General features: G+C 34.9%; 1 pseudogene across 1 annotated transcript; it reads left to right on the top strand.

The window, feature by feature from the left end:
- The first annotated feature begins 64972 nt into the window (after positions 1 to 64972).
- Positions 64973 to 134743, top strand: LOC149551624 (T-complex protein 1 subunit epsilon-like; annotated as a pseudogene). Its single transcript, XR_016352781.1, has 11 exons — positions 64973 to 65217; positions 65332 to 65532; positions 110059 to 110377; positions 111262 to 111602; positions 115462 to 115469; positions 122458 to 122591; positions 122753 to 122805; positions 122985 to 123087; positions 133493 to 133672; positions 133873 to 133973; positions 134161 to 134743. The product of XR_016352781.1 is annotated as a T-complex protein 1 subunit epsilon-like (transcript).
- Positions 134744 to 144179: the final 9436 nt, after the last annotated feature.

The raw sequence follows: 144179 nt of genomic DNA, 5'->3' as shown, positions 1-144179 counted from the left end.
ACCTAAAATCCAAGTCATTTCCTAATTTGTTTGTCCAAACATTATGGATGCACATCTCATGACTAAACTTACTACTATCTTACAGTCACATTTCATATTTTTTTGTTTGGTATACATATTTTGCGATATCAAAAAATATAAATTTCATTAAGACTTTATTTATATTGTATAAATCATTTGGAAATCAAGCATGATTTAATGGCCATCCTTATGTATGTTTAAATAGAAGATTAGATAAAAGAGAACTCATAACCAAGGATTGAGTAGGGTATTTGTATTAACTATCATCAAATAAATTTACAATAACAATCTAAGTGTTCATACAATCCTTTATTTGCAATAAACAATATTGAGATTGGGGGAAGTAATAAAGGGTGTTAACATGATGGTTGAAATAAATAATGGATGATATTTTTGGAGAAACATAGACATAAATCTTAGATAGGTGTTTATGTAATGCAAAATAGTCAAGGACAATATTGTTGAGGGTATACCTAGCATCCTCCAAACGCATTACTATAGAACATATATTTAAAAGGATTGGTCAAGATAAAGTTACAAGATATCTTGTCTTTAGCTAGAGAAGTACACTACATGGTAATAGATTATGCGTATTTTGAACATTCCTGTGCAAGTTTGATTTATAATTCAAATTTCATCCCTAATATAAATCAACTAAGTGTATATAGTGAGCACATTCAAATTTTTGCTTTGTGTTGAGAGTGGTATCAAAAAAATAAAAAATCATTGCATATTTAGTTTATAGTTTATGAATCCTTCACAAATAAATAGGATTTAATGACCATTATATAAAATAAAGTTTATGGAAATGTAATTGATATTATATTTTGTTTTCATTTGTTATGTTTATATAGAAGACTAGGCAAAAAAATTAAGCAAGGTTTGAGTACGTCATTTATATCAACTCACCAACAAATGAATTTTCAATAACATTCCAAGTGTTCATGATTTCTAGTCTTTGTCAAATTACAAAGTTACATTTAGTATACATGGATTTTGTATAACTTTATTTGTTATCTTAATTCAATGGTTATGTTATAGTAATAAATTCACTATATTTATTATGTCTATTATAAGGTTTCTTACACATTATTTCTTATAGTTTAAATCATTTTATTTGACACTAAATAATTTGATAAAAGTTGGAGCATCAACTACCAAAATCACAAAGAAGATGTCCTTAGAAGAGTTCTAATGATGATATAATGTGTCACATTAAAAAATCTTGAAAGTATGAAGTTTTCACAATTTAACTCCTACATCTATGTTACATTAAAACACATATTTGTATATACTTGATCCATGTCTAATAAAAATTATAATTCTACATAATTCTAGACACAACCACATAGTTAGCTCTTGAGACAAATTAGTGGAATCTTGTAAATAGTTTATCTACTTTTTGAGTTATTAAGATTATTCTTACAAGCAACAAGTATTTTGGGATTATCACCATTATTAGCTTTAGAGCAATGATCTAACTGACCATTTTCCTTGAGAACACAAAAAGACACTTTATTCATATCTATCAATTTTGGACTTACCATTATTATAAATGCTATTGAAATTAGTAGCATAATTGCAAGTATAAAAATCATTTCTTATCACTTCCATTTTCTCTAAACACCTCATCTTCCTTCAAATTCACATTTCAGTTGTAGAATAACCTATTGGAAATGTGATGACTTACAAGTGACTGAGAGGGGGGGGGGTGGGGGGAGATTAGGAACCGCTTAAAACTTTTCACTTTGAATATTCCTACTTTACTTTATTAAATTGTCTAATCTATTGTCATGCATGAACATAAATCAATAAAGAAAATAAACACCATAACACTTTGATACAATATTTGGTAACCCATAAACCCTCCAAGTAGAAGGTAAAACTGGGGTGGGGATGACACCCACAATGCTTCACTACTACGGTAATAAAGTTGGCCTGTTAAGGCTTACAATTGATCACTTTTGATGATTTATTCTATTAGGAGTATGAAGGACTATTAGGTTCACCTTGTGAAAGGATTTTACAATATAATGATGTACGTACTATGTTAAGAGATCTTACAAAGGACTTTTAGGCCCACCTTTTTGGAGGATTTACCTGATGCAACTGTTAGGAAGCAATCAATAGGATCATCCTTGCTTGCAACTAATTTTTTGATATAGATCCTTTGAAGATTATAATCACCCAGCTATGATAGATATGTCTTTGCTCTACCCTTTATACTACATGGTAGCCTGCTTACTCAATTTGCTATATCTTCTTCTTGTATTCCATATTTGCTTGCTTCACTTTCTTATAACTCTCTTATTTATATTCCTTACATGTTTCTCTTCTTAGAAAAAACAATTTTCCTTTCTTATATATCCATCAAACAACATTTCCATTCCAAGATCACTCAAACAAGAGGTGTCTTTACAATAATCAAATTACACCTTCAAGTCGACTAAATGTTAATACTCATGTCACATTGTGCACTTCAGAGTTATGTTGATGCTTGGGAAATACAGTGAGCTCGATTCATACTTTGACACTCGGGTAACATTGGATTCCTTTCTTGACCTAGATGCTTGGATACAGAGAACTCGATGAATATTGCAAACTTGGTTCACAATGAGAACTTAATTTATAGTGTGATGCATGTTCATGAGATAGTGCTTGGTTAACACATGATATTCTCAATCTGCTTGGACTACACTGAAGCATGCTGATTGAAGGAAAGCTCAGTTGTACTATTAACCGACCTTCCATAGGGTCAACAATCTCTCCCTTTGGCATTAGTGACAAAAATAATTATCATGTGTAGTTCTATCAACAATCTAAAAACTCTTACTCAAAAATTTCTATCAAACTCCCCCTTTCCATATGCTTGGGTTTGCAACTCAATTTAAACTAAAAAAACTATGGCTCAACCAAAATTGAATGATTTTTGAGTTTTTCAAAATAATTTTTGTCCTTCTATACATCTGGTTCCCTTATACATTTTCCTCTACATATTCCACCTGTCTTTGTTACAAATGCCATATACATCTCTTTACAATGTTAAACAAAAATGATTGAGGAAATCATGATGTACTTTCAAAATTAAAGACATTTTTATCCCAATTTTCTTTCAATACCTTCAAAGTGTGTAGTTCAATTTGAAGTTTAGCTAATAACTCCATCATGAGATCTGTAACTAAGAAATCTATATCATGAACTAGTGTCTTTGCATGTGCAAGATATTTATGCATCAGATCCATGTAAGGAAGTATCATACTTTGAATATTTGATATTGCTGCCCTAATTTTGGATTCCTCCCTTAATAGTTTAGCCTGTAAATTTGTCAAAAATATGACCTTCGCAAAATGATTGGAGCTAGAACTTGGGTCAAGTGCCAACTGACTAGCACTTATCTTCAAGTCATCATCAATATGGTCAGTTTGTCTTTTCTTTCCTTTGTGAAGTTTGAAGTATCACATATGTAAATAAAGAGAAAACATTATTTACAACTCCTCATGTAGCAATGAGAGTGGAGATTTCCACTTGATCAATGACTATCCTTTTGGCTACATTCTCCAAAACTTTATTCTCAATTTTTCTTTTTGCCCTTTGCAAAAAAATTTCTAGACCATTTAAATCTTTATTGAATTTATGTTCAATATCAATTAATTGTTCAATGATATGGGCTTTATCATTTACCTCAACTATGTTATGTCCAAAAATATGTCCCTAATGTCTTTCAGAATGTTTCCTCTATCCCTTTCTACTTTGAGTTTCCTCTATTGAGCCCTTTTTCTCTGTAGTTCACTCAAGATCTCCATATGTTCAACAAAGAGATTAGATTGATCCCAATTTGGAATCACAATCTCTATATTAAGGTCAATCTCTTTAGAAATCTTTTATTTTTCCTTTCCCTTGGCACTTGGGGAAATTATAATTTCTTTGCCTTTGTCTTCATCCTTCTTCTCTTCTCCACTCGGTTGGCTCTTGGTTTCTTCTTTACTCCCTTTGTCAACTATGTCTTCATCCTTGTTTGATTTTTGCTTCGTTATGCTTGGCCTAGATGTAGTCAGAGTCTACTACTCAATTGCTACTTGGGTGGATGCATGACTTTCTTTCTACTTTTCTTTACTCTCTGTCTTCTTTACAATTGATGGAACAATAACTTGGCTCAGAGAAGTGGGTAGAGAGGTTATTGCTGCAGCTACCATCATTTTTTAATATGATTATTCTATAGTTTGTACATCTGGAGTTTCATCTTTATCTACCTTATTCTCTTCCTCAAAAATGGGTTTCCACAACTTTGTTGTGGATTGAACAACATGTTCAACATTATTAGACAAAATTTGAAAAGATTTGAATCTAGGAGTTTGTCTATTTTCATGCTTGGTCATGGCCTCCTTGATTTCTTCTTTAGTGAAATGTAGCATAACATTTTTCAATGTTTGTTCTTTGATGTCCCTCTCTATTTTCGCATCATTTATCCATCTCTATGTTACTGCCTTTAGTAATACTTCTGGAGCTTGGCTTTTCAGCTCATTAGCATCATATTTCCATCTTACCATCTTTTCATGCAAATAATCCTCTATCTGTTGATGCTCCTCCTTGCTCCTAGATTCATATTTTTTATATTTGAATCTAGCCATGCCACTTCCTTCTTTCAATCTCTTCAATTGTTTCTCAAAAGATAGTGGGGGATTCTTCAGTTGGATGATAGGTGTATTTTCTTCCTCTTCATCATCATCTTGAAGCTTCAATGTCCTCCTTGACTCCCTTGCAATGATGATTACAGGGGTGGCTACCTTCTTAGGTGTAGCTTTCTTTAGTGTAGACTTGATCACTTTCCCTTTCTTCTTTGGAGGTTCTTCTTCCTCTTCTACTTCTTCATCTTCCCCTTTTCCCTCGACAAACATAAGAGGGTCATCTTTCTTGTTTAATTTTTTCTAAATGTTTTCCATTCTTTTCTTTCCTCTTTTCAAAATTTAAGGGATCTCTATTTTTAGAGATATCCTGCTTTTAGCCTCCTTGTAGGTGCCAAAATATGTAGCCTTAGGGTTAGCTGGCTCATTTAGCAAAGCCTCAATGATATCCTTAGTATTATCAATGTTCACTTCATAACCCATAGGTTTTACCCATGCTATCTTGGGTATGATTGCTTGAATGTGGGTGTTATTACAATCAACTAGGAAGCAAATATCTTGATCATACTGCTCAACCAATTGTTGATGAATCTTGAACTCATTATGCATCTTTTCCTTGATATTCTCAAAGTATGGATCCATAATGCCATCAACATTTTATGCTAAATCATTGATTTGGTATATAATTGGCATATCCTTGCTCTAGACCACATTACCTTTATAAGGAAATAACTTTTGCACATAGAAAAATAAACATACCAAAAGAGAGCCAAACTTATACACATTCTTCTTTGATGGTGAATGCTTTCCATGTTCTTGCCTAGTTGGCTTAGCTTCAACTTGACTGGGTTGAAAGATAGATTGTTCTTCACAACCTTGTATGATAGGTCAATTGCCTCATAGGGTACGTTGTTAGATTTTCTCAAGATGTAGATCTTATGAGCAATTACATGGATTCCAAATTTGATCTCCATGTCTGTGACATTGATTTCATGCCCCTATTATCCCACTTTGTTAGGGTTTTCTTTGCAAGCTTGCCTCGAACTAGGGTTTTGGTAGTTTTTAACATTGGGTAACTTGTGACTCGATGGATCATCTTCTTTGTGATCTTCATTAGTTGCTTGATCCAGAAGGACATATCATGAACCCTATTTAAAACATATTTGATCCACTTTACTTGAAAATTCCTTGGCATGTGCAGGGTACAAGTCAAACCCTTTACTTCCAAATATTTGTGCTTAGGCTTCAACACTCCATTCTCAAACAATGAATTATATGCCTCATTAAGCTCAAAAGAACCTAATTCCTAAATTGTACAATGATAAAATGACCCAATATCACGGATCAACAATACCATCAGAAGAATGATTGAATGTGCTCCCAATGGATCTTTCTACTCATAAATTGTAGGATAAAGTTTGAATTTTGGTGCCTTATAGGCTGCATTCTTTAGTAACATCTCATAACCCTTCTTCACCTTTGCACTAGAGATGGATGTCATTTTTCTCAGTAAATGAAGAATTATGTTGACTGATAACCTTCCTAAAATGTACTTCTAAAAATTCGCTCCAACAACACAACAATTAGCTCTTGTCACCTAGGGTTCAAAAATCACTCTGCTCAAATTGGTCTCTGAATTCATGGTGAGAAAATAAAATTTGAATTCCATCTTTTATAAAAATTTCAACTTTTTAGGCCTAATAAATGCTCTATACTTAGTAGGTGAGATGACTCGACAAGGTCTTCGAACTTAAGCTCAACACAAATTATTCCTCTTAAAGCTTAGTTAGAAATGGTTTCTAACTTGGCTTAGCTTGGTGATGATTGATAGCTTGGTTATAACTAAGTTTAACTTGGTTAAAACATAGTCCCCTCCACTTGTCCTAGTGCATCTTGGTATGTAGGTTTGGATTATTCTTTATTGCATATTTGAAACCGATGTAGGATTTTTCTTTAATTATTAGTTCTAGCCATCTCCTTGAATGCTTAGTTGGACGTGAATGTTTCACCCAACTCATTGACAATAGCTTCATTATATAGCCTTGTGTTTTCCTCTAATTTCCTTACCCATTTCTGATTCATTTGAGTTTTGATCTCATCAACCTTTATTTTCTTCACTAGAATTTACTGTAGCTTGATTCATACAATTTCTTGCCAAATGGCCTATCTTTCCGCATACATAACATCTTACATTAGTATGCCCTTTTTTGAAGCAAGTCCTTATACAATATACTCTAATGTGATCATATTCTCCACATAGATGACATCTTCCCCATGTGTTGTAGTCCCAACCAATAAATGCTCTTTGTCTGGTTCCATTGATTTGATCTTCACTCAAAGGATTTGTGACCATGCTTGTGACATGTGAAACAATTTCATTCAAACTTTGATACGGTTCTGCATTCATTTGCCTTGTGTCCATATTTGTTACAATTATAGCAATAACCTTTAGACTTGGGTTGCATAGTCTCACTCCAACAAATGTTTGATGTATGACCTATTTTTCCACAATTGTTACATTTAGGCCTTTTTTTCTTCTATGCTCCTTGGTGTGATGATTCTCCCTAAATAGTATACCCTAAGCCAGTAGCGCCTTTAGGTCTATTCAAAGTTTGTTCATACAATTGATTCACACTTTCTTATGACCTCAACCTTCTTTCATTGAGATCCTTTTCAGCTCTTAGTTCATTTTGGAGTCTTTCATTCTTTGTTCTTAGATTGGTGACTTCATGATTTACATCATCTAGCTGATTTGTCATGTTTGCCCTAATGTTGTGATAGTTGCTGGTTTTCATTGGTCCTTTCTTCTAACCTTGTTGCAAGTAATATTTTGTCTTCATCTGCCATTTCTTTGTCATTTATTGCTTGTTCTTTTGTTCCATGACTTCACATAGCCTGACTGAGTGACTTTCCTATTCTCTTTTTAATTTTCTTACTTCTTCTTGTAGAGAGGCATTCCTTCCTAGTAGATCTTCTATGGCTGCATCTACTTCTTTTGAACTTCTTTCTTTGAAGAGGTCTTCTATTATTTCTTCTATGTATAGATATTCATTCATATGCATAGCCAATTCTTTTCTTCTTTTCAGAGAGTGAGTGAGTTGCTCCTTGACTTTCTTGACTTGTTCCATAGCCATCTAGGTAGATCAAGTTTGTCATTTGCAATAGCTTTTTCTAACTTATACACTTCGATTCCCTGAGATCTTTACTTTCAAGTTGTTAAGCCCTTAATAGGAGAACCTTGCTTTGATACCAATTGTTGGAAATGTGATGACATACAGGTGACTAAGAGGGAATGGGGGGTGAATCAGGAACCACTTAAAACGTTTCACTTTCAATATTTTTGCTTTACTCTATTAGATTTTCTAATCTACTATCATGCACGAACATAAAGCAATAGGTAAAATTAATGCCATAACACTTTGACACAATATTTGGTAACCCAAAACCTTATAAGGAGAAGGTAAAACTGGGGTGGGGATGATACCCACAATGCTTCACTACTACAGTAATAAAGTTGGCCTGTTAGGGCTTACAATTGATCACTTTTGATGATCTATTCTGTTAGGAGTATGAAGGACTACTAGGTCCAACTTGTGAAAGGATTTTACAATATAATGAAGTATGTACTCTATTAAGATATCTTATAAAGGACTATTAAGTCCACCTTGTTAAAGGATTTACCTGATGCAACTGTTAGGAAGAAATCAATAGGATGTTCCTTGTTTGCTATTGATTTGCTTATATAGATCCTTTGAAGATTGTAATCACTTGACTGTGATAGATATGAATATGTTCTTCCCTTTATACTACTTGGTAGCCTACTTACTCAATTTTCTCTATCTTCTTCTTGTATTCCATATTCGCTTGCTTCACTTGCCTATATCTCTCTTATTCATATTCCATACATGTTCCTCTTCTTAGACAAAACATTTGCCTTTCTTATATATCCATCAAACAATATATCCATTCCAAGTCCATTCAAACAAGAGGTGTCTTTACAATAATCAAGTTATACCTTTAGGTCAGCTAAATATTGATGCTTGAGTCACACAAGGGTGATCCCACAATAATGGGTTCCACTTTTTGACCAATTTTGACACTAAAATCAATATTTTTACAACAAACGTCACGTTCAAGTGACTATATCTCCAAAACTATAAATAATTTCAAGATGACATAAACTAATGATTTTGAGTACTTTGTTCCTACTTTGTAACCATATTTTTTAATCTAAAAAAAAAATTTATTTATGTCAATTTTTTTTATCTCCTCCAAAAAGTGGTACATAATAAAATTCAATATTTTAAAAAGTGACAGTCTGTTTGACACACATAACTTTTTTTCTAGAAATGATAATGAAGTAATTCTTTCGGCGTTGGATTTGTAACATCAATATCCAGTGTCTGCATTTGGTTTGATTTATTTTTGATGAATATTGTATAGTTTATGAAGTTTTGAAGTGACATGAACCATAATTTAGACATACATTCCGTTTGACACAGATAATTTGAAGTCAATTTATCATAAACCATTTTTTTTTTTTTTGAATAGAAAGGTATCTCGATAAGCCAATGCCTCCATATTTTTCAAAAAAAATTTGACCTAATTTACTAATTTTCTCGAGGTGCCAAAGTCAGTTGATGTTCAATCAGTAATGAACTTATAATGAGTTAAACTCATATTTGAAAATCTTAATGATTAAATTATGTAATAAAATTATAGTCGTTGGAAAGCTTGCTCCGAGCAGCACATTTTGACATTTTTTATTTTATAGTAGGAGATCATTCTCCTACAATTATGGCAGTCAAAAGAGCAAAAAAAAAGAAAAAAGAAAAAAAGTTTAAAATTTTTGTGATTTTGCATGTTCGTGCGAACATGGCGTTCGCGCGAACACGTTTACCATGTTCGCGTGAACATATGTTCGCGCGAACACGTTTACCATGTTCGCGTGAACGTATGTTCGTGCGAACACGTTTACCATGTTCGCGTGAACGTATGTTCACGTGAACATGCAAATCATGTTTACGCGAACATATATATCACATATGTTCGCACGAACATACGAAATATGTTCGCATGAACATGATTAAAAAAAAAGTTCGCGCGAACACAATAAGTAAACTCAATTTCTCATTTTACAATTTTTTTCATTTTTGTTTGTCCCACTAAAGTGGAACCCATTATTGTGGGTTCACCCACAATGCACTTGAGACTTATGTTGATGCTTGGCCAGTATAGTGAACTCGAGTGATACTTTGACACTCGAGTAACACTGGATGTTTTGGTTGACCTAGATGCTTGGTTCATAGAGAGAACTTGGTGAATACTACAAACTCAACGAACATTGCTAGCTTGGTTCACACTGAGAACTCGATTTACATTGTGATGCTTGTTCATAAGATAGTGCTCAGATAACACAAGATATTCTCAATCTGCTCAGACTTCACTGAAGCATGTTGATTGAAGGAAAGTTCGGTTGCAATATTAACTAACCTTCCTGGATGACTTAATGTTTTTGTTGCTAATTGACAATATGTCTTGCCATAGGTTCAACATAACCATGTCTTCCTTTTTCGCACTCTACATTTTAGTATTTTTCTTTCACTGATACATAAGGATCATAAGACATTTGTATGGTGTCTCAATTTTTCCTTTTGATTGATATAGTGTACAATCTAATGATAGTATTAACATTTAAAGAAGCCCCACTATAATCCTAACATTTTCTTATTTTAATAGTCTTCACTATAGAAGTTCCTAATACCATGAAACCTTTATTGAATTTTTATTTTGCTATTTAAAATTATTTTTCTTCTGTCTTGTTGTATGTTTGGGTTGTCTATGTCATCTAACTTCTAGGTCATGTTATAAAAAACCCTGTAGAAGAACCTTAAAGTTTGTCCCACCACACTCTCAAAATACAAGCTCTCTATATTTCATGCATTTTATTAGTAACTATATATCATATTTGCTAATGTTTTGTCATGTGTTTATCTTTGATGGATGCATTTAATTGTGTAAATTTGATTGTTGTTTTTAGTTGTATGTTTTGATTAATAAAGCTTTTGAAAAATTGTTAATTAAGTAATCAACAATTTCTCTCACTTTCCAATATATTATGAATATTACTTGCTTGTATATCTTTCTATCAACGTAATCGTTGCACCTTGTTAGGGTGCAATTGCTAGTCTTATATATTTTAATCTCTCCATCACTCTATTTCATTGTCTATCTCCATCTCCATCTCTCTCTCTCCCTCCTCCTTTGTCTCTCCTCGTCTTTTTATATATCTATTCCTCCCTATTTCTTCCTCTCTACTTCAATCTTTGTCTCTCCCACTCCACATGTAGATAGATGACTCCCTCTACTTATCAATCTAACACAAATTACATGACTATATATTTTCACTCTTCAATCTCCATTCTCACTTATGTTTATATCTTTCCCTACACACCTCTGCTTCACAATTCTGATCCATATTTTTATCTTTTTGTCTACTTTAAACTAACTGTTTATGTTTATATCTTTCCCTCCACACCTTCGCTTCTCAACTGTCATCCATGTTTTTTTAATCTTTCTATGTACTTTAAACTAACTAAATATTGTAAACTAAATAACCATCAAGAGAAACTCTGATGCTTGTTACACAAATAGAAGAAGATAAAAAGGAAAATGATTTATTCAATCGATAGGCTTATTTCTATTGGACTTGCCACCAGAATGTTATGACATTCTGGTGTTGTTAGATGTTGTGTAGTAGAATCCAACTTGCTAGAATTTTGTCGTTGATACTTTATCAAGAGAGTTAGGGTTTACTTTTCTCTGCCTATATTTATACACGCGTTCATCCACCCAGTGACTCAAGACCATTAGATATTATACAACAATTGACAAGAATGCCAACGATGAAGAATAAGAATGCATAGTTAATAGAAAAGGCCAAAATTTTGATCCAATGATTTGTATTACTGTAAATAGTAATTATTGGATTCATCAATGGTTGAAAACTAGATTAATTTATTTTAATTCCTTATGCTACAAGTCCTTTATAATATAAGATATATCAACCAATGGATTCGTAGCCCAAGTGTTGAGCTTTTGGACCAGCGAGTTGAAGATTATCTGCATACAGAGAAAGTGTGATTATATGTGCTTTTGTTTTCATGGGCTTCATATTCTTCATTTTTGGTTAATGTATATGATTTGCATTTGGGTCTGCACAAATTATACTAAAAACAATGTGATTGTGCAACAAAAAAGGGAGTCAAATATTATATTAGTCAGGGCGATAAGCTCAAATCATGGTGCTTCTTGAATATACTTCATAGTTTTCAACCTTTGAGTTGGTCTAAGAAAATTCAATACATATGTCCAAATAATTATCTAAAACACCACTTGAATTTGCTATCTTGCAAGCTTATCCTTGGAGCCTGCAAGATAGCAAAATTTGTATATTGGAGCCCATTGAATAATATAGTTGATAAATTTTGATATCAATTTGAATAAAAAATTATGAAGTACTATAATGAAATTGGTCTTGCAAATGCATTTTCTATGGATGATCATGTAAATATATTGATATAAATTACAAATCTTATTTAGAAAAGTTCACCATCTAGAAATAAGATTGTTGCTTTATAATTGAATTTTTTATTAGTTCCTGCATGGACAGGATACTATAGCATTCTAGTGGGTGCTATTTAGTTTTTTTTCTGGACCAATGAAATCGGTTAATTTTAAATGTACAAATGTTTTCTTACTCAGATTTTTTTTGCAGAGTCTTTTGTCAATTGTTGATTGGCCTATTCCGTGAACAGTAGGGTGGGCACTCCCAAGGCTGTTCCAGAAAATGTCTTGTAACGCCCCGCCAAGAGATCCAAAAGAATAAACCTAAAGTTCTACTAAGTTTGCTAAACATTTTTTCTTTTTTTCTTTTTTTCTTTTTTTTTTTTAAAAGTAAGAATGTATAACATACACATCAAACACATAGTAGCGGAAGCAATAACATGTAATCATCAACAATCATACATAATAGGTTACATTCCTTAAGGATCCCAAGACGTTGAGTTACTTTTAAATTTAATTAATTCTAAGTCTAACAACTACCACATACATATGAAAGAATAATCAGAAAGTCCAATGTCCATAATATACATTTTCTCCGAATGCCTCTTGGCAAATTAATTCGGAATGCTCAATCATCCACTGTACATGTCACAGGGTATGAAAGGCTTAAAAGAATATACATATGTAAAGATAAAGATACATCATCCTCAAATCCACGATACAAAGTACAGTAAAATAAATGAAACTAATAACATACTTGATACATCCATACATCCATAATGATAAAACATCTATCATAAAACACAACTAATCTAAGTGCGTGGTTCCTCTAAACCATCAATAACATCATTAGACCATCATGGGCCCTAGCCATCCCCCACGCGTAACATCCCAAGTCACCGAAGAGATCATCGGTAGTATAGTAATAGGGACATCACTCCTAAAACATACTACCTCATATGCATAAAGAAATCTAACATACTAGAATAAAGCATAAGATGATCCTCCAAAGTAGAAATCACATCACCTAAACATTAAGAACAAGCATCCCAAGAAGCTCCAGCCATGGTAGCACCAGACGGATCTCAAATGGTAAGAGTAAAAGCACTACCACCCGACCGCGTGGAACCTAAATGGTCCACTCCCACCGCACTGAGGAGATAGTCTCAAGTCCCAAACAAGATATCAAAACACAAAACACAAGTACTCTCTAAGTCTGGGGAATCCTAAAAGTACACTAACTCAAAGGTTCCAACATAGATAGACATCTAGACCCAGAGGCACCACAAAGACACGTAGGAAACCTGCAATGCAAGCGGGAAAGTGTCATCGCAAAAGTCACATAGAAGTTACCCGAGCAATCCCTTAGGAATCCCGGGTCCCTACTGATCCTGCGGCCACTAGTATCCTCTCGTACTGACGAGGCATACTATGGAATGCAAGGTCATAACCAAGCGTTCTCTCTACCCCATCCTAGCCTGTACTAGCACTCAAGGCATGGGAGAGAACATACAATTATCTTATTAGGTTCATTTAAGTCAGTATTTAGGTGAGATGTTTTCACTTATTAAAACAAACAACTTACAATGAGTCATCCCCAGAGCCACTTTGGGTCTCCCGTCCCTCATTGCAAGCCACTTCCTGACACTACACATAGATAACCTACCCTAGGCTCATGAAATCACAAAACATAAAATCACCTCAGTCCTATACAAGCGACTGGAAAGCATCAAAAGATAACCACAATAGTCACATTAGTTCTCCATGAGAAATTGGAAAGCATCAAATAATAATCATCATGATCACAACGGTTCTCTATCAGAAACTGAAGGCATCCATGATAAATCACAATACTGATCGAAGACTCCAAAATGGTCAAGTCACACATGTAACAACATGACATCATCAAGAGCATAGCAATAACACTTCAGTCCCATCAAGGTGACTGGAAAGCAACCCAAGTACAAATGATCAATGACTCAAAAATGGTTAAGTCAGGTAACTCAAATACATACACCATCAGCTTCTCACAAGGAAACTGGAAAGCAATAACAACCAGTAAAAACATCCATCATAGAGCATATCAACACATCACTATGGTTGGGTTTAAAACGATCGAGAACAAATCAACATAGCATCACAATCGCATTACTCCCAAGCCTCTGGTAAACAACCTAAGACTAGTCAAAGCTACAACAACCCCCAACACCCCAAAGCACAAACAGTACATAGAAACATCAGGGTCTAATAGTTTGGTTTGATTTGATGATATAGAGTTTGAGTTAAACAATGAGGTTTTAATTTCTGGTTAAACATATGTTCCAAAAAGATATGATTCATTGTTTACCCCTACCAGTAACCCATTCTTATAAGTAATACACGATTTTCCCCTGTTTGATTTAAGTAATTTTTTTCTTAAATAATCAAGGGTAATGATTTATTTAAATTATTAAAATAATATTAATTGATGTTTAATAATACTATTTGATTAACAATCAATTTTATTAATATTAATAATGAAGTAACTCTATATCTTCTTTAAACAAAATTAGTCACTCCTAACTATCAATTCCAATTTCCAATTTCTTTAAAAATTCATTTAATTAAATAATCTGATTAATTATTATTGAATTTTTTTAATAATCGAATTGTCTTCAAAAATATTTTAATAATAATAATAATTAAAATGTTTAATTATTTATGATTAATATTTATTTTTAACAATGTTTCTAAATGTTATCAATTAATACTTCTTCTCAATAGACAAAACTTAATTTTAAACTAAATCAAATTAAGTTAATATTTATTTAAAGAAAACTACATTAACTATTAATAAAAAGAATTAAAAGTTACTATCAATAAAATCAACAATATAAAATTTTAAATTTAATATATAATATATAATAGTAATATATATAATATAGTAACTAAGTATTAATTAAAGTATATATATTAAAACAAGTTTTTTTAAAAAAAACATATATTAACTCTGCGTTTAGGGCCCGCCGGCCAAGGAAAGCCGTGCGGCCCCCTTTATGACCTCATTGCAGGTACTGCGATTACACAGTAAGGCAAGCGTAAGGCTGCCGATTAAAAAGGAAAGTGGAGGTGTATACTTTTTTAATTATTTTGTTTTAATATAAACAATCAAACTTTTTCCCATCCCCCATAATTAATTTTTTTTTTAAAAATAAATAAATATATTATTATTCTTTGTATATAAATGAATTCATTTATAATTAAAACATCCTCCTTCCATTTAAATGATTATATAAATATAAAGACCCCATTAATATTAAAAATTAATTCGTTTATTAAAAATTTCTTTTCAATAAAATTTAAAAATAAACAAAGCTTTCCTTCTTAATAAATTTTAATTTACTTTATTATAATTTTGTAATTAACAAAATTTAATAAAACAAATTTATATAAACATATTTTATTATTTTATTATTTTTAATAACATTTACAATATTGATCTGATAAGAGAAATATTTTCAATCCATTCAAATTTTCTAATTTCTATTATTTATTTATTTATTTATTTATTTATTTTCTTCTAGACATATTTTAACAATACAATTATCGTAGATTCAGAACCAAGAACAAGAGATTCATGCCATGAAACCCGGAGACTTGATTTTAACAATCACGAAGAAGACAGGAATCTCAAATTACATAATTCAACCAGTGATCAAAGCACAAGACCGTACCTGATCCTGATGCTAATACAAAATCCCCAAAAACTGTGAGAGAATTCGCTCTTCTTCAATATCTTTCCTCTGAAAATCTTTCCTGGTATTAGCCTTCTGAAATTCGCTTCCAAAATTTGCCTCCCAAAAATTTCCGTCCGAATTCGTGTCCCCCCAAAAATGAACCTCCCAAGTTGTGATAAGGAGTTTTCTCCTCAAATCGGGGCACTAATTGTGCGTTCACCCGAGAGGACTCTTTGCTCAATTGAGTTAACTCCAAAATTAACTTTTATTATCTTTTCTTTTATTTTGCATTCATCTTTTCATGCACATTAAGTTGAATTATTAAATAACTTTATTTAATATTCCACTTGACTTCTATTTTTAATCTTTATTACTTTTAATCCCATGCGCACTTTATGAAATTAAAATAACATTATTATTTCTACTATATTATCTTTTAATTTATTTCTTTTATTTTCAACTCAAGCTCACATCATGCGATCTAGAAACTTTAATAATTTAATATCTTTTTCACTTTTAATCTATTTTAGAAACTTAATTGATAAAATATTTAATTAATTTAAATAACAATACTATTTAGCATTTATTTAAAAATGAACTCTAAATATATTATTATTAAATTAATAAATATTATCACATTCTAAAATTATACTTAAAACTTTATCTCTTAATTTAATTCTTTTATTTAATTAATTTCTTAATTAATTAAATATAATTAAATATGAAAATGTCATAATAATTTTTCCATTAAATAAAATTATTAATTAATCCTTTTAATTAAACTTAATTAATAGAAAAATACGCCAAAGACTCATAAAGACAACCTATGAAAACCCATCATAGAAGAACACATACTAAATCAAACAAAAGGGTTATAATCATGAAATAGCATCAGTTGATGCATTCGGAGGGTACTTAACAATTATACTTGTCCTAATTATCAATTAGGACAATCGGCTAAAGGGTTTAGGATTTGGACTTAAGAGTTTATCTCCCCTCTCTTACCATTGAGATAATGCGATAGGGTACGCTCATCCTGGCAATTCAGGGAAGTCGATACCCGGTACCTGCAACCTGCATAAAATTCACGCATGTACAAACACAATATTCTAAACTAAACAGACAATGGCAGGAAGTGGTGCATCGTGTAGATCCCGACTAACAGGTGACTACGACTCCCTTCCTTAACCACATCAGAAACACCATACATAAAGAAAACAAACACGCACACCATACACATGTAGTATGGGGTAAGTATCCATAAGAAAGCACATGTGATAATTAACCATCTAACTAATCATCATCGATAATTGAAACATTGAATAATCATCATACATGCATGAAATATAGAATACCAAGTAATCTCATCATATAATAAACTGAGTGTAAAACAACATCTGATAATCTCTAAAATAATAATACTAATCATCAAACATAAAATGGGCCTAAAAGAGTTTGGCAAGATAACTGAAAATACGACTTAGGGGCAGGCACTACATGTCTCCGATAAAACAAATACCTAAACCTAATTAAATTTTGAATTTAATGTTTTTTTGGTTGTTTGTTTTGTTTTTAAAGGTTTGAAATGAGATGGCAAGGACACGTATGTATGAAGGCTATTGTGCGCTCTTAGCTATCTATAATGTAATAAATTTAGAATGTTCATGTCAGTGTCCTTTTGTTGTATGTTTGTACAGAGTTGGTGCTTATCTCATCATGCACCGCCTATTTGAATTATTTCTTCAACGAGGTATTTGAAAGCAAAACCAATAATTAAAAACACAAAACAGATTTGCCTTTTCCAGATGCACTCTTCATTAGAGTGATTAGTAAAATGCTTACAATGGTAATGTATGACATTATTTGTTTCTAAGTCGGATCAAAAGGAAATTAGATATGTCGGCTGCAGATTTTATTAACTAATACCCTCACTAACTAATGTCATTCCAGTTTTTCATTACTTTTTCAATGAAAGATTGAATGGATGTCTTGAGTGTTGGAAATGATTGAAATGATCATAAGAACAATTGTTGGAATATTATATGGAACTGGTAAAGAATGTCCTCAATCATTGTTTTGTCATTGATGTCAAACTAGCTACTTGCAGGGATGACAATTGCTTTAGTGATCCAAATACTATCAATTAGTTGATTGTCAAGGTGGAGGCAATCAATAAGATGTAACTAGAACACCTAGAGAAAGGTTAAAGTTATGATGTTGTAATGAAGTACAAGGATCAGTTAAGCCATTGATGAAACAGTGTATTGGATGACATACTAAAAGATACAAAGAATGAGCACACTGAAACATATCAAAGATCTAAGGTTTTAGCTAAGTCTTTTGTAAAGCTCAAACTAAGTTCAAGTGCCGAGCAAGTTCAAGTGCCGAGCAGAATCAAGTGCCGAGTAGAACCAAGTGCCGAGCAGGTATAGGTGCCGAGTAACATAGAGGTGCCAAGCACCAATAACTCAATAATGCCGAGTTGCTGCATTATTTTGGAAATCGAAGATTCGTCAGATCTAATCTAACAAAGTTGTTATCTAAAAATCTCTGAATTAAAAGGAAGATAAGAATGATGAGTTGGTGGCACAGAACACCATGTAGAACATTTTTAAGATACAACTGGTGAAGTTTCTAGAAGAGAACAAGATATGGGGTAGATACATTGTATCCTACCTAATTCATTTTGAAACCCTAAAATTGGAGAGGGAGAATTGAGCGGCAAAGGCAAATCAGACTTATATATAAGAAGACATAAGTTAATGAAGAAAAAGAGTGGAATAGAGGGGATAGTGAGAGAGAGAGCCGTGGTCAAGCATGAAGTGTTGAAGAATGTGCTAAGGAGAAGAAAGCACAGGAACTCTGTTTAAATTGATGACCACAAGGATGATTGCATTGGCAGAATGAGTAAGAAGACTCAAGGAGACGAAGCTTGAGAGGGAAAAAAGCAGTCAGAGCTGAAGTGATTGAAGCCAAGCATAAGGATTGAACTGAAAGAGTGATCTGAAATCTGCAAAGTATGTTGTAAGTTATGTCAGATCAAAAGACCAATATCGTTAGTTTCTAGCAATTGTAACAGTAAGATAAATCCTATGGACTTAGATTGGTTTAACAGCCATTAGATAAATCCTTTAACAGGGTGACATTCCAAGTGAATGTTCTAAAAGACCTTTAACCAGGCCCATTCCTAACAGTTTGGTGAAATCCTCTAACGAGGTCACATTTAACAGTGTGTTGTAAGCCTTTAACAGGGCAGGCTTTTAACAGGGCCTCACTTTAGAAGAGTGAGAATCAAGTAGCATGTTACTGGTGGTTTTTCCCAAATTGGGTTTCCACGTAAATCATTGTGTCATGTGTTGATCTTGAATGTTTTATCTTTGCATGTTGATTTATAGTAATTTGCTTATATAACTGATTTAAGTTTGAACAGATGAAAAGAGTATGGATTCATTATTAAAAGTATTAATAGGGCATTTGGACCTTGAATAACTAATTCACCCCACCTCTCAGTTATTCTAAAAGAATTCTAACAATTGGTATCAGAGCCTGACTGTTGATTCAGTTTAAAGGGACTACTAGCAGAAAAGATCAAAATGCCAAAGACAGAAGTTCTCAAGCTCAACAAAGACAACTTTGTTGCATGGAAAAGTTTGATGAAGCTAAATCTTGGATCCGTAGGAGATTATGCTCAAAATTCAATTGTCACTGAACATGTAGATCCAACAGGTGTTCCTACTGCTGAAGACATGAAAAACAAGCAAGAACACAACCAGACAATGCTGGAAATTGCTTCTGCACACAGCTATGCTGAATTTGATGATATCAAAGGATGTGACACTACATTCAAAATGTGGAAAGCCCTATCAGACATCTATGGAGGAGATCAGAATGTACAAAGAGCAAAAAGAGAAAGTCTCAGAGGAAAATTTGATGACATGAAAATGGAAGAAAATGAGAATGTTGCTCAGTATGGTGCAAGAATAAAGGAAGTGGTAAGTGCAATAAGATGCTTGAATGGTCAACTGGATGAAGAAACTGTTAATAGTAAGTTCTTAAGGACCTTTCTCCCTATCTATGCTATTAGAGTATCAGCAATACAAGAGCTAAGATGTATACCAAGAAATAATCTAAGCTTTGAAGGTATAATAGGTAGACTCACTGCATTTGAGCTATCTAACTTTGACAACTACAAACCTGAAAATGTTGAATCTGCTTTTAAGGCCAAGTTATCACTGAAAGATGTCAAACAGGTGAAATCAAGGAAAGGAAGAAAAATGAAGTATGTATCTAGTGACAGTAGCACTGATGAGGAAGATGTGAAACAATTGGAAGCATTACTCGCTAGAAGATTTCACAAGGGCAAAGGAAAATTCAAAGGTAAGATGCCTATCATTTGTTTCAATTGCAATGAAGTAGGTCATATTGCTGCAAGATGTCCATAGAAAAAGGATTCCAAGGAAGGCAACAAGAGAGATTACAAAGAAAAAGGTAAGAAGTGTTATATTGTTGAAGAAAATTTTGATGACAATGATGATGAAGTTGTTTATGTAGCCATGAAGGACCAATCTGATGAAGAGGAAGCCACAGCACTGATGACATGTATAAATAAAAATGACAGATGGATCATAGATAATGGATTCTCACATCACATGACAGGAGACAAAAGTAAGTTTGTTAACTTTACTTAGTATGATGGAAATAGTGTTAGATTTGGTAATGATGCTCCATGTCAAATCAAAGGAAAAGGTTTCATTAAGCTCATAGACCAAATTTCATGTGACAATGCATACTATGTTGAAGGATTAAACTACAATTTACTGAGTGTCTCACAACTAGGCAATGTAGGTTGCAAAGTGGAATTTGAAAACAAAACTGCAAAAATTTATGACAATGATGGTAAACTGATAGGAAAAGGAGATCAAACAAAGAGTAATTTGTTTTACCTTGATATGGATGATGTTTCTTGTCTACTTGCAAAATTTGATGATGAATGGTTATGGCATAGAAGATTATGTCATGTCAACTTTGACAATCTAGTCAAAATCAGTAAAATGAAGAAAGTCAGAGGTATACCAAAATTGAAGAAGCTTGATAATATCATGTGTAAACAATGTCAGCTAGGAAAGATGACAAAGTCAAGTTTCAAAAGCAAAAACTATACATCTAAAGAGATACTTGAGTTAGTTCACACTGACTTATGTGGTCCAATGGAAATACAAAGCTATAAAGGAGATAAATACATAATGTTATTTGTTGATGACTATTCTAGGATGATGACTGTTATGTTCTTAAAACAAAAATTTGATGCTTTTCAAATGTTTAAGTGGTATGTGGCTAGAGTTGAAAAGGAAACTAGAAAAAGCTTGAAATTTCTAAGATCAGATAGAGGTGGTGAATTTACATCAAAAGAATTCGAGATATTCTGTAATGACAATGGAATCAAAAGACAAACATCAGCTCCTAGAACTCCCCCACAGAATGGAATTGCTGAAAGAAGAAACAGATCTGTAATTGACTGTGCCAGAACATTAATGATGGAAAAGAATGTTGCTCTAAAATACTGGAGAGAAGCTGTAAGCATAGCTGTTCATACATTGAACCAAGTACAAGTTAAGAAAGGTACAAATACAACACCTTTTGAATTATGGTATGGTTACTCACCAAATGTAAAACATTTCAAAGTGTTTTGTTGCAAATGTTTTATCCTTAAAGATGTTAGAAATGAAAAATTTGATGCAAAAAGTGATGAAGGTATATTCCTTGGTTACTCCACTAGAAGTAAGGCATATAAGTGTTTGAATATGAACACTAACAAAATTGTGGAAAGTGCAAATGTAAATTTTGATGAACACACAGAAGTCCAAGTTGAAATACCAAAGAAAATGGAAGAATACAGAACCTTTGTATATTCTTATGAAGGAATGATTGTTGATGAGGATGATGTCAATCAAATTGAAAATCAACAACAAGTGTTAGTTTCAGCTGATTCACAACCAATGAATGCCGAGTTGCATTCAGAAGCCGAATTACAGAATGAAGAAAATGCACAATCTGATTTTGAAGACGGCACACATGATGAAGAACAACCTGACAATGAAGAGCATAGTGATCCTAAATCTGAAAGATCAAACATAGAAACAAGAACAGAGCCAAGATTATCCAAATATGTAAAAAGACATCACCCTGTTGAACAAATAATTGGTGACAAAGATGCAAGACCAATGACAAGGAACAGACTAAGACATGAATCATGTCTGATTAGCCAATCTGAACCCAAGACAGTACATGGTGCATTACAAGATGATGACTGGTATAAAGCTATGGAAGAAGAAATTGATCAAATAAGAAAAAATAAAACTTGGAGTTTGGTTCCCAGACCAAATGACAAAAATGTGATTGGCACCAATGGGTATTCAGAAACAAACTAGATGAAAATGGTGAGATTACTAGAAACAAAGCCAGATTAGTAAGCAAGGGTTATGCTCAAGAAGAAGGAATAGACTATGGAGAAACATTTGCTCCTGTTGCTAGAATGGAAGGAGTAAGAACTTTACTTGCATATGCTGCCTACAAAGATTTCAAAGTCTATCAGATGGATGTAAAATTTGCCTTCTTAAATGGTATACTAGAAGAAGAAGTCTACATTGAACAACCAAAAGGATTTGTTGATGAAAACAACAGGGATATGGTGTGTAAGTTACATAAAGCACTCTATGGTTTGAAACAAGCACCTAGAGCATGGTATGAGAGACTTCACAAGTATCTAGTGCAAATTGGATTTGAAAGAACTGATGATAACAGTAACATGTACATCAAAGCTGAAGAAGGTAAAGACATTATTGTATCTAAAATTTTTGTGGATGACATAGTGTTTGGTGGTAAGGAAGTACTTTGCAAAGGCTTTGCTGACAAAATAAAACATGAATTTGAGATGTCTATGTTTGGAGAAATCAAATTTTTTTTTGGATTGCAAGTACATCAACTCAAACATGGAATATTTATTACACAATCATAATACATCAAAGAAATTTTTAAAACATTTGGATTGGAAGAATCCAAACCAGTCGGCACACCAATGGCCACAGGGAATAAGCTATCCAAAAATGATGAGTCAGCTGAAGTCAATCAAACAATGTACAGATCCATGATTGGAAAACTACAATATGTTGCACATAGTAGACCAGACATAGCATTAGCAGTTGGAATAGTGGCTAGGTTCTCTGCTAATCCTAAAGAAAATCATCTCATAGCAGTAAAAAGAATAATGAGATATCTCAAAGGGACTGATGACTTTGGTCTATACTACAAAAAGAATGGAAAATTTGAACTTAATGCATATACAGATGCAGACTGGGGAGGAAACATTGATGACAGAAAAAGCACAAGTGGAGGTGCATTATTTCTAGGCAAAAGGCTGGTTACCTGGACTAGCAAGAAACAAACATGTATATCCCAGTCCACTGCAAAATCAGAATATGTGGCAGCTGCAGTCAATTATACAAACATTGTATGGCTCACACATCTATTGAATGGAATGAAAGAAGTAGTAACAAAACCGATGATATTGTATTGTGATAATACAAGTGCTATAAACATATCCAAAAATCCAGTGATGCGTGCAAAAACCAAGCATATTGCAATCAAGTATCATTATGTCAGAGAATTGGTAGAAGACAAACAAGTGAAGTTGGAATACATTCACACAAAGGAACAAACTGCAGATATCTTCACCAAACCATTGCCCAAGGATGCCTATGAATATCTTAGAGGCAAGCTGGGGGCTATACCCCTAAGTCAAGCAGTTTAAGGCAACAAGGAAGCTGCCTTGCATCAACAGGAATAAATCATTGAAATATTAATAGGTTGATGCAAAGGATGACAGCAGGAACAGAAACTCCAAATCAGTCACAAGCATGGTGACAGAGGGAGAAAAACAACAAGAAGCCAAAGCTTATATTTTGCATGATAAAGATGCTACATCTTTGGCATTTATGTCAAAGAGGGAGAAATATGCAGAAAACTTATCAATGCAAAGAAAGAGGGAGATATATATGAAAGAGGGAGATATATGAGATCAATAGTGAAAATGCAACAAGCTAACGTATACAATCTTGGTAGTAACTGAATTGATTACTTCATCAGTTTGGTTTGCCATCAATGCCAAAGAGGGAGATTGTTGGAAATGATTGAAATGATCATAATAAAAATTGTTGGAATATTATATGGAACTGGTAAAGAATGTCCTCAATCATTGTTTTGTCATTGATGTCAAACTAGCTACTTGCAGGGATGACAATTGCTTTAGTGATCCAAATACTATCAGTTAGTTGATTGTCAAGGTGGAGGCAATCAATAAGATGTAACTAGAACAACTAGAGAAAGGTTAAAGTTATGATGTTGTAATGAAGTACAAGGATCAGTTAAGCCATTGATGAAACAGTGTATTGGATGACATACTAAAAGATACAAAGAATGAGCACACTGAAACATATCAAAGATCTAAGGTTTTAGCTAAGTCTTTTGTAAAGCTCAAACTAAGTTCAAGTGCCGAGCAAGTTCAAGTGTCGAGTAAGTTCAAGTGTCGAGCAAGTTCAAGTGCCGAGCAAGTTCAAGTGCCGAGCAAAATCAAGTGCCGAGCAGAACCAAGTGCCAAGCAGGTATAGGTGCCAAGTAACACAGAGGTGCTGAGCACCAATAACTCAATAATGCCGAGTTGCTGCATTATTTTGGAAATTGAAGATTCGTCAGATCTAAGCCGACAAAGTTTTTATCTAGAAATTTGTGAATTAAAAGGAAGATAAGAATGATGAGTTGGTGGCACAGAACACCATGTAGAACATTTTTAAGATACAACTGGCGAAGTTTCTAGAAGAGAACAAGATATGGGGTAGATACATTGTATCCTACCTAATCCATTTTGAAACCCTAAAATTGGAGAGGGAGAATTGAGCGGCAAAGGCAAATCAGACTTGTATATAAGAAGACATAAGTTAATGAAGAAAAAGAGTGGAATAGAGGGGATAGTGAGAGAGAGAGTTGTGGTCAAGCATAAAAGCATGAAGTGCTGAAGAATGTGCTAAGGAGAAGAAAGCACAGGAACTCTATTTAAATTGACGACCACAAGGATGATTGCATTAGCAGAATGAGTAAGAAGACTCAAGGAGATGAAGCTTGAGAGGGAAACAAGCAGTCAGAGCTGAAGTGATTGAAGCCAAGCATAAGGATTGAACTGAAAGAGTGATCTGAAATCTGCAAAGTATGTTGTAAGTTATGTCAGATCAAAAGACCAATATCATTACTTTCTAGCAATTGTAACAATAAGATAAATCCTATGGACTTAGGTTGGTTTAACAGCCATTAGATAAATCCTTTAACAGGGTGACATTCCAAGTGAATGTTCTAAAAGACCTTTAACCAGGCCCATTCCTAACAGTTTGGTGAAATCCTCTAACAAGGTCACATTTAACAGTGTGTTGTAAGCCTTTAACAGGGCAGGCTTTTAACAGGGCATCACTTTAGAAGAGTGAGAATCAAGTAGCATGTTACTGGTGGTTTTTCCCAAATTGAGTTTTCACGTAAATCATTGTGTCATGTGTTGATCTTGAATGTTTTATCTTTGCATGTTGATTTACAGTAATTTGCTTATATGATTGATTTAAGTTTGAACAGATGAAAAGAGTATGGGTTCATTATTAAAAGTATTAATAGGGCATTTGGACCTTGAATAACTGATTCACCCCCCCTCTCAGTTATTCTAAAATAATTCTAACATTGATTAGACGTTTTGTGGCGAGATGTCGGAAACTAGACTGTAGACAATTAATGCCTAAAAATTATCTCATCCGCCATTCATATTAATGAGTGCTGCTTTAATGCACTTGAAGTTATCTGCTTTGGCATTTATAATTAGGTGTGAGTGGTTTCAGATACATATGTCGTTCAACATTTGGAGAGTGAAACTGGTATTTCAGCAAGGTTTTCTTAGTCGGGAAAACTGTTCGCAGTGGTGCTCCGTGAAGGTATGTTTTTCTATTCAGATTCATTGTTGTCTAATTTTCTAGTTTCTTAGTAGGTAGTTTTTTTTGGGTGTTGTATTTTCAGTTGCGTTTTTGGTTGAGAGGTAGATATTAATGGGGTTTGTTGCCTAAAGGCTTTGAAATAGGCAGGATGAAACATATCTTTCTACTATTTCAGCTTGAATCAGAGCAGTAACGGTTATTTTTGAAGTCGTTTGTTTGTGTTATAGTCCACTCTTAGGTTTTGGTCGCATCATAGTATGTAACTTTCATGATAGCAAGTTTTGGGCACTTCGTTTTATTTTTGCAACTCACATTTGTGTTGTACTATTGAATCAAACCTTTCGGATGTCAAACCCTATTAAACTGGGAGCACTATGAGCTTTGTGCTATAGGAGGAAATCTCTAAAAGATAGATATGGCTTCTGTGCTTGCAGATGCTGTTACGTATATAAATGATCTTAGCTTCAAGGTTAACCAACGTGGCTGATAACATAGGACATAAAGAATAAAATTATGTCTCTTGGTAGAGCCTATACTATCATAGGAGCTATATAATCTGTAACACCAGTTCTATAGTTTGAATCCATAGCACACACGCCTAGTAATTTGGCTTTTTAATGGCAAAGAATGAGATTCTAGTACGCATCAGGATCAAAAGTGGGTCTCTGGGTGAGAGGATTTTTGGATAGAAGAATCCATTTTGTTAAATGGGTATCCACTTTAACAATTGTTCTATATAACATAACATACAGTCATCGTTATTGTTCTATATTACGTTCTTTTTTATCAAGTCATCGAGAGACATGTCCAAAGCATTTGCCTTGGTGGCTAATAAAAGCTACAGAGAGAGTCACGGCTTCAACCCTGGTGCAATAAAGAAACGAATCATAAATTTAGGGTATCAAGGTGCAAAACTAGTACACAAAGGAAAATCATTTCTTCGAATATACAGAGAGAGCCAACCGTGAAATGGATTGCAATATATTATCAAGAATGTCTCCAGTTGTATCTATGCAGAAAAGGCGTGTACTTTATTCAAAGCTACCAGCTCCGCTAAATTTGGAAAGACAACTAAGGTGCAAGCTTATGTAGGAAAGTAAACCCTAAAGAACTCTTCTTTGACTTCTTTATGAAGTTTTTGTTCTCTAGTCACCTATACAACTTTTAGTGGAGACTTGGCTACTAGACAACTAGAGGCATCAATGGTTGCAGGCAGACAAGCGAATAGGAGAAGTTATTATCTTTATTCTAAATGCAGCTATATCCACCTATGGTTAGCGATCAGATATTAAGGTTGAACCGCCATACGTGTCAAACAGTCTGTCCTAGTTAACAAGTGTATATGCGTGTTGTAGGCTAGACTTTCAAAAACACATTTAATCAATTTATTTTTAAACGCCTTTTACATTATGTGTCGTGGCCCTATTTTTTTATAGTAATTATGCGAAGTGGCTGAAGCAAACCAGCCTGTAAAGGCAACCAAAAACACAAAAACGAGCAATATCAGATTCATCCAATCACAAGAGATACAATATCACCAAAAAAATCAGTGTACAATTGCACTAAGAAAATTAAAAATTGAGGCAACCAAGACATATTAGAACTACTCATTATTATAAAATGAGAAATAATTGATTAAATTTCAAAATTTTGGAGATAAAATTGCTGGTACGTATGAAGAAATTCAATAATAACAAACAAATTCCCCTAATATGGTAATGCGAAGCCAATGAGGGGTCAGAAGTGAATAGACGTCTTCGCAATCGAGCTTTGGGAACTGATCACTCAAACGGCAAATTCTGAATGCATGCCTGAATGTTAGGTAAGAAACGGTCGTCAGAACCCCTTGCTATGCAGGATCCTGTCCGCAATCTTATGCAGACCGTGCATGTCAAGGCGAATAATTTTAAAATCCTACTAAGCACATTTATCATTACTAGCGGACAAGCCAAGAAATATTTTCATGTCAAGTGGGCCTCACTGTAAAGACACCGCACCTAGTGAAATTTGAACTAGTTCTATTTTATACGGAACGTAGTCTTATTTTACGTTATTTACTACCATCTATTAAAATAAGATTTACAATTTACTTGTATATTTTTTATTTATTTTTTCATGCTTGCAAAAAATTTATTTTTAAAGTTTAGATGAAAATCCTTGAAAATTTTCAAAGGAGATGCTTTCTCAAAGGTGATAAAGACCCCATTTAGAAGTTCATATCAACTTTATTTTGCCTTCAAATCTCAAGAGGAAATTGCTTTTAAAAGATAATGAAATCTCTTCCCAACACCTACGAGGAAATTGTAGTCTGGTATTTCTTAGTTGCAGAAATTACAATGAATAGATTATATAGACTTTTTCTAGATGCTCACTTTTTTCATCAAGGGAATGCGATATACGTATAGTTTTGTACTTTGGAAGCCTTTGAAACATTTTCTTTTCCATCTGCCTTCTCCACTACTCTAAGCGAGCCGAGGAGGAGGTTTCTTCTCAGGGATTGTTTTTTCTTTATTTAAAGAGAGGAGACTTTCCTTGCGGAGATTGTTTTTTTTTTCGATAGCAAAGAAACATTCTTTGCTGAACTCCGCAACGAAATTGTTTTTCTTTCAAGTGTATAATTATGTTCTTTCTAAATTTGGCACCATCACAATAAAATGTAAATTACATGTAATCCTTTTTTCTCCCCTAATATCTCGAAGTACTAGATGAAATTTCAATGCAAATAAAATTTACTTAGAATGCACACGTAATTTAGTTCAGTACATTTAATCTGTATCCATAAGTAAACTTTTTAGGGCTTGTATATAACACTGGTTTACTTGATTTAGAACGAAACAAAGCTTGGATTCACTCATGGATGCGCAGTATATAATATTTTTCTTAAAATGCCCAACGATCTAGGAAATCATATAAAATATTTAAATTCACTTTCATCTTTAAAGATTTCTAAGAACACACGTATGTAAAATTCTCTGAAACAAAATTATACGGCAACCAGAAAAAAAAAAAACTTTAATGAAGAAGCATACCGTTCAACAAAACGACATCGGTGAAGTACTCTTGAATGTCGTAGAGATGCCTAGGTATCTCCTATGATGAAAATTTGCACATCATGAAATAATTTTCTACACTTGAATGGAGGGAAACAACCCAGCCTGAGAAAAGCTATGAATTTTATTGAGAAGAATGGAAAAATTTTAATTACAGAGGTAATAAAAGTTATTCAATGATCATTTATGCCTCAAGAGATTTACAAAATACTAAAATATCTGCCACCATACAATGATTAGAATACCTCTGTTACAATGCTCAAACAAAGTTAAAATCAATATCAGATTAGCGGTAGACTAAGTCTCTATTTCAGGTTTCCTTCCAACAACAAGCTTGATCTCCTTTCCCACGCAAGCATAATAAACTAGATATATTCTACAGTCATATCTACATGGAAGTATATTAGAAAAAATGTTTAAAATTTGCATTATACTTTCAATGTCATAACTAGATTGCAATGTGACTGCAAACATTTTTCTGTAATCAGTGTGAGCACTATTGGATTTGACAATTTAGTCCATTAATCTTGTAGTGCCTGCCCCTAGATCACATTTCTGTTATCATTGTCAAATTCTTTTAGGTTGATTTTATGCTTTGATTAGCTTTAGAGATACTAGATTTGTAATATTATGATATTATTTCGTGACTTTGATTACAAATGTATCAGTTATTGTTGCTTAGTTGATTTCATTCAGGTGTCGTTAATGATGTCTTAATGATTCCTAATTAGTAAATGTGGTTTCTTTTGTAACAATGTTAACGTGATATCTTTAATGATGATTATGTTGTATTGATAGAGATGCATTATTACATGTGCGCATTTGATATTAGACTTGTGATTTTTACGATACTTACCCCATACTTGCATGTGTATGGTGCACGTGTTTATTTTATCTTTCTGTCTGACGTGTTTGATGTGGTTAAGGGAGGGAGTCGTAGTCACCTGCTAGTCGAGATCTACACGATGAACCACTCCCTGCCATTGTCTGTTTAGTTTAGATATATTATATACATGTACATGCTTGGCTTTTATGCAGGATGCAAGTACCGGGCATCGACTTCCCTGAATTGCCAGGATGAGCGTGCCCTATTACAAATAATCAAATGGTGAGAATGGGAAGATAATGATCAGGTCCAATCCTAGCCATAAGCCTATAATACTTGTCCTGCAAGGAGGACTCGTAACAGACTGTCTACCCTTTTTAAACCCGTAAGTATTTTATGCGTATGTTGTTTTGTGAGTCTTTGATGTATTTTCTATTAATTAAGTCTAATTAATAGATTAAATTAATAATTTAATTTAATGAAGAATTATTATGACTTTTTGAATATTTAATTATATTTAATTAATTGAGAAATTAATTAAATATAAAGAATTGAATTGGAAGATAAAAGTTTTAAGATTAAATTTAGAACGTGATAATATTTATTTAATTTAATAATAATATATTTAGAGTTCATTTTTAAATAAATCCTAAATATTATTGTTATTTAAGTTAATAAATATTTATCAAATTAAACGTTCAAAAATATATTAAAAGGAGAAAGATATTAAATTATAAAAAAGATTTAAGTTCGCATGAATGAGTTTTAAATAAAAGAAATTAATTGAAAAGATTAAACATGTGAAATTAATAAAGATATTTAATCGCATTAAGTGCGCATGAGATTTATAAGTTATAAATTGATTAAAATAGAAGTCAAGTGGATAGTTAAATAAAGTAATTTAATGATTCACTTAAAGTGCATGAAGGATTAATAAAAGAATATCTTAATTAAAAAAGAAAATTAATTGTGCATGAATGAATTAATTAAATAAAATTATTCTAATTTAGAAGTGGTGGTGACAGAAACCCTAAAGGGTAATTAGATTCTATATTAGAGGGTTTTGGGGTCATTATTTAGGGGAGAGTTTTTCAGACACAGGTTTTCAAAGCACACACAGGTTTCAGGGAACACACTTTTGGAAAGGGGAACAAAGAAATCTTTGGAAGCTTAGAAGGGTTTGGATTAGCAAGGGTTTCACCAGATTGTTAGCATCAGATCAAGGTAGGGTTTGTGAACCATTGTAGAAATACTTCAGATCTCTGTCTTCTTCGTGCTTATTGAAAATTGATTTCTCAAAATTCGTTGTATGAATCTTGCCACCCTTCGTTTTAATCTTTAGCTATTTGATTCCATCTGTGAATCCGGATTGAAAAACTATTTAAATAACCTTGTTCTGCAATTGAAAGAAATTGGTAATAAATCGGGATCTGGGCTTTTGAATTAAATTGGAATTTAGAAATTTAAATTTAGAAAGGGTTTGTTTGTGGAAATGAAAATCTTATATTGAAAATTCGAAGGGTTCGATTTATTTATTTATCTTCCTATCAGGCTAATATCGTAAACGTTCTTAAAATATATATATATATATAGGAATTATTTAATAAAGTTTATATAATCATAAATTTTATAAAATAAACCAAACTCTTTATATTAAAAAAATGTTTTACAAAACTTTTTAATAAAAAATATATATATATATAAATTTTTTTAAAAAAATTATAATTGGGGAGGGGCGGTTTAACCAACCCCTAACCCCCCCTTACCTGTACATTGCAGGTGATTGCTGTACGCAGTCGTACCTACGACTGCAGTCGCAGGGCCGACTGCGATAGCAGTCGTGCGCTGCGATTTCCTAAGTGTAGACAACGATTGTAATAATCGCTTGGTAATATGTTTTAAAAACAAAACTTTTTATATGTATTGGTTTAGATTCATTTTTTTCATATGTGAATTAATTAATTTTTTTATAATATACATTTGAATGTAAGTTTTATTAAATTTTTTTTAATTATGTTTATTATTTATTAATTATTAAATGTTATTTATCAAATGTATCTTAATCATGGTTTATTAATGTTACTAAATTAATTAATGATTATTAATATTATTTGGAAAATTTTGTTAATAGATATTAATAATTAATTAATTATTAATTAATAGATAATTAATAATTAATTAATAGATAATTAATAATTAATAATTTAGTAAGGTAAATTGGTATTAGGACTAATTGGTATTAATAATTAATAACATAATTATATTTATTATTTAAAAATTTATTAATGAACTTGGGATTATTTTATAATCAATTATTATTATTTTATCTTAAATGATTATTAATACATTTAAGCCAAGATGTGATTTCTTTTACTATAAGAACGGGACAGGGTTTAATTTAATAGGTTAACGAAGGAACTCTTAGTATCACTGGGAAACTTATTTACTCGAAAACATGTATTAAACTGGAGATTTAAATCTTAATTCAAACAAAAATACGAGTGTATTGTATGAGTAGTACTGAGAATTGTATACACTTGAAACGTACATTGAACACAAAATTGAAACTTTACCCTATTGTGTATTATCAAATCAAACCCAACTATGAACTGTATTGTTTGTTTGTAATATCTATGTTTTCGAATTTTGGAGTCGAGTAGGTGTTGACCAATCTAGGACGTACACCAGAGGTTTTGTGGGATTTCTGTTATACCAATTATGTGGCTAGTTGTCATGATGTGTTATGTAATTCAAATTGAGATTATATTTATGAGGTTTACTTTATGGAGCATTTATGTGTACTTGGATGGGAGAACCATCTTGTTATCAGGTTGCTTGTTAAGGAACCAAGTTTGATCTTTATGGGTGTTGTGGTATGGGACACAACTATGTTTTTATGTGCTTAGGAGAGGTTGTCTAGGTACGTGACTTGGGAGTGGCTTGCATAGGGGTCCGGGACCCAAAGTGGTCAGTACCAGGGTAACCTAATGCAAGTTATGTAATAAGTGATAATCTAGTAACTAAAATTTATGGGGGGAAAAATACACTAAAAAGATAAGTTAGAGATATTTGATCTACCCATGCCTTTAGTGCTTGTATAGACTAAGGATGGGAATGAGATGAGTGCCTCGTCTTCTTGAGAGGGCTTTCTAGTTTCCATATGTGTGATGTTGAGGGTTCGGGGTTCATAGTAACCAGTCCAGGGTAACTCAACGCTTGAGGGTCCGGGGTCTCTTAAGAGATCAGTCCAGGGTAACTCAAGCAGCCATGTGATGACACTCCCTAGTATGTAGCCTGAGTCTCCTCTGTAGATTTTGTGTGTACCTCTGGTGGTGTACATATTTTTGGTGGTGTATCCATTATCGGATGTATTTATTATGGTTATTTACTTTCATTGATGATGATTGGTGATTCATGATGTTGTACTTTTGATGTGTGGCTTTTGACTTGAGGTGACTGTCTTTTGTTGACTTTATCTTATGATCTTGGTATTTGGTTTATACTTGGTTCATGTATGATGTTTGGTTATGAGGTGTCAGTATTGGATTGAGTGTTCTTACTTTTGGATTATTTTATCTTCTTGAGTAGCATGTGTTACCTTTGAGGTGGTTTTGGCTATTAGGGGTACCTTGCCTAGGAATGTTTTATGTTTGTTTTACCGTATGTGGATCGTTCATTATCTTCCCTGCACGGTGGGAGTGGAAGCCTGACTAGGTAACCACGCGGTCGGGAGGTAGTGCCTTCTTACCATTTGGGTCCCCCTTCACATTGCTAGCTGTTGGATGTTCGTTGCAGAAGATGTACCTTTATCATTCTTATTTCTTATCTTAGAGACTTCTTTTCTGATGATGTATATATGTTATCATATATCCTAGTGTATTGTATCTATTTTCACATACCCTGCGACATGTGCAGTGGATGTTATTTAGTGGATGTACTTTCATTGTATTAGATATACTTATGCTTTGCTTATGCGATTATGTATCTATTACTTCTTTATGATCTTGAGACATTGTACTTGGAACTTAAACTAATTAATTTAAAATTATTAAATGTGACTCAACGTAAAGGAACTCTTGAGGAATTGAAACTATATCTGTAATTGATTATGTGTATTTGATATGTATGTTCTTATTGCTTCCGCATTAATGTTATCTTGATGTTGTTTAAACTTCAAAAAAAAAATAGTTCAGTAAACATTGTAACATGTTAGGTTTAATTCTCTTGGGTTCCCGAGCGGGGCGTTACAAATCTGTAATGGGAAAGGCGTAAGGATCCCAATTGTCTCTTCAAAAAATTTGCTTGCAACTCATGAAGAAATGATCCGATCACAATTAGCTCTTACTTCCAATGTTTCAATTCTTTTTTTCCCGCCAGCTGTCCTATATGAGACAAGTGTGGAAAATCAGAAGAATTAACAAGACACCTAACTTTGTGATCTACTTCAGGATTTATGCGTGTCAAATTATTATGGAAATTGTTTTTAACATTGAACTTAATAAGTTTTCCTACAATCCAAGTGATATTTTATGCTACCTTCATTTGCTTCCACAATGCGTATCACATGTCTTAATTATTTAGTATATACTATTGTGGAATGACCATTCAATTCAAAATTTGTTACCTTGAAAATCCTATATATATATTTTTTTTAATGTTTAATATTAGTTCTACAATAATGGTAAAATATGATATTTATTAATTTTCAGCTATTTGCATGGGCTTTTAGCACACTAAAATTCTAAAGCTATTTTAGTATTTTAATATTAGTTAGTTTTATTCAATATTTGACAAGGATGTTTTATAAAGAAGATATTGGTAATATTTTCTTTTATGTGTATCTTATGTTCGTATTATTATTATTATAACATTGTCTATTTAACCAAAATATAAATTAAATGGCAATTTAATTTTATGTTGTTCTACACATCGTATTTTAATGTCAAAATAAGAGTTTTGGGGTCGAATATACTCAACAACTGTTATGTACATGGTAAAATGTTCACTCTAGATCATCAAATCTTTTCTTCAAAATTTGAAATTAATAGTGATTCTTTTACTATTGAAGAGATTTGGCAATCAACAATTCTACAATATATTTAAATATTATAAATAATATCTTATATTTTACTAAAAAAATTACTTTAATGTACATATGACTTCAGAATCTGATTAGACATTATGACTTATAAGATATCAAACTAATATTGACAAACTTTGATGTTTGCCTTACCATTATTTAAACAATTCACCCTTTAAGGTTTTAATTGCCAATTCTAACTTATGAAAAAATACAAGTAAATAGATCTATTTATACAAAACAAGTAAAATTGGGAATCTTAACTTCTAAGTTTCTTTTTACCAACAAATTAATCTATCTAAGATTTACCAATTTCACCTTATAATATAAGAAATATAAAAGATAAATAAGTTAAAAGAAAATAATGAAAGAATAGAGAAAAATATTCATAACAAAATATTTGAATTGTTGATCTTTATATTATTTAAAATTTACCAATATAATTTGAAATGTAAATAGCATGGTTGTCGCACACATGACTTTGATATATAGTTCTTAATATACTTTTATAATCATGGATACTAGAAATTAGCAACATTATCTAGAGGACACATGTTTAAATGAATGACATTGGTTGACATTCCGCAGTTGCTTGGTTAGATTTTCCCTAAATTAAATGATGTCATGTCAATGAGTGTTAATAATGGGCTCTATATGCAATTAAAGAGTCAGACGGATGAACCCCTTGTAGACATGTCATTTTTGGTTTTAGTGTTAAAAGGGCTCATTGACTGTAAGCAATCCTTTTGGTATTAGTTTGCTGCTCCATGCAATTTGACAAATGAAGATGGCTAGAAACATGAAAAAAAGAAGAAAAAAGTTAACATTAATCATGCATTAAGGAAATTCAATGCTTGGTGTACCTAGTTTCAACTTTCTGTTCAACGTCAAATGATTAGATAGTTGTGGCATTTGTTTATGGTCCATTTACACTGTATTTATACTCTGATATGTATTGTTGTTGTCTGATTTTGTAATATACTGTGGTAGATTCTTATCCTTGACAATGTGCGACCGAGTTTATATTCCAAGTCCAGGGCCTGAGTGGAATTGCCGAATTACTGGTGTCATTGAAACAAAAATTTTAGAAGATGTGTTTGTCATAGAATGTCTAAATGTGGAGAAGTCATTACGAATCATTTTGGGTGAAGAATTTCTAGAGAATAGTTCTGGATCCATATGCTACGAGGACATTGTTTCGAAATTCCTTACCAACTGCATGGACCTTTTGGAAAATGTAGAAATTGTGAAGCAAATGGCAAATACATATGTGAAGCATCACTTCAAGCCTCTTGAAGACTATGATCCATATATTAGTGCATATGTAATAGAGATGAGTCGTTCCCTCATAGGCGGTTTGTTCTCGCTCGAATCCTTAAGTTCGAGTGATGTTAGTACATGTGTCTATTATTCCTTGAAAATTGCAATTAGTAGTAAGTACAAATCTATTGTGCAACATGCATTGCATGTTCATCATTCCCAGTTCTCTGATGAAAATGCATCAAGAATTTCAGATGTTTGTGGTGCGATGATATTCCTGCAAATTCATATGTCTCCTCTTCCAGTACCTCCTTATCTTCGCACCAATTGCTCCATGATTACATCCTCTAGTAGTGAACTACTATAAGTTGGCACATATTTTTCAAAACCGTTTATTATCCATGAATATATGTTACATATGTATATATCTTAAATATTATCTATAGTTAAATCTGTTTATTCACATTGTTGGAAACTTTTTCAAAAAAAATTCATCAATTTATTTGACTACATTTTCGTAATAATACTTGATATTTGAATTTCAAAAAATGAAAATATTATTCATGGTTTCTGCTAGCTTAAGTATTGCTTCTTTGATAATCCACTTGGCCATTACATATAGTGCTATGTACACATTGTTCGGCTAATTAAAGATACATGGTCCACTCATATTTTTCTTTATATATCATATTTTACAGGTTCCTGAAGCCTATTTCAATAGCTACAAATCCAAACTACAAGCTAAATAGAAAACAACTATCTGGTATGTCTGAACCTTGTCCTATTTATTAATTTATTTCTTGCCAATTTATTATGGTCATTAAAGTCTAATTCTTGTCTTTGCTTTTATGTTTTACTTACTAATTTTAATTTCTTTCTCTCTAGTAGAATAAAGTTGATTGCATTTGCAAAATTTGGATTTTGAAAATAAAATAAAATTGTATTCTTACATAATATAGTTGCTAACAATATTGTCCATTGAATACCTTGTTAGATTTCCTTTAACATATCAATTCTAATACCATGTAACAATTAATCATATGTATAATATATAATTAAATATATTTTTCATATTCAATATAAAAGATTAAAGCCTATGTTTCACTCTAGCCTATCCATTGCATTTTTCACGGGTGTGAAGTCATAAAAGTCATCTTCGATGGACTCTAAATGTGGCTTCGCTACAGTAAACCACTAAACCATACAATTTCATGGTGTTTTAACTATATTACAATGATCTAGTTGCACTTTATGTGATGTGTTCCATTCATTATCATGAAATTTGAATTTTGTGAACCATTACATAGGCAAAGTATACCTCTTTCAACTAGTATGATACTCATGATTTAAATGGGTATCGTAGTTAATGAATATAATGTTCTTGATCTTTTCTCTAGTTCAACATGTCTTGATTCATAATTATATTAGATGGAAACAAAAAATAAGATGCTTAACTTTAAATAGAGGCTTAATGCATCAAACCAATAATAAATTAATAAATTTTTGTACATACCATTTGAACACTTGGAAAGTAGATAGGAAAACATTAAACAATGTATCTACTCTTTCATAAGCAATCACTGATTATGTGGAAAAAATAGTTTATGTGGATACTTGAATGTTTGCTATGTATTTTTTCTATCTTGTTATCTATTCTCTAAACATATGGTTATTTCTATATTGCAAGTGCATTAAATGATTCATGTATTTATATTGTAAAAATCTTACTTGTCTCATCATGTTGTGCATTTTTTATTTCAGGGACTATTGGCATCTATTACTAGTGATTTGAATTTTCAACATATCTAACAACATCAATTACAACAATTCGGTATGTTTCCATCCAATTATTTTGATATAGAATATTGATTTCCGCTCTCAAAATACAAAGATAAGATTCAGATTACTACACCTTAAAAAGAAACCACGCTTTCACTTCTAATTGCCTTTATTTTTTTGCATATTTACATTTTCCATTTTCTATCTCTCCTTTAGCCATTTTTTGTTTAATGGATGTTTACATAATGCATAAGACATATGAAGAATTTTATGGTTTTATTCAACATTGTTTAGAGCACAACAATTATAGTCACAAAAGAAACTACATAGATAAACTATAGTTGTCTGGAAAGAAATAAATAATGTTTCCAAACTTCTTTGCTTATTAGCAATGATGGACATTTTGACATTGATGATAACTCATGAGCATCATTTTGCTCTCAAATATAATAAAGTTGAGCAATTGAAGAGAACCAAAGTCAAAGAATATGAAGATTATTACAAGCAATATGACACCAATACTATTGAATACATACCATTTTAGAAAATAGGCAAAAATGATAGGTTAATAGTTCATCATAGACAACATTATCTAATTAATATGTACTAACAATGAAGTTAACCTATATCTTATAGTCTAATCATAGCTACAAAGATCTAAGATCTATTCCTCATTGTCAACAGGTTTCATCTATCCATATTGCATGGCTATGAATACGCTAAGTGCATTTGGTACAGTAAATCGAGAAATGGATCATCTTTTTGAAAGATCACAATGTACTGTGGTTGAAAGAGTCCAACAACTTCCAAGTGAATGCCAAAGAAACATATTGCAAAGATATCTTTATGACAACCATGTTGTCATGTTTCCATACAATGGATGGAGAAATATTCAATTGATACCAAAGACCAATCAAGTTTGTGTTTTGTCTCCATTCATGATAAAAGGAGAATTGATTTACCTTAAATATTTAGTGCGAGTATACAGGGAAGTTCATATCATTTTTCGTTGTCAAGATATTAGAATCCATTTTCCTCACGAAAATCAAAACATAGAAGAATTGACTGCCATTTTCAATCCAGTATGCAGAACATTGTTTTGTCAGTTATCACCATTTAGGGCTACTGTTGAAAGCGAGACACTTTTGTGCATATTAAACCTTGTCACATCATATCCAACTCTTACACTTGAATGGATTATAAGATATGACAATGTAGAACTCATTGGGCAATGGTATGATGAAGATACAGGAGCCATATTAACTAAAACCATAGAGCATCATTACTCTTACCATTATTTGTTTCCATTTGCAAATGGTGACATGTCACCCGACATTCATCTTGTAGCAGATATTGGAAGATGGTGCATTCTTAATTGATAAATTAATTGTTATTACAAATAAATTAGCGATCATATGAAAATTATGAATGCATTGAATAGCTCAATTGTTAGAAATAGACTTGCAATACATATGATTCTAATTTTGTAATACAAGTAACTTGTAACAGTATCTTGTTCAAAATTGAACCAAAAGCATTGAAAGTTGCATTGCATATAGGGACATAATCTTGTCCATGCATACTCTTTATACAACATAAATTTGTTCTTCCTCTTTACATTGAGCCATATTGTATATTTGAACAGTAAGTTGAAGTGAATATATGCATGTGGCAGGGCTGAAAAATTTGAAGGAGACATCTATTCCCTTTAAATTTGAATTTGACATCGACAACCAATCAAGCTCACTGCAACTCACAGTGGTCAAATTCCAGAAGATTATGGGACTTGGGAAAATAGTATTTGCAATTGAATTATGCTCTCTCCTACTTCTCTTTCTCACTGTAAATGAAACACCCACTTTCATTTCGTTATTGGCTTTCAATGTAATAATTTTCTATGCAATTATCTATGTATTTGAAAAATATATGTGATGTTTGTAGCAAAGAACAAAAATCAATACTAAGTTTTCCTTAAATGTTTCTTGTTCGAGAATTGCCTATGTATTCCCTTTCTTAAATGTCTACTATCAAATGTTACTAGTTATCTATGAACTGTACTAAATATTTTAAGAAATTACACTGTTGAATTTGACAGTTTACTGATCATAGTCATTTCTTGTGAATCATGGAGACATTTATTAAGTTGACATGAGAAGATTGGGTATTTCTATTCATTGCTTAAGAACTCAAGTTTGAAGCTTTCTTATGTGATACTTGGTGCATTTGAAATTGGAGATTAAACAATTAGTAATAGCTATGAGATGGAAGAAGAATTTGCAGCCATTGCAAATGACTTCAATGGAAACAATACATGACGAAACTAAGGCATCTACAAAGATATACTATTCAATGTGTTTCGTGTTCCTCCTACTATTTATCAGCTCTTTGCAAGCTGCAATCCCTGCCTTTTGGGTAAATTGCAACTTACAAGGTATGAAACACAACTTTCATTTAAGTATTTTTAGACTCTTATGTTTAACTTTTGAACTTCAAGTGGTGAATATGCTACCTTAGTAATACATTTTAGGTATTTAAGGTTTGATGCCTTGTCGTCTTCATTTCATTCATGTCTATGATATTAGTTTGTTCATGTACTAATATGTTTTCTTCCTAAATACTAAATAACACATAATTTATTTTTTATATCATTATGAACATTCAAACCTTGATATGTAACTCTTACCTTATTAAATCACTTCCTCATATGCTGTTAGTTTTTATCGAAAGAATCATAGCACACACTTACTATCCTACGATTGTCTGAATTTTCCAAATTTAAAACTTGTCCTTTATCTGACGATGTAATGGTCTTTTATCTAATTTCTATGTTCTTTTTGTATTCTTTGGAATAAAGAGTTCTATGAATCCATGCCCCATGGTTGTAAAAGTATCTAGAGCCTTTGAGTCTCCTTTGGAATTTTGCTAAAACTCTTCTTGGTTAATTATTTTTGGGTGATGTATTGTTGAAAAAACATATAGTTATTTATGAACTAATGAACATGTACTTATTATCATTCTTATCCTTATTGTCTAATATCTTGAAAAATAGTTATCTGAATATTAAGTTTTATCAGAAAAGTGACTTTTCTACTCTAAGAAAAACATCCTAAACATAATACGTATACATCTTTCTAATTGCTTGCTCTGAGAATGCTAGTTGCAAATAGGTCATTTCAATGCATGAATAATTCTGCTATATGCAAATGTCTACTATCACAAAAAACAAACAATTGTGACCACCACAGTTTATTTGCACAGATCCTTGTACAATTTGGAGGACAAATTAGTTTTCTATCAACATTTTCTGTTGCAAGCATTTTAGATCTCTACAGAATCTCTTGGCAAGATCATAGAGCCAAGGAATCTCTTCCATTCAGCCATTGCAAAATGACTTTGCTCTGCTTCATTGTGCTTTAGCACAAATTTCAATAAACTTAGAATATAAGCAACAAAGAATTGATAGTGATTCTGTATAGTCAAAGTTGTAAATAAATAATATAGAGAGCCTCTACGAATATCTCTAATTGCAAAAGGTTTTCTATTTTTCCTTTTGCACAAGAATTTTTTGGAGTAAATTCTTTTTTTAAAGATCAAAGTTGCAACAACCCTCGATTACAGAGACATTTCTTTCTTCTGTCTTATACTTCAATAAAAATTCACATAAATTACAATATAAGAGAGCACTCATGGTGATTATGTACAGTGAAAATTGTAAATAAGCAAACCACAGAGTCTATGTAACATTATCCAACACTGTATCAATTTAACTACACAACAATGTCCTCGTTTAGGAATGCCTTAGCTGACAAGTAGGGAAAACTTATAAAAGTGCTCGTTGTGGCTAATTTACATTTCCACAATGTACATGGAAAAAATTTACTTTGATGCTTATAGATCTTGAAAATACATTCTCACATAAATCCAAAATCACTTGAGAAGCCATCAAGCTTTTACCATTTTTGACAACATTGATCACATTAACTAGCTAAATAATTTTTTACCATACAAAGACTCTCGTATCAACAAATAATAATAACAATATTTTCATTTTTTCTCACTTCATTCACAACACTTTGTACCCATAATTACAATGGTTGTGAACTACTAAATATAAATCTATTAGGATCTGTCCATGGCATCAGTATTTCTTAAATAGTTTTCCAACCACAAAAAACTTGGTTTTGCATATGGTAAAAATGTGTTTCTAAAGGAACAATATAAACATTTATTTTATTGAAAATCAAATACTTGAAATAAAAAGGTAATTATCTGTGCATGGGTCACTTCAATAAACTATTGTGAATGTCATGGTTCTTACTCAAAATTTGAGCATGCTACTTTAGAGTAACAAATATCTCTACTTAACATAACTATTGCTTTACTCATAAGAAAATTTGACAATAATTTCATTTTTTGCAAATGCAGGTTAACTGATAACTACATTTTATAGACCTTGCTTATTGTTTTCTCATTTCTATGTATCATGACATAGTTACAAACTCAAACAGAACTATTTATACAATCACACACACAAGAAAAATGTTGATACAAGTGATCATATTAACAACGCTCAAATCCAATCTACTTAAAATATTCTTATGCTAAATCAACAAAATTGAAATTGTTCACTCATAAAAAAACATGGAGCTACACAAATACGATACAAAATCCCATTCACAAAAACTTGATATTGATAAAAGTTTTCAGGAACATGGATTATGTACATCTGACAACTTCAAATACAATGTTGGTGATTGTTTATTTGATTCGTTTGCATTTTTACTCAATTTTCAACTCACCTCAATTGAAATACGCAAGGGAGTAATAGATTTCTTCATCACTTGCCTTGAAAGTTCTAATGAAGAGGCTATACATTCTTTCAGTCATGAATTGTATCCAGAAACATTGAAAGAGCTACATAATATAGTTGATCGTAAAACTTATTTACAAAGAATGCAACTATCTGCAAATGCAACTAGCTCAAAAGAAGATCAGGGTTTGTGGGGTGATATATTATGCATTCATTGGTTGTCTAAGTGGTTAAACATTCACATTTCTGTTTGGTCATTAACTTCTGGAAAACGATATCTTGACTTCAACCACTCAATAACTTCTACTACATACAACATTCTATTTCATGATACAAATCCTCTTTCTGACCATTTTGAGGCATTGGTTATTACAGACACTAGAAAAAGACATAGCAAAAGCATGAGCTTGCATAAGGTAAAAGAAATTATTAGAGGTAAAAGTGAAACGCAAATGAATAAGATAAATATGAAAAGAAAAAATCATTCTACAAATGACAAGTTCGCTAATATTGCTAAACTCGACAACGTGAAAAATGTTGGACATAAGAATGTGCTTGCAACAAAGAAACTTATTAGAAATCAAGCTCAAAAAATGCATGAAAACACAAGCAAGAATGACAATTTGATAGTCTGTCAAACAATGAACCAAGTTAAATAGAACTTAAAGATCAATTGAAACACGATCGTTAGTACTAAAAGACCATTAAAAAAGAAAAACATTACACAAGTGCAACGATATTTAGCCACAATAGAGGACACACCAAAATATCCTTGTGCAATATGCCAACTCCTCAATTTTAAAAAAGACATCAAACGACTTAAACACAACTATAAAGTTGCATATTACAATTTGACAAATCATAACATCATGTTTTGCAATGACAACATATGTAAAAAGTGTGCAAATGCATTAACTACAAATAAAGTTCCAAAATATGTTGTTCCTTTGAACATTAGCAAAAATATTCCAATAAATAGTGTCCAAAATTTAACTCAACTAGAAGAGCGCTTAGTGTCATTAAGAATTGCATTTGGACAAATCTGGGAACTAGGTCACAAAAATTCACAAATAGGCTTAACTAGTTCCATCATAAATGTTCCAGTAAACATACACACAGTTCAAAGTGCTTTACCACTATCATTATCAAACACATCAACTATTGTCGTTTCTCTCAAAAGATGTTTAGAATATAAGAATGCTTTCCAAAAAGGCATGGTGCAACCAAACATTTTCATGCATGCCTTGCTCGATTTGACTAAAACAACACTTTACAAAATGGAAAATGTACAAATAAATGATGAATGGATGCAAACATTAGAGACCAACATGGAAAATGATGGCAATGACTATTTAGACTCAAGTGATTCAGAAGATCAAAGTGATACTGAAATTGAAAATCCAACACAAACTCTAATTCACGGCTACACAAACTCAAGGAGTATTCATAACATGCAAGACAAAATGATTGAGATTGCTCCCTCTGAGCAATGTTATCCAATTGGAATTTTCAAAGACAAATATTCAAAGGAAATAAATTTTCCAACTCTCTTTTACGGTGAGCCACGAAGTAGAAACATTATGGACAAATTTACTTATCAAAACTTGGCACAATGGGAATTATTGCATTATCACCAAGATTTTGCATTGCACACAACAAACCTTTACTTCAAAACAATTAAATTACTCATACATCAAGTAATGTCAACAATGTGGATACGAATAAGAAAAGGTCAACTAAAAGGAAGAAAGTTACTTGCAAAAGATGTAAAACAAAAACCAAACCTAGAAAAAATATTAAAATCTGACATTGGACATGTAGATTTCAAAAGAATAAGAATATCTCCAGACTACATAACCCAATTAAAGAAAAATGTCTTCGCGATGATTCGACAACTTGGACCACCTACATTTTTTCTCACTTTTAGTAGCACTGAACAAAATTGGGACCCTATAGTCACAACATTGCAACATTTGCACAAATTGCGTCAACAAAGAATGCAACATACGACATCATTTGAATCCAATGACATTAAGAATGTTGAACTAGTAAGAAACAATCCGATTACATGCGCCAGATATTATAGACATAAGATTAATGCATTAAGAAAACTAATTTTGACAGACAATTCCTTTTTTGGGAACGCTGTCAACTACTTTTCAGTGATAGAATTTCAAAATAGGAGAAATAAACATGACCACATCCTCATTTGGGTTCAAAATGCTCCAATATATGGAAATCAAAGCAACGACGAAATCATCAAATTTGTTGATCATCACATAACATGCAACACTGACCACTTGCAAACACATATGGCTAAATTGCAAAAACACCACCACACAAGACAATGCAAAAAGTCATCAAAGAAAAAATGCAAATATAATTTCCCAATACCTCCAGTTCCATATACCATAATCTTGGAACCATTGTCTAATAACGATGCCACAGTCACAATGCCTGCTTCAAAATTTTTTGAAACTTTGGAGAGCAAGCAATTTGACACATTGTACACATTTGAAATGCTATTAATAGATTTGCAAACGACACATAAAGTATATATTATATCACTAAGATCATCATTACACAAACCAACTTTGTTCCTACAGAGAAAACCATCAGAGATATATAACAATAGTTTCTGCAAACAAATGCCAGAGTTATGGAGAGCAAACATAGATGCTCAATTTGTCTTAAATGCTTATGCTATAGCAATGTACTATAGTTCATACATGGCAAAAGTAGACAGGTCTATGACACATGCTTTTAAAAGAATACGAGATGATCACCAAAGAGAAAACATAGATGCAATAGGGATGATAAGAAAACTAGGAAATGCTTTATTGAATTTACAACAAATGTCAGCACAACAAGTTGCTCACTTAGTTCTCTCACTTCCCCTCAATAGAAGTTCACACAAACGTACCTTCATTGACACGAGACCAGACAATGAACGTATCTTTGTTCTAAAACCTACTGTTCAAATTAACCAAGAACCAGATGAATCTGAGAATGTGATATCAAAATCTCTAATAGACCACTACATAAATCGACCAACAAGTATGTCCCACATATGTTTGGCTGATTTTGTATCAAAATATAACATTAGAGCAATGCAAAATATAGCAAAAAAAAAAGAAACCATAATAAGATTCATTAATTACAACAAACATATTGACATCAAAAACTTTTGTAGAGAGCAATTACTTCTTTTTGTACCATTCATACAAAATGAAGTTTGTCTCAAACAAAATTTTACATCCTGGCAATCAGCATTTATACATCATGAAGCTACAGTGAAAATAAATCGCTCAAAATTCTTCTTCAAAACAAACCCTATTTGGGGTGACATTGATACTGAAGCCAATGATATCAACATGCAGACAATAGAAAATAATAATAACAATGAAACAATGCAAGCGTTTATGCCCCAAGAACAATATGACATTCACGGTGACATTCAGACAAAATCACATACGAAAATAACAAACACAACATATTTAAGATTTGAAATAGCAAGGCATCCACAAATACTCAACAATGTTGACTATTTTGAACTTAGACAAAAGCTTAACAAAGAGCAACAACAAATAGTCAAAGACATTGTTATGAAGAAAATGAAAAACGATAAAACTCCAATCAACCTGTTCCTTACAAGCGGTGCTGGGACAGGCAAAACATTTACAGCAAAGGCCATTTATCAAGGACTTTTTTGGATTTACAACAACAATATAGACAACGATCCTGACAAACCAAAAGGCTTAGTTATTGCTTATACAGGAAAAGAAGCATACAACATTGGTGGTGCAACAATACATTCAACATTACATATTCCTTTTAACAAATCAAAATTCTTACCACTAAATAGTGACACACTTGACAAAATGTCAAAACATTATAGTCAACTAAGACTTATTTTGATTGATGAAATCTCCTTAGTAGGTTCATCCTTCCTACGTTTCATAGACAAACGACTACGAGAAATTATACACACACCTACTACTTATTTTGGAAAGCTGGACACAATTTTTTGTGGTGACTTGTACCAAGCACAACCAATTCTAGACTCCAATGTATTCGAAAGTACGCCTACAGATAAAGACTTGTTGCCATATAACTTTTGGAAAGACAATGTTAAATGTTACACTTTACATATTACCATGCGACAGAAAGACGAACATTTTATTCAAATATAAAACAGGATTCACAAAGCACAACAAACTTTGGAAGATATATGGTACCTCAACCACCATTGTCTTAGACCAATACCAATTGACCCAACACTCCCTTTTCTATTTTACAGAAAAATTGATGTAGATGCACATAACAGCAAAATGCTTACAATTATGCTCGGACAAATTATTGTTCTAAAGTCTATTGATAAATATGAAAACAACAATGATGGTATATGACTCTACTCCCATACAGCTAGCCTACCAACTGAAATACAACTAAAATGTAACATGCTCATAGAGTTATATTCAGGAAATTACAACACAAATGATGGCTTAGTAAATGGTTCTGATGGTATTTTTGAAGAATACACACGATACTTTTGACATTGTCTGGGTTAAGTTTAATGATCCTAATGTTGGCCATCAACAACGAAAAAAATATATTGCATATTATAACCACTCAATTCAAAAAGACTGGATCCCTATTCTACGCATTTCAAGACCAATTCAGAAAATATCAACTACCAACAAAATAACTATCAGAAAACAATTCCCTATACAACTAGCATGTGCACGCACAATTCACAGATCACAAGGCTTGACAATGAACACGTTAGCTTTTGATCCTACAACAATATGACAACATGGAATTACATATACAACATTATCATGAACAAAACAATGGAAACCTTGTTCCTTGTAAAACCTTTAAGCCCTAAACATTTTCGAGTAAAAAATAAAATAAATATAAAAATGGAGCGCTTACAATCAAATGCATCTTGGCAACTTGACATTGATCCTCCATGTCCACAATCAACTCCACATTTTCTCTTATGCACATTAAATACACGGAGTTTATATGCCCATCAACTTGATTTACTAAATGACTTTGAAATCATGTCATCTGATATACTATGCTTACAAGAAGCACACATTTCCCTACCCCAAAATCATAGTATATATGGATTGTTCACTGCTCATTGCAACAATGCAATACATGGCATCATGACAATGATACGAAATCTAATCACAGTAATAAGAAAAACAAATTACACATCACAAAATGTAGAACCAATAACATTGACCATTTCAAAGTCGAACAATACATTCAATATTTCAAACCTCTATGCAAGGCCAAATTCTCCCATAATAGATATCAAAAAAGCATTGGACAATATTACAAATGCAATAGATCAAAATATAAACACTTACATTGTTGGAGATTTCAATATTGACATGACATCTACTACCAAAAGCACAAAAGGTTTAACAACACATATGCAACATCTTCACCTAAACTTCCTTCTCAACTACACGCATGCCATAAATAAACCACTAATTGATCACATCTGGTCAACTATAACGTCCAACATATGCTCCATCCATAGAACAGAGGCATATTGGTTAGACCATTTGCCAATACTACTACAATTGCATTTAACACACTAGGCTAGTTACTTTAAGCATTGCACCTACTTTACCTAATTACCAAGTACCCAAAAAAAAGATTCTCCCATTCTTCTCTTCCTTACAAAATTATACTTGATACAAATAAAACAAAACTAATATTGCAAAAAAAAGTTCATTTCTTAAAAAGTCTGATAACAAGCCTTCTCAAAAATTACAGGAATAATGGATGCAAATAAAAGAATAGGAAAGTCTACACAAACAAGGCAAGAACAATCTACAAAAAGGTACTCTCTATTGTTCATTACATATGTCATTTATTTTTCTGCTTTCGCATGCATAATAGACTAATACAACAATTTTTTCAGGACAAGAGTTAAAAGTAGTGCTCAGATCTCCATTGAAGAGCTCAATTCAGGTAAGCAAGGAAACACATTTGAAGGAGATGTTTTGGTTGTGTACAAAGCCACTCTTGACAAGGTCAACAAGACCCGTGAAGTGCTACGTGCAGATCTAACAGACCAAAAAGCAGAGATGACAATAACATTACTTGTCAAGACACATTTAGTACAACAATTTGAAGACAAAATAGTACCAGGCATGGATGTTTTCATAGAAGATTTTGACATTGCACCAAAATCATAGTATGATAAAGGTGATTGTGACTATATACTTGTATTGAAAGACACAATTACAGTGGAAAAAATCAATAGCACATGCAATCAGTACAACTTCATTCCCAACAGCCTAATCCGAACTCTCCTTAATAGCACTAGCAATTACCCTATTGGAACTGTTGGTGCATTGGTCGTTGGCACACTAAAACAAGGGAATGTAAATCTCTTAGAGATAAAGGATGGCCAATCAGAGGAAGATTATGCACAGGTAACATCAAATAACAAAAAGAAATATAGACATAGTTAATATAGTCAGTAAGAGATACAACTAAATATTTTTTTATTCAAGGCTTACATATGTCTCTTTCATTGTTGTCTATGTAGCTAGAGATGCATCCGAATTTTCTTCACCATTACATCACAGCAAAAGATCAACTTGCTCAAAATGAGATGCTAGCATTACTGTTCAAGAACATTGTTACAAGAACTGACAGAAAACAAACACTCCGTACAGGCCAATCAACACTCATCTGCAAGCTTACTGATAAAATTACCCTGGATATGTTACATGAAATAATGCAAAAAACTACATAGGTAATATATCTACAACTTCAAACACAAAAAACTCATAGATTCTACAACAACTATTAGTTACAAAGTCTACTGTGCAACAAGTAAACGGAGTATTAAAAGTTGCAAATCCATTCTCTGTTCTATTTACTGCTTTCTGTCCAAACTGTCAACATAGATTTGAAGGACATGGAATTGCTGACAATGAAAGAGTTTATTGTGCCAGCTGTAACCAGAACATCACTTATGTCAACAAGTTACATTTAAAAACATTGCTTATTACAGAAAAAAATAGCAAATCTATTGCTCCATTGATAACTCAATGATTGACAAATTAGTTCTAGCAATCCGCAACCTCAAATATGAAGATTACATGCAAAACAAATCCAAGGTTGTCTTCACACTTAGACAGCTGTCTATGGAAGGTTGTTTTACACTTACTCAATCAAATGCAATTGTCCATGTTACTCTAATGTAGACCTCTCAATCAGGTGAAAAGGTATGTCAAACAATCTAATGAAACAAGTATTTAAAAATAGAACTACTTCAATAACAATGAATATCTTGCTCAAAGTTTCCTAACACTAATATCTCAGCCAAAGTTTTCTAACACTAATTATATGGCAATCTTGCAGGCTAAAGAAGAATAGCTGAACTCAAGAACATATCGCAACAATGGAGTCTTCTGAAAAGTGACATGAAAGCAATAAATAAATTTAAAAAAGTTGTACAAGACTTAATAGCACAATCAAACTTCTCTAGCAATAGCTTAGGGTACATATCAGACTAAACTGAAATAGATCTTAGCATTAGTCATCTTTACATTATGTCACATGTAAATATATAAACACTAACATACATAATCAGAAATCTTTTATCTATACTACTATACAAACTTGTACTCCTTACCTACCTTTTATATCAACCTGTATTTGCTATGTATACAAATGTCTACTTGTTGACAATGTTCTTTTTGGATGATCTATCTTAGGTTTCAATCATGAAAGTAATGTTCATTGACAAAGTATTTAGATTACGATGCTAAATTAATCTTCATAAATAAAATCTTTTCAATTGCAATTACTATTAGACTAAATTGAAAATGATTATTACTTTTTCCAGATTTGTCTCTTTCAATGTGAACTGACCCTCTTATCAATTTGGTAATGGAACTTATTTATCACTATTGCTATTGTTTTCAGTTCTTATATCTATTAATTTCTATTTCTTTAAACTTAGATGCTTAAATGCATAGTGAAATAGCATCATATAGGCTACCAATTTACACTTCCTTTTAAGGGCAACACGATTTTTTTAAAATATGTTATCTCAAATTCGATTGTAATCACACTATACTATACAATGCCATAGCAAAATTTACATAACTTTTTAACATCATTCACTATCTCAAAAAATTAATTATATAGACTGTTACGCTGTGCTGCATTTTCAACAGTAAATATTTTTTTTCCTGTTTTCAAGAAGAAACATATTAGTGTACATGAGGCACTGTTACAGAAAAAGCTAATTGAAATTGACAAACCCTGATAAAAGATACAGATATAAACTAACTGTCTGTTGGATTTGAAATACCCTACTAGTAGCAAATCATGATTCTGATTTTCAAAGGCTTCTGTAAATAAATAACAAAAGACAATCCACTATCCATGTTAACATAGCAAAGCTAATTATGGTAGGTTTTCAAATTAATGCAAAAATAGCAACAATTTTATGTCATGGTTTTAAATATTTTATGAATTGAAAGTTACCATGCATATATTCCAGTTAAACCTAAATAGAGCTATTAAATGCCTACAGTTGAACCTTAAATACATGATGCCACCAAGACACTCGTTGGCATTGCTCTCAAGCTTGGATTACACAGACACTACCACATGCTTCAAGATCCTACATGCATAATACTATGACCACTATACTCCCTCAAAGCATATAAGAACTCAACAATCAATAATTGGTTTTTCATTTTCCCATTTCCACAAAGTATTGTCATCTTCAATGTTGAAGAATTGTTCTTCAGTCCTCATCAGGACAACATTTTGATGATAGCTCTGGTATATCCTACTAATCAGAGATGCATTCAACATTACATCCTCCATCCATTCTACTTTTTCCCATCACACCGCCATCCATTTTCTGTAACAAACTCCAAAACAAATGAACCAAAACAATTCTTCCACAACCTACTTTCTTTGTTAAACTGGAAATTCTATGAACTTTGTTCTATAGCAGAAAATGTCTCAAACATAGATAAAGATTCTATGCTTACAGATGCTATTACATATATAAATGATCGTAGCTCCGAGGTTAACCAACCTAGCTGATATCACAGGACATAAAGAATAAAATTATATCTCTTGGTACAACCTATACTGTCATAGGAACTATATAATCTGCTCATAGGAACAAAGGACTTCTCGTTATCATATCGTGCTTTGCAAGCCACGCCAGTGGCATGCACTTGTTGCTCAGACTTTGTTTTACTCTTTATTTTTCTCCTCCTCATGTTTTGCAAAATTTTAGCCCTTCTATTCCTTTCTCTAGTTTCCTCAGATGTTAGCCTTAGTTGCATTAGATTAACTTGTATACTGCAATAAGGATTTCATTTTCAGAATAAGTGAAACATCTGACATGTATTACATGGAGTTTAGCAAATGATAATTTGTAATCATGGTTTGTGTATAATTTCTCTCGAAAACTGCAGATTTATTATTTCTTAGCCTAAATATGTTAAAGAGCACAAATTGGTCCCTGCAGCGATGTCAAACTTAAAATCCGAAGCCATCAAAAATATATGGTCAAAAATGAAAAAAACAAGAATCACTGGATGGATCCCAAGTTTGTTTTTCACTTATTTATTCAATAGGTGTATATATGTGTCTTCATGAAGTTGAGCAGGCTGATGCAGAATAGAATTAATTATTGAATCATAAGGAAATCATTCAAGGCCACTCATCTGAACATGCAGAACAATTCACAGATTTACAGAACTTCAGAGATGAGCATTCCAAAGCTTCCAACTTCCTATGAAGCTTGTTATAAAATTGCTCCAACTATAATATTAATAATTGATGTTATAAGTCTCTTTCAACTATCAGTGTCAACAATAGCAACTATTCATTTATAATAAATTCTTATAATACCATAGATTTTCCTCAAGCTAAGTAAATCATAGAACAAACTAGCTCTGAGTTGACATTGCGTAATGGGCGAAAATTAAGAGTCTGCCATAATTTCTGGGAAATAGTAAATCCCAGCATTTAGCGTTGAGATTTTAGCTTGTAATTGCTTAGGCACTAATACATATGCAAATGATAGTTGGATAACTAATGGACAGGTCACTGGATCCAATGCAACCAGTTCCACAGCTGCTAAAAAATGGCCCTCCCACTTTCAATTCACTTGATTGAGGATTCACAGTATTCCTTAGAATCAGTCAAGCATAGAGGACTTTCCCAGCTCCATTTTCCCGTACCAAACTTAGAAAATGTTTACCCTTTCTACCAGGCTTTCAGCTTCTATTTTCAAAATTTTTAACTGGCACGCCTCTGCGGCTTCATCGGATGAATCAGTGACAATTTTCAGCTTCAGATTTTCCGCCTCATATTTTTATCTGGCTCTATCAAATAAGATCTCTCATATTATCAACCTTTTGCATACGATATATATGTAATATTTGTGTGGAATTTACCGATCATTTGCTTGACTTGCTATTCTTATCTATTGTCAACATATGTGTTCTTTGTATTTGCCAAAATCAATTCGTTTCCCTGTGTCCAGCGTCGAATATTTCCCCTTCACCTGGGATATATATGAACATCTGCTCAACGATACAAAAACATGCTCCATGCGCCTCTTGCTAATTTCTTTTATGAACATCGAATCTACTACTATATCTCTTCTAATGTTATTGTCCGGTATATTCGTGCTGCCTGTAAAATTGGCGTACTCATTGAAAGCCATCCTCATCAGTGTTCCTTGTGTTGAATGAGAACGCGTATAGACTCTTCACATGAATGTCTGCGATTTAGACTTTCCCTATATATCAATCCTCATATCTTCATCGTACACATTAATTAGGCAATCATTTAGAACATAGATAGCATGAATAGAACTCTTGAATCTAAAAACATATCGATTAACTGTAAACAGTTATATTAGCACACGACAGAATTGAGAAAGAAGAATAATTGACATCTCAATACAGCATCAAGCGAGCTGTTCTATATAAATGCACATAGATGAAGTGTAAAGAGTGATGGTAGCACACACAATTAAGGAGGATCCGTTAAGAATGGAGTTTTGTTTTCAACTGATTACATTTAGAATCAACAACATTACACAATTGATTTCACAAATAATGTTTTGAATATTAAATAAATTTCAACAAACTCATATCTATTGTCAAAGTGCATTATCACCTCCTCCATCATCACAGTTATGTTTAATGAAAGAAGTTTCTGTACAATTGTTGACCGGTTATAAAATTCTTTAAATTTTATAAGCCTCTGTTAATTTTTAAAACTTGCCTAGTTTTAAAACATCAAATTGGCCATTCTATCTTTGAAGTTTGCGAGTCTTTAAGTCTCCGTGTCTCCGGCTCGTTCTCAGCTCCGCACAGCACTTGCGATCATCGAAATCCATCTTCTGAGCCTCAAGATATTAAAGGTTAATGATTGCCTTCAAAAACGTGTATTTCTTAACCTTTAACTTCTTAAGAGGTTAATGATTTCCTTCAAAAACGTGTATTTCTTAACCTTTAACTTCTTAAGAGGTTAATGTTAACCACCGAAAACATGTTTTTCTTAACCTCTCAAGAGGTTAAGGATAGCCACCAAAAATATGTATTTCTTAACCTCTTCGAGACGGTTACTAACCTGTTTTAAAATTTCTCTAACCTATTTCAAATTCTTCTATGGGAAGTCGAGGATGAGTTTGTGCAGGAATTAAAGAAGAAGATGTTCACGGCAAAGAGTGACAGTCCAGTGACCCGATATATTGAAGATTCTCAAAGCAGTGCAGAACAATTTCACTTGATTATTTTGTGAAACAGACGAATGAATGCTTACAAATGCTTGATGTTCGTACTGAAGAGACAATTGAACTGGAAAAATCAAGGTTTAATACATGCAAATGTTTGCATGGGAAATGATTATTCGTGGTACTTTACAATGGCAGTGTTGCCGTGTTTAATTTTAAAGGCAGAGGTTGGTGTGGTGCCGAGGCCGATCACTACGAGCCATTGCTTTATTATCCCGCTCCAGTAATCTCACAGGAGAAGGCTGCATTTGTCCTTTGACCTTGAAGAAAATTACATTTATACTTCTGAAGTCTTTCGCAAATGGCATTATTTTCGGCTACAGTGTATCAAGCAAATATGAGGAGTAGAGGAAAGAAGCGTGTTGTAGTTGATAATCATCTCGAAAGTCCCTCATGTAATAATTTTTGGGAACGTATTTAGAGTCTAAGGTTTACTTCAACACATTATCTATTTTGTAGTGCGAAAGGCCATTATTGTGAACAAGGAGCAAGTCTGATCAATTTGCGAGGCTCCCGAAAACACTTTGAAGATTGAAATCTAAAGATGTGAAGTAAAAACGTTAGTAGGATAAAGACATTTTAAAGAAGCATAAACTTGCGAATATACATGAATAAAACTGCCAATTACGGGAGCCCAAGTTTATGAAGAGATTGGAATATGGGGGAACCCGATAAGTGCAATCCATCTCAAGATTTTATGATGTGTAGAAAGGTGGCATAAAAGAAGAGAACTCTAATCATCACATGAAATATTCATGCAGAAATGGTAAAGATTACCCTATGAAAGTTCCTTCGAGTGTTAATTAAATAGGAGCCATAATACTTGAAATTGCACTTGACGTGCTTGACATAATGTCTCTGTGGATATGGAAGCAGAATGAAGCAGCGACAACGAGTTTGTTTCCCACCAATTCTGTTCCTAATGAGTTCCCTGAAAACGTTGACCCCGCCCTATACTTTATAGTGGCTCGGCCCTGTATAATATAGAGGCCCTTTACGATTATAAGGGACCTAGGCACAGGTAGAGGCACCGGTTAACTGGATAGAGGGACGCCCTAAAATGTTATGGCTGGCTACACTGATGGTATGCATTAAATAAGGCCCGTTCCAGACCAATGAGCGGTTCCTCAAAGCCACTCTTCCTTCTCACTCTGTTGATACGAGCTCTTAATACTGCCCGTCAAACTTTATAAAGGTGTCACCACAAACGTCCCATTCTGAAATTCGCAGGTTTGTTCCTGCATTCCGGATTGCGAATTGGAGGAAGACTGCTCGTTTTGACAGGTTTTGGCTTTAAATAATGCCTTTGATTATATGATATTTGACCATTCCTTGTCAACGATTTCTTATTATCTCCATACATGAGAGATGGAAGATGTCTGCGCCTTCCGTTGACACCACGTCGCTATAGATGAAAGATCCATGAACAAGTTGCAAAGGGATATAAGCAGCTCCTGAGATCGCCCCTGATCTGTTTGACGTAATGCCAAAGATTAAAAGGCGGGTGGTGGACACAAACATGACATGTAGAGTGCTAGGGAAGCACGCGAAATGTTTGACAAAATACCCTTTCCTGACTTGCAACTTCGGAACCTCCACTCATTAAGTCACCCAAGCTCGAATCAACATTCTTATTTTCCTCTATAATTCAGCATATTTGAGAAAAGGATTGGAAATCAAACCATGAAGTACAAGTATCAGAGGCCAGATTATGCTCCTGTTCTAAGAAGTACGCTTCCAGATATTGGTGATACCATTTTGGGAAATGTTTGTCTTCAAGATTTTTGGTCATCTCTTGCGAATGAAGAAAAGACTCCATTAGCTGGAAAAATATTGGACAGTGGCTTGGCCCAAGCAGGTGGGCATCCCATCTCCGTACAATGCCCAGAGTTAGTGTTGGAATGCATGAAGACTTATCATCCCAGCACTAAAGAAGTTCTTTCGCCGAACAATGAAACAATTGCCCGCCTGGACCCTGCATCTATTGCTATCATTTTTCGATTGCCTGCTAGGATGCAATATGCCAGTATTAATCTAAGAACTGCCAAGGAATATTTTACTGCCAATCAAACTCAATGTTTAAATACTGTGGCAAGATCGTGGTTCTTCCAACCGAGAAGAGGCAAATCTCAATTAGGAAAATCCATTCACAGATCATCACTGAAAGAAGATGTGGCGAACATGGTTACTTTGTTGAGCAGGATCGTTGGTCTTCGAGATTCACACGAGTTTGAAGGTTGGATGTTTCTATTCATTAATATTGTCTGTGAAGGAAAACAATACATTGATTGGGCTGAAATTATTAGTGACTCACTGCACAGACAGCTCATGGGACTTCGGGAAAATGACTACTTTTATATGACTTCATACCTTTTCTACGCCATTGCAAGTACCAAAAGTTGGCCAGGACTTAACCGGCAGGGCATTTATGATGACACGACCATCATTTATAATTATCTTCCTCAAATTCAGTATGATAATAGCCTACACCATTTCAGAAGAGTGAATGACGCATTCACCATGCTAACTGTAAGGGAAATTCAGGGGAACATTGGGCTCAGAATTTCACCAGAAGCAGCAATGAAAGTGCAAAAATATGGAAGTGTTTTTATACAATTTCCGAAGTTTACTTATATCCGGCTGGCTGCCTATGATGGATGTCCGTTGATGTTACCTAGATTTGTTGATGATAAACTAGTCTTAATTGAAATGTGCAAGCAAATTAATCAAATCAACAAAATTTGCAGGAATAAGAGGACAGATGAAATAACTTTCCCTATCGGCATCGGATATTATAGTTGTGACACTGCATCAGATGCCAGGAACATTGAAAGATCTATCGCCACGATAAATTTGCATCCTTACACGATGCGTTTCCCTTATGATAGTAAGGGCTATGCTGTGAACGAATTGAAGTTAAATCCCAGTCTCGGTCACTTCCCGGCTCTAGAAGACTTTTGGGAGGATTGCGAAAATGACTTCGAAGTCAGGAAGAGGGATTGGATGCGGCTTACAGTACGACAGATAATAAACTTCAAGTTAGACATTGATGTAACAGGCATAGATGATGACGAGGTTTCTTTGGTTGATCCTTATTATTACGAGAAAATTGAATTACTAGAGCTCCCTCCTATTGATTGGTCAATTCCCGAATTGAAAAGTTTGAAAGAGAGGTTTTCCTATGTTCTTAGAAGAACAAGAGACTGGATCAATAAAGTTAGAATTGAAAAAGCAACTGGTGAATCTCAAAATAAAGAGGAGAGAAATAATACAGGGGAATCATCTCGAATGGTGATAGAGGCCACTTCTAGTGAGAAGATACGACAACTAGATATAGATGTTCAAGATCAAGATGAAGATTTGAATCAGCCAGATAAGTTTACAGTACAAAGGAAAAGGACAAGAATGAAAGGTAGAAGGAATGAGAAAGACCAAAGAAGCCCTCAAATTGTTGAATCACATGTTCCGGTTACATCCCCTCATGATGTGGCGATTCCTCACTTTTTGTCTTCCTCCTCCTGATGTGCCCATAATAGACGTTACACAGTTAGATGACTCGTTATCTAATTCGGAAGACTTAACAATGGTTGCTGAAAATGTAACAGGTGTCGAACAAGTTTCAAAGGTTACACATTCATGGTTCCAGGATAGTCTTCAGAAGAGGAAGAAAGTTGTTCAGTTGGTTCCGCCTCCATTTGATATGGTCTCTAGCATTCTTCAGAAGCCCCCTAAGGCGAAAAAGACCAAAGTGATGTCCAGGTTAGCTATTGATAAAACTTCAGGCAATTTGTGTGTGGAATTAGCCAAGCCTATAGTTGAAAAGAATGTTGATGAAGCATCTAAATCAGATTTCATTCTAGAAAACGTTGACCTTGGTCCTTCTAATGCGGAAAGAGAGTTTCAAAATTTTGAATTGATTGCCGCTCAGATGTTGCAAAGGGCGAAGAAAGAGAGAAGAGCCAAAGAGCAACTCAAAGAACAACTTCAAATGATGGTAGCTTATGTTAATTCAATCAGCAACCCTTCTAATACCCAAGTCATGGCCACCTCGCCAGTTCTAACATGTCTTGATGGTATTTTAGATCATACTATTGTTCAAAGAATCGACCAACAAAAGTCATATAGTTTGATGATCGAGGCTTGGATAAACAGGATGATAGAAGATGCTTCAAAACTTATAACTGGAATAAAAGAGATATGTGGGAAAGCCATCACACAGATACAGGAAATTTCTAAGGAGCTGGAAAATAGCAAAGAACATAAATCCAACTGGCAAAAAGTAGCCGATGAATTAAAGGAAATAGCCAAGTTGGATACGAGCACCCGACTCCTTGAGAAAATTATTGCTGATCCGAGTGACAACCAAATACGTATATGGAGTAAAAGTGTTGGTTGGAAGATGATAAACATCAACAAAGGGATCACTGAGTTCGAAAAGTTAATAACCTCTTTGGAGCAGCTGAAAGCAAAAAGTACAGATGAATTAATCTCTACTATCACAGGTGGGGTGCCAGTAAGTGATCTTCAGCATGTTGATTGTCAATTTCTCCTTGATTCCTTCAGCGTTTAGATTCATTCGGAAATAGAGAACCGTGTGTCAGATGCTGAAACAATGATGAAGCTTAGCCTAGTTGCAGTCACGTTGGGAGATTGTAACATTTCAGCCTACCGGCAGGAGTCAGAAGAAATCCAAGATAGATATCTCACAGCCAAACTCAAGATGCAAAACGTGTTCATTCCGAACTATGAATCAATGATACTCGTCCAAGATGCTTACAGGGCTTTCCGAGACAGATCAATTGTGTCCTGATAGATAGGGCTAATAGCTAGAGGAATTAGTGATTGTATATGCAAACGTTTTTAGGAATTCTAGCTAAAATTTTGTTTTTGCAAGTTTCCTTGTATAGGTTAATTTTCCTAAGGTTAATTAACCTTCCAAAATTTCGTATTTTGGAGGTGGTTATTAACCTCAGAGAGGTAGTTGTTAACCTCTATGTCTATATAAGGAAACCTTTTGGCTTTGTAAAAGAAAAACTTTTTGGGGTTGGAAAAATAAGGGAACACTATGCTGAAATTTTGATCTAGGGATAAATTTTGGAAAGTATGTACACTTTTTATCTCTGAATTGAAGAATCTCTATTGCTTTCTTGGTGCAAGAAAAAGAAACGAGATGTGCTTTGGGTTTCTTATTTTAAAATCCAAATTGTTATACGTCGTGGTAGACACTCTCATGGTGCTATGCGAGTGTTTACAAATGATAATGAATATGCTTAATAACATTGGTTGCTTTCAAGCGTAGTTCTTGGACACCACCGTTATCAATCTTGTTAACCACAGAGGGTTGTGAGGGCATGTGGTGCATTCGTCTTCCATGACTCTCTCCTTGAACTTTGAAGTTTGAATTCTTTATTTGAAAATCTGTTAAAAATTATATCATACGAGGGAGCTGCCCCTCAAAACGCAGAGGAAGGCCAGATATCAAGGGCCTATCCAACTATTGTGAACGATTTGCCGCATACACTCCATTGGGCAAATTCTTCTATGACAAATCTGTTTACCAACAACAATGAACAGTCGTTGTGCCAATACATTTTTCAAAGAATTTTTTTTGTTTCAACTTGACATTGTTCTTAGTTGTGGCACAATGTGCATCTGTATGGGCTTCTTCCATCATCCTGACACCTCAGAGCTTAGATGAAGGCACAATATTCATTGATTCTCACAGTTACCAACGTAAATTGAGGGATATTTCTCAAATACCAATATGCAATGAATGAATCTGAGAAATTAAAATTAATTTAATAATAACCTAAAATCTGGAACATACATCAATAGTTTGGACATCCTTTATATAGGTTATTTGCTTAGCCATAATTTCATCTGAGTTTGAGGAAATGATCTCCTTCCCAGCAACATGTCTTGTTCCTTCATCATTTTCTCATATTCTCTTGTTTCTATTTGATATGTGTGTTATCTTTTACTCTAGTTTGAATGTGAATTTTCTGTTTTCGCGCAGATCTCACTCGCAAATTCATCTTATTCAGGATATTAACAATTTTATCCCACAAATTTCATACAATTTTCTGCTTAGCCTGAACAGAAAATATAATACAAATAATTGAACCTCGACACATCTATGAAACTAGAACTAATTGATCATCATAATAATATTAAAAAAATCTATATTAATAGAATTAAAATAACATTAGGTTTTCATGATAATTATTTGATTAGCAATGCAAAATTTCAAACAACAATTTTTTTTTTGAAACTCAAGCTGCCTAAAACAATGACATAAGAATAAGGAGCAGACAATTGTGGGGAAAAATTACAGCTCGTTGTTTATGATCTGATAGCATCCAAGCCTAATTTGACCTTACACCCTCAAATTTCATTTCATTTTCTGTACCAAAAGTCCACAGTCAATTTTTAAGAAAAGGCTGCCAATTTCATTTGCTAGTTGTCTTTTATCAGGCATGTGACATGCTTGATAGCATCTAGTTCCTGTCTATGTAGAAATGGAATTAAAATTTGTACTCAAGTATTGATATTGCATGAAGTGTTCACTTAGACTATGAATTTGACTTTTGAAAATTTTGTTTTAATTTACAATTGCAATAGTCAAATGGTTACTATGCGTTCTTATTGACTATTATTAAAAAAAATTCAAATGTAATAAATTAAAAAAGATTTAAATAATTACATTGCCATATATAACTGGGTTATATAAACAGAAAAGAGGACTATTTAGTAATCTATTAGGTAGTATAAGATGAAGCCAAAAATTATCACAAATTATGTAAAATTAATTAAAGTAAATGTTAACAAAATTGTTTATTTATTAACATGTTTAAGTATGTTAATTTAGTTTTCAATAAATGTAATATATGTAGCAAATTTAAATAGAAACAAATTAGTTTCCAAAACATATTAGTCATAAACTTAGAATATATATTTGAATTGTGAAAGTTTGAAGAAAAAAACATTGTCTTATATTTATATATGCCAATAGAAAAATTGACTATAATACACTTTTGTTATTCCACATTGTTCCCAAAAATTAAAATATAATAGACTATGTTTCATTAATTATTTTAGAGAATCTCATTAATCATTGTCAATGACTATCAGTATTAATAAAATGATAGTAAGCTATTTCAAAACTTTAAGAATTTAGTGTCATCGATAAAAAAAACTATATTGACTTTGTATCTTGTGATGTTTCATATATAACAAATCTAAAATTTATATGTTTGAGACAGATTCAATTAGTTATGGTTAGAGAAATTGATGTTAAAATTTCAGGAACACTACCATCGATCGATGTTGCCTGCAAACCTAAGCTTTTCATAAGCAAAACATGTGAACCTAATCGTTTCTAAATAGACCGCCTATATATTTATTTATTTATTTAAAGATACTTCTTAAAATCTTTTCCACCCTCTATATAAAAATAAAATTTTATCTTTACCACACTTGGGGTTAGTCCTCACCAATCACGTCGCAGCGAGGGACGGCATAATTCTCCCGCATATTCAGTTCACAAGTTTTATCCTTACCTCAAGTATTAAAACATGTGGATTTAAACATTTAAACACGGAGTTCATCAATTAAAAAATGGTATAGATTATATCTATACCACTTATATATATGGGAATAGTTTAAAATGTATTTGAACTTTTAATTTTTAATTTCAAAGATGTTTTCAACGTAATCCCTTTTATAGAATATAAATGATACAACGAATCATTCCTCGTAGATGTAAATGATAGAAGTTTTTTCTATTGATTATTTATCATAAATTATGGTGGTCCTCAATCTTGATGTTGACATTTATGGCACGATAAAATTCTAGCAATTTTTTACATTTGAAATTATATTTGTAAATTTTAAATAATATAAAGACCAACAATTCAAATATTTTGTTATGAATATTTTTCTCTATTTTTCCATTATTTTCTTTTAACTTATTTATTTTAACTTATTTATCTTTTATATTTCCTATATTATAAGGTGAATTTGGTGATAATATACCAGGGTACCATCTTATCTGAAGCTAGATTTTCTATATAATGTAAATAAGCTATTTTTACACTGTTCAAACCATAGCAAGTCACTCACATCAAGATTCAGCATAGGCCGTCTCATGTAATTATCAATGTTTGAATGACAACATTGCTACTTCTATTTTGCTTAAACTAAAAATTCAAATGACAGAACTATGACGTAGTCAAAAGATTTGTGAAAAGTTTATAATATTTACAAAGACTATTTGATTAAATAAAAATGGAAGTTTATATAATGACTTGTCAAAGCATATTTGCTAATATTAATTATGGAGTCTTTTTTTTAGAGTAAAAGCACTTAATTTGTTATTATCTTATTGTGATAGAGTAATAATTTTTTTGTCTAATTATTATGTAATTTTTGAGTCAAATTAATTTATCCATGTTTCATAGTGTTTATCTATTTGTAGTTGAACACTACTATTTTTTTTTTTTAAAGGATACTCAAAAGATTTGTAAAAAGTTTATAATATTTACAAAGACAACTTGATCAAATAAAAATGAAAGTTTATATAACAATTTGTCCAAGCATACTTACCAATTTCTATTTTAATAGACAAGTGGAGGTTTCTTATTAATATAAAGGATATTGAAAATGGGTTGTTAGTCTTGTAAGCCAAAATTAACCATAGAAAAATATTTATACATTTCATGCCCAAAACCTCCTTTATTGATTAGAAATTCAATATATTGGAGCCAAGAGCATTGTAAAGGAGTATTATGTCCTACGTACATTCAACTAAAAAAGCTAAGAACAAAATAAGATAGAGATGAAACCAAACGACCAAATGTCATTCCTCTTCTTTGTACTAGTCATCCTTGTTATAGGCCTCTGTCTCTGTTCCTTAGTTACTAATCTCAAGAAAATGAATTGCTATTTCGTTCTCTAACTGTTTTGAATTAATGATTCTTTCACCGAAAACTAATTACAACTTCTAGTCCTCAAAAACTTACTCATTGATGAGCTTAAAGGGGCTTTCTTAAGCGATGCTTTCTAATACCATCTAATCAATTTGTTTCCAAGTTTTTAAAAATGCTTCTCTTTATTTTAAGCCTTAGAATTTATTCTCATCGTACCACACCTTATCAAAAAGTAACAAACCATAGACAGGAACTTTGATGCTTGCGTCCCTTGTTAATTTGGAGACATCGCATTTGAAGAATCACTCTAATAATATTTCAAATACTTCAGAATTATTATTAGTTTGGATTTGAAAATTTATTTGTTATAAATTAAAATTATTAGGTTTTTAAAAATAATAAAGAGGAATATTTCTATTTTCAATTGTACAAAAGTATCTCTATGTTTTCAATACAAATTTTGTAATAAGTTTAATTTTTTAAATTTATTATTATTACACGTCTGATTAATATAAATATAAAGGTATTATTATTATTTAATCTTAAATTAATTGATATGTTCAACATATTTTAAATTAGTTATATGATTAGATGTATTTAATGACTTTAAATTTTAATACCATAATTGAAAAATCAAATGTTTAATACATACACAAATTAATTATTTAAATAAATTAAAATACATAAATAAGAGTAGATTTTAAAATTATTATTTTATTTAAATAATATTTAGGTTGAGTTAAAAAATCCAAACAACTAGATCATATAAATCTAAAATAACAAAGACAACTTAGTTTCTATAGCTTAAGAAGTGGGTGGGCCCTCCCTCGTTTGAAAAAACTGATGTAGTAAACATATAATATAATTAAATTTTTTCAATAGTAAATCTGTAATATTGCAATTCATTGTTTGTTAAATTACTTTTTCAATTTGATAAATATTTTTAACTATTTTTTTTGTTCTTTATTAGATTTTGAAAGCGACTTTTTTTAAACATAAATTTTCTATACTTAGGAAATAACAGTCAAATGAATGCATGATGCTTGCAAACATTTGGATAGAAGCAAGCTAAGATTACTGATGTCATTTACAAACAAGATAGTAAGCCACCATATGTGCCCATGTATATTGTTACATGTTTTGAGAATTATAATGGACCACCATGGAACCACGAGGATTTGATATGTGTGCCGATAGTGTCTATCACTCCAAGTAGTGAAGAAAACTGCCAATCATCATGTTGTGGGCTATCACTATACATAAATCTCAAGAGCTCATGTTACATAAAGCAACAATGAATATGTTGAGAGATAAAGTCTAAAGTAAAATCAATAAACGAACTTCACATTCGTCCTACTTTCAACTTTGAAAGATACTCCAAAATTAAAAGTAATCCATAAAAAGAAGAGGCCCACCTCATTCATACTAGGTTAAAACAAAATATCACTATTTTAAGCACAAATAAACAATAAAATAATAATGTTTTACAGTTCATGGTACTCGAACTCTAAAATGAATTAGATCAACTAAATAAGAACTCTTCAAGAAAATTATCAAAGATGCACCCTTCAAAGATGAAGTGTAGTATATTTGTTTATAAAAGCCGTTACAAATCCCAATTGAAATCTTCGAAAGCGAGCGGGAGCAGAGTAAGAGAAGCTTCTCTGTGCAGTTTGAATCGCATTCCTGCAGTTATCTCTTTCATATCCACGTCAAGGTACATCTTGTTTTATTTTAAACTCTAATGCTATTTTTGCAGAGATGGTTTTTTCATTCGCAGGGTGTAGAGCACATCCCCGCGAAGCCAGGATTTAAGTGTTGGCATTTTCAGATATGGCGTTGGCGTTCGACGAATTTGGGAGACCATTTATAATATTGAGAGACCAGGAGCACAAGAGTCGAGTGAGAGGGCTCGATGCGCAGAAATCGAACATTGCGGCTGCGAGGGCTGTTGCCAGGATCATTCGTACCTCCCTCGGCCCCAAAGGCATGGATAAGATGCTTACCAGCCCCGATGGCGAAGTCACCATCTGTAACTTTTTAACCCTATTTGATTTAATCTCTTAAAATTTTGTTTATCAAGCTGATTAACTTAAAAGGCCCTATTTTGTTCATCAATTAGACAAAAATGTTCCCTGCAAGCTAGGGTAAAATCCGATAACGTAGAACAAAATATGCAAGCTTGAATATGAAATAATGTGTAATACGACAGAAACAAAAACCTTGGATTCTAAATCAAATATGCAAGCATTAAATAAATGTGTAATAAAAATCCGGAAAGTAGATAAAAATGTGCAGGCTTCACTTAGATAGACCAAAACACAACACGATGAAAATAAATGCTTCCAAGAAAGGAGTAAAGTGAACAATCTTATCTTTACCAAATGTGAGCTTGAATTAGAGTTGTATGCAATAAACCAGACCCTAACACCTTAAATAGAGAGATGTTACATAAAATGCCATATTAAAAATCTGAAACGTGCATCTGAATCAGTAGATTATGGTTTCAGAAACATGGTAAATGATGACAGATCACAGAGACAGATTGGATTTTAATTCAAATAGTGTTTTTTATTAACCAATAAGCATCCCTTGCGAGAAAGCTTACTTACAGAAGCTTGGAAAACCTGTCTTACACCTGAATACCTGTCTTATGCTCTCCGAAACTTCTTGTTAAACAATTTTGCATAGGTTGTTTGCAGTGATATAGTGGTTGCAGTGATATAATGGTTGTTTCTAACTTTTCATCGCCCCTTGCAATAATATTCAAATCTCTGAATCATGCAAAACCATGATATTTGTCATTCTACATTTTAATTACAGCATTTCAATTGAAGTAGCAACCCTACTGAGATTTGTTTTGGTAGATCTACTTTTCATTTTTTCTATGCTTCAATTGAAGAGTTCTTTGGAGATTGGTTTTTCCTCATTGCCATCGTTGATAGCAGGACACAATTTGTTCAAAAACTTGAGGCAAGTCACTTGTCATGTATTCTGTGAGGTTTATCTTTTGAAATCTTTTAGCGGGTGATTTTTTAAAAAGTCTTTTATAATTTATTTCATTCTAAAACAGTCATGTTGATATCTTTTAAATGAAGACAAGGTTCCGAGGATTGCTGTTCCAGTCTAGGAAATCAACTATCAGGCTCCTATCCCCTATGTTTGTTTCATTTTGCTATTTTCATTAACTCATTTAGGATTTTCTTTCTTTTCTTTCCCTTAATCTGCAATTAAAATCTCGGGGCATTCCATTCTTTTTGAGCAAATACAATCAAAACCAATTGTTTTTCTCACCTGGGCTGTCTCTGTATAATTAATGTATATTATTTGGCGTTCAACCCATTTTGTGTGTTTTTCTGTAAATTTCATTAAATATTCAAGGACCCACTAGTATTGAATATGCTTTGAGGACTGTATTGATTTTGTAAGAAATGTACACACCATGAGTTCATTTTTATATTATTTTCTGGATTAGGTTTCAAAAAAGTTGTGCCACACCCAAGATCAGATCCCTTGGGGTTTTTCCAACACCATTTTGTTTTATGAGCTTGCAAAAAAACCAAGGTTATGCACAATTGAGGTTTGTGGACAAATTTTAATTAATTTATTCCATGCCATTTATATTTAATTTGAGTCTAGTGTTTGTTTTGTTTTGGGTAGGCCTCAGAACTGAAGTTAAATTAAAGGACATAAGATGGAATCCATTAAAAATTTGAGAAAGTTATTTGAGGGGCTAGAGGCTGATGTATGCAGTGATTGAAAATGCAATCCTTTTGCACCCTATGATTCCAAAATGAATTGAGGAATCAGAGAGATAAGTCTTCTCAGAGGCTATGATTCCTAAATGAATTGAGGAGTCGGAGAGGTAAGTCTTCTGAGAGGCTTTAGGACAAAAATGTACTTCCACTAACTTCCAATTTAGGGATATTTGACCTAAAATTGGGTTGTGTATTTCTCATAGAAAATTTGACCTTCTTCACGTTCCTGTTTTGACTAGGTGGTTATGTAAATGATACTCTCAGGTTCTATTCATAGTTTTCTTTTGTACCAGTGTCCATTTCTAGCCATGTGAATATCGGTACTAGTTTATGTTCACCTTAACAGTAATGAAGACTGGCTAGACTCATGACTTGGTTTGATGTTAAACATTTCTTTGATCTTGTTTGAAACCCAAGAATTTACAAGCAACTGAATTGACAGGAAATTGAAATGGTTGCAGAGGCACAAGTAAAAGCAAGTTGCTTTATCATGTAGAACATTGTCAGGTATGTCAAGGGATGAATTCCTGCCTTTTCTTATATGACCAAATCAATTCCTTTTTTTTGCAAGTTTTCTCATTCAGTCTAATTGTAGGAACGGAGTGTTGAAGTTTCAAATAGATGGAAGCATATTTGGTTTTCAGAACAGCTTTATTGATGAAAACTGCTATTCCCTTCTCAGAATGTTGACTTTCTTGCAACACAGAGCACTTATCTAGAACCCATGTAGTACAGACATGAATGCTAAAGGTTTTTTTGTACCATGCTATGGCAAAACATATTGCTTTCCCAAGTACACTGAGTAAGTGATGTTAAGGTTTCTGTTTCTTTGTGAGATATATTTGTACCTTAGAATGTTTAAATTGATAATTGTTTTGTTATTATATGAACTTCTTCATATTGTTGATAATAGATATGATGTTGGTTACATGTAATTGGTTTATAATTCTTTGAATGTACTAATGATGATGGAACCGAATTCATTTTCCACATCCATATTTTGCTTGCTTGTCTTTATTGCACTGTGACAGCTTCTAAATATTTCAACATCTTTCCTCTTTTATTTTATGTTGATTTATCATCTATTGCTGGTTTTAAAATTAATGCAGATATTTGCATTCCTAAAATAACTGAGAATGATGATGATGAAAGGGTGAACAGGTTCTTACAGTACAAGAAGTGCCCAAAAAAGTGTCTCGATTGCTTATATTATATGAAAAGCGATGTTAGTCTCTATAGCAAGCAAGAAGCTGTAATAAATAAAACAAAAAAATCTCTCAACTTCAGTCAGATACAGATCATCGAGGTAATCCTGTAACAGATGCATACTGCATGGCTTCTAGTAGTGGTATTGGGAGACTGCCAATTGTAAGCTAGCAATGTAAGTCCTATGAAGATAATCTGCAACAAAAGTTCATTTTCAACAAGAACCTGACCAATTCTAGTTCTCTTCCTTCTCTACATGCAAGAAAATTTGTAAATTAAAACATAATTGACGATTAAAAAACATGGTGGGTGGTGTTATCAATAAACCAGTGTGAGCTTAATCACAAATGATATATATATATATATATATATATATATATATATATATATATATATATATATATATATATATATATATATATATATAGATAGATAGATAGATAATGTATGTATTGTTTTAGTTAGGTTGAGGCTAGGTGGATATTATAGTACAAAACATGCTCACAAGTTGTTATTTTTTGGAGCTGGACTAATGAAATCAACTTAATCTCCATAGATACACTACCCTGGGGTACGTGGAGGAGTCAAGACGAGGAGACAAGTTTCTGAGCAGGGGGGGTAGAGTAGCCTCAATTGGGGGATAATGATGGGGGACGGGAGAGGGGGTGTATATGCTATATACTATATACTGTATTCTAGTTATGAAAAAATGTATAACATGTTGGACTTACAAGTCTCATTGGCATGATGACTATAGATTGGTGACACTAACACTTAGCACACCAAGATATTGTCATTGATTGGCAATCGGTGAACAAAAGCATAAGATGATACGATTCCTAAATGATAGCCGGTAAACCCCTACACCAATCAGATCAAGAAATAGTCAATGACAAGGTAGTGCAGGCAAATAGGTAGAGGGAACAAGTCATATGCAACGCTAGTTTGGGGAATCACCATCGATGTGATAGAGTAGAGGAACACATATACTGCACTTCAATGTGATTGTTGTACAAGTTGGAGTGCTGTGAGGACGTAAGGACAAAAGCTACTTATAGGTCGAATGGGTGATTGGTAGGCCTATCAATTTAGACTCTACTAGTAAGTGTCATGGGTATCCTTTGACTTGCTCAGATATGTGATTCAAAATTTAAATGCATCTACTTTGAGCGAGGTTTCTTTTTCGGTTTTGGTGCTTAGATGTTGCAGAGTACATAATGTGTAAAATTCATTTTTGAAGTTGTTGAAATAGTAGTTGCTGCAAAAAAGAAGAGAATAAGTGAGTGAGAGAGTGAAGAAGAAGATAGTTGCGAAGCAGAGAGTCAAATTGTTGTAGACTGGTGATTGTAGACAGAGTCAAGCTGAAAGTGAGAAAGGTGATACATTACTATCATAGAGGAAGCCAAGACAAAGGTGAAGATCAAGGTATCTTCATGGTAATACTCAGGAGATCTACAAGGCGAGGTTTGCCATTTATTTAAATCAAACACTTTGATTGCTCTCTTACCATTGCAACCATTTTGTAAGCCTTTAATCGAGGATGCTTCAATAGCAAGCATATTGTAAATCCTCTAACCATGTACCTTTGAAAAGTCAGGAGTGTTGTAAATTCTCTAACAAGGTAGCTTCAAAAGGATTTTTGTAATCCTTATAGGTTACTACCATTATTAATACGATGTGTTCCTAGAAAGAATAGCTGTAGCCTCTAACTGGGCAACCTTTTATCTACAGTGAAAGGATAGTGGGTATATTACTCACCATGGTTTTCATCCTCTCATCGAGGGTTTCCTTGTATAAAAATCCACATGTCATTGATGTATGAATTTTTGTGTGAGTTTGTATGGTTCTATGTAATTGTCTTTATCATTGTGTTGTTATGAAAGCAATTGATATTTAAAGTATTTAGTGTTTAAGCTCAACAGACCAGTTGGAAAGTTTGTACCGATTCTCCCCCCCTCTATACCAGTTTGATACAACAATTGGTATCAAAGCGTAGACCTTAGCAACAATGAGCTTAACAACTTGAGGGAAGATCTAATGGAAGCCTTTAGACTTCAGAATTAGCTTGAAGATGCTCTCTCCACCATTGGAGATTTGAAAGACAAGTTAAGGGTTTCCTTAATGAAGAGGAAGAAATTGACAAAGAAACTCAGTGAGAGTCATGAACTCATTGAGCAACTGGAAGAACAAAGTGGATTAGATGAATTTGAAGAAGCCATTTTTGACCTTATGACTGACAATGATAAACTAAGCAAAACTATTATGCAAATGAAGAAAGAATAGGAGGAGATAGTGGTAAAAATAAGCAAACTGCAAGAAGAGAGAGACAACGCCATTCTAGCCAAAGGTGAAGATGAGGAAGCATTGAGAGTAGCCCTGAAGGCTAAGCAAACAACTGAGGAAGCAACAAGAAGTAGAGATGCACAAAGAGTGTAGGTAGAAGAGGAGTACAACCATCCAAACATAGAACAACTCACACAATTGACTGGACAAGTACTTAAGCTCATTGGGGAGTTGAAGAGTACAAATGAGAGAAATGAAAATTAAGAAAGTTTAGTGAGAGCTCAGAAAAGATAGACGAACAACTATGAGCTCAAAAAAGAAACAAGGCCACTATCGGTCTTGGATATGGAGGTGACAACAAGACTAAGGAAGGTGAGTCTTTTGGAGGAAAAAGCCCAAATTTCAAGAAGCAAGGAAAGACGTCACCCAAAGGTATGAAACCTACTTGCCATTGTTGTGGTAAAGCAGGACATACTTTTAAAGTATGCTGGCACAAACATGTTTCACCTAAATCCAAATTACTTTTAATGGATATTGTCACAATTGCCACCAATATGGCCACACCGTACAAGAATGCAAATCTTACTTCAATGAAAAATGGATTGATGGATACTGTTACTTTAGTAATAAGTATGGACACAAGGCTGAAGATTGTAGATCTAGGGCGAGATCAAATAAGTCATCCCCTAAGTCAACAAGTCGCACTAATAGGGATAGATATGCTCAACCTGTAGAAATGATGGACACCTTGTAGCATAATGCAAGTTAAGAACGAGTCAAAGAAACAACTCAGGACCTTGGAGAGGAACATTTATAACTCGTTATAATTACAACAAGATTGGACATCTTTCTAGAGAGTGTAGATCAAGAAGTAGGTCTAATAATTGACAAAAAAGGGAAGAGCAAAGTTGTGAACACAGAAGAAGTTAGACAAGACTTCTACAAGAAGTGGACAAAGAAAAGTGATAAGGCTGTGGAGGCCAAGCCTATTGAGGATGTGAACTAACCGATCAATGGTGAGGCTCCTAAGATAAACTAAGCCCTTATAGCTTAAGGGGTTATGTGCGAAACACAAAATCTTAAATCGGTCCCCTAGTCTAAATCGGTAAGCATGATGTTGTGATGTTACGAATGACAAAGTGACTAATAGACTAGCAAATGTGTTACACTTGTAGTGAGATAGGAGTGTGGAAAGATGGTGATCATTAGCTCATGGGTCATGAACATTAATTATGGGTTAAGTGGTAGGTAAGTGTTTTGTTTACCATTGCAATGTTAACGTTACCCTAACATTCTTATTTGCAAGATATAAATAGGCTATCAAAGAGCCATTTACCACTATGCAAATTCAAACTCTTAAGTTTTCTATTTGCAAAAATCTAGCTTTCTAATCGTAAATGTTCTGTGATTTGCACAATATTTTGAGTAGGCAAGACTCAAGAGTAGTTTGAGCAGTAAGAGGTAAGTGTTGTTGATCTAGCCTTAGCCTACCATTTACTTGTTAAAATTGAAGATGGTTGAAGAAATCAGCAAGGTCGAGCTAGTATACTTAAAGAAAGTTGTACATCCAATATATGAGATACTTCCGTTGAAGGTGGATGAAAGGGATGTTCCCACTAGGTGTCCTACTTACAAAGAATGTGAGCACGTATTTGAGGGTGAGAATTTAGGAACTTGGTGACAAGGGCATTCACAAACTATATGAAAAGTTCGGTGAAAATGGGGCTCTAAAGATGGAACACAGGCACTTGGAACAAACCACACTGCATCGTGCCATAAATATTTCCAACTATTTCCATGAAGATTTGTTAAGGTTCATGCCAAGAAAAGTACATGACAAGTTTATGTGGCTAGGCATACCTTATGAGATCACCAATGATGTGCTTAGAATAGTTATAGGGTTCAACGGCACCAGGGTAGATCTTATCACTGGAAAAATCTTAGTTCCAAAAGCAACAAAGCTAACTGGAGGCATGCTAATGGGTGTGCTTGCTTAGTCAATGACATTCCCAATGAGAGTACAATGTGCCAAGTGGTGCCGCATATGGAGCTTACTAGATCATTTACAACTACGCCACACTTGACCTAAGTGGGTGGCTACACAGACAATTGATGGAGAGCTTGCGTAAGATCAAAAAAAACTATAGGATACACATTTAAAAATTTGGAGCTATTCTTGTAAGTATATTCTTTTACTATAGAAGATAATTTCTTGGATATCCATCCTTCAAATGGCAAAAGGACATACCCATCACAACCCAGATCAGTAAAATGTAAATGAAATTGGGAGACCAAGGAAATGCCATCCTGTGGTCACATTTTAAGAAGTTCTAGCAAGAGATGTACAAAAGGGAGAGGGTTCCCTTTGGTCTTGTGGAAGAATACAAGAATGAGTTGTGCTTTTGGGCAAGCACAAATTATTGTATGGTGTAGGCTGTTGAACCACGTATCCCCTCTAATTAACAACATTTCAATATGAGTTGACAGAAGAATAAGCAAGACCATACATTGACAGGTTACTAGACATGCTAGTGGATCGAAAATTGGCTAAGCTTGGCACAAGTATGGTAATTAAGAGTACAATTCTCAAGCAACGTAAGGATGCAGAAGCAACCAAGAAAAATACAAGGAAGTCAGGTAAGAAAAAAGGCATGAAAGCAATCAAAGAAGAGGAGATTGAAGAAATGAACATAGATGAAGAGTAGGAGCTCATCGACGAAGACTCACGAAGCTCTCAACCAAAGGTGAATGTATAAGCTAAGCTTAATTTAGATCAAGAGTCTTCACCTGAGCCAGAAAGGATTGCAAAGGACACTAAAAGGAAGGAGGCAAGCTCAAGCCAACCAACAAAGCTCAAGACTTACAAGAGGAAGAGGAGCCAAAAAGAAAAAAGTAAAGGAGAAATTGCTTTCACCACTCTCAAAGATGTAGAATCATTCGAATTGGAAGTGGAGGTAAGAAAGACGATGAAGAGAGGTAAGAATTAATCCATTCCACTCTTAGTTAATGACATCATTAATGATATTGTACATAATAGAAGCTATAGTACATTGAAGAATAGGTTTTCAAAATTTATTGAGGAAGATAAGAACAAGGTCATTAGTGCAGTCGTACAATATGAGAATTTTAAACCCAGTTTGATATGCCAAACCTAACAAAACCATTCATTGATATAGTTTCTAGAGGGCATCTTATCGACATCTAGCCTAGCAAAAAAGATTGCAATTTTCTTTAACCTAGTCTTTTCTTTATCTAATGATTCAACCATTTGTACATTTGGTTTAATGACGAAGTTTGACAGTATAGGCTCCTTACTTGAACCTCCTCTCTTGTCGGCGTTGGGGATCGATGACTGGTTTGTGAGGAACATTGCCCCTTATAGGACGACTTGGATTCCCTCAAGGGCTTGCTTGAACAATTTGGTCGCTCCTCCCTTTCCTTGCCTTTGTCTTTCCTCCTTTCTAGATCTGTTTGCAATAAGCTTTAACAACAGGTGCAGACTTAGGTTGGGAGACTTAGTTAGGGCATTGGTCCCGAGGGCTTCTCCTTCTCCTTTGCTGCGAGTTTTTTTGCTTTTGTTTCTAGATTTTTCGACCCCTTAGTGCCTTCTTTACGGGGAGATTTTGAAGCCATTTATGGCTTTGGAGCAAGTACAATGTGCTAGGCTGGATCGTACGCCTTGTAAGATCCTTTGGTTGCCTTTGTGTATGGGTTGCAAAGTGCAACCAAAGAAATTTTTTGCTATCCGGTATTTAATAAACTTTGGATTAAACATTTAATAATATTAAGCAAGGGGAGATCACTTTTAATAACAGTAATTGGGGTGAAAATTTATTTCAAATTAAGACAAGACCCAAATTTACCTTTATTTTGCAAAAATGAAAATGGGTTTTATATTGAGATGAGATCAAATTTACCTCGATTTCGCAAAATGAAAATAGATTTCAAATTAAGATAAGACCCAAAATTTACGCCAATTTTGCAAAATGAAAATGGGTTTTAAATTGAGATGAGCTTGGATTTACCTCGGTTTTGCAAAATATGGATTGATTCTCAATATTAATTAATTAATTCATCCATTGTGGCATTAAATTTATCCAAATGGTATCAATTTTAACACATGGGCAATTGAAATTATTGGAAAACTAAATCATAAATGACAATAAATTAAACACTATCCAGTTAACTTGAAGTTGTAAAGGGCAATACATTGAATGAATTATTCCAAGGCCGTTATATTTTGCAAAAAAATAGAAATGTATTTCTACTAATGGGGAGCCAATTTAAATTGATTTGTTCAAGGAGTCTTTTTGTTTTTTTGGTCGGTAATAATATAAATTTTATTAATATCCAAGAAAAACAGTTACAATACAAAAAGGCCCGATTTCTTACTATTTAGGCTGATCAAATCACCCCAACACTATAACATACTTTCTTTCCCCTAGATAAGCACCTTTACATATCATGCCAAGAATTTCAACAACTATAATCTGAACCATCCTTTGAAATCGCTTAGTTTGACATCATCGATTTAAGCCTTTCTTCTTTCTGCAAAACATCACAAAAACCTATGCTTCCACCGATAAACACTTTCCCACCAATTCCTGCACATTCATTCCTTCTCCGCCTCTTGCCTGTCCTTCCTTTACCAAAACCATATTTCGGCACCTTCCATTTATCATTCGTTTAATATCAAAAACCAATGAAACATGATGTTCCCATCTAAAAATCTTAAACTATAAGGATTTCACAAATCCTTATCCAACCCAAAAGCTTTTTCAGACAAAAATTCCCAACAATTTCACCTCATAGGGGGAAAACCACCCTTACTATCATTTTGCGACGACGATGTCCTCCAAAGCGGCGACAACGAGGTGGTATTACCAAAGTAACAAGAGTCGGAATTGTATTAGAATCGGCAAGGCCAAATTGAATTGTGTATTGGCCATGAATTGGAATTGAATCGGCCACGAATCGGAAAATTAAAAATACCCTTGAAATTTAGTGAGTAACTTATTTCATAAACCCTTTATCGTTGATTCGATTCACTGATTCACAAAAAATCGTTTGGCTTGAATCAAATTGCCGAATCGCATGAATCGCGTGAATCGTCGTGATTCTTGGAACTGTGGGTATTACATCAAAATCCTTCACTCTTCTCCCCTGCCTTTCTTGGAAAGATAGAATCCCTTCCACCAGCTTATGCCATTCTTCCATAATTTTTTCTTTGTAGGCCTCTCTATCTACTCTATTACGCAAACTTCTCAATGTCCTCTCCTTCATCTTCATCTTCATAACATTCACTATAATCAAACGCATGCCCTGGCCATGCCCATTCTAGAAGTAAGTCCAAACCCACTATCAAGTCCCTAGGAAATAGAGATTCCATTACTCATTTTACCTCTTCTTCACTTAAATCCAGCTCCAGTCCCCGTGCCATTATCATTGCTGCAATGTCCACATTAATCTTTCGGTATTGGGCATAGAAGCAACAATCTAAGGTGCTGATCTTGCACTGGGCCGTAGAGTACCTTTTGTTGCCGCTTTGTTTTGAAAGTGAGGGTAACTTCCGTCTCTAAGCTTTCTCTCTTTCCCTCTATCAGTCTTTACAAAATTTGTTCGCATATTTTATGCTTAGCGATCACCTACATTCCTTAAAAGAATCCATTCCCACCTACCATCATCAAACCACCCACTCGGAATTTACATCAACACCCATTTGTCCTTACAAAAGCCCGCCGCTCTATTTTCAATGCATCACCTTTTTAAGATCATAAATCTTACTTGCGTTTCTTCCACTTCATCTAATCATTTACCGTCGTCGTCCTTTTTACATCATTTTAAAACACTCGTAACCTCTTCTCTTTTTTTTTTGAAACTTAAAAGTTTCCAAATTAATAAAAAGTCTTCTCTAAACGGTTACACAATTCAAACCTACTCTCACCCTCCTTGAAAATTTGCAGCCCATTTAGAGAGCATATCTGCTTCCCCATTCCCTTCCCCAAAAACATGACTTACTTTAAAATCTTTCAAATTCTCTAACTCCTTTTTTATTGCTATCACATAATTATTAAGATGCCAGGCTGAAATACTATTCTTCCTAATAGCCTCTATCACTAAGAGCAAATTACCCTCCAAATACACTTTATGTCCACCAACTTTCTTTGCACATTGAATTGCCAACATGGCTGCATGAAACTCTGCCTCATTATTTGTCCCTTCCGATAGGCGTATTCCACCATAAGCCACGTGTTCCCCATCCTGATTTCTAACAATGAAACTTGCTCCTGACTGCCCTGGATTCCCTTTTGCCACCCCATCAAAATTTTCCTTTACCCACCCATCTTTTGGTGCTTGCCACCACGTTTTCCTTCAATCTTCCAAGTTTATTTTATCCTTAACCATACATCCTATTTTTCTTATCTTAATCCCCAGCCACAGCTTCTGAATAGCTCTGTCATCTTTAGTAAAAACACAAAGCTTTAATCTTTTCCTAAAAATTGCTGCACTCATGACCTCCTCTATAGTGTGATCAATGCTCCGCATAAGCCTCTTTAAAGATTCAGTTTTCTCTTGAAAATTTCTTCTATTCCTCTCCTTCTATATCTCTCATGTTACTATCGATGGGCTAACAATCCACACACTAACCAACATATTCCTCATCCTCATCCTTGGCCAAGAAATAAAAAAATCCTTTAAAGTATGCATCCATGGCCCCTGCCACCCCAAATTGTTGTGCACCTTTCTCTAGCAAGAAGAAGCCATCTCACAGTTCAACAACAAGTGGTTCACTGATTCTTCCTCCTTGTTACACATCACACACCTTGAGTGTCCCTGAAAGTCCAACCTTTTCCTTCTTTCTCCAGCGAGTATTTAGCCTTGCATTGCCAACCATGCAAAGGACCCCACTTTCAGTAAAATATCTTTATGCTAGAACTAGTTTCCTCTCTTTGGGTCAATAAAGCATAGCCTAGCTCACTGAATACTCTCGTGACGTTGAAGCACACCACCTTACTCTATCCTTTTCTTTTGTTAAATAAACTTTCCTAGCAGAAAACTAGCCTTTCAAAGAAAGCTGTTGTTGACGAGTCAAACCCTTCACTCTCCAATCCTTCCATCTCCATTCCTTTCCCCATGTTTCTTGTGATTCTTGCATATAATCTCTAACCTTTGAGCCCCATTTTTCACACAAAACCCTCTTTAACTCTCCATCTTGATATTCCTTATTCAAAACCTTATACCCATTCCAAGAATCATCCTAAAAGCTAGCCTTTCTACCATCTCCAATCCTCCAAGATATATGATCCATAACAACATTTCTGCAGGAAACAATAAAATTCCATATTGCTGATCCATTTATTGGATTTTGAATTGTCAAGATCCTCTCATCATTGCTTGAATCCAAATATTTCGCCCATAAAATCTTAATCCATAACTGCTCCAAATTTTTGTAAATTTGCCACACTCATTTTGCACCTAAAGCCAGGTTCATAAGGTTCCAGTCCCTCAATCTCGCTTCCCCAACCTTCTCAGGTAGACAAATTTTGTCCCAACTTAGTAAAGGGATTTATCATTCTCCCCAGATCCATTCCCAAAAAACTTCCTCATTTGTTGCTCAATGATTTTTACCACCTTCTTTGGGATATTTAAACACATCATTGAAAAAATAGGGACTGCAGACACTACCGATCTTAACATCAGAATTCGCCCTGCTGAAGTTAACCACCTTCCTTTCCACCCTTCCATCTTCTTCATAGACTTTTTTACTAGGCCTTTCCAGACATCCACCTTATTTTTCCCTTGAAACAAAGGAATTCAAAGAAATATACTGGGCAGACTCCCCTGTTTAATGTTTAGGATCCTGCAAATTGCCCGTTGTTTATTAATGGGAGTATTGAAAAAGAATATTTCAGATTTTTTCCAATTTATCTTCTGCCTTGATAACATCCCATATACATCTTAAGTCTTCTTCATAACTCGAGCCTCCCTTTCTGTAGCTTCCCCAGCCAAAAAACTATCACCTACAAACTGTAGGTGTGACATCACATCAACCCCTTCAGCAACCATTACACCTTTCCATTTCCCATCTCTTCTTTTCTCCCCAATTAGCCTGTCCAACACCTCTGCCAGAATAATAAAGAGAAAAGGGGAAAAGGGATCTTTTTGTCTTAAACCTTTCCCTAATTCAAAAAAACCTTCGGGACTCCCATTAACTAAATTTGAGAAACACACTGATGATATGCACCCTTGCACCCATTTAATCCATCTTGACTCAAAACCAAATTTTTCTAAGACTTTCAGCAAAAACTCCCTATCAACTTCATCATAAGCCCTCTTGATATCCCAATTTCACCATCATATTACTCAGCTTCTTTAACTTAATGGTGTGAATCATTTCATGAGCAATAATTACACCTTCATAAATGAATGTTCTTGGAGAAAGCCACTCTACTCCATAGAGATCACTGAATTTAAAACACTTTTCAATCTGTTTGCAATAACGTTTGAAATAATCTTATATATTGTATTACACAATGCTATAGGTCTAAAATCCTCAAAATTTCTACAAGCATCCTTCTTTGGCACTAAGGCAATAAAAGTATTATTTATATCTTTCAATACAAACCCGCCTTTCCTTGATTCCTCCACCACCTCCCAAATGTCATTTTCTAGAGAATTCCAAAAGGTTCTAAAGAACCTAGTTGGAAACCCATCTGGGCCTGAACTTTTATCTCTACCCAGTGCTTTAATTGCTTGAAGCACTTCCTCTTTTGACCTCGCCTTGTTCTACCAAACCTTCTCTTTTAAAAAAGGAAACTTCTTCCCCATTAATCTGCCCCATATCCTTTAGTAGGACTCCCTCACTATTTTTGGAAAATATCTTATTATGAGCTCGTCTCATTTTTATAGAATTATGATTTTTTTTGTATTTCTATCCCCTTTGTTTGGCCAAGTTTCCCTAGATTTTTGGCACCAAAGCACCTCCTCTTTCCAAAATCGCATCATATTCTTTGCTCAACCATTTCTCCTCCCTAAAATCAGCTTCTAACATCCCCTGCTATATCATTCAACTTTTTTAAAGACTCTTCTAAGTCCAATTTGTTCTTAAAAATGTTTTCAAAAGACTCCCTATTCCATATTTTCATCTGCTTTTTTAGGAACTGCATCTTTTTAAAGAAAGCAAAGGCTTTATTTCCTTTGTAAAACGGAGCATTTTTCCACCATTGCTCCACCAACTCCTTAAAACGTTTTGCGTAGAGCCACATTGATTCAAATTTAAAGGGGCATCTGTCCGAAGAGGATTCCTCTTGAAGCCGAAGCGCAATTGGGAAGTGATCTAATCCATGGATAGGTAAGAGTTCAACATCCACCATCCCTAGGTCAGTCCTCTCCCATAAAAAATCTGTCCAATTATCCTGCAATATTAACAAACCTTGGTCTCCTATTTGTCCAAGTAAAGTCACCTTTTTAAAAAGGGATATCCATATGACCATTTCTAGTGGCAAACGAAGAACAATCCTCCTGATTAACAAATCTCCATCCTTTCTGCCCTCTTTTCTCTTTGGGATATAAAATTACATTGAAGTCTCCCCCTAGCACAACCAATTCATCTTGCAAAACCTCCAACACTTCTATCAAAGTTTGCCACAACACTTTCTTTCCCCTACTTTGTGTCGGTCCATATACATTTATCACATTAAATTCCACATCCAGTTGCTTTGATCTTACCTTTATCCATTGCCAATTTTCCCCTTGTTGCATTATTACCACTATCATTGATTCATCCTTCCACATCACCCCAAGACCCCCAAACGCTCCTACTGCCTCAACCCATTCACTCTTGCACCTACCAAACCTTCTTTTAAAACTTTCAATATCCTCCTCTTTGATCTTTGTTTCTTGAAAAAGTACAAAATCTGGTCTCACTTGATCAAGACCTTGCTTGATCAAGCAAAATTTGTTAGGGGCATTGCAGCCCCTGACATTCCACAAAAGGATCTTCATCTTCTCTTGGAAGAGGCAGATCCCCTTCTCGATTTTAGCTTACTTTGACCTTTTGTACTTCTTGCTATTTGGAGTAGAGCATTGATAGTCCTGCTTCCTCTCTTTTGGCATTCCCCCACCTTAATTTTATAGTTTTTTCTTTATGTCTAAGATAGAGGTCTTTTTTCCTTCATGACAATATTACCAGAAAGTCCCAAAAAATCCTCCTCAACTTCTAACAAACCTCCTTATCGCTTTCCTCCTCCTTAGACTCCTCCCTAGAGCTACTTTCCTCATTAAAGGATCCTTCCAAGTTCCTAATAGTTGATATCTCTATATCCTTTATTTTGTAATCATCCAAGCCTTGACCAAACTCCTCTTGTATCAGATTGGGGTCTAGTTCCTCCGAACAAGACCAAGCCCCCGCATCTGGTTTCTCCAATCTCTTCTTCAGACTTACCTCCTTCCCTTGCATAAGTGCTGTTTCTTTTTCCTTTTGAGGAGAACTTGTCATCATAGGAGCTTCTCCACCCTCACACTCAGAAACCCCTGTTTTCCCTCTCTGGGTATACTCATCTCTTTCTATCCTTTAATAAATTTGAGGACTTTCTATTCCATCCTTTCTCCCAAGCTGATCCTCATAAGCTCCAAAGTTCTCCAGACCCACACCCCTTCCTCTATCCCCCGTTCTTTCCCATCATTACAAACCCATTTCTCGTCTTTCACATTGTTCATCCTTGCACTTAGGACCAATTCACTTTCTTTATCAGCTGATACAACTAATTTTTCCTCCCCCTTTTTTCCCTGCTGAGAATAAGTGAATCCGACATCATAATTGCCCTATTTAATAACCTATTACCTTACTTTTCCTTCAAGCGTCCTTCCTTCGAACATTCCTCTGAATCATGGTCTTTTACTAAGACAAAACTCACAAATCATCAACTCCTCTATAGATAGAGCTTGTCTCCAAATTCCTTCATTAGAGCACAACTCTATCATCTCTGGTAGCAGGTGACAATCATTCCATATTATGCAAATACGGGGAAACATTTGAAAGGTAACCTTATCAACCATTTCCACTACTTTAACAAATGTTGCAAGCTTGTTTCCAATCATTTGATAGCATTCATCACTCCAATATTCCTGGGGAAGATTTCTCAATCCTATCCATATTGGGAAATTTTTTATAGCCTCCTTTCTTGGGTCAAAATTTGGGACCCATGGTTTCATATAGAAACCAATCTCATCCATAAAATAAGGCCCCCCGTTTAGTATCCAATCCCTATCATGGGCACTATCCCCTATGATCATACAAAACCCATTCTCTAAAGTTTTGAAATCCTTTACTTGACCGCATTTTTTATCACACCACATTTTAAGCTTACCAATAGATGGCCAAGAGCCTCCCCATTTTAAAAAGAAAGCATTGCTTTTTAAAAAACTTAGTGACTCCTTCCAGGAACTCAGCTCCACCAGTACTTTATCTACAGTGCACCTTTCCGCCTTTGGATCCTTTATCCTTTTCTTCTCCGAGTTTTCCACCAGCCGAGGTCTCCTCAGTCTTTGAGCAATAGAGCTGAAATCCACTTTGCCTCCTAGATTTTTTGAAATGAACCGTTGCACTAGATTAGGTGAACTTGGCCAATTTTTGATCCTCCCATTCCCATTCTGGACCCTATTCAAATCAATAGGCTTAAACACATTCCCCCCCTTCTAATCTCCCTCCATTGACCTTTTGGCCCCTCCATTTCTCCCAGCAAACGACCATCGTTTTTTCCACTAAGTCGTGTAGGTGAAGCCCTCATGCCTCTGGCAAACCCCATCGACCATCGCCCCTGAACTGACCTCCATTGCCTCTGGAAAACCTTAGACCCTTGCGCTCCATAATTGATACCACTTTTAATATGAAGTTTGTTCAAGGAGTCTTTTGATTTAATTAATTAGCATCAGTTTAAATAAGGAAAATAACAATTTTTTAAAATGATGTTAATTCTTTTTGGTTACAAATCTATTTGAAGATAAGAGATAAAATTAAAATTTGCATTAACCAATTAAATTTTGATATTGGAAATTAAAATAACAAGTTTCTGATGATTTTCTAAGTCTCACCAACTTTATATTTTTAAGATTGTCATTTAGTTTCACAATTATTTACAAGTGGTGGTTTGCCTTGCATTTAAAAAAATGATGAGGCAACAACCATATCCCCAATCAATGAAAACACGCTAAGTGTCCTAGCGGAAGATCTTTATTATTTTGTGTCTAGATTCATTGAATCTATCAAGGGAGAGAAGGATAAAGAATAATAATCTCAAAGATGGTTTGGTGTAAATACAAGAGGCACCATCTTATTGGTTCATTAAATGGTAGTTTTGTCTACAAGTTTTTCTACCTAACCTCTCTTCTCAATGACCAATAGAATATTGTAATTTTTTTATTGACCCATTTGTTGGTGTACCTTATCTAGTGGTTAGCCCTAATCTATTTTTGTATTACCCTATGAACGCATTGTAATCTTTCAATTGTCACACATGGTGATGCTTAATTATAATTGGTTGGACATTTAATATTTGTAACAATGTTTATGGAAATCCTAATTAGGACTCTTGTGGATTAATTTGGGCTATTCTTGTCCATTCATTGTAATTGAGCTCCCTATATAAAGGCTTGCTCACATCATTTGTAAAGAGAGTTATGTTGGAGAAATGTTGCCAAAGTACTACCAAAATTGTTCTTTGTTCATTGTTCATTTTCTTGGTGGATACATAGATGATCATTTGGAGTATTGCATGGTTCTTTGCATCTCTCGTTTAGATTAGCATTTCATTTCAGGTTGTTTAGAAGTAGTGTAGTTGGATGAGAGTAATTGTGGATGTTTACTTGACTCAAACAAACCCAAGCCAAATCGTAAGTGTGCCTTGTGTAGTAAGTCGATGATTGAAAGCACTTAACTTCATTTGATATTTCATCTTTAATTTGCATCCATTTTATGGGATTGAAGAGGAGATATTGATTTGAAAATTAGTTGTGTTCCTTAGAAGCTTGCATTTGATGGGTGGAGTCATTGATTAAGTTGGATCTAGTAGAGTCCAAGTCATCCATGATTCCTTGCATTTAGAGTTAGAAGTAGAAGTTTAAGTTGAAGTGAAAGTCGGAAAAGAAAATTGCATTTTCATTGTACATTATGTTGGTTATCAGTTTGTCCTCCTATTAGATTTTATAACCTGACTCTTTGATACCCAATGTTTTGGAGAGACAAAAGGATGTTTACCAACAAATGGGTTAGTGTATGTATTCTATCACCACCCTCTGAATTATTAGGTACAACTCCCTTATGATTTGCAAAGATATGCAATGAATATGTTTTTATGAGATCAGAAGTTTTGACATTATAAGCTCTTAACCTGAGAGCAGGAAAGGATAACCAAATTGTTTGTAGGCACAAACAATTTAGGTGAGATGGATTTGAATAACCTATCACACTCAATGGAATGACTGTAGTAGATTATCTTGATATTTCTAACCCTTAATTCTATTCTAAATGCAGATTAATCATCTAAATGTAGAAGAGGAATGAAGAAGATATGCATATTATAGCAAATGGAATTGCTTTCACTATCAAGCTTGAATGAAATGGGATCCAACCAATAACTAATAGATTCATACACATTTGTCTTTCATTTCCCAACGAAAATATCTAACATGTTATGAAACTAACAAGAGAAGAAACATAACCATATATGAAGAATGTAAATGGAACCACTATATTGCAAACATCAAAGTGATTTGGAATTGATTTGATTATTCACAGAGTCATACATGATTGTCTTTCAACTCTTAATGCAAAACTACTCTATGCATGGGCCACAAAACATGACAAGCAAATAGGGTAAATGGAATTACAGACCAATTCACCATCAAGTTTGCCGACCTCTGTATTGTTAAATGAGATTACATTTACAGTTTTTTGTCATCCCTTAGTTTAGCAGAGCAAAAATCACAAAATAGAAAAAGAGAATAAAATATGAAATTATCCAATGATATGAACACGTGGCATCTTTTCCATCGATGATTTTGGATCCATGGTACTTCTAAAAACATACGATGACTATTTATTTTCCTGCAACTTCAAAAAATTCTGTAGAAACCTTTAATTCTTCATATTCTGTTGTTTGGCACCAAGTTTGTATAATTCATATTCCAACGGTCACTGCAGTTTTGAATTCTTACCATCGATCTTAAACTAACGACTGCGATTAAAACATAACAGACTTACTTATTTTTCCTTTGTAATTTCCTCGGTGGGTCCCTTTGTGTACATGTGTTGAATCATCGTTATTTCACTATAATTAACATTCAGGCAACTTTCCATGGCGACATAACGACAAGCGTAAATCTCTTTTTGATCTGATGGCGGCGATGAAAGATGTTAAGTCTTTGTTTTGCTCTGCACTGTGGGTCCACTTTCCAGTTATGCACATCGTGGCAAACATGTGGCACAATTTCATTGCTTGGAGAATCCGACATTGACCTTCTTTGCATTGTGGCACTTCGTGACTAGGTTCTGACTGTGTCTCATGGAATGTGATGGGCCCAGCAGGACACATGTTGCTTTGTCGCTGTGTCTTCATGATTAACGATCGTGCAACTTCACATGACGATAAAACAACAGCTGTAGATCTTTCCTAAGATCAACAATCTTCATTGGGTTCTTTGATTATTGCATATGACTCAAAGGAGGTCCCACCTCAGCGGACAGGTATTATCTTTTTGCTATCTCGCCATGAGTATTTCTTGTGTAACTTTGGAAAGTGACATAATGACAAGCGTAGATCTGCTTTTGATCTGACGGTTAGGAAGATACATCTCTAAGGTCAGTTATAATTCCATCTTAAAATACTACCGGTTGATCTAGTCTTCATTTGATGATCGAGACTTAATCTCTAAGCCATTTAACTTGTCAACCTTGCAACGTAGACAGTCAAATCAAATATGAGCCGTCGATTTAATTTCAAAGAAAGTGATACCACCTTTGATCGGGTTCTTTCACCATTTTTGAGGATTTATCTACTTCTGCATTCAATCCAATTTCTCTGGTTTCCATGATGTTCTTGTGATTTAAATATCATCTTTTAGCCTTGTTTCTCGTATTCTTTGCTGCTATTTCCTTTGAATATGCCTGTGATCTCTCCATTCTACTTGTATTATGCCTTCAATGAAACACTTGATCATAGAGTTAGGGTTTCTGAACAACTTCCCTCTCATCCGGAAAATGCATAAACTTACCCTCCCTTTCCTAATCACCTCATATGAACATATGCATTATATTTCTTTGAATGTCCATCTAAGTACACACAAAGGGATAGATGAGAGGAGAAGTTCCTTAAGGGTAATCTAGACACAGACTCAAGACATTGACACTTGACTTGACTCAAAACCCTAGAGCAAAAAGATATGAACTGAAACTTGGGCAACAACTGGCTTTGTCTGGGGATTTAAGCATGATAATGCTTGAAAGAACTCTAGCAATCTATGGTTCCGCACAAAAGGTGACAACTTGGAAACAAAATGAACAAACTAAACTAGGAAAACACCAAGAAGCTACCTAGGAAAGCTAGCAACTAAACTAAAGCAAATTGAATGAAAGGAAAACCTACCTATCTAGCTACTATGCAGGGATCCATAGATGATGAGACATTCTTGATGTGCAAAAGATAATTTGCTATTCAATCAAAAAGTGTAAATTAGAAAGAGATATCAATCCTTATAAAAGGAGATCAAAACCCTAAAAGTAACCTAGGTTGCATGATAATAATTAATAAAATAATTAATTAGTATATGCCTAAAGTTTAGCGTAAGTAAACTAGAGATAATAAGAAAATATCTTATTACTCTAATAACTCCCCTTAAGATAAATTTAGGGAGGAGCTAAAAACCTAGAAACTACTAGTGAAAGTAAATTTAGGTTTCCACAAGAAGGCCCAGTGAGGTACCCTGTCATGACCAAATCTCTATAAGATGGAGAAATAGAGAAAACCACATGGGAAAAACCCTACACCAAGAAGAGATGGAAAGAATTTTGAAAGAGCAGTGAAGGACTGCAAAAGCCTTTAAACTAGTGAATGTCCCAGAAGATAGGAACAAAAGGATGATTATAAAGAACACCACTGAAGCATGAAGAAATTGCAAAGCTCTATCGAAAAAGTAACAGCTGATTTGATGAACCTCCATTGAAATAGAACTTGACCGGGTAGAGAAGACTTAATTTGCATGAGTGCTCTCAGAAGACACTACTCAAATCAAGAGGCACACAAAGGCAAACTACTGAACTCAAAGATACAAATGGCATGAAACACCAAAGCCTAAAGAGCTGATCAATCGAACATGGTGGGCTGCATTCAAAATAGGAATGAAAAGAAGAGTGTCTATATGGTCAATGATCCATCTCACCGAAATGCAGAGGTACCCAACCACTGCTTTGACCTAGTACATAAGAACAAATACGGAATACATAGCTCACTCCATCGAACCAAGGAAGCATAAGAAACAACAGAAGAACCCCACCTAATGTAGACAAGGGTGAGGTGACAAGCAATTGGAAAAGTGGGCGAATAGAACTACATATCAAGGAACCATGATCAAGATGCACCAAATGAATATCCCAAATGGATATTTGCTCTGCTGCTACAATAATGTTTAATTATATAAATTATATTTTCTTGTAGATTTTTCTTTGAACTTATAGAGCTAGACAAAAGTTGTAATAGAATGTTGTTTTTTTTTGTACTTTTCAGAATATAGGTATTACAATGAATAAATAACAGTAACTGATAAAATAGAAGTGATAGAAATCATATGCAACAATACATACTAATCGAGAAATGATTCTAAAACCATATCGACAGAGTCTGATTTATTTCAAAATAGTACCAATACAGATGTGTTTCAAACAAGGTTGACGCTAGTTGAAAATGGGATCCAAGTGAGTTGGTATAAAGAAACGCTAGGTTGAACCAAAGAGGCCGCCTTCCCTAAAAATCCACTGCCTGCAAAGTGTGACCGCAATACTAGAAATCGACCCCCTGCCTTGATCAAACTGTATGCATAAGAGCCTTTGAATCTAATCTTGTTGAGGGCTACGTCCCAACAAATCTGCTCTCAGCACTAGGGTTTGCGCCCTAGGTAAGGACTGCTCTTCCAGAGCAATAGTGTCCAAAATAGGTTGACAAAATGATAAAAGATCCTCACTTTTAGGTTACCATCTCCTTATATCCCCTCTGCAAATCAAATCGAACCCTAAAAGAACCCTAAAATGGGTTTCATTTGAACTTTATAAAATAACATTATTTCCCCATTAAAGGTGTCCAAATAGAGAGAAATCATTACTTTATTAATGACAAATAGTTTCAAGCATCAAATAAGTCTCAACAAGTGATAATCAAATAGTAGAGACTAATTTCTTTCCAACAAGCTATCACATAGGCAAATCGATCCAAATGGAGTCAGGAAACTCCTTATTACTCCAAAATGGCTAAACACTTAGCCTTATTTAAATTATTAAAATGCTAACTTAGGAGAATATTTAAATATATTAAAATATTTCCCAAGTAGCCAAGGAACAACCCAAATACCTCCAAAACATGAAACTGAGTTTGTCACCTGCCTGCGACAAATGCCGGACAACCTAGGCCAATTGGCAGTCTCACCCTCAATTCTAGAGATACTCCTTAAAAATAAGGAACACACCCAAATATTTGGAAATTGAGATCAGGGGTGATCTCATAGAACCTCAACTTTGGAAAACGTCACAACCTCCTAAAAGGTAGGAATCTCCTAAAATCAAGGAACTGCTCTCAATTGATCTAAAAACCAAATTCAAACACTAAAAACCTTGACTGAGTCCCTGATCACCACTGCCAGCCTATGAGACTCCATAATAGGCTAACTCTCATGTCATTGCTAAACAGAGCTAAAGAGGGCACATGAAAGTACTCCCATCTTGGAGATGCTTGCCCACAAGCAACTGCAAAGTTGGATGCTGTAAAATAGTCTCGCCCTCCCAAGTGGCGTCATCTATAGGGAGACCTCTCCAGCTAATTAGATACTCTCGAATCACCTTGCTTCTCAACTGGCGGTTCCTTCTCTTCCAAAATCAACTTAGGAACCAATGTCAGCTTACCTTCCTTAGCCAATGGAGGTAGAATTGAAGATGGTACAATATTTTGTCTCAATGTCTTTTTCAAAGATGACATGTCGAACACATTATGAATCCTAGATGGTGACTCAATCTCATACGCAACCTCTCCAACACGTCTGATAATCTTGTATGGTCCATAAAAACAAGGTTTGAGCTTCTCAGCTCCACCCCCTTTAAGGGTGCTCTTTTAGTAAGGTTGTAGTCGTAGGTAAACTATATCCCCCACCTCAAATATCCTTTCAATCCTGTGTCGATCAAGTAGACTTTTTGCTGACTCTGTGCTTGCTGAAGATTCTCTTTGAGAGATCTCATGATGTCCTGATTCTCCTGCACCCAATCCTGTGCCAAAGGAACCTTGTTGTCACTAACCGCTAGATCAACAAAAGATAGAGTCATAGCAATCGACATATGGTATGTAGTATTATAACAATACTCCCCAAGTGCAACCAATGCACCCATGTCCTTTGCTGCCCTAACACATAACTGTGTAAATACCCTTCAACCCATTTATTAACAATCTCGGTCTGCCCATCTATTTGTGGATGGTAGCTAGTACTAGGTGTTAATTTCATACTTGTGAGGTTGAAAAGTTCTTGCCAAAAAGAACTCATGAACTTGCTATCCCTGTCACTCACTATGGTCTTGGGAAGACTACGTAGCCTAAACACCTCTCTGAAAAATAACCTTGCTACTTGAGATGCTATGAAGTCAACTGCAATAGGAAAGAAGTGGGCATATTTAGTCAACCTGTCAACTACCACTTATATGCAGTCTTTCCCTTGTACTCAAGGGAGACCTGTAATGAAATCCATGGAGAGTCTTGTCCACTTCTATTCTAGAATGGGTAAGGGCTGCAATAAACCAGCAGGGTGAGTATGCTCAGACTTATTTTGCTGGCAGGTCATACACTCCCGAACATGATAGAACGTCATCTTTGAGACCCTTCCAAGAGAATCTCTCCCGAATTGCCTTGTAAGTCTTACTATACCCTGGGTGCCTTGCTGAAGGAGTATCATGGTAGGCCTGTAGAATCTGTTCCTTCAACTGAGAACTAGGAACAAGGAAGACTCTGCCTTTGTAATAGATGACATCATCTACTACATTGTACCTATCATCTGAAACTAATCCATCCATGCTCTCACATGCATGCTGATCTTTGGAGTACTCGAACTAAAAGTTGAGCCTTCCAATCTGTTGAAATCTCACTCAATGAACATAGGGTGGCGATTAAGGGTTTCCTAGAAAGTGCATTAGCAACGGTATTGCTGTTGCCCTTAATGAACTCAATGTCAAACTCATAAGCTTTTATCTTGCTCACCCATTTTTATTGTCTATGACAAAGTTTTGCTTGATCAAGTAAGTATTCTAGACTGTTGTGGTCCAATCTTACTACGAATTTACTACCAACAATATACTGTCTAAACTTGGCTAATGCATGCATGATAGCCAACATTTCCTTGTCATATGTGGAATACAACCTCTCATTATCCCACAACTTCCTACTCTCATAGGCGGTGAGGTGCCTGTTTTGCTTAAAAATCGCTCCTATGCCCATGCCTGAAGTGTCACACTCCAGCACAAATGGCTACGAGAAATTGGGAAGTGCCAAAACTAGACAAGTACTCATAACCTCCTCGAGGTTGTCAAAAACCCCCTGTGTTTGTTTTGTCCATCTGAAAGCTCCTTTCTTTGTAAGGTTCGTTAGTGGTGTTGCCAACTGAGAGAAACCTCTCACAAATCTTTTGTAGTAAGCACAAAAACCAAGGAATCCACGCAACTCAATAATGTTCTGAGGGCAGGGCCAATTACAAATTGCCTGAATTTTCTTCTCATTCACCTTCACTCCATCAGCACTGATCACATGTCCCAAATATAAAACCTCTCTAAGTCCATACTCACATTTGGATAACTTAGCAAATAGAGATTGACTCTCCATGATGCTAAGTACCTCCTCCACGTGTCTGAGATGGTCCTCCCAAGTACGGCTATAAGTCAAAATATCATCAAAGAATACCAACATTGATTTCCTCAATTGCTTGTTGAAGATGTTGTTCATGCATGATTGGGAGGTGGCTAGTGCATTGGTAAGGCCAAAAGGCATCACCAAGAACTCATAATGTCCGTGGTGGCTGTGGAAAGCAGTGTTGTGTACATCCTTTAATCGTACACAAATTTGATGATAACCGAAATGAAGATCAATCTTAGAGAAGTAGATAGCCCCATGAAGCTTATCTAATAACTCATCAATGTGTGGGATCGGATATTCGTTCTTGATTGTCTTTTTGTTTTGTGCTCTGTAATCTATACACATCCGCAAGGTCCCATCCTTCTTCTTGACAAGTACCACAGAAGAAGCAAAGGGGCTAGAGCTAGGGTGTATGAAGCCCATGTCCAACAACTTATGAATGGTTTTCTCAATCTCATCCTTGTATGCTCTAGGATGATGATATGGGGTGGTGATCACTGGTTTAGCTCCATCCTCCATTTCTATCCCATGTTGAAACCCTCTATCTGTATGTACACTATTACATCCCAATTTTTGACCTAGCTTGAAATATAGCCGTTGAGGTTCACATGAAGTTAGTTGGTAGTTTAATTTGATTTAATCTGGCGAATTGGTAACATAGTTGGTCGTTATGATTTTCAAGTGAAGATGACATGTTAGATGATCATTAGTCGCGAATTCATAGAATTAAGATGAAAGGTTAACTGATATGATTATTTATAATTTATAATTTACTTACAAAGAAATTCCTTGCAGGGAGCATGTCGAAGGGGTGGAAGCATTGTCGGAAAAGAACTTGGTAGGGCATCACCATCACTGACAGACGGGTAAAGGACCTAGCGATTTGAAAACAGGATACATCTGTGGAATTGCATGAGTTATTTAAATAAAATAATTGAGTTAAAATATAAAATGTATCTTAAGGACTTTAATTTTTAAAAGGATTTTAATTTATCCTTCTTTATAAACGTATATTTTATAAAATCACCTCTGTAATCATTATAATTTAATAATTAATTAAGTAATGTTGATTGTACTTATAAGATTTTAAAAAAATGTTCGAATTTTAACAACATTTGAATTATTATTTTCGAGTTATATTCTTTTATACCTTGTTTTTAATCGATTAAATAATTGGAAATTAGAACCATTATAATCTTCCAACTTATGTTCTTGTTTTGAATTAATTTACTTTGAATTAATATTTACCTTGGGAAAGCGAATAGCTTCATTATATCTGTTGGGTAACCGTAAGGTCGGCTCAAATTTATATTTGAAAACTTTAACATGTATCGGCAGGAGAGAAAACCTTGTAATCGGCTTTCTTTTCCTTTTTATTTTATTTTCCCTCTTCCTTTTCGAATTCTTCATATTAATCGAATTAAAGACTTGAGCAGTCTTGTAACAACAGGAAGCCGTAAGGACTCCTCCTTAAGTATATATTGGCTTGTTGTATTCGCTGAGGGATAACCAGCTTTCCTCCTTCATTTTAATTTGCTACGGTGCCATAGTCTTAGAACTACATGTCTTTGCCTCCATTCGTTTTGCAATTCAGACGTTCTAACACCATTTCATCTGCTCCATACGTATAGTAATTAGAGTTCATATATCTTTGCATCTAAGAATACATTCGGCTGTGCATTCAGAATTACTCATTAGTGAAATCAAAGAGATACGTCTCCATTTTCTCAAGCATTTGATACGTGGAAACTTAAGGAGGAGATGAAGTCCAGTATTAGACAACCCGTATGTGCATGTTAAGCTAGCTGAATGAGATCTCTTGCCACGGGTTCTAGAAAAGTTAGCGGAATCATCTCAATACGTGAGGCTATATACAATCGGGCAGAGTCACATCATATTCTTTTTACAATTCAAAGCAATGTCAATTGCCGCGAGTTGCAGAGCAGATTGGCGGATTTATTTCTAGTAGAGGCTCATCTCATTGTTTGGTGACAGTGAGCCATGTAAGCTATTGGTAAACTTGTATAACCGTTCTAATTTTCTTTTATGAAAAGAATATAATTTGTGAGTTGACAATTTCAGATAATGAATTCATTGGCATTAGCAAGTGGAAACAAAACTCGTTCTGAATATAGCCTATCGTTTCTCCATTATGAAGTCTGTTGCAATCTTTTTGGGGATTATCGGACAATAATTACTTATAGTCTGTCGTAGTCAATATTAGAAGTAGCAATTTCTCTTTCTGTAATAACATACACTGCTTAACAAGTATTGATGGTTTCTCTTTATCCTTATACATATCCAAATAAGAATTCTCTAAATCATTTAAACTCAATTACTAAGAAGATTATTTTCCAGTTGGCAATTAATTACAAAACTGGTACGGTACACCAAGGAAATCACCAGGCGAATGCCAGTATGTGGTGAAGAAGTTGTAATTATCTTTTCGATCTTTAATCTAATTTCACTTGGGAACCATCGGCTTGGAGGCCTAAATAGGGTGAGGAGGTGAAGAAGTTGAGATCAGTATTCATAAAGTGATAGATTAAAGCATTTCTATAACTTATGCATGATTCACTCAGTTAGAATGTTGTCTATTTTGAATCTTTAAAGGATATAGTTACAGAATGTGAAATAACAATTGTATGTAAATTGTAATCTTTTTGAATAAATGTTAGAGCCAACTATTCTGATTACCGGAACTCACCCGACTGTGAAGCTAAGAAGATGGGTGACGAGGTGTGAGAAAGGAATCAACATTATTACGAACTAGTACCTGTTGTGACATATCAATATTTATCATTTAATGTGAATTGATTAATAGCTCATGCATATTCCTGTTATGGTGATCTCCTACTGCCAAGTCGTATGGTGTTTTTGCATCTTGAAGCCAGTGAATGGTAAGATGTTCCTTGACAATTTCGAGTAGGGAGGGCCTTTCTCATCAGAGATCGTGTGGGGTTATGCCGAGGTCCGAGGTTGGGTGGTAAAGCCCCTGATAATGTTTCACCTCTCTCCAGACATCGGACAGGCGTCAGACAGAGATAAGCCATGCATTCAATTGTTTATCGGATACAGGTATTATCATTTTTGTTTCTAATCTTGAGAAACTGTCACAGATAAACAATCGGAAGGAAAAGAGATCCGAAGTCCTAATTGATACAGTGGTAATGGAAGCCCTAATTGAATCCGTGGTATCGAAAGCCCTAGTTGAATCCGTGGTTCTGGAAGCCCTAAATAGAATCCGTCGTTGCAGAAACCCTAGATAAAAATCCGTGGTCGCGGAAGCCCTAAATTGAATCCGTGGTCGCATAAGCCCTAAGTGGTAAAGCAATATCAGAAGCCCTAAATAAACCGATGGTAATTGATGCCCTAATTGGTAAGATGATATGTGATGTCCTAATTTTAGTTATATTGGTATTTAGTGGTATTCATCAAATAATTTTTGAGATAGCAGTCAATTTGAGAAATTTTTATAGTGTATTGGTGGACTAACTTGGATGGTTGCAGAAGCATACTTAGATGATTTTTCAGTCTCAGTTTTCCGAGGTATGTGATTTCAATTTTTGAAGTTATTTCATTTAATGGTATTTCAAGTAATTAGATAAGAAATTTTGTTTAACTGATTTTAACAGTAAATCTTCTTCACATGAACATGAATGATGTAACTGCCTTCCTATGAAATCGAAGTTATAACTGAATTCTATGTTTATGTTAAATGTTAATTTAGACCTAGGAAATCTGGTTGTTACATACACTAGGAGGTATGTCACCAAAAACTTTGCCATGTTGGTCCATTATTGACTGAATATCAACATGAAATATTCTGCCATCTTGAGGAGTAGGTATTTTTGGACTTCACAAAACAACATGTAGCCCAAATCATATCATCATGTCTAATAATAAACTCCATCTTGTGAGAAGTCAACCCTTTAGGTCCACTGTCTGAAGCTGCTCTCAAGATCACCTTCTTCTCCCCAGAGAGAAACTCTAACTGCATGCAGTGGTGATCAATAATATACCTTCCGATACCCTCTAGCCAATGCATACCCAAAATAACATCATAATCCTCCAAGGGTAGAATATAGAAGTCGTTTGTCAAAGTAAAATCCCCCATTTGAATACTAATTTGTGAGATTCTCCTAGTGCAGCCCAAAATTGCACCATTTTTATCTTTACTCCAAAACCCTCAAATATCTCAGATTGTAGCTCATGTTTCTCAACCAATTTTTGATCAATAAAGTTATGTGTAGCTCTTGTATCGACCAAGCTCATGATTCAATGACCCTGTAATGTACCTTTCAGTCGAAAGGCGTGGAATTTGGGATAACTAGATAAGGTAGCCATAGTCACTTTGGCTGCCGCCAATGACTCTGACATGTCCAACTCTAACTGTGATTGCCCCTGATGAGTCTCCTCGGGACTGTCCTCAGTGTTAGTGTTAGGTATCTCCTCATCACCATACTTAGATGTCACCTCAATCAAATGAACCTTACCCTTCCCCATACAACAGTGCCCGGGTTCCCAAGTTCTTTGCATGAGAAGCATAGCTTCTTCCTCCTCAAATCATTCCGCGTCTCTGGGTCCATCCTAGGAGGTCTAGCTGACTGACCATCCCTAAGTTGTGAGGTGTTGGCATTCTGTGGAGGCCGTGAATCTCTAAATGGCCTTTTATCTGATGGATAAGTAGGAGTGGTGTCCAGTCTCAATGTCACATCAATAGCATCCTTAAGAGTGGCCGACTGGAAAGCGTGAACCAATTCCTTAACCCTGTCCTGCAATTTCTCAATGAATAGGATCACATTGTGCTTTAGGGCATATCAGGTACCATAACTGCAATGTGTTGGAACTCATTAACATACGCCTCTGCATGTCTAGTCTGTCTAAGATGCGCCAACTCCCTATAGTAGAGTCCGGTGTCCTTTCGGTCAAACCAGGTGATTAGCCGCTCAATGAACTTAGCATAGGAATGAATCAAGGCGTGATCTTAGGTAACCAAACCATGGTGCCACTAGTCATAAGTAACCCCATCTAAATGCAATACGACATACTGTATAGCCTCTCTCTCTGGCATGGGTCGTAAGGATAAATAAGTGTCCAGCTTGTGAACCCAAGCTCGTGCACTCGAATCACTAGTGCCATCATTAGTAGCCAATGAAATCTTCCTAGAAGCTCTACTAAGATCATTGTTCTGTTGTGGCCTATTGCCTCTGTCTCCTCTGAAGCTGGCAGTATCCCTACACTGTGAACAATATTGGGGAAGAGGGAAAACATCCCTAACCTCTGGGGGTAGAGCTCTCCACTCAATTGTGGCTGCGATGATAGATTCATGGAATCTCATCTCGGGTGGATCAACTTGTGTTGGCTGCTCACCAGGTAAAAACTATGGAAGCAAGGGTCTATCCGTAGCAGGTATTTGAGGTAATTCCTGTCTTTGGGAATGAAGGGAGCTCCCAACTGAGGCATGGGATCTATGACTTCTAGCAACTGGCATAGATTTGCTGCATCCTTGCTTGCCTCTTCACCTATCCAACTCCATCTGCTCCAAATTTCCTTGTAACCTCTCAAGTGTCTGGACTATTATAGGCGGAGTATTGATGAGAGTCCTCATCAATTCTCTTTCATCCTCATTAGTGGTGTTCTGTTTGTTTCCTCTTTGTTCATCTGCCATAGTATTTCCCTGTTCAATTCGAAAATCTTGCTCAAGTTGAGCTCTCCTGCGTGTGTAAAATTTGTGTATCTTAGCTCTTGGATGCATAGTTTTGTAATCAAATCCACAAGCTGGCAAGATCTAGCTCTGATACCATTGAAATATCCCAAATGGATATTTACTCTGCTGTTGCTATAATGTTCAATTATATAAATATATTTTCTTGTAGATTTTTCTTTGATCTTATAGAGCTAGACAGAAGTTGCAGAAGAATGTTACAATGAATAAATAACATTAAATAATAAAATAGAAGTGATAGAAATCATATGCAGCAATACATACTAATGTGGAAATGATTTTAAAACCATACCAACAAAGTCTGATTTATTTCAGAATAGTATCAATATAGATGTGCTTCAAACAGGGTTGACGCTAGCTGAAAATAGGATCCAGGTGAGTTGCTATAAAGAAACGTCACGCGGAACCAAAGTGGCCACCTTCCCTAAAAATCCACTGCCTGCAAAGTGTGACTGCAATACTAGAAATCGATCCCCTGCCTTGATTAAATTGTATGCATAAGAACCTTTGAATCTGATCTTGTTGAGAGCTACGTCCCAACAAATCTGCTCTTAGCACTAGGGTTTGCATCCTAGGCAAGGACTGCTCTTCCAGAGCAATGGCGTCCAAAATAGGTTGACAAAATGATAAAATATCCTCACTTTTAGGTTACCATCTCCTTATATCCCCTCTCCAAGGCAAATCGAACCCTAAAAGAACCCTAAAGAGGATTTCATTTGAACTTTATAAAATAACATTATTAGACAATGGCACACTCAACTAAGAATATCTTGTCCATCGGCCTACTATCCGCTGAGGCTTGATTATCAAGTGGCGACACCACATTTCCATTGTTTGGGCTTGTGTTCCAAGTCCTCTTTTGGTTAGACTAATTGTTGTATCCTTGGTCTTGTGACTGTTTGTTACCTTGATAGTTATTGTTTTGATAGTTCTTTTGATAACTGCCACCTTGGTTATTTCTTTGGTAGTCTCTGTCTTGATAGTTCTTTTGGTATCCTCCTTCTTGATGATTTTTCTGATACCCTCCTTGATAACCTCCACCTTGATTCTGGTAATTATTTCCTTGATTATCTCTATGGGAGCTTTGGAGTTGATTGTTCTGATTTCTCAAATAAGCGACTTCTGTAGACAGCTTCTTGACTTGGTCAATCAATTCCTTCATTTCATCCTTCTCTTCTTGCGTTCTTGTGGATGAATTTACATTTTGTAAATAAACTGGCATTGATGGTGGTGCCTAGGACAACGGGGGTCTTGGATGTACCACCAACTGATTTGCAGGTGTCTGGTATGTAAGTTGTGGAACTGGGTTGTTCGGATACCTAGCACTTTGGGGTTCCATTCCTTATTGGCCCAATTGCTTCCCTATTTCAATTGCTTTAGTGTAGGCCTCAGTCAACGTTGTGGGAGCAGGATTTGCCATCCTTGTGAGCATAGCTGTCTGATTGTCTAAGGCACTGTAGTATGCTTCCAAAGCGCCTGCCTCCGTCATTGTGTAAGGGGCTGGCAATCTCGTGTAAGCCTTATGGAAACAATTGTTGAAGGAACTTATTGACTCCCTATCATGTCTCCTAATGCCCCCAAACATTCTATGTAACCCCAGTGGTGTGGTGGGCATGCCAAACTTTGCAATAAAGGCTTCTCTGAGCTGAACCCATCCCGTTATAGATGATGCTAGCAAATTGACAAACTAGTAATAAGGTTCTTCCCCCAATGAATAAGGGAAAAGCCTGTACGCTAGATCTTCATGTTGAATTCTTCTGTTGCACAATGCATCTTCAAACACTTTGATATGCTCCTCCGCTATATGATTAGGGTCATTAACAAAGAACTTGGAGTAGAATACCACTGGATTCTTCGGTAAGTCATGATATTGTTGGAATGAAATGGGTGAGGCATTGTTTTGAATCCATGGTGGTTGAGCCATCGTTGGTTGATTGACTTGAGCTTGAATTGGTTGACTACTTGAGGGCTAGCTAAATTTGAGGTATCAGCTACCCAACGATTCCTTGATTTCTTGTGAAATTCTAAGACAAGTAAATCCTCTTCCTGGTGTGGTGTGGATCTCAGTATCCTCTGCCTCCTATCAGATTGCAGTTTCGCAAACCTTTCGGGGGAAAAAGACCCAATCTTTCTATCTAGCTTGAAAATAATCCCAACCTGATTGACTCTCTAATTTGAGTTTCCTTCAACAGTATCTTGAGTTTGTCTTCGTGCTTTTCTTTTTCTTTCAAGCTTCCTTTCTAATTCTCTTTAACGTTCCAACCTTTTCTGAATTCTCCTTTCAATAGCTTGTGCTTTCCTTTCTTCTTGATTCAATACGTCAACAGTGTCTAGATACTCTCTAGTACTTTTACTTTCTTCTCAAGCAGTTGAGCACAAACTGGCTACAATATGGTCTTTAAGTGTTCTCCAAGTTGCTCTAGGCTGATTTGATCTAGGAAGCACCATTCTTCTTCATAGTTGAATACCAACAAATCCTGAAATGAAACACTTTTAGGCCCTACTTCTAGTGCCAGATAATGTTGATGGTGCGGCGATGGAGGGTATGTGCCTCACCAATGCTCCAATTTCCTCAAGAATGAATTTATCTTCAGCCCTCCTAGCGCCAGATAATGTTGATGTCAGTTTTTATACCACATAACATATTAGCAATTGGATATCTGATACGAAGTATCAGATACACAATTCCTCTCTTGAAAAGTTAGTACTCATGGGACATGAGAATAACTCCAATGTTCCTTACACCTATGGATACTAACTCAGTATATCGATGTGATTTGCTAGTAATCACATAGGTGACCTTATGCTGTTTGTTTGAGGATGACTTGGACTTCGATGAAATGATGGTGATGGTGATTCGATGTGAATGCTGGATGATGTTGGTGGAGAAGGTGATGGTGATGGAGGATGAATGGTCTTATGACTTGTGCCTTTCTAACTTTCTTCTTCAAAATTCCAACTCCTAAACTACCTGCCATTCTACTCCTACTCCTATGAATGGAAGATTAGCAAACGAATGGAGATCGAATCTAATGAAAGTTAACTGGCGGCTCCACCTCCATAGATGCAATGATTCAAAGGAAAATGAACTAGTTTACCACACAAGGCTTCCCAACAAGCTGCTAGGATTCTAGTGGCCTAGTTATAAATCCCTATCCAACATCCACCAATGCTACCATGCAACTATTCATCTACTTTACTCTTTACTTAACAACTTGAAATGCAATCCACTTTAACAACTTGAAAAAAAAATTTACTCTAACTATTTGGAAGTAGAAACCATGCAACAATACCAAAAGCTCTTAATCACCATGCAAGTCACAACATTGAGAAAGAAAAGCGATTTTTTGGCATTATCTTTGCAACAATTTTCTCCAACCATTACAAATGAAAACAAATGGCCTTATATAGAGGCAAAAATGTACAACTGACGGTAGAGATAAAGAGGCAAAAGTGACGATCCAGATTGAATCCTAGAAACCCTAATTAGGGTTGCCACCCCGTCAGCCAATGAGAAGATGCCAACTTGCAAATGGACCAATGAAAAAAATGGAAAAGTAGCAACCAATGAGAAGGCACCAAAATGGTGGCCAATTAGAATTAGACACTTGTCCTACCCTTGAAGAAAGAGAAATTGCCACTTGGGCTTACATCAAATGATCTTTTAATATAAATCTCCCCTTTTCCTTCATTCTTTTAGCTAAGGCAATGAACTTAGCTAGTCTTTCGTTGACTTCTTCCATGGGAGGGCAAGGTGTATGCTTTATCTTGAGCTCAGCCGATTTCATCATGCTGCTTGCTTCTTGTAGTGTCTTCTCGCGGTCCTTCTCATTCTTTTTTGCATGTTCGATAAAGGCATTGAGGGAGGAAACGGTGCCCAAATGTTTCTTCTTGATAGCAACCTTTCCTAACTCGTCCAATCTCGATCCAAGCCCTGTCTCATTGATGTTCTCTTCTCTGATGTCTTCAAAATCAAGTGCCGCCCCAACGTCGCTCATCATGGTTGAAATGGAAGTGTTGACGCCTGGGCTGTGCTGTGCAACTGCATTTTGTATCTCCTCGAGTGTTCTCAATTTGGTAGAAGGCAACAAACCAAGACTCAACTGTACTCAATCCTCTTTCATCAACCAACTTGGCCCTTTCCAAATATGCCTTCGGTAGCCCAGTGAACGCCTGTAGCCTGGGAATAGCTAAATCCTTGACTAGAAAAAAATCCTTCCACTCCTCTTCAAATATTCTGAATTTGTTTCTAATAGTCACTAATGACCAAAATGTTGATATAAAGGAAGGCAAGAAATTTCGCCCATCCTGGATTGTATCATGGATCCAATCCCTGACTTCATGTAGTCGAACCGCTATCTCTTCTTTGTTGCTTCCCTTGTCTTGAGGAAGGGTTGCCTGGTGCAATTGTTGGATAGGCTGGCAATCTCTCCAATATTTGTTCTTGGCCTCCAACTTTACGATTCTCTCATTTGCCTTCCTCAACCTTTCTCTGATTGAAGCTATACCCTCCTGGATCTCTTCACATTCCATGTCATCTGTGTTTCTTCCCAAATTATGCTCCACTATCTCATATTCTTGGGCCGCAATCTCATCCAATGCCTTGTTGACTGTCGGTATAGCAATTTGAACCTTTTGGTGACCATCATTGTCGCTCCTGATTACCTTTGCCATTTGTTTTTGGTTCTCCCTATCAGGATTCGGTTTGACTAACAGTGGTGCGGTGCATCTCCCCAAATCTATTACAAGGGAATGCAGATTTGGGGAGATGCACCGCACCACTATGGTTATGGGTTCCCTTGTAATACCCTTACTGTTGTCATGGCAAAGGCATCACAAAACATCTTGTAATCCTTGTTGTTGTGCAAATGAAGCTGAGGATAGCATTCATGCACCAAATATTGCCTCGACCCACTGCCAATTTCTCCTAAGGCCTTTAGTCCCAGACTTTTATACAATCTAACAATTAGGTAAAATAGATAGGATCTCATGTAGAATTGCTTTTGGTTTTGTACGGTTCTAAGTTGCAACTCTAGATTCTCACTTATGATCCTAGCCGAATCAAATTTGCTTTTTCCCTTTTCCATTTCATCAATAAAGAAGTACATCTAGTTTTCGAATTGCATACCTTGAGCTAGGTCTATGATCCGGCTGAGAAGCACAATGAGATCGCCATATTCTGATTTGAAGTCCGCCACTGTGAGCCTCGATGATTTGTTTACTCCTTTCTTTCCCTCGTGTAGCGAATCCTATTTTAGATGCATGAAATAAGCTTCTTGGTTATCCTGAAATGACTTGGCTGCTTGATCCATCATCACCACTGTCATGCTCTTGTACTGGAGAATGTTAAATGCTTCTTCCATTGCCTGTCCGCCAATGTTGGCCAACACCCTCTTCCCTTCATAAAAAATGATGGATTTACTGATCAGATCAAACCTAGATGTGCACTCCATAACCAATTCTGGACAAGGCAAGGTAGGAGGAAAAGCTGCTGCGTGTCCAATCCCACTTCTGTATATCTTCTTTGCCATAGGGGATTGTCCTTCCTTTAGTTTGTCCTTTATCTGTATCATATTTACTCTACCGACATTGGTATTGGTTATTCGCCTCATTTTTGAGAAGAAAGTTGTTTTAGGCATCATATCCTCTTTGTCTGTCCTAGTATTTGTTCCCTTAGGGTTCTTGCTTGCACTAACATCTACCATCCTAAACACTTATTTCTGCCCCTTCGTTCTAAGTGATATGGACTACCCTTATCGATCTCCAACCTGCTTTCTATCGATAGATTCTACACTTATTTCTGCCTTGTCAATTCCTATCATTACACTTATCAATCTCCAATCTTCAACTTAGTGGTGAGACTACCACTTATTTTTGCCTCACCGTTACCTTAGGATGGACTACACTTATATCTCTCAATTTCAATCTAAGGTGGTTTAGCTTATTTTTGCGTCTTCAAATGTCCTATCATGTATTCTACCCTTATCAATCTCCAATCTTCAACCTAGGATGGGATGATGAAGTGGTGGATGATGAATGCAAGAAGAACCAAGGGAAACAAAAATAGACAAGAACAAAATAGCGAAATCTGCTTAAGGACCCCTTTCAACTCTAAATGAATTGAACTTACTTTTACCAATGGCTTCTTTTGGAATTTAGGATTAGACCTGAGAATTTCAAATCCCTTGCAAATCTTGATGCCCTAGCTGGAAAAATTAGAATTTGGCCCACTTGAAATTGTCCATGCACATGCTACAAATCAGGCCTTATCACTTGTTCCCTTCACCACAAAAAAATCGTCCAACTTTAGGAGAATAAACGCAACCTCTAGAAGAACGACAAATCTTTGTCCACCAAAAATCAGATAGGGCAAGTAGAAAATTGCAACCCTTTAGAAAATGTAAGATCAGACTTAAACAATAACAACTCTGCTCTCCAACTTTGCAATTTTGAATATGTTCTCTTTTGCCAAAATTAAATCGCCAAAATGAGAAATTCAGATCTGCCCTAGCCGGAACAAATCGCCAAGAATGGAGAGTGCAGATCCAAATTGCTTAAAAAAATCGCCAAACACCATGAAAATCTACCTTTGCAAGAAAATCGCCCAAGGAAAAATTCCAATTTGCTCCTTCAAAATTCCTTAAGAAAGAGGAAATCTGCTCTTTAGTCTAAATCGCCAAGCACCATGAAGAGGAGGAATGAGGAATGAGGAGATAAGGGGAAAGGGCTTCCTCTTATACCCCATTTGCTTACCTTTCTTAGTTGGCCGACTGGGACCTTGGGAGAAAGAAAACATTAATTAGAGCACAAAATTGGTCCCAATTAAATGTTTAGTCAAAAATTAATTTTGTTAAGATGAAATTTACTTTTTTAAATTGCCGGTTAGACCAAGATTGCAAAATAAATAAATAAATAAAGCCTTGTAGATGTTAAATGTTTCCATTTAATGATGATTTAGTAATTAATATATTATTCAAAATCGGATTTTGGCTGCCAAAATTAATTTTTTCAATTTTAAATTACTGATTTCTTTAAGTATTTTAAAATCTTCAAGGCAAATTTAATCCATTTAAAGCCAATTTTTGCAATTTAATCCAAATCAATTTTGCTATGCAATTTTAATTTTTTGACAAAAATAAATCATTTCTCTAGAATTTAAAATCGATTTTCCTATTTGATTTTATCATCACAAAATTAATTTTTTCATCGAAAAAAATTCAAGATTTTTCAAAAAACTTCAATCTAACAAAAATTTATTTTTTGAAAAATATTCAAATTTATACACTTATATCCAAATTTTCAAAGAAATCTTCTAAGTAAAAGATTTACAATTTTATTCTGCCAAGTGTTGTGCTTTGAAATTTGTTCGGCCTAAGGATGAAATTAGTCGTTTTGGAAAATCAAGTTGAAACTGGGTGAAAATAAATCTAACCATCTCCCTTCTAGCCTGAAGGCATCCAAGACTTAAAATTTTCAAAAAATCAAATCAAATTTTTTTGGGACAGCTTAAATTTTTTTTGCGAAAGCAATTGAAAAAGGAGGTCCCCAAAATTTTGGGGCGATGGTGTGAGAACCTCACAACAAAGGTCAAAAAGTTGCCATTAATGTTGAAAAATTGCCTAACTTACCTCGAAATCACTAAAGATCGGACAAAACTACTGGCCAAAGTACAAAACTACCAAAATCCTAGGAAACCACTTTGAAAATTTGGAAACCGTCCTCTAAAATACCAAAATCAGCTGTTCTAAACTGGAAATAGCTCAAAAAAATGGTAGTAGTGCGAGTGGAGGTGAGGTGGTAGTGGTCCTGGGTAGCCAGGATTCAAAAGAAATTTCAAACCGTAGAGCGGCAATGATCGCAATGCGAGGAGGTGGAGCGTCACTGGTCGATTGACATTGGAGGGGCATGTGGCGAGAAAGTGGATTGGAAATAATGCCTAGAGGTGCACCAAAATTGCGAGCTAGGATTTGATAGAGAGCCCAAGGCGCACCAAATACCAGAGCGCCTGCAATTTGGGGCGTGAAATTCGGGTCCCAAAGCTGATGTATCCCAAGACAGAGATCGTAGACAAAAACTTGTTGTGTAGGACGGAGGAGGTTAACTAGTCGTGGCTGACATGTACAAGGATTGACGACAGCGGGTACAAGGTTGTTAGAGGCCCATAGGTTTGCATCAATAGGGACTTGCGGGTCCCTCAAAAAATTTCTTCACACTCCTTTTTAAAACAAAAAATGCATCTCTTTTAAAGCAAGTGCCTTTTAAAAAAAAAGTACCCTTTTGGATATAATTATTTTTGAAAGAATTTCTTTTCACAAAAATCACTGTAATGTAAATATATTTTTTTGATAAAAAATAAATGACTGTCTTGATCTGCGAGTCTAGGTTGTACGGGTTGGGTGCAAAAAAGATTTGCATCAGAAGTCAACGTTGTCCAAAATGGACAAATTTTATATGGAAATGCGGGGGGTTTTGGGCACTTTGAGCTCAATGGTGCTATTTGGTTTCAAAATGACCAGAAATAAAAGCCTCCTAGATCCAATACAAAAAGCCTTTGAAAAAGAACAGATCTAAAAACCAATGCAAAAACTCTCACAAAGAGAACAAGGCATGAAAGTCTGGAGCTCTAATACCATGTTGAAGTTGAGGAAAGCTCGACCCACAACTCCTAAGAATCACTTGCATGCAAACACCTGCCACAGAAAGAGATGAGCAAAGCTATGTAGGCTCGGATTCAGAGATCCACAAAAGATGACACATTCTTGATGTGCAAAAGATAAATTGTTATTCAATTAAAAAAATGTAAATTACAAAGAGAGATCAACTCTTATAAAAGGGGATCAAAACCCTGAAAGGTAACTGACCTAGGTTGCATGATAATAATTAATAAAATAATTAATTATCATATGCCTAAAGTTTAGCTTAAGTAAACTAGAGATAATAAGAAATTGTCTTATTAATCTAACACATTAAACATCTATCATGGGGTGGTTTATGTAGATGGTGATCTCATAACCAGTCTCTTTTTCTTGCACACCCTTCTCTTATCTACATGATTGCTTGTTGAGTTATGAATAGATTAATGACTATGTTGCTGGTTTGGATTCTAGTATGGATGAGTTCAAAATTCATCCAATTTTTTTTTTTTGGGTTGAATTCAGATTCATTTGGGGCTTGTTTGTACAAAATTATATGTTTCCTTAAAATATATTAACACATCCACACACATGTATTGACGTTTTAGTCCAAATGACAAAACAGAATGCCAAAATAAACCAATATATCAATGTTATAGTTAAAGAATAGTAATGGGAACTTTAATATTCAGTTATCACTGGTCAAATATCATAAAAAACCATCAAACAAATCATCATCATTCTGCTGTTGCAAATTAGAAGCACAAAAAGTGCCACTAGCATCAGCATTAACAATGTCAGCCTCAGGAGCATCCTCAACGTCACTAAGTGATGATGATGATGATGATGATCATCATCAATGCAAGTGCATCAAAGTGAGAAATTGAATCTTCCAACTCCGCTCGCTCTAGTTTAACATCGTAATGTGTTGCCTCCCTTGTTTTGTAAGCATTATCTTTGTGTGTTGTTACCCTCAAGTTTCAATGCACAAAGACCAAGTCATCTGCCTTCTTGGAATGTAGTCTATTGCATTTTATTGAGTGGATGGAGGAGTATGTGCTCCAGTTCTTCTCAGATGATGATGAACTAGCAACCTATCAAGATTTATCAATTTTAAAATTAGAGAGGTTAGAGTTTTGAATAAATTTTAAAAAGATATAAATTCAATATTCATCAACAGGAATTTATAAAGTAGAATCTTAAGAGTTAAGAACTTGTGATAAATTTTGATGGCAATGGGTTGTAGGTGTTGGTACGTTTGTCCATGGGAGTACCGCCATGTATGAGCATCAACGTTGTTGTCTTCAAGAGCCTCAATACCAAGTCATCGGTGCTTGTGAAACTCTCATGCCTCACTATAGGTCATATGTGATCAGGATAGAGTCTTCTAAGGGCTGCCTTGTACTAGTGAGCATATTTAGGATATTTGTATGGAGCAACTCCAATGCTACTCTTCACGAGGACCGATTGATTATAGAACTTGTGGCTCAATGCAAATGCAAAAGACACAAGAGGGTTAGTCATTTTGTTCTATCTCTCTACGATGATTATCTGTGGTTCCTTGAAGAACTTTTCTTTAGGATTTTGTTCTTTCTCATTTATGATCTTTTTAATATCCTCAATCATGGAGTCTTATATGCCATCATAGACCTCACCCTAGCAAAGGCCTATCCACGTCGGATCATACTCATTATAGGCTCAGTGAACCTCAGGATGTACTCAACATGATCCCACCAAGAGTCATCTAGTATCATTGCCTTAATGGTGGCTACCCTGGTACTACTAGATTGCTTTTGTATGCTTCATTTAGCTCAGGTTACCATTTTAGACAATGCCTCTTTAACCTTTATGAGGTGTCTAAAAACAATAGTGTTGGAGTCAAAATAGGTCTCAACGACCTATTTTATTTAAAAAAATAATAAATTAAAATGAAAACTTAAAAACATAGAATGTTTACTAATGTCTAAATTTCTAAAGGATATTTAAATTGTAGAAATTTTGATATTGCTTTGATACCACATAAGACTTTGCCTAAGTTAATGAATGAATTGCCAAGATCTAGAAGCTCAAGACAAAATGATATGATCAATTGATTAATTTAATAATATAATCAAATGATAATGGATACAAAATCAATAAATACAAGGCATATGTGTTTGAATATATAGACAATGCATAGTAATTAGGAGTGATACAAGAAATAACCTATCAACTCACACAAGGTGGAATAACATGTCCGCTAGTGGTGGATTATCCTCCACAGTACATCAAGTATGTGCAACAAATGAGAGGATGATAATGTGATAAGAGAACTAAAGGTGGATCTCACACATAAAGAGGTATGAGATAACAACTAACTCCAGCTCAAGCGGATTTCTCCTACACCATGTGCTCAAATGAAATCTAGACTCCTATGTATCTATTTGACAACTAATATGAAAGTGCATTATCTGAAGTAAACTTAAGTGTAATTAGTAATATTTAATTACACCAACAAAAATTTGAAATAATTTATCTCCAAGAGCTCCAATTTTGAGAACTGTCTAAATATGACTTGTGTCATATTGTGGTTTGTGATGAACATTTGGATCTCTTGTGCATCATACATTGTTTTGATTCATTCAATTTTAGTGACAATTTCTTGCAGCAATAGGTTGAGCGAGTGGACAACAAAAGGTGTCCAAAAAATGAGTTGAAAGCTCTCCTCAACCAATAGTCCACAACTCTACAATTTTTGGCATTGTCGGTTATTACTGAACAACATTTTGAGGGCCAGCTTGCTCAATGGCTTGGATGAGAATGTTTGCAATGAATGGATTATCCTTGACCTCCCCTTCACAGATGAAACTGAAACCCAACAAATCAGTAGAAAATGAAGAATGTAAGCACAAAGGTGGGAAATCTGTATGCGCTCTTATATTGGTTCTTGTTTTATATGAAAATATTAGGCTTAGTTTACAAGAAACCTTCTTCACTGTAGGCTTGTACCATTGCAGTTGAACTAGTTGAACCTCTTGCCTAATATTTATAGCTCAAAGAATTTTTTTCCTCTGCCAAAGTTTACCTTGTACTTTCCTTTATTGTGCCCTGGTATGAACTATTTAAGCACCTGCCTCTAATTTTGTATTCTGTGAATTCAATTGAATTTTAGTTGACTGATTACTGCAACAGTCTATACCATCTAGTTACTAAACCAATGTCTATTGAACTAGATATAGGAATAATATGCATGCATGGATTGAACATTTGTCTTGTTGATTAATTTTTCCTACCAAAGGCCCCGGATTTACTTCTTCCTTTTTGGTTGAAGCTTAATTATTGCATGACTTGCCAACACTGATACATTCACCTTTGTTGTAGCAGTGGATGTAGTCTTTTACAATCATACACCTGGAGAGCAGTTTCCTGTTCAATTACTCGTCTAAGTAGAGATCACTGAGAGATTCTGGACAGTAGATAAAAACTTCTATTAGGATTTAAAGAATGTATGGCTTGTTAATATATTACACATGCTAAGGTTTGTTGATGTCTACTTATTGTTATGAAATTAACATGTGTAGAAAAGTACACATAACTCAATTTTACATGGAAAAACCTGGTATAATTATACTAGTAAAAAACCATGTTCAAATATCTTTCAATATCATTTCTCAGGAATTTTCACAGTTACGATGTCTTCAAATTGTGTTGGCAAATATGACTTTGAGTTGCATATAACAACCGAGTTGTAGAGTTCAAAAGAGGTGGACTTGCATTGATGCATCAACCAAAGAAGGTGGACTCGCAATTATGAATCAACCAAAGCTAGTGGACTTGCCATGATTACTTCACATTGTAACACTTATTGGGTCAAGGAATGGCCAAGGGACTTTACATTGGCGTTAATCATAGAGCTTTTATGTATATGTGTAATATGGTATGCCAAAGTAGTCCTTCCCTCTCATCGCTCTTAGCCTTAGATGAAGGATTATTTCAAAGACTTTTTGCATAAGGCCTGTTGTAGTGAGGGACAATTTTTATTGCTTATATACTTTTGCTTTGACTGATTGTTCAGTTGCGCACATTGTGGGCAGTGGTAGTGTGTATTGTGGACATGGTTGGAGGTCCAAGGTGGGTATTGTCAATTAACTGTGGTGCTTCCATTTCCTCCTAAATGATAGACTCTGAATATTTCTGGTGCCAGTGGTCTCATCGCATGTGCAAGAGTTAAGCATCTTTGTATGTCAGTAATTGGGTTTGAAATATCTAGGGTTTTAGCATCTAATGCTTCTCCTCTTGTCAAAGCAGTTATAAAATCGTAAGCCATATCATTCACACTTATTTATTCAGGTGGAACCATCATGATTTTTCTGTTGCATTCAATGAGGATATTACTTCAACATTACCAAAAAAAATTATAGGTTCATCTATTCAGCTGCATTAAAATATCATATCAATATGCAACTATAAAAAAGCATTTTTACTTGCCAAATGTCCAAAGAAATACTTAGAATATATTTGCACTAACATTTTAAACTCGTTTTCAATTATTATGGTGAGTATTTTTGTTGGTCATAAGTTAAAAGAGTAAATGAATACTGTGATGTACCATCTTTTTCTTTCTTCTAAGATTATCCTTGTTTTATCATACTTCTATAGTTTTATCTATTATTGATTTGTTTATAGTTCCCTTCAATTTGGAGAGAGAAGGCTATTCATTTATCAGATATATGTGTGATAATGTTCTTGCTGCTCTCTCTCTCTCTCTCTCTCGCTATTTATCTATATAGAGATATCATAACTGATGTATTACCTGTATAACAGCAAATGACGGTGCAACAATTCTGGAGCAGATGGATGTAGAGAATCAAATTGGCAAACTGATGGTAGAATTATCTCGGAGTCAGGACTATGAAATTGGTGATGGAACAACTGGTGTGGTTGTCATGGCAGGTGCACTATTGGAGCAGGCAGAACAACTTTTAGAATGGGGGATTCATCCCATTAGAATTGCCGAGGGTTATGAAATGGCCTCAAAGATTGCAGTGGAACATTTAGATCGCATTGCTCGGAAGTTTGAGTATAGTTTGAACAATGTGGAACCTCTCATGCAGACATGCATGGCCACACTCTCTTCAAATATGTAAGTTTGTTTGAATTGTATAGATATGGGCTTCTTGGAACTTGGCTGTTTGCATTCTGGGTGCTACTCTTATCTTTTTATTTCCATTTAATTTGTGAAAATGATATTAGTCAAAGGATAGTAATAATTTCAGTTTGCAAAGATATCTAACTGTTTACAATCATCACGGAACTCAAATGCTGGCCACAGGTCATTTAAGAATTCCAGTCGCCCCTTAGATTATCTGGTTGAACTGCATTGGGCTTTTGTTGATTATTCTATTTCATCTTCTTGACTCCAACTGCCCCTTACTGGATTTCCATGTTTAGGCCTCTTCACGCTGATGTAATTAAGTAAGTTAAATGAAATCCCTGAAGTGTCAATGATCCACCTCTTTCCTAAATCAGTTTCATATAATTAATAGCAGATGCACAGAGGAACATCAAGGGCGATCTTATTGTTTACACAGCCGGTACACTTAATATGCAAGATTAGCAACAACAATAATCTAGAGAAATAAAAAGACTAGCAACAACAATCTAGCTCTGCTAATAATGGAGTACATACTCCCCCTTAAGAAGAATACCCTATCTCCTGTATTTTTTAGCAGTGGGCGATAATTTAGTGAAGTGCTCCATGAAGGAAAAAAGTTGGTACAAAATCATTTGTAAATATTTTAATTGCACACATATTTGCAAATATGGTTTTATTAAATTCTCGAGTAAATTTAATTAAAATTTGGATGTGATTCCAATTTCAAATTGACTCGTTTTGAGATTTGGAGATACTGAAGCCTTATCAATTTGTATGCTCATTTCTCAAGGGATAAGCTCTGTCCTGCCTACAACTATAACATAATCTTCTGAATGTCAATTTTTCTGTCTTGAAGTTTTTTTTGGCTGTAGTGTAAACAGATGTAAACACATGTTAGCAGAGATTGCTGTCAAAGCAGTTCTTGCTGTTGCAGATTTGGAAAGAAAGGACGTTAACTTGGACTTGATTAAAGTTGAAGGAAAAGTTGGTGGAAGATTGGAAGATACAGAGCTGGTTGAAGGCATTGTTATTGACAAAGACGTAAGTCATCCTCAAATGCCTAAAAGGATTGAGGACGCAAGAATAGCTATCTTGACATGTCCTTTTGAACCACTAAAGCCAAAGACAAAGTATAAGGTTGACATTGATACAGTTGAGAAGTTTGAAGCTTTACATGGGCAGGAAAGACAATACTTCGACGTATGGTTCAGAGGTAAGGTACTTGAGATCTGTCTTCTTCCTTCACAATCTTATCTATTAGTTTTTTATTGCTGAATTTGCTTTATAATTAACAAATAGTATATTCACCATGCTATTCCTATTTTGATAACATCATTGTCTATAGTTGAATAGTCTTTAAGAGTTCACATCTACCATAGTTTTAGCACTTTGTAAGCTGGGATTGCCAACTGATATCAATGAGATGTCACTTCTGACAAATCTTTACAAAAAACACACTTGCAAAATAGCCCAAGTCTCAAGACAATTTCTTACATTTTGAATATTAAATGATCCCTGCTTATTTGTATGTCCTTTTTTCTAGCTGTATGATGAATACATTTTACTTTTAATTATCAATTATGTGTTGCCCTCAAAAGGAACAATCTCTTTTATCTGTTTTACATTTGTCCCTGAAACAAGACATATCTAGCTTTTTATACTTTAATGCAGATGCAACTTTTAACATTAATGCATGCAGCATGCAGTGCCAGTGGTCTGTGGTTTTTATTCAATTGATTAAGGACCTTGCAGAGGGCGAGTTAGAGGTTATCAGTTTTAGATTACTGCAATGCACTTGGATTGCACTATATATTATTAATGTAGACCTATCAATTGCAACTGTTTTGTTTATGGGAACTAAATTGGCGATGAAACAAAAGTTTGTCAAAAATCTAGGAGCAAAATCCTTTTTGGAGAAAAATTGGCAAACTGTATAAGATTTTTTCAGAAAGTTGGATTATCAAAAAAATGATGTTATTAATTCTTATTTTATAGAAATATAAATAAGTTAGATGGAGAGAATAAAAATGAGAGTATGGATGTAGGGTGGCAGCACCTGGCATGGTTGAGGGACAATGCTCCTTCTAGAATCTGGGGTCAATGCTTGTAGCAGAGTCAAGGGGCAATACCCCTTGTAGGGATTTGGGGGCAACGCCCCTACCTTTGGTCCAGGAATCAATGCCCCTTGTGGGGTCTAGCAGCAGAATGCTAGGTGCGCTCCTTGTTGCAATACAAGGTGGGGTCAAGGGGTAGAGCCACTGCCACCAAGTCCAAATTTAGAGCCTTTAAAACCACACAACCTTCATGGGCATAATTTGATTATTTTTAATCAAGCTTCAAGTTAAAGAGTACTTGGCTTCCACACCTTTACATTTGTTCATTTTTTTTATTAATGATAATTTATTTAATTGTATTATATTAATATAATATAGTCATTAGGACTTTCAAATATAATATTAGAAATATACGAAATCCTAAGATTCTTATACTTAGTCTATAAAAAATTCTAGAATCAATGAAACCCTAAAGAAATTTAAATAATATGATTATAGTCTAGATGAAATTTATTCATTGGCACTAGATCCTAAATTCTATATGGCTAAAAGCCTAAATTCTATATAGCTAAAATTAACCGAAAAAGTGAATGTCAGCAAATGCACTAGAAGTTTTCAAACAAGGTAAAATAACATTAAATAAACAAATTAACTTTGCTAGTTCTTGTATGAATTTGAGTTTGGGGCCTCGCATGTAAATATGAATATGTATGTTAATTTTTTAATCTATTTTACTTTATTATTAATAATATTGTTAACATTATATCAAAATTGATAATTGGAAAAATTATTTACATTTATGATTGGAAATGTCAATAATTTTTTTAAATATTAGAAAGTCTAAAATTAATTACTTAATCTGATGAATTTGAATAATTCCTTTACTTTATAAAGAAGAATAATATTATGATATAAAAATCAAGACATGACTTCATAATTTGTATATATACATATATATATGTATATTTATTAGAAATATTTATAGATTGTAAATTATAATATTTATAAACTTCTAAGCAAGAGCCTAAAACACAACAGTAAAGATGTGAGCCTCTCATTTGGGAGGTCATAGATTTGAGTCTACTCGACCTGAACAATAATAATAATTAATCTCAATAAATAATAATAATTAATCAAAAATAATAATAATTAATCTAGCTTTGACTCATTACCTATTGAAAAATTAAAATTATTTTTGAACTTATAAATTAATAATTTGTTCATGGTGTGGTGTTTCAAAATCTTTCGTTGTCAAAGTTGCTGGCTTTATAATTACTTTTATGATAACCTAAAAGATTGATGAGATAAATACCAAATTTAAGTTCAAATCATAATTTGAATTGTTAAAAACTGTAACCATCACTCCAAGAAAATTGCAGGAAAACAGATTAAAAAAAGCTGGAAATTGTACACCATAGTTGAAATATATTTTTAGCACGATCTAAAGCTGATTTTAATGGATGTAAATGAAAAAAATTGGGCAATGAACATTGACCATTATTTTGTTTTGAAATGCAATTTTGGCAATTAATTGTGTGGTTCTGCCCATTAATTGTGTTTTTTAGCGATTAAGCTTTGCAATCTTCGTGATTAATCTTTATAATTTTTAGAGATTAATTGTTGTGTTATTGATGATTTCTGCTTATTTGGTTGAAAGTATCTGGAAAGCTTCCCTGTCCTCGTAATCTGGTCATGCTACTGCAATAAAATCTCCTATACAGTTTGCAAAATTTGAAATATATTCTTTATCAAGGATTACTATAAAGGAATAACTTGTAGATGCATAAATCAGCAATAACAATAAAATCGAGAAATCATATAGACTTGATTTACATGGAGAAATCCTTCTGCAAGAAAACTCTATTGGTGAAAGAGGACAAGTATGCACAAATTTTCAATATGCGTGAGATAATGTCAACACACCAACACTTTGGCTTTGACAAAGCTCTAGCAGCAACCATGTACCTATAAACAATTGTCAATAGTATATTAAAACACCATCTGATGCAATATAGAGGTGATTTAATTGTGGCAATCTCATGAACATTTGTTTTAAAATTCAATTTTGGCAATTGATTGTGTGGTTCTGCTCATTAATAATGTCTTTTTAGTGATTAGTATTTGCCATTTTTTTGATTATAATGTTTAGAGATTAATTATTATGTTATTGGTGATTTATGCTTATTTGGTTGAAAGTATATGGAAAGCTTCTCTGTCGTTGTAATCTGTACATGCTACTGCAATAAAATCCCCTATAAAGTGTGTGAATTTGAAATATGCTCACTATCAAGGATTACCATAAAGGAATAACTTGTAGATGCATAAAAAAGCAATAACAATAAAATCAAGAAATCATGAAGACTTGATTTACGTGGATAAATCCTTATGCAAGAAAACCCCGTCGGAGAAAGATGTCAAGGATGCATATATTTTCAATGTGCATGAGATCATGTCAACACACCGACTTTGGGCTTTGACAAAAACTCTAGCAGAGACCTTATATGTATAAACAATTGTCAATAGTATATTAGAACACTTTTTCATGCAATAAAGAGGCATGGGGGGAGGTCAAAAGCACAAATAGTTTTACCAAAGCAATGGATTCCAAAGCCATGCTACAAGAAAAATACCTCACACCCATTTTGGAGTGAGTTTCTCAGGATTAATAATGCATCAAATGACTTAACGTGGGTGTTACATGGGCTCAATCAATGAGAGCCTACTAACAGTAAATGTAATTGCAAATCCATCTTTGATAGCTCACATACTCTCTAGCTCTCCATTTTGGAGTCCACTTAGTCAATAATCTCTATTTCGTTTTCTAGTTCTTAAGAATGATTAAATACATTAGTTGATTTAAAAGTGAATCATAAATATATATGTTGTGCTTCATCTCCTTCACAAATGAATGTTTCAACAAATGGCAACAATCTGGACGAATAAATATTACAGTCTATTTCTCTGATGAATCATAGACATCCAAGTAAACCTTACAAGGGTGTTGGAGACACATATAAGATTGCAAGGTAAGTGACACCTTAGTCCTAATAGTAAATTCATATTCTTGGTTATGTTGATGATGCTAAGTTGACAATGACAGAGTTGAGACAGTAATTTCTCAATGTTGTGAAATAAATTAAATAATCAAAGTAATATAGGCACTGGGGGACATTGGGATGGGGGGTTCAATTTGGGGACCACTGCAGGTGGTTGGGGGTGCTGTAATGTATTATACATATAGTACTTGAAATGCTAGTTATGAATGATGTATAATAGTATAAGAACTAATAATACCAAATACTTGAATGTAGCAAAATTACAGTATAGTCACATACCCAATATAGAATACATTATACCAGAACACCATTGAATATCAAATTACCAATTACTATTAAGAATTCAAATTATAGGCAAATAAAAGTTTCTGATTTATATTATATAAAAATATCATGAAAATGATTACAATAAGTAGCACGATGATTAAAATAGTAACATACCAAAAACTCTAAAAATTCAAAATATTCACTTTTACTTCATGCTCATGTTGGCTAGCAATTGGGGAGATGCCCCATAAACATCTTGGGGAGGTCATATGTGCGTTTTGGCGACATCCTGGCAGCACAAAGGTGGTGCGATAGTGGTGGTGGGGGACATGGGAATGCTAAGTCCCTGTTTAAGGGACATCACCTATTATAATATTATAATTCTTCTTTAATGATCATCTTAGTTGATCTTTAGTTTATTAGGTAGTTTCTATTTTTGTCTCTAATTCATGATTGTTTCTTTAGAAATGTCGTTTTTGTAAATCTATATAAGGAACTTTCATCTCCTTTTTTCAATACAACTACAAGAACATTGATTTACCATAACATGGTATCAGAGTAGGTTGATGGGATTTCATACAATTAGACAAACTCTTACATGTGCTGTTTTACCATGCGAAGTTTAATTGTTTTCTGTATGAAGGTTTCTTTGATTGGTTTTTATAATTTTTTCCCTTAAAAAATAATGGCAGGTTTTTATAATTTTTTCTTCAAAAATTATCTAGTGGGTTTTATAAATTTTTCTTCTAAATTTATCTATCGGTTTTTTAACTTTTTCCTCAAAAATGAAGCTTTGTACTCTCTGATCTGTGTCTCGGATTCTGTTGTCCATTTTTTATTGATTTTTCACCTCAAAAATCATGCCTGATTTTTCTCCTAAAAGAATCGTGGGTTTTTTGCAGTCCATTTTGGGGCATCATGCTCATTTGCAAAGTTTGGAGGGTTTACTGATTTTTCCTAAAATCGTGCTTGTTCTACTGGATATGATTGATGAACACGTTTTTTAACTTTTCCTATAATATTTCACAATCTGGTTGATTTCACATTTGATTGTTCTGTATAATGCATTTCTATTCGGTACAAACCTAGAACTTTTGATCCAGTGTTGAATTATTCCGACCTTTACTGATATAGCAAAGTACTTCTCAGAATATTTTTAACTTATTACAAATCAAAGTGGGTTGCACTCATTTAGTAGATGGCTAAAATCTAAATTCGACACTGTGCTTTTTGAAGTTTTCCTTGATCTGGTGTATTTAAATCATTCACTATGTAAGTCTCCCAATTCATTTATCTTGAAGCTTTAAACTTCATTCCCCGCACCTTATTACTGGAATTTGCGAATCTTACACAGAGAGATTGAGAGTTGGAAATCATCAGATGTTATGTAGATATGTCACAACAAATTGATAATGTAGTTGCAATTCAATTGTTGACAACATCAGATATTGATTCTGGATATATTTTATTTTAGATTCATTCTGCATTTATTTTCTTACATGCTTCAGCATCATTCTTTTCTGTGGTAAACTCAGGTATACTTGGAGCTGAGATAGTTTTCATGAGAAGACAATCACTCTATCTAGAGCTTTGAACTTTTCAAGAGGACTGTTAAAAACACTCAAGTTTTTTTACTCATCTCAATCATTTTCCTTAATTTCTTTGATACTTGACAGGGTTGACCTTGGGTTCCTTAAAAATATAGGAAGCTCTTGGGTATCCTGCCAATCCATTGTAAGGACGGATTTTGTTTCTAAGTCCCATCTTTATGTACTTCCTTGACAACCATGCGCAAGCGAGCACCTCTATCTTGCTGACTTTGGGTGGCATGTGTCAAATGCGATCCTCTATGTAAACTATCCATATGAAATTCGTTTGACATTACTTGATGCAGGATTCAGCCAGACATATTTAAGACCAATGATTGGGATGATAGAACTACAAACTTTTGTAGGCAATCACCACTTGCTATTTATCTTTTGAGGGCTCATGCTGCCAGCAGGACTGTTGACAAATTGACAATACTATTGGACATGCATTATCTTGAAAGGGGTCCCCTTATCTACTTGGCCTTTAATTATTTTTTGCCAATGCTACTTCTAGTCACCTATGCTAGTAATTTTATTACTCATATCATCTTTGTACTTCTCTTGATAATGGACTTTGTTGAGTTCAGGCTACTCTCAAACACATAAAGTTTTAGGATATGCTGCTGATCTCTTGGAAAAATAAATTTCTTGTTTGCAAGTCCATCTTTATGAGCTTCCTTGACGCACATTCCTTGGCTATTACTTCCTGCATCTAGACTTTAGGTGGCCTATTTTTTTTGTTTGTTTGTTTGTTTGTTTCACGGAGGTATCCTTGTGACCTAAGCCCAGTGATGACCAGTGGCCGATGCGAGCTTAGGGCGAGACTAGTCCTCCATGGGTGAGAGTAACAGCACGCAAGCCAATCTCACCGGTAAAACTTGGAGGCGGACTTGAACCTGAGACCATGGGGATGACCCATGATTTCAAGCCTTATCCGTCTACCGTGCGCGCTAGGGGTTGCCCCCTTTAGGTGGCCTATGTTGCAAGGTACCTTGTGCATGTGAAAATGGTTCAACATTACTGGTCACAGGATTTGGCCAGATATTTATTATAACATGATTGGCTGATAGAGTTACAATGTGATATCCCCGTCAAAATAGGATCCATATAATTAAAATATAGATAGATAATAAATATAATAATGGTAAAGGTATAGTTATAATATATTATAATCATATTATAATATTGCATAATATATTAATATTAAAATATGATAATTAAATATTATTATATAAAACATTTATGTTAGAGGTATAATTATAATATATTATAATCATATTATAATATTGCATAATATATTAATATTAAAATATGATAATTAGATATTATTATATAAAACATTTATATTAATATTAACAAATAATATAATGAAGAGATACATCTTTTCTCATGTCAAGGTATATCAAGAAATATCAATCACCCAAAAAGATAAACAAGAGAAAATGAGATATAAAATTTGGTCTACAAAAAATTCAGATTCAGGAATTGAAATAAATTATGTAAGTCCTGACAAGGGACATTGCAGATGTTATCAAAGCTAAAAATCCTCTCAGCCTGTGAGGTGTATTTAGAAAATTATAAAAGGTTTTATCAAAAGGGTTTTTTCATCCAAGACAAATTGCAGAAAAATATCAGAAGAAAATATTTTAGCCATGTCTTCTTCAAAGTTTAGCAGCTGAACATTATACTGGGACCTGAACTATTTGTGAGAAATAAATTCTCGTGCTTCTTTAATATATTTTGCAAAGATTATTGTGGCTTCCTTCAAAAGCCATTATATTTGGAGTATATGGTTTTGGGCAAAATATTTCATAAAGGCAACTCTTCTATTGGTTGGAGTCTGTTTGCCTCCCTATAGGTTGTGAGGATTACATTCATGTTCTGTGAATATCTGAAACTTTAATATTGTATGGGAAAGAATCATGCATGGTTGTTGTAGCTTCACTTAAACTCAGGAACCATTGCTCAAAAGTTCTATCAGCAAAAAGAGAGCCATGTTGTTGAAGACAATTCCTCATACCATCAGGCTTTTAGCTATTGAACTTCCTCGACAAATGCTTCTGCACATTCTGGATGGGAATGAAAATAACAGGTTATGATTATTGATGCTTCTTGTTATTGAGAAAAGTAATGCTCCTACCATGGGTTTAAGGTTGAAGATTTGTAATTATCAATTTCAACTTTGAGTTTGTAATTGAAGGATCCATTATCTTCCCTAGATTTTTATTGTACGCACTTCTATTGAACCGCACCTTCTTGCATCACTTAAACGATGACTTGGCCAAAAATCGGAACCAGGTCAGTCGAGTTCTTGATGTGGAGATGTAGCGCCTGTAAACTTCCCTACACTGAACAGGCAGATAGTATTTAATTTGCAAATGACAACTTGTAATTGCTTTTACACATGGCAGTTGTTGAGGAAAAATGTAAAGATACACCATAGGTGGGGAATATCATATGGAATTCGCAGAAAACCATGATAATAATCTGGTTGTCGTGAGTATTGTTTTAATACATTATGATGCCCATCATTATGGCCGTGAAGTATAACAGGATGATATCTACCATGAGAAATATTACTATGTATAGTTTGCAAAATAAATGTTAATGTTGTGGACGTTACAAAGAGCAATAAGTGTTGACAATTTTAAAAATTGGAGCCTTCTGACATCTCTAAGAAATGGGCCTAGTAATCCACGTCTGATACAATCAGATATAATATATTATTGTCAACGTAGAAGGGAAGACATTTTGTTTAGAGAATAAGATTTTATGCATCTCTGAGGTAAGTATATTATTTATTATAATTAGAATAAATTCACTTAAATAATATCCATGTTCATTCCCATTATAAGTCTAAGCTAGAACGAATAAATAGGGATACAATATGGGAAAGGCTTGTATAAATCCAGCCAACAGGTTATCTTGAGATAGGTAAGGGTCAGTGTCCCCGAACACCTTGAGGACATGTTCAAGAGAGGCTTGAGGGCTTGGATCCACAAAAATGTTGAGGGAAGCCATTGAGTTTGGTCTCAAAGCAACCTATTGTATCTTAGCATTCCCTCTAAGCCAGAGTTATAATCGGAATAGCATGAATTTTCCTAGCTAGCAATAGCTTACTCTTGATTTAGTTATGTAATTAAGTTAAACTGAGTACATTTATAATAAATTAATTCATATATAAATAGCATGGCCTTTTCAATTCACATATAGTTTATTAGTAACTTACTTGTAAGGGGAGCCTTAGGAGAGAGAATAGAGGTGTATTCAGGGAGAGGCTAGTGTAAATCCAACCAATCAGTTATTCCAAGAAAGGATAGGATCAGTGTCCCTGAATGCCTTGCTGGACACATGCAAGAAAGGCTTAAGGGCTTGGATCTATAAAACCTTGAGGGAAACTGTTGAGTTTGGTGTCTAAGCAATCTCTTTACATCCTAAGTGTTCTTCTAGACTAAGAATAATAATAATAAGAGCAAAACAAAACAAGCATCCTGCTAAGTAGGCCACCTTATGTGGAAGCGTAAACACTGCTATTGAGGCCAAGGGGGCCAAAGTTCCGCTCTTAGACTTAGTGTGGGATTGACTTGGAGTAATTTATCATGACTTACTTTCTTTGAAATTTATATACATTGTGTACTAATGATCACTTGTGGTTGCAGGATTCTCTTGAAGAAGTAAATTGTGTAAATCTTTTCCTTGACCCTAGTTCCTTGCAAATTGTAAGACATTAATCAACAATGCATGCATTATATGTCTGCATTGTGTCTACTTCGTATCTTCATGCATATTCATGTTTCTACTTCGTGTTTTCATACACTTACATTTTTTCTTCATGAACCTCTTATGCTTTCTTGCATTCAATTAGATACTCTATAAGAAAAGTTAAGAATATATCTTTTTTGCTTGAGGATAGACAAAATTTGATAGGGGAGGGCTGTGATATCCCTGTCAAAATAAGATCCATATAATCAAAATATAGATAAATAATAAATATAATAATATAATATTACCAAAAGTATAGTTATAATTTATTATAATCATATTATAAATTATAATATTGCATAATATATCAATATTAAAATATGAGAATTAAATATTATTATATAAAACATTTGTAATAACACTAATATTAATAATAAATAATAACATAATAATAATATTAATATTAACAAATAATATAATGAAAAGACACATCTTTTGTCATATCAAGGTATCCTAAGAAATAAATATGAATCACCCAAAAAGATAGACAAGAGGAAATGAGATATATAAAATTTGGTCTATAAAAAGTTCAGATTGAGGAATTGAAATAAATTATGTAAGTTCCAACAAGGGACATTACATACAAACTCAGGTGTAGGTAAATTACCACTTCCTACATGTATTTGGATAGCTCGTGTTGTAAGAGGATTTCTCTCCAGGTTATATACATTCAGTTGTTAGTTCGGTAATGTTCTCAGGATTCTGATTGACATGTTAAATGTCAAATTTTGAATAGGTTGGCTCTTAATATAAAGAAGTATTCCTGGGCACAAAAACTTATGCTTATATGCATTGATTATGAATTTATGATGCTTTTATGCACCCTTATTTGTGCCCTAGCTTCTCATACTTGCCTTAGCTTTGTTGTGTCCCATTATCTTTGCTGTACTATTTTGCTGATTCCATATTCAAAGTTATGTCACACTCCTGTTAATTAGTATGGTCACAAATTCACAATAATCCCCTAGAATTGGTGAGATATATTATTATATTCCTTACAATGATCGTTGGCTTGTATATCCATTTAATGTGAATGCATTGCAAACTGTTTTTGGCCAAGTCTCTGTTACCAGTGGCCATACGGTTTGTGGCATGTTTACATCCGTAGTAATGGTTTACACTTATGGTCATAATAAGATCATGACAAGATTATGGTCTATTGTTGGTGCTCAATTTGGTCATCATAGGCTTCAAAGGAATAGATGTCAGCACATCTTGTGGATGCAGAATATGTGCCAGCACATTTTTTTAAGTTCAATCAATTCAAATGTAGCTAAGATTGAAGATGTAGTTTAGTATATGTTGAAAAAAGCTGACTAGATATATGCAATTTGTGGCAGGATGTAGGGGCAACTCTTGTCATCTGTCAATGGGGTTTTTGATGATGAGGCAAATCATTTGCTGATGCACCAGGGCATGCCAGCTGTGTGATGGGTTGGTGGAGTTGAACTGGAGTTGATTGCAATTGCAACAGGTATGACTGTAAATGTGTGAATATTGTTTTTTTCTCATGACATAAAGCTGAATGCATTATTAATTTATTTCAAATAGCCGTATATAAATCAGGAATGAAAGTGCTGGGTTTTTGTCGTATTTATGTTGTTTGAAAGACAATTTTTTCTTGCACATTTACAGGTGGACGAATAGTTCCGAGGTTTCAGGAGTTGGCATCGGATAAGTTAGGGAAGGTATTGTTTGCCATTAAGGTTGCATTGAAATTGTGTGATACTTGTAGTTTTGCCATTTAGTCTAATAGCGTAATCTTGTGGTTAATCTGGTTTGGCTCTAATCTGAGCTGAATAGCTCAAAATAGTTTGTTAAGTTCAAGTTCTAATTGGGGCTTCTTTTGCTAATTATTTCCATTTAGTCTGGACTTGTGAGGGAGAAAGCATTTGGAACAACCAAGGATTGAATGCTATACATTGAACACTGTGCAAATTCAAAAGCTGTCACTGTTTTTATTCGTGGCGGTAGGTTCTTCTGGATTGTTATTTATCAGTTTCCTTTAATTTTCAAAGTAGTTTATCAAAGTAAAGACAACTGTTTTATATATTTTAAATAGGTGAGTGCAATCTGGAAAACACTTTTCTTTTCCCATTGTGTGCTTAATTTGTAATATAGTAGTACAAGGATGCTGCTTCTTTCATGCCATTTGTAGGCAACAAAAACTTAAATTGATTACATGTTTTCAGTGGGATTAGAGGTGAAGTCTCATGTGTATGCAGACGAACTAATATTCTGTTCTCAGTTGTGTACTTCATTCTGAAACTTCTAGACTATCAGCTAGGGAAAGAATACTCTTTTCTTTAAAGAACTGTGCATTCAGACATGATAAATATATGAGGTGTCAACAATCCATCATTGAAATTGAATGAGATATACATTACCTTGAAGGATTAAATGGTCATGTATCATCGGCCTAGCCGTGTCATTTAGTAGAGTTAGGTAGATTTAGGGTGAAGTTGATCAGTAGTTATAAAGGGTGAGATATACACTCACATGAATGATTGATTGGTCATGGATCATTGGGTTAGCTCAAGCGTTATCATTTAGTAGAGTGGGGTTGATCTAGGTGAAGTTGATCAATAATTGTAAAGTTAATCATTATCCATTTTGGAGGTCATTTAATATGTATTACTTCAAGGAATCACAGTCTAGGTGCACTTCTAGATAAGTACTGGCAAGATGCTCATGCATGGTGGTATCAACACAATGAAGGCATTGTTTAGTAGACTATTGCAACCAGTGTTCTATCACAAATATCCTTTTTCATAACAAGAACCTTCCTACTTGTCAATTATTATTCTATTGTAATTTTTTAATTCCAAAATTATCATTTACTTTGTTCCTAATTTCAACAATTTACATGTTCTTCAACTGAGTGAAACTGGAGTACACATTCCTTCATCCACTTGTATTGCAAGATTTCACTGCCTTGCACTACTTTGAAAAAAAAATCTGTCCCAAAAACCTGTTTCCCCATCCCCACATCCCGGAAGCCTGAGGTAATATAGATAATTACAGTGTGTCATGCTCCCACCCACGTCAAAACATTCCCAAGTAAACAAAATACCTAGCCATCCCAACAAATCTTAAAAAGACAGCTAATGCATAGTGAGAAATTATAATAAAGCAATTAATTAAGCAGTTGTAACATCCTTCAAACAATAGAATAAATAAATATTAAGTTTATTAACTAAAAATTCAGGAGGCATCCCAGGGGTTATGAATAGGGATATATAAAAAGATAAGTTTAGGGAAGGAAGTGCAAACCAGCAGATGTAATTATTATATGTTTTGCACATGGAATATGAATTAAAGATTCAGCAATTTTGAGTATGAAACCTTTCATAGATCAGAAATTCAAGGACAAAAACCCTTATTTTCTTCATAAATTTAGTGGACGTAAACTCCTTAACTTCAGCAGAAACATTTCAAGACATTTATACAATGAAATAGATGCAAAATATAAAAGTATTACAGCAGACATCCAAGCAAATAAGTTTTATGTTTTCAAAATAATATTATAAATTGTAAATGTAAAATACATATCAAAATTTAAGTGTAAGGATAATATAATATTATTATATTTACAATTAATCGTAAGAACGTGATATTTATTATAAGAAAAAATAAGGAATTCTAGAATGGGACACTATGTATGGCCAAGCCATCTCTAATGAACCTGGGAATTTTTTTTGTCATACCAATACACTCGAACCCTGAACCTCAACACCCTCTTGCCGCTGACACACAGATATATATATATATATAGTATGGGCAAAATCAGCTGTGCCAAACATGAGAATTAATTACCACCAGACTTGCAAACCTGAACTCTGAACCACTACCTAAACTGGCATCATATGCAGAAAGTATAACTCATACCGTTGCTGTGCAGAGTGTTCTGGAGCAGTGCAGTGATCTTTTCCACACTAGTTTTTTGAACACGAGTAAGCATTGAAGGAGTGGTGATACTATCCCTTTTCTATATATGTGCGAATCTGGGCTTATTGTTACTTGGGTGGATGATACTGATGCCAAAGGACCTACCCCAGTGCCTAATAGAATAGATCAAATTTTTGAAAAGTGGGGTGCATGCCAGGATCTTCTTTATTAATATCCTAATCTGTTGTGCATCCTGAAGTGTACTTGTCATACCAGAAAATAAGTAAAAAGTCAACAAATACTAGATAAGTACTTGTCATACAAGAAAATAAGCAAAAGTCAACAATACTAGATAATTCTGCCATTTTTTGCTTGGCTAAATAAATCAGAATGTAATTAGTTTGAGTTCCTCTCTGATACTAAATAACACGAATGACAAGCATTGACAACTCTGATACATGTGCCAACCAAGGGGTACTGTCATTTCAGATCCTCTACTCTACTATCTTCATCAGTGAATTTCTGATTTCCTCCATTGTCCCAAAGCAAATTGGGGTTGGGTAAGTGCAACTCTAGTAAATCTTTGAGATACTTTATGAATTTTTTGCACCTTTACATCCACAGTGAAGTTCCTCATCCTTGATGCGACTTTGGTTTGCAATTGAATTCATATAATAGCTTTGGTTTATAAGGTGCAAACTAAAGTATGCTAATGAGACCACTGATGGCACCTTCTATTTTGGATTTCCTTCAGTCAAAGTGTACCAGATTCTTCCTTTTGAAGGTGGTCAACAACTTTACTATTCAGAATCTGTAATGTCCCCATTTTAGCAGTTGACCAAGTTTGTGTGCGTTAGCCTTGTTCTACATGGTCCCGAGGGCTAACGAAGGGTTTAATGGGATCCTGGAGTGTTTTGGCCTAGTCATTTCCAGTTTGGGCCAAAACGAAGTTGATTTACTCAGTTTCAGGCATACTTACTATTTTTAGTAAGTCAGCAGGACACAGTGCAGGTCAATTTTGGTGATTGGATTTGATACTCCTCGGTGAGAGCTTTCCGATGAGCTATCACTCGCATTATTCAGAGTTCGATTGCTAATACATTTTAATGCCTGAAGTTTTATTAAAGTAACGTCTAATTTAATTGCAAAATATTAAAGTGTTACTTAAATATTTATTTTATGGGGATGTGTACCCAAGGGAGACATAAGGGGTATTTTAATATATGTTTTATACACTACACATCTTTTATCCCACATTGCCCATATGAGTTGAGCGAACCCTTGGAAATAGAATAAAAGGAAGCATTTGTGGCTTCATTAGCCAGGTTGAATATGAGAAGAAATTGGTGTGTGAGTTGCAGCTCCGTTCTTGGCATTTGAGAACGTCTATCGTCTCTTGTAACATTCTAGACGTCATTCCCTTGGGTTTTGGCCTTTGAAATTCTTTGTTATTGGCTTCATTATCAGGCAATTTAGTTGCATTTCCAGCTACAGGCAGATTTGGTATTTTGCTCATATCTTCTTCACTACTTTTCCGACGCTTATGCCGCTTTGAGGGAATGATATTACGAAGGTAGTGGACTGATTGAAGGACAAAGCACTGTAGCAGCAAGTTCGAAAGCATGGGCTGGAGTATTATGTCAATACTGCTGAAGTAATTAGTGAGTTGATAAATCTGCCATGTATTTGGTTTTATGAATTCTGAAAATAACATTTTATTAGCAGCCGTTCATTTCCACTTTGCATATTATTGTAGTTTCTTTCTTGTTCATGTTGTATGATACCAATTCCATGCAAAAAACACAACAAACAAATAAATGTTTGATTTCCGGAGTTATAAGGGGTTTAAAACATTAAACGGAGAAATAAGAGATTGAATGCAAACTGTTTGACAAAATTCTTTTCAGCAAATTGGTTTAGTTTTTTGGGACATCTAGGGGTGCCCATTTCAGTGGTATCAGAGCTATAAGTCTTGCCATCCCGTGGAGGTCTTATAGGAAATTTGGAACAGCCGGATAGAGGGAAAAGTGTTTGACGAAATGTCAAAACACTAAAATCAGAAAAAAAAAAAAAAAAAACACAGGCTAAGCATTTATGTTTGAGCATGCGACAGGGGCCTTATAATTTCCGCGATACCAGAGCAAGACAAAATAGGATTTCAGACTTGCAAAGCAAACAGTCTAGTACATCCGTGCAGGGGGACATTGAATCCAGCCATACAGACACAGAGGAGATATTCTTTGATTAGGACAACAATATGGGTGATCGAGATGACAGGAATACATGATTAGGTGGAGGCGGGAATGCCGGTCCAGATCAGGGGGACGTAATGTTCAGACAATTACTGGATACATTAGAGCAAGGGCAGCGTATGCAGCAGGAGCAGAATAAGCGAATGGACATGATGTTGCAGCTCATGGTTAGACAAATGGGTGTCAATATTAATCCAGGTGATGCCAACAACATAAACAATAACAATGGGGGAAACAATAACCATGGAGGCCAAGGCAACAACAATGGTCCTGAGAATAACATTAATGGTAATAATGGACACGGCAACAATGGGAATGAGGCTGATAACTTTAGACACGTTGCACGCCCAGCGCGGACTGCGAGCTCGAGACCTCTTCTACCCACCTTCTCACCCAGAGATCCGGTTCAACCAGTAAACGAACCGCAGATTACTGAGTTACAGGATCAGTTTAGGAGGGACTGGGAAGCTAGTGGACCGAAGTTTCAGGCAGATATTTCCCTCAGAGATTATATGGACTTGAGGATGAGACACATGCCTAGAGCAGGAGGGAGGAATCAAAACTTTGAGCTGAGAAAGAAAGTTGGAAAACTTTCCTTACCTTATTATGATGCTTTAGGGAAGATGACTGCACGAGCTTGGGTGTAGAAGGTAGATACATACTTGCAGCTAAATCCTATGCCTGAGGAGGAGGCTATCAAGCATGCGGCTATGCACTTGGATGGCGTTGCACATGAATGGTGGCATCATGGCATGGTGACTTTGGGGCATAATCAGATTACATCCTATGAGAAATTCACCGAAACATTGATTGAGAGATTTGACACTAGGGATCCCGAGTTACATTTCAAGGAACTAGCACAGTTAAAACAGTCAGGTTCTGTGGATGCTTACATTGCTGAGTTTCAGCGCTTGTCTGTACTTGTTATTGATATCTCTCTTAGGAGATTGGTGGTGTTATTTTGTGATGGTCTTGCTGATCCATTACAAGGTTGGGTGAAGGGACATGATCCACTCACCTTAGCTGAAGCAACTAAAAAGGCACGAGATTTAGCCCCGTCGGTATACAAAGGAAAAAACCATTCAACAGATTCTTCCTACCACAAGGACAAAGACAAAAAACCGTTTCAGAAAGAGTATAGCAAACCCAAAGAAGGATCAAAAGGACTAGACAATGAAACCTTGAATGAACTTCGAAAGAAGAAGTTGTGCTTCCGTCGTAGAGAGCCTTGGGACTTATCTCATAAATGTTCTCTCAAGGCTAAGGCAAATCAAATGGAGTATTTTTCAGCAGAAGATTTAGAGTCAGAGGGGGAGGATCAACACTCCGATTCAGATGAGGGTAACACTATAGAGGAGAGCAACATTCCTAAGGATGATAGATCGTTGGCATGCTTGACAGGGGCTCAAAAGGCAATCACATTTAAGGTCAGGGGTACTATCCAGGGGCAGAAAGTGATATCTCTTGACACTGGGGCTACACATAACTTCATAGATGCACAGTTGGTAGCCAGGAGAGGGTTACAGACAAAGGAGCATGATGGGTTTAGATTCATGGTGGCTAACGGTGATAAATTATTATGCACTCGGAAGATATCTAATATTCACATCAGGTTTGGAGATGGCTACGAGTTGAAGGATGAGTTCTATGTTGTGGACATGGGAGATTATGATGTCATCCTCGGCATGACATGGATGGCTTCACTAGTGGAGTTCACACTTAACCTAGCGAAATTGGAGATGAGATTCCAGCATGAGGGCAGAACTGTGGTACTTAGAGGTCTTTCAGATGGAGGTTGCAGAGTAGTGTCCTTGAGGAGAATGCAGAGACTTTTTCATCATGATGACATAGAGTGGGCGGTAGAGTGCTACATTATGCCAACTTCACCAGAGCCACAAGAAAAGAGTCATCCACCAGATATCCAGAAGATACTTGATAGACACGCTAAAGTATTTAGCGATATTCCTCATGGGGTTCCTCCTGACAGAGGGATGGAACATGTTATTGAGCTCGAGGAGGGAGCCAAACCAGTTATGATTACTCCCTATCGTCATCCTAAGAAACACAAGAATGAGATAGAGAAGGCGATTAAGGATTTGTTGGAGATGGGGCATATTAGGCCTAGTAAGAGCCCCTTTGCTTTAGCAGTAGTATTGGTAAAGAAGAAGGATGGGACGATGCGCATGTGCATCGATTACAGGGCACTAAATAAGAAAACAATTAAAAACAGGAATCCCATTCCTAGGATTGATGAGTTGATTGATGAGTTGCATGGGGCATGCTTCTTCACCAAAATTGATTTGCGATCCAGATACCATCAAATCAGGATGAGAGCAAAGGACATTGAGAAAACAACCTTCCGATGTCACTATGGCCACTTTGAGTTCATGGTTATGCCATTTGGTCTAACCAATGCACTCGCTACATTTCAAAGTTGTATGAACCAAGTATTCAGGAAGCAGCTGAGGAGATTTGTCTTGATCTTCTTTGATGACATCTTGGTCTTCAGTAAGACCTGGGAGGAGCACTTACATCATCTGGAGGAGGTGTTATCTATTCTGGAGAGAGAGTCATTGTATGCCAAGGAATCTAAATGTGAGTTTGGCATGACTGAGCTCCTTTACTTGGGGCATATCATTAGTGTAGATGGCGTTCGGGTTGATCCCGAAAAGATTAGAGCTATTGTAGAGTGGCCTAGCCCCACAAACCTTACATAGCTTAAGGGATTCTTTGGTTTATGTGGTTTTTATAGGAGGTTTGTTAAGGGATTCTCACAGATTGCTACACCCTTGACAAATCTTACTAGGAAAGGAGCCTTCGTGTGGACAGGGGCAGCACAGAGGTGTTTTGAGCATTTCAAGCAGGTAAAGTCTTCATGTCCAGTTCTAGCTCTACCAGATTTCACGAAGCCTTTTGAGCTTCATTGTGATGCATCAGGTGATGGGATTGGAGCAGTATTGACGTAGGAGAAGCATCCCATTGCATTCGAGAGCAGGAAGCTTCGGGGAGTTGAGAAGAGTTATTCTGTCTATGACCGGGAGATGTTGGCCATAATGCATGCATTGGCCAAATTTCGATCATATTTGGTAGGTGGACGTTTTGTGATCAAGACTGATCACAACAGTATTAAATACTTCATGAGCCAGCGTGATCTTAATGACCGGCAACAAAAATGGGTGACTAAATTGCAGGCTTATGACTTTGACATAGAGTTTGTCAAAGGTAAGAAAAATGTGGTGGCTGATGCTTTATCTCGGAGACCTCACTTCTGTGCTCTGGCAGAGATTTCAGGAGATTGGAGAGATCGGATTATAGCAGAGTATGTCGGAGATGCTTGGGCTTCTGGATTGATTTCAGGTACCATACAGGATGATCACTATGAGGTGATAGATGGATTCATTAGAGTTCAGGACAGGGTTTATTTGATTCCGTCATCACATCTGAGAGAGGCGATACTGAAGGCATTTCATGATGCACCCACAGCTGGACATTCGGGGGTCTTCAAGACCTACAGGCAAATCCGAGAGCGGTTTTCATGGAAAGGGCTCAAGGATGATGTTCAGAGGTATGTCAGGGAGTGTGTGGTTTGTCAACAGAATAAGGGAGAGCACACATTTCCTGCAGGTTTATTACAGTCCTTGCCCATTCCTGATAGGAAATGGGAAAGTATTTCGATGGACTTCATCACTGGTTTACCACGAGTGCAGGGAAGAGATTGCATCTATGTGGTGGTGGACCGCTTGATGAAGTTTGCTCACTTTTTTGCTATTCCGTCCACTTACACAGCAACACAGGTGGCAGATCTTTTCTTTAGAGAGATATTCAGGTTACATGGGCTGCCCAGATTCATTGTCAGCGACCGAGATAGTAAGTTTATGAGTGTTTTTTGGCAAGAGTTGTTTAGGTTGTGTGGTACAGATCTTACACCTAGCACTAGTTATCATCCACAAACAGATGGGCAAACAGAGATTGTGAATAAATGGGTGGAAGGATATTTGAGGAACTATGTAACTGCACAACAAAAGGCTTGGATCAGATGGTTGCATATGGGAGAGTATTGTTATAACACCACTTATCATATGTCCATCAAGATGACTCCTTTCATGGCACTCTATGGTTATGAAACACCTAGCTTCATGGATTTAGTTTTAGGGGACAGTAGAGTGCCCAAAGCCAAAAACTTATTGCAGGATAGTCAGGACATCCTGAAAGTGCTCAAAGAGAATATACAACAGGCCCAGAATCAACAAAAATTGTATGCTGATCAGCACCGAATAGAGCGTAGCTTCGAGGTAGGGGATATGGTTTACTTGAGGCTACAACCATATAGACAGTCATCGCTCAAGAAGAGCGGAGCTGAAAAGTTGAAACCTAGATTTTATGGTCCCTATAGGATGATTTGCAAAGTGGGCAAAGTCGCCTATGAGCTTGAGCTTCCAAAGGGCAATCGAGTGCACAATGTGTTTCATGTGTCTAGGCTTAAGAAAGCCATTGGTCAGAGTGTAGTGCCTTCTGCAGATTTACCCCCTTTGGATGAGGAGGGGAAGCTTGTGTTAGTACCCGAGGCTATTCTGGACACCAGAGAGAGGAAGCTTAGAAACAGGATAGTGAATGAGTATTTGGTCAGATGGAGAGACCTGCCGAAGGAAGATTCTACATGGGAGAGTGAGCAGGTTATTCAGCAGGTTGGACTGAGATTGCTTGAGGACAAGCAATTTCAAGGGGGGTAGACTGTAATGTCCCCATTTTAGCAGTTGACCAAGTGTGTGTGCGTTAGCCTTGTTCTACATGGTCCCGAGGGCTAATGAAGGGTTTAATGGGATCCTGGAGTGTTTTGGCCTAGTCATTTCCAGTTTGGGCCAAAACAAAGTTGATTTACTCAGTTTCAGGCATACTTACTATTTTTAGTAAGTCAGCAAGACACAGTGCAGGTCAATTTTGGTGATTGGATTTGATACTCCTCGGTGAGAGCTTTCCGATGAGCTATCACTCGCATTATTCAAAGTCTGATTGGTAATACATTTTAATGCCTGAAGTTTTATTAAAGTAACGTCTAATTTAATTGTAAAATATTAAAGTGTTACTTTAATATTTATTTTATGGGGATGTGTACCCAAGGGAGACATAAGGGGTATTTTAATATATGTTTTATATAGTACGCATCTTTTATCCCACATTGCCCATATGAGTTGAGCGGACCCTTGGAAATAGAATAAAAGGAAGCATTTGTGGCTTCATTAGCCAGGTTGAATATGAGAAGAAATTGGTGTGTGAGTTGCAGCTCCGTTTTTGGCATTTGAGGACATCTATCCTCTCTTGTAACATTCTAGATGTCATTTCCTTGGGGTTTGGCCTTTGGAATTCTTTGTTATTGGCTTCATTATCAGACAATTTAGTTGCATTTCCAGCTACAGGCAGATTTGGTATTTTGCTCATATCTTTTTCACTACTTTTCCGACACTTATGCTGCTTTGAGTGAATGATATGACGAAGGTAGTGGACTGATTGAAGGACAAAGCACTGTAGCAGCAAGTTCGAAAGCAGGGGCTGGAGTATTATGTCAATACTGCTGAAGTAATTAGTGAGTTGATAAATCTGCCATGTATTTGGTTTTATGAATTCTGAAAATAACATTTTATTAGCAGCCGTTCATTTCCACTTTGCATATTATTATAGTTTCTTTCTTGTTTATGTTGTATGATATCAATTCCATGCACAAAACACAACAAACAAATAAATGTTTGATTTCCGGAGTTATAAGGGGTTTAAAACATTTAACGGAGAAATAAGAGGTTGAATGCAAACTGTTTGACAAAATTCCTTTCGGCAAATTGGTTTAGTTTTTTGGGACATCCAGGGGTGCCCATTTCAGAATCATTCAATCAATTCTTACACTCCCAGAGTATTCAAGTGGAATTTCTTCTTTAATAATTATATGTTTTGTTCGTACTTGTCTTCTTGAAAACAGTTAGAGATGCCCTATACAACACCCAAAAGGATGATAGGACATTTATGTACACATAGTAAGTACTTCCTGATGGTCATCAACAGATAAGTATTCTTTCTTTCCTGGGATCAAGATTTGTTAATCTGATTTATTGTGCTCTCTATTGCTCTGATATTTTAAAAGCATTTTGTAAATAAACTAGAAGTTTTAAAATATATGATTTGATCTACATTACCTTTTATAATTGAGGGCATGTGGAGTTAAATGTCTTTTATTTTATGATTTCAGGAAACAAGATGATGATTGAGGAAACAAAGCGAAGTCTTCACGATGCATTATGCATAGCCCGCAACTTGATTCGTAACAACTCAATTGTGTATGGTGGTGGATCAGCTGAAATTTCATGTTCCCTCGCTGTAGAAGCTGCCGCTGATAAGATTCCAGGAGTTGAACAAGTAGGCTTATTATATTTATATAGTTGAAGTATCCTTACCTTTTAGATAGCTTGGAACTTCATATATAGTCTGAAACCATGTTGCATTGGTGTTGTATTCTGCTGCAAATGTGACCTTTTAGTGAAAGAATTTATAATTTGTATCATTTAGCATGCTTTTGACTGTTTGGCTTCTGAGTGGTCTCTTAATATTAATGACATATTATCCAATGACGATTTGCAGATGCCCTTGATGCTGTACCAATGGCTCTTGCAGAAAATAGTGGATTGCAACCTATTGATACTTTGACAGCAGTTAAAGCTCAACAGATCAAGGTAATGGCTATATTTCATTTCTGATTTGAGTTGTATGGCTATAGAGGTTCAGTTAATGGTTTGGAGCTATGTAAATGCAACAACCTGTTTTGGGAATTTGCTAGTTATCATAAATAATTTAATTGGAAAGATTGAATTGAATGAAAGGTTGACCTGTATGATGATGTGAATGATTATTCGCTTGCAGGAAAATAACCTTCACTTGGGAATAGATTGTAATGATATTGGTACAAATGACATGATGGAGCAAAATGTATTTGAAACTCTAATTGGCAAGAAACAACAGATTTTACTTGGTCAAGATGATCTTAAAAATTGATGATGTGATCTCACCATCAGCATATTAGATTATTTTCCTCAGAGAATGTGTGATTGTGAGAACACATGTTGGTTAATTTCGGAGGAAACCACGCATTTTTGGATACTGAAGCATATTTGTAATGAACTGCACGTGTGCCAAATGCTTGTATTGTGTGAGTGCATGTAAATTTCAGGATTTTTTACAGCACAAGTTTGACTGGCACGCCTTGAATCACTAATTTTTTTGTCGTGTTCTACATGTTACAATAATTATATTAGAAGTTTGAACCTTACAGTAGCATTGTTGATGTGCTTGTTACAACAATACGAATCCCACACATGGTTGTGTTATGACAAAAATGCAGCTTGTGTTGAAGTCCAAAATGGTATAAACAAGTCATATTGGCTCTATTATAGCATATTGTAAAGTTCTGCATGTTTCAATCAATACATTAGAGGTCTAAATCTTACAGGGGCATAGTAATTGTGTTTGTTATCCCCCACATGGTTGTGTTATGACAAAAATAATGCAGCTTGTGTTGAAGTCCAAAATGCTCCTTTTTTTCAAACTAAGGAAACCATGATTTAATATTGGCCTGATTTATTTTCATTATATTGTTTTAAACTGGGGCAAGCTTATTTAAATATATAAGCCACCTATTACAATTGCTGTTTATGAGATTTATATCATAGAAGCATAAATTATTTGGAGGATAAATAGGCAAATAAGAGGAGCAATTTTTTTGAAAAATTTGGGAAAAGTCAGAATTAAAAAACTGTGAAAACTTGGAAGAAAAATAGTAAATAACTACTTTAATTAATATCAAAGGACATTGCAATAGTATAGATGATGGACATATAAGACTCAAAGTCTTAACATTGGTTTTGTTTGTATAAATCTCAGTCAAGCTATGATTTGAAGTAGCACTAAAATATGTAGTTTTTTTCATTATATATACTCAGCTAATTATTATATACAAAGTTGACAACAACATGTATGTTAAGTGATATGTATATATCTAAACAACTTCATATATAAACTTAGAGGCTAATTGGGTGAATAATTTAATTGATTAGAGCTTTAAATATTTAGCAATTTGATTAATCATTAAGAATTTTGGGGCTTTGCAACACTTTTGACCCAACTTTCTTGGCCACATCTTCAAAATTGTGCATTGATTATGTAGAGAGAATCATATCACATTTTTGTAGGTTTTTCTTGTTAGCATTACTTTTAGGGTTTTTGCTAGTTCTCCACATTTTTTTCTTAATTAACCATTGCCTTTTGTCGAGCAATCATTTTATAAATGATAAATAGAAGTGGGACATTCTAAAGAAAAGTACATTGTCATGTGGCTAGATGATTACCTTTTATGTATAGACATAAATAATATTATAGAAGATATATTTTTCCTATTATTCCTCCTATTTAGAGTAGCCACTTTTAGCTTCTCCTTCCTCTAATGTTGTACTTCAAAATTGTCCTGTCTGCACTTGTTAGGAACAATGTTGCATTGCAACTCTTGTTACTACTAGTAGTTGTAGCACATGGTTTAAAGCTCTGACATTAGTTGCACAATGATCTTTATTAGATATAGTGATATTTGATATATTGGATCATTGTGCTCAAAATATTCACATTGTTCAACAAACATGGTTTGTAGTGGTACTTTTTGATTAAACATGAGCTTCAAAGTAATATTTACAATTTATTTCAATTACGATATGGTGTAGTATATCCAGATGTATTACCTCATATGTGATTGTCATTTGCTCCAAGTGTACCTCACAGTTAATGTTGAGATGCCTATTTGGGTATCTCCTTAGTACATGGAGATCCAAATGATTCAAGAATTATTAAAAAAAATGTTCACTTTGTCAACTGCTTTATAAGCCTTAATTTATTATTTAATTGTTACATATCCTCTGTGGATTGTTGGATCTCTTTTTAAGCACTGTGAATTGTATTTGGGTTCTCTCTTTCCTTCCAAGAGTGGATATCCTCATGCCTTTTGGGTTGTTGCAGGTGTTGACATCATAAGGGATTGGCATTGATAGTATGAGGGACATTGCCATTGCTATTGGCAGGACAACGCCATGTATTGCTGCTCACAATATGCAATATGCAATTGCAACTAGTTTATGCTTCCACCACTATTTTACCCTCCACAAACACTAGAACCAAAAATAGCACAATGAATTTCATACCGACAGTTGATTGGTTAATATTGTTGATTTGTTTATGGATTCGATTGTGTAAAGATTTTTACCATCAATGTTTCGAATCACACTCTATGATCCACTTTGTTTTGCATCTCTTGCTCTCTTTTATCTTGATGATGGATCACAGAGTGTGATTCAAAATGTTGATGCTAAAAATCTTTACACAATCAAATCTAGAAACAAATCAACAATATTATGTAATGGATTGTGGAAATTTGATCTCTTTAGTTGATCGGTTTCCAATTTGTAATTGCATATGATGGGAAGTGCTAAGGATTGAGGATTCAGATGCAAAGCACAACTTAAATAAAGTGGAGGAGTCTTGATGTTTCAAATTCATCGTCAAGGATGTCGACATAGGAGATTTTATATGAGAATTCCTCCGCCCATTATTGCATTTTATATAATCATTCCATCGCCCATTATTTACTAGTGCAACAAGAAATGGAGAAATAGGTAAGTGTAAGCTAATCCACATCTGCATAAAGCTTTATAAAAACTAGCTCTTGCATAAACCAATGTAAGGTTTTAGTCGATCTGGATTATGAGCTGTTATGTTTTGATTAGAAAGCCAATCTTGAATATGGGCAATATGATGCATACTTACTTATTAGAGTGAAGTAGGGAAAAATTCCAAAATTCATATGCCTATATTTAAAAAGATCTGCTTATTATCATGACAACAACATCAAAGTTCTACATCATCCTCATACATTTTGTAGAGACATATTTTCCAGTCTTGTTTTGTCATTTTTCCATAGGACTGTGTATGGGTGGCTTCACATTTTTTTATGAATCTTTCAAAGAGGAATGCAGGCAGACTGGAGATGTAATCCATTTAAGGTCTTCACTCTGAACAAAGATGTGAATGTTAATCCCCGCCTTTTAAGGCTGTCAATGTCAACTATACTTCTTCCTCTTTTTCTTCCACTTCCACTTCAACTTCCTGTAAATGCCATATATATATATATATATATATATATATATATATATATATATATTTGATGGAGGGTTCAGAACATATATTTTTGGTTTTCAAAGCATGAGATGGACTCACAAACACATCATAGGGCACCCACAAAATAATCATACAAATTTGCACAAAGGCTTTCATTATTTAAAGATATGTCAATGATTTAAGTTCTTGGCTCGTTGTCCTAATGTTGTAAGAGTGAATTAATTTTATGATATATTCATTAAATTATTATTAAATGCCACTTACCACAAGAATGTTTCAAGCATTTTATAATAAATTGATATTTTTGATTAAATATGTCTATATTAAATTTAATTTTGTGTATAAGATGACATGCCAAGATGATTTGTACAACATTTGACAAACCACATTTTATGCATAACTATATACATAAGAGGAAGTATCTAAACTTCAATAGAACAATAGTATATTGATGTTTTATTATATGCCATATCCATTTTTGATGCAAGTAAATGTGGGTAAAATGTGCATAGCATAATTTTAGCATTTTGTATTTATTTAGATTTAATTATGTTTTCTATTGCTCAGACTCTAGTTGTTTTGTTCAATGCTTCTTTTGTGCTCAATATATTGGGGATTTGCAAATGCTTTGGTGGATTAATATATGAGCATGGTTTTCCCAAGCAAATCCATTGACTGATTGCAATAATACTCCAAGGTTATATAAAATAAAGAAGGATCTAACTTGGTTTATGTAAGACGTGAGGAAAGCAAAGAATTCAATATGTAAGTTTGGATCATTGATCATGTGTATTTTCTTTTATGCTCAGAGTTATTTTCCTACTATTGGAAATGATGTATGGGAAGAAGGAAAATTTTCTATTAGGAAGATCAGTGAGTACATTGCAAATTTGGGAGAAAAATTTGAGAATGTTCTAGATGGATGTTTTGAAGAATTCAAGAAGAAAATGAGAAAGAGATTAAGGATTTTGGCATCTTTAGTTGAAAAACATTATAATGATGTGTGTTTTCTAGTTGATACTGATTACACATAGGTACAGGCAGTTAAGTCGAGGGTAGCTTGGCTTAAACCTTTTGGTTATGAAAGTGATATTGATTATGTGAGTGCAACAATTACTACAGTACTTAATGAAAAAGTTAATACAAAGACCAAGCCCTGTGGAAAATATGTAGAAACAAAAGCTAGAATAACTGTAGATATTAAAATTGCTTCTACTAATACAAGGAGAAAGAAAACGATTGAAGACCTAGAAGGAAAACTAGGCACACAGATGAAAGGTAAAGAACCTTTAATGCTAACACAAGGTCTTGGAGAGGATCGAGACAATAACAGTGATGCATAGGAAGAGGAAGAAAGTGCACAGAAATAGGGTAAAGCTCTAGATAGTAGTCAGTGTCGAGCCACAAAAAAGGAAAGCTTTTGTAAAGGTTACCAAACCTAGTAAAGGTTCAAGTGGCACAAGCGCAGTCAAGAGGAAAATGTCAGTCACTAAAGGTCATCCAAAGAGAAGAAAATTGATAAAGCAAAAAGATGTTGAAGAGGAAGATGTAGAGTGAACTAAATCTGATGAACTTGGTCACCACTGAGTCATTGTGCATACAAAGCCTAAAACTATTGATGAGATATTGACAATAGCAGAAACTCTGTAGGATGATCAAACTTTAGATTCTTAAAGTATGATACAATGAGTGCCATAGACAATTCTAGAGTAGAGGAAGCCATATTAGACATGATGGCTAAGTTCAAATTGACACCTTCAAAGATGGCAAGCAAGATTCCTATTGATTTGTATAGTAGAATGGATGTTAAGTAGCAGTAGGAAACTAAAAAATGAAAATCAAATAAGAGAAGGCACATTAGCCAAAATCATGTTTGTGCTAACAAATAAAAAAAACAATTTTGGAGAAGTATAGGAATAGATTTATTCCTAAATATAGAAGATTCATGATTTTACAAAATAAAGTTGAGGTTATTGTACAAAAAAATGAATTATTGCGGAAGAGAATTTTTGGACTAACTACATATGACAAAGGTAAAGGAGTTGAAGCGATAGAGCAAGAAACTGTGACTATTGAAGATGATCAAAGTAATGAAGAAGGTACAAGTGTGTCAAGTCTACAAGGAAATATATCCATTATTCATGCCACCACACTTGACACTTTTGTGATTCAAAAAATAAAGTATTATCCCAAGACAAGAGATATACAAGTCCAAGTCGTTTATTTTATTGAACAAATAAAATAGATTGAGAAACATCTTCAACAAGCCTCACAAACAAAAAATTGGTTATATACGCCATAAAGATAGGAGAAGAGAAGGAACAAGAAAAGGAATCAAATGTAGAACAATCTACTACAAGTCAAGAAGGACCACATGTCTCAAAACCTTTAGATGGGGAAAATAAGGAGATAGTACAGAAAGAAAAAGAAAAAGACAAAGAAGAAGATAAGAAGGAAGGTTTGCAGACAGTGCCGATTGTACCATTTCACACTCCACTCTCAGTTGTGTCAGATTCTACATATGTACAATAGTTGCAAGACCCTTTAGATAAACTCATGTCAGGTACTATTATTGATGTCTCTAGCACTAAAATATAAGTTAGACCAAGTGGTGAAATATCCTCACCTCCTCTGACTCTAGCTATGTCGAGCAGTAGCACTACAAAGAAGGGCAAAGGAAAGAAGGTCAGTTCTCTAGGTACTATTGTTACCTTCGATGAATGTTAGGAACCTGTGTGTTCCTTCTGTTTATTTTGTTAGAGTAGAGTTGTTGGACGCATATGCTTTGTAAGTCGTCCCGTGAGTTTATTTTATTATCCCACATGCATAGGTAGTATTACTTTTCTAGATCGTACCCAGTATATAAGAATAGGTTGAGGCCCTTGATGGGTACGGACGAATTTATTGTATTGAGCTTGCTCAAAGGAGGTTACCCCCTCGAAGTGGCCTGCGATCAGTAGATTTATTTTGAGTTCTGCTATCACTTTGTATTCTGTTATTTCGAGCATTCTCACGATATTGCTATAAGGAGGTTCTTCTCATCTGGTATCAGAGCACTCTCTTGGGCTCGCTGGGTGGAAATTACATCAAATTTTTTCTGTCGTGGCCTTCAGGTTCCTCTCACTTCTAATATCTCTTGTTATTGCAATAACTCTTTTCAGTTGTTCTGTCTGTGAGTGAATTTTTTTAAGTCGACTGTTCAGAAAAAAAAAAAAAAGAGTAAATTTTTTTCTGTTTTTTAGTCGTAGCTTCCTTGTTTGCTTTCTGTTTCTGCTCATACTTCCGCAGAACGTCTGCAATATCATTTCGCATACTTCCTTCCTTGGCGACCCAACCCCAAATTTTACATATCAAAGCCCTAAAACCCTCATTTATCTAATTTTAGGGTTTGACCTATCTTTTTCACCTCTCATCCAATCGCCACCAAACTGAGCCACAAGATTCAATTCCTCATTTTGCTCCCTTATCCCTCTTGGACTGTTCGCCTCATTTCGCCTCCCTACCCTTGAAACCCTCATTTTTCTTTTTCCCTTGTCCCCAGATAGTCTCCCACCACCCGTCGAACACCCATTTCCTATATGAGTTTTACCCAAATCCAAGTTTGCCGTAACTAAAAAAGTTTTTGTTTCTCATCTTCTACCCATTTCAAAAAAAAAAAAAAAAAAAAAAAAAAAAAAAACCTTGTTTTATGGTTGTTACGCGTACAGGAGCAAAAATCATGGAAGAGGAAATTGCATCCCTCAAAACCAGACTTCAAGATCTGGATGACAAAATTCTGGGTCTTAACTTTCAGCAGTCAGCCATGAGCCGAAACCATTCAGGAGATACTGGGTCCTCTTCTGGCAATTTTCGTGGACCAAAGCTTGATTTTTCACGCTTCGATGGTTCTGATCCGACTGGATGGATCTATAGGGCAGAGCAGTATTTCAGCTTGCATAATACTTTGGATAACCACAAAGTCTCCCTTGCATCTTTTCATTTGGAACATGAAGCTCTTCAATGGTTCCGTTGGTACATCAAGGCTAATGTAGGCCCAACGTGGAGCGAATTGTGCACCCTCATTTTGGAGCGCTTTGGCCCTAGTTCCTTTGATGATTTCACAGGAGCACTCACTAAACTGCGTCAAACAGGCACTGTAAGAGAATACCAGACAGAGTTTGAAAAATTAGCTAATCACACAGAGGGCTTGTCTGATGAATTCTTCCGTAGTTGTTTTGTCAGTGGTCTGAAGGATGCACTTCGCTCAGAAGTCAAAATGTTTCGACCTACTACAATGATGGAAGCCCTTGGGTTGGCTAAGTTAGCGGAAGACAAGATTAGTGCTCTACAACGCTCCAGATCTAATTTTGTTCCATTCAGAAATACAGGTTCTCACAACCCTCCAGTCATACCAGCTCCCAGAACTACTCCGATCAAGCACTTGTCTGAAACAGAGATGCGAGTTAGGCGAGACAAAGGGCTTTGTTATAATTGTGATGAGAAATGGTCTCGGGGCCATAGATGTGTTCAGCAAAAGCTCTATCTCTTGGATGTGGATTCTCCACCGGAACTGGAAGAATATGTAGATGCTCAGGAAACAGTGGATGCTGAGGTTGAGCCTCACCAGCCTGAACCTCCTTCCCCAGAAGCTCCACCAGAGATATCTGTCCATGCTTTGGCAGGAGTCACTACTCCACAAACCATGCGGGTCCAGGGTTTCTTCAAGAAGATCCCTCTTACTATACTCATTGATTCTGGTAGCACTCATAACTTCATTGATCCACGCATAGCCAAACAGGCTGATTGCTTTATCCATCCCTGCTCCAGCTTTGAAGTCATGATTGCCAATGGGGGCACTTTACCTTGTAAAGGGAAATGTCGCAATGTGCGTCTCTCTATTGGAGATTATAACATGCGCTCTGACATGTTTGCCTTACCCTTAGGTGGCTGTGATGTGGTTTTGGGTGCCCAATGGTTACGCACTCTTGGCCCCATTCTCTGGGATTTTGCTGAACTTTGGATGCAGTTTTCAGCCGAGGGGCACCAACACACTTTGAAAGGCTTACAACCAGGGTCTCTCAGCATCATCAGTTCACACCGTATGGAAAAACTTCTTAAGAAGAATTCACATGGTGTCATCGCTCAGCTCCATTCCATTCAGATGCAGCCATCAGCAGTCTCTAGCACTCCTGCCGATCTCCAACACATTTTGGACAAGTATTCTGGTATATTTGCTGAACCTGTGGGATTACCTCCTTCTCGTCCAGAGGACCACCGTATTCAGCTCCTTCCTGGCAGTGTTCCGCCCAACATCAGGCCCTACCGCTACCCATTTCATCAGAAGACCGAAATCGAGATACTTGTCCGTGACTTACTGAAGCAAGGTATTATTCGCCCTAGTACCAGTTCCTTTTCTTCTCCAGTTCTGCTTGTTCGCAAAAAAGATGGGTCATGGCGACTCTGCATTGATTTCCGAGCACTTAATCATCTCACTATAAAGGACAAGTTTCCCATTCCAGTTGTTGATGAACTTCTTGATGAACTTCATGGGGCTCATTTTTTCTCCAAGTTAGATCTTCGTTCTGGGTATCATCAAATTCGGGTTAATGAGGAGGATATACCTAAAACTGCCTTCCGCACACATGATGGTCACTATGAATTTTTAGTCATGCCCTTTGGCCTCACGAATGCTCCTTCAACATTTCAGGCAGTGATGAATAACATATTTCGACCATACCTCCGAAAATTCATTCTGGTCTTCTTTGATGATATCCTCATATATAGCAAAACTTGGGCTGAGCATCTCCATCATCTGAAGCTTGTCTTGCAACTTCTCTCTGATCATCAACTCTGTGCAAAACTATCTAAATGTGTGTTTGGCCAGGAGGAAGTGGAGTATCTCGGGCATATTGTTGCACACCATGGAGTGCGGGTGGATCCTACAAAAATAGATGCCATGAAAACTTGGCCGCATCCTAAAACTCTCAAGAGCCTTCGAGGTTTTTTGGGGTTGACTGGCTACTACCGCAAGTTTGTCAAAGATTACGGGAAAATTGCAGCACCATTGACAGCTCTGTTAAAAAAGGATGCCTTCTCTTGGACCCCTGTTGCTGAGACTGCATTTGAACAACTGAAACAGGCTATGTGCAGTACACCTGTTCTCGCGATGCCAGATTTTTCCAAACCCTTCACTATTGAGAGTGATGCTTGCGGCAATGGATTGGGTGCTGTTCTCCTGCAAGATGACCATCCTATTGCGTTCACTAGCAAAGCCCTCTCTGGTAAGAATCTAGCCCTCTCTACTTATGAAAAAGAAATGATGGCTATTTTGCATGCTGTACAGAAGTGGCGGCCATACCTCTTAGGGAGTCATTTTTGCATCAGAACCGATCACCAAAGTCTGAAATACTTCCTGGAACAACGGGTATCCTCTCCTACACAACAGAAATGGGTCAGCAAACTCATGGGGTATGATTATGAGATCACCTACAAGAAGGGTAAGGAGAATATTGTGGCAGATGCTCTTTCTCGCACATTTGATAATCAAGCTTCCCTTTCCGCTATTTCTAAGCCCATTCCCAATTGGTTAGCGTCTGTTCAGCAGGGCTATGATAGTGACTCTTCTTTATCTCAAATCATTCACCAGCTAGCCAATAATCCTTCTGCTATACCACATTACTCTTGGGATGGTGCTTCTCTTCGATACAAGGGTCGGCTAGTGCTTCCTCAGAACCCAGCTCTACATC

This window comes from Cupressus sempervirens, chromosome 6, assembly GCF_028749045.1.
Source record: "Cupressus sempervirens isolate cs-2001-9-10 chromosome 6, ASM2874904v1, whole genome shotgun sequence".
Taxonomy (NCBI): Eukaryota; Viridiplantae; Streptophyta; class Pinopsida; order Cupressales; family Cupressaceae; genus Cupressus; species Cupressus sempervirens.
The sequence above is the reverse complement of the archived record's forward strand: the minus strand, read 5'-3'. Positions and strand labels throughout refer to the sequence as shown.